Genomic DNA, 143,447 nt, shown 5'->3' with positions numbered 1-143,447 from the left:
GATATGGAGATGTAGAGGACTGTTGGCCTCCACCCACACCTCCCTCACCCTGAGGTCAGGAGGTGGAGTACGAGGGAGAACAACGTAAAGCAAAGTCTGATTCTTTAGAAATGTAAACAAACTTTTGTTATTTGAGATCCAAATGCACCTCTGACCCATGATATCCCTCTGCTGGCTACTATAGCATCACCCAGCAGCTAATGGTCAAGTGCAACTTTATACGATGGGTGTGGTTAGCTAGTCGCCTCGAAGCACTTTCGATTGGATAAATGTATATACACGTACAAGTTCAAGACGAGTCATTAAAAAAATATTATTATTGCATATATTATACATTTTACAAGAGGATAACTGATTTTGATTAAAAAAAGGACTCAAAAAAGACTTTTTGACTCTTGGGTTTTATCATGGATTAAACAAACGAGATATGTCGCATTAATTAGTGAGCTTTAGAGGTGCTAGTAGCTGGACTTTGTTACCAGGCTAGCTGTTTCCAGTCTTTGTGCTTAGCTAAGCTAATCAGCTGCTGGCTGAAGCCTTATATTTACTGTACAGATATGAGAGCGGTATCAATGTTCTCATCTAACTCACTGACAAGCGCACAGGTGATTTAACTTATTTCCGCTGAATAGAGGTCTTCTCAGGACTGTGCGTGGGTGTGTACCGACTGCACATTTCCCTCACTCTTCTGTTCTTATTGGTATACAGAGTCTAGTGACCTCATGTAATTCCCAGCATGGCTCCGCCTAGCTATGACTTAAGTGGAGATATAATCAGTCAGAGTCAATGAAAACATCTGCCTATAACACAGGGACATGTATTTTTTTTTATTTCACTGCGTCTTTGATTTTCTCGTATTTTCTGATGGTCAGATGCTGATACGGGAAAGTCTTATTAGTAGTAATAATCTAACCACAAATAGAATATAATTACATTAGCAAGGAAAGTAATTAATAACAATATTAATGGCTGCATTATTTATATTATTAGACACACTTCCCCTGTTATGACATGTCAAAATGACTGCTGTGAAGGCCTGTCTGTGTGCATGGATTTCAACATAAATATTTATTTTCTACTACTGTATGTGACCCCTGGGGGACTCCGTGGCTCCACGCTTTTTTAAACAATATCATAAGAGCATACAAACACAGAAGTGATATAAAGAAATAGTACAAGGTAATAGTAATGCAATGTTACTGCTGCTGACTATATAACTGGTTGTGAAAAAAAGCATTCTCCCAATCTGTATCCCCATATTCCCATTACCCTGAGCCTGTGCCATTCAAATCCTCTGGGCTGCCACAGACCAGAACGCTCCTCTAATGGGAATGGAGACAGAGCGGAGAGAGTCTGGGCCAAACCCAAAGCTAAAACACACACACATTCACACCAGGCACACACTATGCCTGTCTGTCAGTCTCGTTTTCCCTTCTGTCCATTTTATTTTTGGCTTAGAAATGTTTTTATAAGAGTCCTTTTAGCCCTGCTGTTTGGGCTTGAGCTACACAGAAACTAGATTCCTGCAAATTATTTGCAGCACAAAAATTGTCTTTTTCTTTTTCCTTTCTCTGCCATGTCTCTCTCTCTCTCACACACACACACAAAACAAATATGTCACCTTTAAGTCCCATAGGCCTGGCTGACTGGGAAGGTGCAAAGTCAGTACTCTAAGGGTTAGCATAGCTCTCTGAAGTGTAACCACTGTCCCTATGGAGCACATGACTAGGCAGAGGGTTCACTCCATGTCACAAGAGATATTGAATGTTGGCATAGGACTTTGCATTTCATATTTTTTCCACTGCAGTTTAGAGGCATTCCTCTCAAGACGAGGGGGAAAGAAGAAAAAGCGAGAAAAAACAGGGTTTGAAGGTTGTCACTACTCCGTTTGCACTTTTATTTACATATATAATTCTGGACAAGCTTTTTTTTAGAATGTTTAATTGCATTAAGTGCAGTTGTGTGTGTCTGTGGATATGCATGCATGTTGTAGGGAGAGGCTGAAGAAAATCAGCCATGGCAATTGTGTCAAATCTGGCTCTTAATGTCAGCCTGTGAAACACTGATGCATTCTCTGACAGCAAATCTCAGGCTTTGGCCTTTCTAAGCAGCATCCTGGCCCCTCTCTCCTCCAACTTCCTCCCTCCCTGCTTTGGCTGCTGTTTCAGTATTCACGCGGCTGGATCTGTGGTGCACTGTAGATGTCAGACTGAGGTAGACGGCTGTCAGTCTTCGTCATCTCTGTCTCCAGTGCTTTCATTCCATCTTTCCACACCTAGTCTTCATCACTGTCTCTCATTCTGTCTCTTTCTGTCCTTTGCTCACCTCTATCATCCTTCCTCTGTCGTCTCTGTAAAAACTCCATCTACACGTTTTTCTCTCTCGCCTCACCACCATGGCAGTCATTCACACATCCCCAACACATCCCAGTATTTTCGGAGAAGACTACAGATCATGGTTTTCTTTCTCCCAAAAGGTCAGATATCATCTACTGAAGTGGACTACCACTCAGTAAGTCATGGCCCATTAAGGCACAGACAAAACAGCAATCTCAACCTCATCTATCTGCATTAAATAGTATAACGTTTCTGTCATTTGTCATCTGTGCACTGCAGTAAAATAAATACAAACTTATCTCTTTAAGCCACCCAGGGGATGAAACCCTACTGTACTTAACATGCATCTTTAATAATTTTGGGAAGCGTTTTCTCTATTAATTAGATTGTTGTTGAACTATCACTATTTTTATTAACACTTTCTTCCCATTACAAAATAAATACATAATCCCCCTCCCTTTTTTTTTAGTTAATGAGGTATTTTGGCAGTAAAATGACTTTTCATTATAATGCAGATCTATAAATGACACTTCTTCACAAAGCAGTTTAAACTACTTTTTTTAAAAAACTAATTTCTGTTCGCAAAGTCCCAGTTCAACTTCTTACAATTGAAAGTGGGATTGCTAGTCTTTCAAAGAAGTTTCACTTCACACTACTGGATATTTTATGACAGTTACATCCGAGTTTGAGTGGGCAATTAGTGAAAATATCCACTGGAGACAGTGCTTTGTGCAGCTGATATTAGTGAAAATGTAAGCTAATTGCCTCAGGAGAGCTCTACTTTCTACTCCCAATTACCTCTTAAAGTTAAATAGAAAGTTGTCAAATGGTCTGAAGCTACATTTTGAAAACTTGTGATTGCAAAAGGCAATTTCAGAAAAAAAGACTTGTTGTAAATACATTTTCTCTTACCAACTGTCCCCTGTCCTTGTTCCAGGTCACTAATATCAGACTAACTGGTGACATTTCAGCATAAAATGTCAATGAGCACCATGAGAGCCAACCATGATGTAACATTACATGTGCTGTGGGTCGGTGTTAGTATGAGAGCGGAGAACCAGAAGTAGAAACCGATGTTGGATACAGAAACTTACTCTTTGGTGTCATGGCTGATCTGGAGGTTGATATGTTGCATGGTACTCTTCAGCTGGAGAGGCACAACAAAGACAAAGAAATGAAAGAGTTAATAACCTCACTTCCATCACATTGATGATGACCTGAAGTCCAGACACAACTCTTGACTCAAATGTGTTATTCAAAAAAAAAAAAAAAAAAAAAAAAGAGTTCCATGATTTCATTGCATACCACAAACCTGCTGAACTTTCAGATTCTAGTCAAGATTGCAAAGTTTGTAAAGGTTTTAAATACACCAGGCTGAAAGGAAATTGGTATGAAATGATAACATATTTACTGTTGAGATTTTCAAGCTAATGTATCGATGTAACTATGACGTTTTAATATTTCTCTTTGCCTCAGGATGATATACTTTGATTTCGACAAAGTGATAGAACAAGAGGACAAAAAATGTAACACTGTCATATAGCATGAAAAAAACATGTTTTCTAACTCTAATAAAACCCGAATGCACAAGAGAAAACACGCTTGGTAACACACAGACACATCTATCCACGTTACATTTTCCTGCTGCTTATCTAGGTCAAGGACGGTGTGGTAACAAGGGCTCAGGTAGCACAGAAACTCAACACATAGCTATTTGACCCCTAACAGCTGTGAATCTGCTTTACTATTTTTTTTCTGCTTTACTTTTACTATATTATTAGACAGATAAAAAAAATTCAAACTGGGATTAATGGTTATTCTATCATTTTTTATTTAACCATGTATATGAAGAGTTATTTTACAGCATCCTACAGTATGTTTGCATGTTTTAGTGGACATTGGCTCAAACACTGATGCAAGGCAGCTACATTGTGCGGAAATGAAATGAGGACTTTATTTCCTGGAAACCTGTCTCTTGTCACTGTCACCTAGAAACCAGTGAGTCTTTAATGGTGACCTTATTCTGCAAAAGTAAGTGTAAATAAAACCCCAACCAATAAGCCATCACAGTTTTTTTTTAAGAAATCCCCTTTTCTGTTTCTGCTTTAATGATGTCTTCTGTTTATAGTTAGAATAATCTCTAGCTGTTATGTCCCACCCTGACATCTTGTTTCGATAGGAATTAGCAAACATCACATTAAGGAAGTAAATATACTATTTAATGGAGACATGAAGTGGCTATTTAGATTATCATCTGTTCTCACATCACACACACACTCAAATGCATCTACATACACATCCACACATAGACAGGGCAGGAAATAGAGCTAGTTCATAGTGACGCACTTTCACCATTAATAGGTAAGAGATACAAAAGTGAGGATGAGAGTGAAAAAAGAAGACTATGAAGGAGGGAAAGCTGCATCAAAAAAATGTAGTTTCCGGTGAGGCACCAAGAGTATGCCACAGAATTACGGCTCATTAAAAGTAGGTGGCCATCAGCCATCATGACTCATGATTTGATTAGATTTGATTAATTGAGGAAAAACTCAAAGAGGGGAGGTGGCACAGAGCACACATGAATGGAACATATTAACTCTTCAATTAAACAATCTCTGCTATTTCTTTAGATGAGAAAACCCCTTGTATAGGACCATTATCCACTTAACTGTAATAACTAACCATCGGTGCAAAAGGAAGGATAAATTAAGCACAGCGAGCTATTTGCCAGTATGCACACTGTGAAGGCATCAGGCAAATGCCTCCTTGTGAGCCTGCTATCTTCTTTATTCAGTCATTTTTATCATGTTCCCTAAGACCAAAACCACAGCCTTTACTGACAGTTGTTCCTGGTGGAGAAAAGACTTAGTGCTCTAATCTCCAGAGCCTTGAGGGTCCGTCCACTCAGCCGTGCCAAGGCATCTGTGGTGGGGCAGTCTTTCTCTGACCCTTGGAACCATGCCTGGGTGGGAAAGACAGGCTACTATCAGGGAAGAGATATGACTGGCAACAGGCGGCCAACTTCTCGTCAATGCGAGCACATTCCATTAGTCTGTTTACCTTGCGTTCAGCTTACGCTAATGTATCTTAGTTCAGGAAAACACATATCTGTCCAAAGAAGAAATACAGTCCTTTTTACAATGACGGGAAGCAGCTTTGATGGGTAAATGTTTTACTCTGAATAATCAGTGTGCTTTTAAAAAGTCATTAGACATCATTACTGGTAGTTACTGTTCAGAACAGGATTTACCCACGGTGATATGAATGAATAGAAAATGTGTTTGTTCCCATTTATTAATGGGTTCACAAGGGGGAAGATTTGCATTCAGTTTGTTCTTTTTAGGTCAAATACAAGGAATTACATCACAAACAGGCAAAATAAAGAGAAACAAATCAATTGGTGGTTCGGTGGTTAGAACTGAGCCTTTCAGCGTGGGGTATACATGCATTTGTGTGGGTTTTTTTTAGTCTAAATTGCCCATACTACAGATTGCACCCCGCCTCTCATCTACAGCAATGCATGCTGGGATAGGCTTTAGCCCTACAGCAAGTCAGAGAAAGATAAGCTAAGAGTTAATAGATGGATAAATATAAATCAATTTTTAGTGTGCTCTATACCGCCAATTTCACACATTTTCCAAATTTGTTGTCTTCAGGAGAGGACTGCATGACCACTATTATTCTGACACCAATTGGAACCTTTAATAACATGTCAGGGCTCGACATTAACTTTTTGACAAGTAAATTTACGTTTCACTTGTCCAGACACAAGAGTCACTTGTCTGGGTAAAAATGACACAGTAGAGAAGCTAAAGACACTCTAGCTTCCGTTTAACTGGACTTTAATGTTAGAGAAATAACAAGTGTGCATCCTGCTATTAGTTTAGTTATAAAATTGTGCACCACGCAGCGTTTCTCCTACCTAGAGTCAAGTCTCTTAGAGTCAAGCACACTGGGTGGTAGAGGAAGTTGTAATATTGTCTGGTTCAAAAGTAGTTTAACCAACTTTGCTATTTCATTATGATATATTATTGTTAGTCATTCACATTGGTAAAGGTTGAACATGAAATATAAATATGATTATATTACACTGAGGTTACTTATGCCCTAGGCCTGAAAAAAACGTAAATGTTATTATTATTTATTGGTCAAAACATATTCTGTAAAATGTACATCTACAGTACTTACTGACTGTCAGCATATGAAAGGGAACGGGTTGTCTGGTTGCATGATGGGTTCTTTTGATAAATGTGTGCTAGACTCACTTACAGTTACAGTGACTGGAGGAATAAATGTAGTGTGGGGTGCTGAGCAAAACTGGGGAGAGACTCAGCAGCGAGAAATTTCTCTGTTCTCTGTTTAGGAGTGACTGCGATTGTAACTAAAATGAGAATAGCTGATCCACCTTAAAGGTCAGACCACCTTACTGTAAGTGAGCCTGATCAGGTTAGGCTAACCCATTGTTGCTAACTTTGGGGCTAACCCCCTTCACTTTAATCAGCAGGTGGCAAGCAAGACACGGGGACTTGGCTTGGGTCTTGAGGAGTTGTACCATTTATTCACTGACAAATAGCCTAAACTGTACATATACTGCACTGCTGCATTCACAGCTACACTGCTAACTTCATACTCTGCTCCGGTCGCTAGCTTCACTGTCTCTCTCTCTCTTTCTCTCTCTCTCTCTCTCAACCGCACACTCGCTATGCACACAACCTACGCACTGAGCTATCCCACTCTGAGTTGGACGTATCGTGGGGAAAACATTAGTTTCAAATTGGTATTCTTAAATTATTCATTTAACTAAATAGCCAAGTAATGAATGGCACATAACGTGAGGACACACTGTTTTTTTGTTTGTTTGTTTATGACTTAACTTGTCCGGTGGGGCAAGTAAATTTCTCTTCCACCTGCCCTACAAAAAATCGGCTTGTCCCAGACAAGCAGACAAGCCTTATTGTTGAGCCCTGCATGTGTTTGGTGCTAATGTACAGCTTCTTTATTTGATCTCGCTTGCCTCTCTGTGGTATGAACACTGAGGACACAGAGAGTCTTTGAAGTGCACACTCCTCTGCAATTCTAACTCTTCTCCATTCAGCCTCTGATTCTATAATGACCTCCTGGAAAGCTGGAAACCAAACATTTCGTGTGGGATGCTCTCTTGGGTGCCGTGAAGGTTTTAGGAGGAGAGAAACATCTTGCGGGCCATGATGGGGAGGTACTTTCACACGTTTGAAATGGAAAAAAGCACCTCAGAGCTGAATTACAGCGTGCTATTTCAATAATTCTGGTTATTGATTTTTAGCAGAGAAAGCATTAAAAAAACTGCTGAGCTGGAAATCGGGGCATCAAGACCTCCATTTATAACGACATCAGGTGACACTTTTTCAAACTGGTCCACTGACATATTGACAGAGTGCTCTAGATGAGTTTTAATTGAATATAAGGCTTACAGCTGTGAATGAATGTCTCCATATTGCAGTAAAATCACCATAGGCGCTGTCAAGTGTTCTAATAGTTGTTCCATCATTCAGTTTTCAACTTAGATGACCTTAAAACTTCAGCCTGTCTGTTATTTTTAAAGGAAAGACACGTATTTGATCTTGCTCAGCATTGAGATTTCATGTAACTACATTGATTCACATTATTTATACCACAGTTTTTCATCACTAATTAGGTGGTGCAACTCACAATTATTTTCAATATCCATTCATCTGTGATCATTTTCTTGATTAATTGATTAGTTGTTTGGTCTATAGAATGTCAAAAATGGTGGAAAATGTTGGTCAGTTTCCAAAAAAATTGTTTCCATCTCCATCTTTTTTCCTGTTGATCAACTAATCATTGCAGCTCTATCACTAACAATTTTTCATTATTGATTCAACTGTCGATAACTTTTCTCTTTTCTTTATCCAATGTGATATTTAACTTCACATTTGAGAGGCTCAAACCAGAGAATATCATTATTCAATGATCAGAATTGTTTCCATTAAATTTTCTGTCAGTTGACTGATCAATTAATGAATTAACTGATTCAACTCTACATTACGATGATACAAGAAAAAAACTCAGAGGTGCTTTATTGATAATAAGGCAGCATTTATGTAGACTGCACTTCTCTGTACTTAATATTTCTATGACAGCCACATCCTTATGAAATTATTAGCTGCATGAATAAAAAAAAAGGCACAGTATAAAGGGATTAAAGTGACAGGTGTTCACATGGATGGAAGTGTATTAACGCTATGTTCAGGGAGCCAGCAAGCTGCTAGGTTTAGTGGTTCTAGTTGATTGCTTGAAGGTCGCTGCGTGATGAATGACAGAATCGCACAATTATCAAGAAATGGTTTTAAAATAGAAGTGCGGTGTGGTAAAACCCCATTAGTTTCTGCCATGGCTTCTATCTCATCCATCATTTCTCTAGGCGGACTTCGGGGGAGATCTGTCCATCATTTTCCTCTTTACATCCCCTCTTGGTGTCCTAACAGGTTTGAGAGAGGAGAAGGAGAATTTGTGACGTAAAAAGAGAGGGTGAGGGTGAATGAAATGGAGGTTACCTTTGGTGTGAGTAATGGACTGCCACGCTGTAAATGAGGCCACTACCGTAACACTGTACTACTGTTCATTATAATGCATGCGTGCATGATCTGTGTACAAGACCTGACACAAACCCTGAGGCTGTGATGAATGACAACTTGGCTAAGCCTGCTGTGTGTCTGTGGGGAATAAGCTGGTGTAGTCTAAATCATCTGAGAGCTGCACTACAGATGGTCATGGATACAACAACCATCAGTAACCACATAAAAGCCAAGTTGCTAAGAGGGGAATCCCAATTCATCACCTAGTGGCTAATAACACACGTCTCATCTATTCAAGTGGAAGCAGTTCTCCTTTACACCCCACACCTCCCCTCTCTCTCTGCTGTTCCGGGGTACCTGGTCCTCTACCTCGCCTCTTCCTTTGAAGACAGATGAAGACAGCTGCAGACTCATAGTCACACACACACACACACACACACACACACACACCCCTGAGTCTTGCCACACTTCCACTGACCTTTTCCAGACACTCTTTCTTCCAAACTTTCTTTTTCTGCCTCTCGGGGATGTCCTTGAAACTCAAACTGCATTTATTATTTCACCTCAAAATGCCACAAGATTCTGCAAGATCAACGAAACACCATGCAACCCCCGGGAACGGCTCGCTCCTGTTCCAAGGCAAAAGGAGCCACGGAGGGCATCATGTCGACATTTAGAGATAAATAGTTCCCCGGAATTTGAATGAAAAGCAGACTCATTCTGATTGTAGAGACTTTCACCAACTCTGCTGTAATCCTGCTTCTATACAAAGGAAACGTAAGCCAGACGGACAGAAGGAATCATCTGTTTAGCAAGGTAGCAACACAAGACTGGAATAGAATCAAAAATCTTTAAACAAACTAACTGGGTTTGTTATTAGTAACAAAGATCTTTTAAAAAAACATTTATTTAAAAGGCATTCATTTTGTAGACAGATTGTTGACAGTGCTCTATTTCGGCACTTAGTGCACACACCAAGGAATTCAACCCAATCCAGAATTTGTGGCTGGACTTGTGGAAAAAAGGCTGGTTCACTCACAATCCCCAAGCAACCTTACAAAGCTTGATCAATTTTGCAAAGAAGAGGAAAAACTGTCCAGATGTGCAAAGGTGATAGAAACCCATTCACACAGAAGCTGTAACTAAAAAGATGCAACTACTTAATACTTAATTGGAGGCTGATCATCATGCAAACAGTTTAGATTTGTAATTAATTTAGATCACTTTGTAGAGACCTGTTGTCATGTTGACATTGAAGAGTCTTTTTCTGTTGTTCAAAAAACACATTAACATAACATGAAAACTTCCAAGAGGGGTGGAAATTATTTATAAGCACTGTATTGTCATTTCACTATAATAATAGAACATTAACCGTCCAGGGAAATCACCAATTACCACCAAAAACCCCAAAATAACCTAACCGATTCTTTCCACATAGAGGACAATAGATCACAAGCTTTTTATCACACTGTAAACTCACAAATCCAGTCAAATCCAGCCAATCCAGCTGACGACTCCCCCGTGTCACCATTAGCTCAGAGCGAGATTTCACTGTAACCTTGCCTGGGAGGGGGAATGAAAAAAATAAACAAGGAATCTGAGCCAGAGTGACCTCTGATCCGATTAGTATCTCCCAATCCTGTTAGGCAGCCACCCTGATGTATGTTCATGCTCCATTCAGCTACTCCTTCCCACTCTAATTTCCTCACCTCCCATCAGCCATGGAAAATACTTGATTACACAGATCGACATTTGTACTCATCCCTGTACACACACTGAACAGAACCGACAACAAACATGTTCACACGCAGACACAAATTTGTCTGATTATGCGGTGCTACTGTAGCTACTTTAAATTTACACTTACTGGTTTTCCTACTTTGCATCACGGCTCATCTTGCCATCCTATCTCGAGTCTAATTACTAACGACCCCAGAAACACAGTGGCCTTGGATTTAAGAGGCAGAGAGGAGACTGGGAGATTGAATTTAATCCAGCTACGTAGGGAAAAGGTGACCTTTCTGCAAGTTAGTTTCATTTTTGTTGCCCAATGATGCAACTGGATTAGAGAATTATTGCAGGGGGATGAAGAAAGTCATCTGTGAAACGTAAGCTAAAAACCTCATTCATCTGTAAACCTGTCTCTTCGTTCATTCATTTATTCATCTAAGGGTCTTGAAAAAGAGCAGAGGCTAATCAGCTTCCTTGTCCCGGCTGGACATTAAAAGAAGCAGATCAAATCAAGGGAACGCGCCCTACTACATCTACAGAGATGCACCCACAGGGGAACCACCATCTGTCACCCTCGCTCTCTTGCACCTGCTTATGAGGTGTCACTCCCCCTCTAAGCCAACCTTCTGCTTGATGTCATACTAAAAGAGCAGGCTGCACGCTAGGCCTGCCTATGGGCTTCCTGTCTGTCTGTGCTTGGCATGTGCTATATGTCTGTCTCCTCCTTTCACTTAGTTAATGAGCTTGAGGATATTAGAGGTCAAACGGGTTTTATATAATCACACACATACACATATGTAGGCTTTTTCTTTTCATGTACACACACACACATACTCACAGAGGCACGTTATCTGCAGACGTGCTGGCACTCAGACATTTTATCTCCAAGACGCACTTCAGTCAGGATCTCCATAGTGACGAAAAACTCTACCGATGTTGTTGAGCTCCATTACAGTTGGGCCACTCACAGCAATCACAATACACCATCAGCTGTGCACTGATGCACCAAACCTATTGAGACTTGGAAAGCCCAGCTGGGACATTCCACCCACAAAGCATCCAGTGCTTAAAGCTCCATGATAGGTTGGGTGCCTTGCATATAAAAAGACTAAGACAATTATTACTTTAGAGGGAAGACAGGCGGAGGGAACGTGAGAGGGAGAGAGTTAATTGAAAGAACATAAAAACAATCTGTGGCAAAAACAAAGTACTGGGTTGTGGACACACTAAATCCAAAGTCAGCCTACAGTATATCCCACAATCTCACTATATGCTTTGAGATATCATTATCAACAAAAATCCAGCAGCAAACTGTTTTGGAGTGGTTCAGATAGTGATGATGACCACCACTGTTTTATTTTGATTTTCTACTGAGCACCAACGACTCAGTGACAACCAGAACATCCATCCATCCATCATCTATGTCCACATGTCCTCTTAAGGCTCACAGGATGTTTGAAGTAATCCCAATTTGTGAGCTACAACCACAACAATCAACTTTTTATTGTTTCACAGTTAAGAAATCCCCAAGCCCCTTGGAAAACCTCTACACCACAGTGAGGTGCTGGAAGGGTTCATATTCATATGTGAGCCAATGAGAGCACTTGTCAATTATCTATCAGTGAAAAAAAGGCTGATCAAATCACATGCAAATTAATTTTGGACTGTGCACATTGGCAGTCCCCCTAATTCAAGCAAATGCTTCCTGATTCTTTCCAGACCACAATAAGTAAAGCACAATTTTGTGGACTGGCTGTGTGAGAACAACAGCTTGCTCTTGGTAGATGAAAACACAGAATTTAAACAAGATTCGTAGCTTGTTATAAGCTGATCTATTAGTGAAGCTGCTGTTCTTCTTACTGTCAGTGCTTATACTTTGCCCTCTGCAGCTCATACCGAATGTGTGTGCTAGGTGACTGGATGTCCGCAGTTTAAAACCAACCAACTGCCTCACAGCCGGCTGGCCAGCCTGATTTATTATTAGCTTCATCAGAAATTCCATCAAAGTCCAATGAAATGTAATGAGTGGAAATTACATAGCGAAATGAGGATTATTGTAAAAGTGATGATCCAAAGCACCTTACTGCCTCATGGAAATATTATTTAGAGGGGTTTAATAATGGTCAGTATGTCAAGGAGGAGATAAATGAGTACTGTGTTGAAAAGTGTATAGTGTGTGCTATGAAAAGGTCGGTTGTGGATTATTTGAGAATGTTGTCAAAGTTGTGATAAAGAGCGAGGAGCAAGACCAACAAGTGAAGATACAAGTGGAGAACCTCAGAAAGGTCAGAAATTGATTTGAAGAAATGAAGAAAATGAAGACAGGCCCCTAATTGGCCAAGCTGTCTGTCATACAGCAAATGATGACACAATGCTGAACAAGTTGGTGCTCAGCATCAAGATAACAGGTAAACCCTCCCACTACTGACATTGATACTACTACCAGGTGTACTAGTTAAGCTACAGAAATATCACAAACACTTCTTGAAAAGAATACTGTTTGTTAATGTGTGAAATCATGTGCAAGCTCTACAACGTAATGTGCTTTCTGACAAGACTTACTACTTGGTTACGTGTGCGGTGGTAGGGCTGGATGATGGGTAAACCCAGCGGTGTCACCCACTCCACAGTGTGACCAGACTTGGAGATGAGCCTGGCGCTCTCTGTCAGCCAATCCTGCAACAGAAGGGGATGCCAGCTGAGGTGAAGTGAGGGCGCACACTGGATTGAAGAGCATACTCAGGAAAAAAAAAATAGCACTTCATCAATCAAGAGAGTGAACACCTGCCTATTTGCTGTGTTTGTGTGTGAATTTAGACAACAGAGCAATCAAGTTCAAATCAGCGAGTTCGGACAGTTGGCTGATGTTCTGCTCGGTGGAGGATTTAATAAATCAGGCTATAAATACAAAGACACTATCTTGCGATTGGACCAACAAATAAAACTTCTCTGTTGATCTATGCATATAAGTCTGTTGCTCTACTTCACAGAGCTGCAAACAATTGTTGCGTACTCGCTGAGGAACAGGTAAGGAGTTGTTGCTTACTCTAAAAATTGCAAGTGCAACAGTGCTGTTTGCATAAGCATCTGGCACAGTTTGTCTCCAAGAACGGAAGCCCTATTTATGTCCCACAAGTGCCTCCTCGCACATACGCACACAAATACAGGCACACAGAGAGCTGTAGGAAAGATAAATATGTCCTAACAACTCGAGGTAGCAGTGTGGCCCAAAGCTGCTCCATTCATCATCACTGTTAGCTCTACATCTATTCCCGGTCACAATGAAATAAAGATAGCATGAAAGCAAAGAAACGGGAGTCAGAGATTAATAGATGGCTAGAGAGATTGACTGGTTAATCCATAGACTGATAAGAAGCAGACAGAGAGGGCAGAGTGAGGAGTGGACAGAGAGTGGGAGCACGGTTTGAAGAGAATGAGAGGCAGTGTTGACGGAATAAATGGGAAAAGTACAGGGAACGTAAGACAGGTCAGGGATGACAGCACTGAGGATTGATCAGCTACCTCTCTCTTGTTCATCCTTCAAATCACTGATGCAACATGCGAGAGGATGTGACCTATTTAAAAGCAGCAGGTGCGCGCACACACACACACATACAAGAGCACCGGGTCAACACCGTGGTATTAGGGAAGGGGGATTTTTCATCTCAGACTGGGTTGTCCCTACACATTCCCCAAAGGATGAACACCAGCAGCGGGTGGTGGTTCTGTTTACTTCCCAGACTCCTCTCTGCCTGCGGAGATAATATACAATCCCCCACCAGGTGCACGTCCTAAATCTATAAATGGAGCCTATGTGATGAATGGGTGCCGTTGCCAGGGTGATAGTGAAGTAAACTAGTCATTAATAGAAAAACAATTACATACTATATGCAATAGTAAATGGGATTTATTCTATATTGTTCCATCCACCTTCCTATAGAAAAAAAGTTTTACTACCTGCATGAGTGTGTGTAATGTTATGTGAATGTCTGCTTATTTACAACTTGAAAGGAAATAGTGTTTACTGCATGTGGGTATAGATTCTTGTGGGAAAAAAAGAGCGGGAACTCTTATTATGCAATATTTTTACTTAACGTCAACTGTGTTATGCAATTAGTAACAGACCAGTGTGAGTTTATTTTGGTGGTAATATGTTAGATGAGATACTTTTGTGTGTGTATTTGACTAGAAGCAGGTGTAATGAACCCACCTGGATCTCTCTGGTCCCTGTAAACATCTCCTTTAAGCCACTGAACACCAGACGCACCAGGTAATGAGATGCATCCCATACATGCTCCTGGAAATACAAGACATGATTATGCTTGTGTATTTATTCACACGGTCACACATACATTTTTCAACTTGAACAATAAACAGAGTACAAAGTTCTTTTCACTTGTAATTATTGTTAATTACAAGTATAATTCAAATATAAATGATAAGAGTAGCAGAGGTGAATGAGAGTGGTATATTTCTCATATCATTACAGAGACATGATCTCTTCCTCGGTAGGAGCTGCCTCATCCCCCTACATCCCACCGTAATCAGTCACAATTACACTCCCCCCTAATTTCCCATGTAAACAATTAGGGACATTATGCAGAAGTCATTTAGCGCAATATTCCGGCTGTGAGATGGTAGATACACTGACAGCAGGATCATGCTGATGCCATCTATACAGACAATGAGATTAACTCCAACTACTGTAAGGAAATATATAGCTATTTGACAGATAATAAGCACTACAGAGCTGTAAGAAGATTAAATGTCTCCATTCTCCTGCCATGGTGTCATTCCAAAGGAATGGTGTGTCCATCAGTGAACCAAATCAAGTACAATTGTTTTGAACTAAAAATAGATTCATAGCGGCTGTGCGCAGGATATCAAATATATCTACTGTTTTATTTCACTCCTGGCCTCACTGATACAACCATGCAATACTTTATTTCACTGCAATATGATTGTAAATAAACTTGGCTAAAATAAACTTCTCTTCTTGCTCCATGCAGCTCACTTGGAAACAGTGTGGTGGGACTCTTAATGTCAAGGTCAAAGTTACTGGAATCCTATTGGGTGCATGATCAAATGTTATGAAATTACATGCAGTCACTGTGCAATAAACGCCTTTATTGCCTTTAGCAGGACAGACCTCAGTAGAGAAGACCTTATCCTTCACTATGAGTCCATCTGGGCTCATTTGCATGTAAGAAATGCCCCATATAGGGGAGATCCTGTACTAAAAGGCCACTCTGTCTTACCACGCTGATACCACGCTAAAAATAAAATTTGTATGCAGTGCGAGGAATCCCCCCCCCCCACCACAACAATCACCCTCCACTGCTACTGTACCTTGGGGAACTCATCAATCTCCTTCAGTCTTTTCTCTATCTGGAGCCGTCCCCCGTAGCGTGTGACCCCGTACACCACAGTCATCACGGTCTGTTTGACCACCTTCCTGCTGATGAAGCCCTCCAGGACCTGAGCGATCTTCAGGCCATTCTCTGCATCCCGCGCTCGGAACTCCTCCACCTGAAACACATGGGCACGTTGCATGTGGGCAGAAATGCTTAACACAGTTTCCGATAACATGATTATTGCCACTTTTACTTATTGTACAATTTATCCTTGCAAGTAAACAAGATTTATTTATCCAGGAAGCTTGCTATTTCACAACCCTGATATAATCTACAGTATCATCAAACAATAACTGCAATGTCCAGGGGTAAAAATATGACAGTGAGATAGTGTCCTGCAGCAAAATATACTCTGCTTTCTGTCGGCTCACTGACAACACCACAATATACTTTGCAGTTACAGTCGCTGCCCTTGGAAGGCTTTGGCTTGGGACATACTTTTCTTCCTCAGCACACTGTGATTCCTGCTGCCTGTGCAACACAATTAACGTCAAATTGTTTCTCCCTAAAAATAAGTAGATTCACAGCAAACTGGGCCCCTTGATTGCATTTTACGCACACTTGCCCTTTGAGCCTTTGGATATGGATAGTCTATTTTCACTGCACTTTGATGCAAGGTATGAGAGACTAAGCACTATTTAATGCAAGACCTAAACTGACAAACCTAAAATATATTGGCAGTGCTCAGTGTGTCACTCATTATGGGATCTAGTGAGTCATCTGAATATTAACAGCTGAGCACCTACAGTGTGCCTTTGCAAGTGAAGTCAGTCGCGATTTAGTTATGTTGTGCAACTTCAAGTCCTTCAGTTCAAAGAAGGGGAACAAATCAGTGCAAACCAAGAACAGTTCGCTGGTACTGACCTGCTGCGCTACTCCGCTGTACACATCCTGGGGCTCATCACAGGGCATGAGGTTGACTGATGTGGCACCAATAACGTCTCTGCCTAGAGCGGCGTAGTGCTGGAGACCATTACAGGAGCCGTCCTGGAGGAGAGGGGGAGTAGAAGGGAAGGGCAGATTAAAGCAATGATGTGGAGGAGGAGAGAACAGACACAGAGAAAGAATTACAGAGATCAGCACCAAATAGGAGAGGGCACAGGACAAAGAACGATTTAACGATTTAAAGAAAGCAGAGGTGAAACACAACAAAGTGAAGAGAGAAAGATAAAACAGAAAAAAGGATAAAAGGGCAAGATGAATCACAGGAACTCAGTAGATGTGGGAAATTATTTGGTTGAATATCAGTTCATAACAACATATTGCCATGTCCCACAGCCCACAGCCACAGAGTGAATACTACACTTAACGTAAGACTATCAAACCATTTCAAAGCATCTTGAATTAATGGCTTCATTCTAAGCAACATCTGGACTGAATTTGGCATCAGATGGAGAGTTTTACACAATTGATTTAGGTTTAACATCTCCAGATCTTAACTCTAAAGGCTCATGCATGCTTTCAGTTTCTTGAAGACAGGTGCGTGGGAGGAATTGCCCACAGGGAAGAGAAGAGAGAATTCCTGCACACTGTCATTTTACTTGTAGTAAACTTTATTAAAGATGCAACGTTTCAGTCCTTAGACCTTCATCGGGTAAAACTGAGGAACAAAGAACATTCCAGACAGATATAGCCAACACCTCTTCAGGTGAGGCCAATCAGGGACCATAAGCTGTCAGGCCTGCAGTCTGTACATATTTAGTCTATTAGAAGGCACCTCCCACCTCAGCATTAGTGGATAAATCTATAAAGGTGGTCAACATAACCTGTTTCTATAGAGATGTGAAGCTTTTTGGATCTTCACATTACAGACCACATTGTCCCCCAAAGGTCTTAATGATGAGTTTCTACTTAATAAGATGCTGTGAATTCTTATTTTATTGTTACTATATTTATAGATTTGTCCACTAATGATGAATATTCTTCTATTTCCCAGGTAGTGAAGCCCTGTTTGGATGATCTTTGCACATTATCTTCATCATACCTATGTTTATGTATTTCAATTGTGAGATTAAATGGATTTTTCTATATTCATATGTTTTTCCTGTTGTCTATTTCTACTATTATATGACTGAATGTGGTTATTTAAATTTTGTATTGTGGTAACCTACTGCCTATTTAGAGTTATAATTATGGGATAGCCTAAACAGCGAAAATTATTATAATTATAGTTGTGGTTGTTGTCGTTATTATGATTATTATTATTATCATCATCATCATCATTATTGTCACTATTGGAAGAGATTATTTTGGGTAAATTGATTTTAATTTTAATTATATTATTCAATGCTTGTATATAAATTCATATATGGAATGTCCATCTTTGATGGTGGGAGGTGTGTTTTAATAGGTTAAATACATTCAGACTGTGGGACTGATTGCCTGACAGCTTATGGTCCCTGACTGGACTCACCCGAGGAGGTGTTGACTATATCTGCCTGGGATGTTCTTTATTCCTCAGTTTAACCTGATGAAGGTCAAAGGACTGAAATGTTGTATCTTTAATTAAGTTTATTGAAAGTAAAAGGACAGTGTGTGGAATTCTCTTTTCTCTTGCCTATAGGTTTAACATTGCCCTAATCTTATACAGAGTGTAATGATTTATGCTATCCACTAGACTGAGCAGTTTAGATGAGATTAAGTGTATCCGGGAACTGGAAATGTCCTGTATTCACCCCGTCAGGCAAGATTAAAAAGCCTAGCATAAACATTGCAGTGCGTTGGCCACATTCCTGTCCAACTTTCAGTTCCACAACAATTTCAAATGTGGACTCGGACTCCTTTGACTCCCTCTGGCTGTTTAGATTCCTTACTTTACTTTATTCATCAGGGACAGTACACATTAATTAACATCAATATGATTTAAATGTGCCAGTGTTATCCTGAAGGGAAATTTTCATTTCTAGTCACTAAGTAGGTTGAATTTCAAAGATGCACTTAGTGAAAACCTTGGAGCTATTGTCCTTAAAAACAGCAGGGGGAAGAGGTGCTACATTCACTGCTATATGCTCTCACATTGTACTATATATTTTTGTCTTTTTCTTTTAAAAATATGAGAGAAAATCCATATTTTAAGACTGGAATTAGGCAAATTATTTCCACTTGCATTACTTGCACTTTTATTGTTGCAGGTATAACTAACAATCATTCAAAGGATTGATACATCCTTAAAAAAGTAAAATAAATGAGAGCCATGTACTCAAGTGCTAATAAAAACTACAACATAATATGGTTATTACCCTGTTGCTTTACTCTGAACAACTATACCAAACACAGATTATACTTTAACCTGCAAATAACTGGATACCAGACATAAAGCGGCACAGTGAGTGGGTTAGATTCTAAAGTAAATATGTCTCCAGCTGCAACACTATTGCAGACAATTTGTCTGTTGCTTTGGTTTGTGTAAGAGAGGGCAGGGGTTTAAATACTCAGTAAGGACAGCTAAAGCTATGGCCTTGTTTCTAAGATTAGTTCTACAGGTTTATGGTATTAAAATGGCCCCAGATGGTTGGGGAGGTCTTGGTTTGTTAACTTTGATGTGCCCTCTAAACCAGAACTATAAAACATGAATGAATGGCATATCTTATTTTTAGCAGGCTATAAACAGGAATTATGATTGGCTGAAGGTGTTTTCAGATTAGTTAATTCCTACATATGCAGACACTCACGCTACAGGCGGAGTTTTCATACAATATTTAAAAAGCATTTTGTCAAATCAATATTATCTCACTGAAAAGGACTGACAGGAAATAATGCTGACAGAGATCAAACATGCATGACATTACAGCCTCTTGGCTCACTATGCAAACCTGTGAACACATTATTCTTTTAATTGTCTCATGGTACCTGGTGAACAGGAAAATGAGAGATGAACTGTGTCGGATCGGGAGATCTCACAGCATCGGCTATCTCCATGCAGCAAGCCAGAGCCTGCCAAGGCTCATCTGCATTCATCCACCACTTCTTACCCTAAGAGAGACAAACACAAGCACATGGCACATTATTTGGCATACATAAACATGAAAAAACATCTATTTTTACTCTGTGTTTTGTCAGATATTTGACAGATATTTGTCACTGATTAAAGTAACCATTCACCTAAGTGAGAGAGAAAGGCGTTATGCTATAATCTGTATATTTCAGAAATTGAGAGTAATAGTTGTTTTTGCATTATTCTATATCTAATCTCATATACTTCAAAACTCTAAAAAGAAATGCTATGTAGAACTATGAAGCTATGGTTGAAATGACCAACAAAGATAGACTGACATTGAGAGGGTTGTCAGCAGAGTCCAGTATGTCCTCCATGATAGTGTTGGCATACTCCAGCCTTCCCTGTAGTGAGCTCCTCTTCTTTAACCCTGTCAGATTGACTAAGTGGATCTTTAGCCAGTCTAGGCCCTTCGGACCGAGGGGCTTCCCCTCCGCAAACACGAGGATGGCTCGAGTCACGTCACTTCCCAGGTGATTAAAGTATGGGGGACAGGGGTAGGTACGTCCCCGGAAGTCCATGTTGTGAGGGAACCAGAAGATCTCATCCCTCATGTGGTTGGCGATGGAGAGTTTATAGAGAGCATCCATACGCAAGCTGTGCATCTCACTGCATTTCTTTTTGGCATTGATCACTTCCCTTTTCATGTGGGCCTTCTCACTAGCCGTATAAGTGGGATCTTGGGGGTTAAAGTGAGGTATTTTGGGTGCTTCTGACAGGGGAGGAGGGATGTCTAGTTTCTCACTTCCGCGGTCATTGAAGATGGAGATAATAATATCCAGTAAGGGTTTGTTGATCCTCCAGGCGCAGTTACCCAGCTGGTTAAGAGAGTCTAAGACTGCATGGAGGTTCTGGCATTTGTCCAATAACACCTCATGTTGGGTGGCCCCATCCACTGTGCGCATTAGCTTGGCAGGTGTCAGCAGGTAAGCTCCAAACTTCACAGAAGTCCAGGGCACAGGAGGGCACAGCATCGGCATCACATAGGAGTCAAAGGTCAACTTGGTCTCCATGGCCTCCTGCTGCATCTGAATCAGGATAGGGTGGGGCTTGATGAAGCCGACCTGGAGGGTGAAACACAGCATCATGTGAAATCCAATTAGAAGCAGAAAACTTCAAATGAGCAGACACAGAGAAGATTGCCCTGAAAAACAGATGCCGATGTTTCAATTACACCCAAATGAATGACGCTTTATCCACTTATTTCAAAATCAGGTTAAGTTTAACCATGACGTGTGGGGTGAAGAGTGTGGCTAATTTCATTCCTGACTGATTTCAGCGTAATTTTCAAATAAATACCAGTAGCTGAGTCGGAAATGTTTCCTAGCAGTTTAAATCATAACTGATACAGAGAACAATGAACGAGCCCCACACTTACACGTCTCAGTCCAAAACAACTGGGCTAAGTTCATGTTTCCATTGATATCATTCACTCCATCATTCCTCCAAAAACTGGTCACCATTAAATATCAGATCACTAACATTCACAAAAGACTCAGGTAGCCAACTGTAGCTCCATAAACCTCCAAACTAAATAGGATGTTATATCTTCATTTAATTAAAAGAGCTCAGTGAGGAGTCATAATGGCCTGGTGGCCAAGTTCAAATTTGGCTGGGGAACTTTGTTGCATGTCATTCCCCTCTCCTCCTCTCTCTCTCCCCACAACTCCTGCTGCCTCTTGACTATATATTATCAATTAAAGGCAAAAATACTCAAAACCTAACTTTAAAGAGTGGTAACTGAAATATTGCTTACACATTAAAGCTTCAACATCAAAGATTATCAGCTTTCTTTATTGAATTATGTAAAACCCTGGCCAGGAGCAGCATAGCAGAGGGATGAATTACATCATGTGAACTCACCTACACTGGTATACACAAGTTTCTCCCAAGCTGTGGCTTTGATGTGCAAGAATTATTGTGTTGCAAGTTCTAACTCGACACACATAGAGGACATGGGGCAGAGCATAAAGACCATCTTAAGGGAGAAATACAGTAACCTGACAGAAACATAAAACACCTCAGCATTGCTTGCATGAGTCAGACTGCCACGCTGTGCTGTAAAATCATTAGGATGCTCCCCTGATGGGCTAACCTCCAAACAGAAAAAGAAAGGGGAGGGGGAGGATGAAGAGAAAAGAAAAGAGGGGGGAGAAAGAGATATAAAATATTCACAAGACTAAACTTCTGCAATAGCCCATCCCTTGGTCAAAGTGCATCAAGTCCAAAAAGTCCCAAAAAATCCAGAGTTCTTTCTCTCTTTACGCCTTTTTTTGCTTGACACGGTTGCCTCACCTTCCTGTTGGGTCCCATGGTAGTAAATCAGCGAGCCAATTAAGGGGACACTAAAAAAAGGGATTAGCCTGGAACCTATTCATCTTTCTCAACTGTTCCCCCTGCCAACTCACAGGGGCGAAATGGTTTTATAATTCACACTCTTTTGGGGCTTCATGCTGGATAGGAGGGTGCTCAAATGTACAAGGTAACAGGCTTTAGAGTGACAGACAGTCTTGTCGAAATTGAAGGTCAGGTGCTTTCAGACATTTTCTTTGTTTCTGCTCCACTATGGTTCTTCCATTAAAAATGAAAATGTCAGCTTTATAACCACTTCAACTTCACTGGGTCAATCTCTTAATCGTACTGTTTGTAATTTTCAAAAAAGCCAAAATGAATAAGATGACTTGATTTAACTGATAGAGAGTTTTCATAATGAACAGCTCACTGTGTTTTATTTTTAATCCTTTTGAATACTACCCACAATGTTACTGCAGTTTCCAGAAGATCCTTTTAACTCTAATCCTTGACCATTTTTTTCTGCATAAATCTCAGTTGAAAGGATCTTTATTGGTCTGGGTTAATGCTTGGGAATCCTGTTACCATGCAGGTTATCAAAGGTATTTGATATCTGGACCTGAATGGTTTGATTGAGGAGGAAAAAGAACCCAGAGGTCCTGTGCTACTGCTCACCCTGTACCCTGCCTTTTTGGCAAGACTGCTTTAGCAGAATCACTACCACCCAGTTAACCATGTACTCCTTGATATCCCTGTGGAATAAGCTGGGCTTTGAAGGATTTGCACATCCACCGTACCTGTCTGGTGCTGCGAAAGGTATACATGTGGTAGAGGATGGGGATGAGCTTCCTGTCATAGGCCGGGTTCAGGATGTCGCTATTAATTTTAAGGCTCTTGACCATTATATCCACCAGCCAAGTGCCCAGCTCCAGAGTTACTATGTATGGCCAGTGGCTCTCGCCTCCCTGCAGTGTGGGTCCTGAACACTGCTCTGTTTCTAGCTTACACCACTGCTCCCTGGGAAGGACGTCATACACCTGGAGGGAGAGGAACAGAGGTGGGATTTAGACATTTTCCCTCATATCGCAAGAGCATGACATATGATAACAATAAAATCCAAAAAAAGTCCCCTCGCAGTAAGCTATAAAGTCTTTGTATAGGTTGAAAGGCACAGCAACATCTAAAGACAATTTGTGAAAACAGGCACTTATTTGTGATCCAATTAAAAAATAACTTTCCTGTTTCAAAAGACGTGATAAGTACTGTAAAAGCCCAGATGTATTAAAATTCAGTCAAAAACAAGACCCCAATGCAAAAGAAGAAAAGAACAATGAGTAAAAGCATTATTTGTTTCAGAAGAAAGCAATCGTATGCAATCTCATCAGCATGGATCTTCAAAGTAAAAGTTATAAACTATGGTAGTCAACAACACGACATAATTTACTTAGAAAAGACATTCTTTTATTTCTTTAGACTTCGGTTAGTTTCTTTCTTTAGAAAGCTTGGGGTGTGTCAGGAACTTGAGATTATGTCATTAGAAAAATATACAAATCAGCTTGACCTGATGTGAGAGGCAGTTTAGTCTAACATTTATTGGTTTAGCTTTCACAACAGATCCATGAAAATGTAAATGTGTATACTGAGAACTCAACTAGAGAACAACTAAGTGAGAAAGTTTGGTGCCATAAAAACAATGGAAAAATGTCATAATAGACATCATTATGAGTACAAAGGCCGTGTAAAAAAAACATCTCATATAAAACAAACACCATAACTTCTAGTTTAACTAGCTACAGGAGTATAATGAGCTCTTGCTCATTATAATCTTGATGATGTTAGCGTTTTCCTCTCAGTGTACCAGAGCCATCACAACACTAGTGGAACACTGAGTCAGTGAAATTGGCTGTAAAATCCCATCGAGGAAACACAGTCCTTTACTTCACAAAAAAAATGTACAGCATGTCAATGAGCAGAGTACACAAGGTCACTAAGTTTTTTATCTGCTACAAATATTAAACACCCATCAAATGTTAATCAGTGTTTAGATTGCTTATATATTTCACTGCTGATGTTGAGGGCCTGGCAGAATGATTCACAAAATTCACTGTTCAGTTAGATACAGTACATTAATGTTGTGACAACAACATTTAGCTTCAAAAGAGAATAATATTTGAGACTTAAGAGTAAAACAATTGACTCATTCAGTGGGGTTATTAGGCAGCATACGGTATGACACAAAACAAACGCAGTGTTTTGCAAATAAAGCAAACCATATGGTGACAAAGGATATCATTTCAGCTCAACAAATGCACTACTGCTCAACAGAGTTTAAACACAATGAGCTGTGAATTGTTTGATTGTGCACGTCAGAATCGAGAACCATGTATGGTGTTTTCACAATTCACATATAACTTGAGCAACAACAATGAACTGCGATGTCCTTAAGTTTGCACCTTTACAGGCCGGGCAGTGTTTGCTGCATTGCACAGTACAACATGCATGTATGTCTTAGCTTTTATACTTACAATGGTGTTATGTTATTATGTTTTTTTCTAAATCATTATGGAATCCAGCAGTTTACTTAAAAAACATATTAGAGTTTAGAATTGAATACAAATAAGTTAGTGGCGTATTTAGTTTTTACACATTTAAACTTCTACATTTTGATTGTGTATAGCATACACCTGAATCAAAAAACGAATCTGCCTCTCATTTTTTGTTTCAAATTTCACTTGCAAATTTCAACCGTGTTGCACCATAGCGCATGCAAAATAAATGAAAGCACATCTTGTTCAGATAAATTGACACGCGATTCTCTTTTGCAAAAGCAGAAGTACACACAGAGGAAGACGGCTGTGGTGTGATGATTTCTTTACCTTGGTATCTTTGGCCAGCAGGTCTGTGTAAGCGTTGTAAATGTTGCCCAACTTGTCCACCGTCTGATTTTTGTGCTTCTGGCGCACAGAGTACTTGGTGTACACCCTGTTGCCAAGATCTCTGGCTAAAATCTTCAGTGATTCTCCACTGGGAGGCAAATTGGCAACACTCTGGACAAGAGTCGGACACAGTTCAAAAGGTCAAACAGATGCAAAGATTTGTGACACTCACACATCAGGCTTTTGTCAGATCTGGTTAAGTTTAATGAAAAAGCAATCCTTCAGTCACAGGGGAAATCAAAGTGAAAGTGGTCTTTTCAGAATTGAAGCCGTAAAACCTGTGTATTTGTCTGTGCTGGAAGCAAACAAATCTGATCAAAGCATGCTCCCCTTTGCTGCCAAAGATAAAGCCTGATGCTTTTCCAGCTGTTGTCACTGTCAGTTGCTTGATTTGTGTTTTGTGGTTTCCCAGATTGGTTGGGTCGTATTATGTAACAGCAATGTCGAGAAAACAGAGGAGAGATAACCGTGATATCACTACACATCTTTATTTTAATGTTGTAGTAAAATAAAGCTGTCGTCAATCAAATGCTCTTGACTCAAAAGATTGATAAGACTGTGTTTAATCTTAGCTGTCTGGCATTTCATTGAGCGGTAGGCTGGGCTTGGTGGGTTGTATTACCTGTATCATGATGTCCACATACTCTCTATCCTCCAGCAGACAGAGGTAGGGATAAAGGTTAAGCCTGTAGTCCTTGCTGTTGGTCTTAGCCAGGATCATCTTGCTCTCCCTCAGAGCTTGGAGGAGGATCTTCTGCCAGTGTGCCCGCTGCTCTGCCAGCAGCTCCCTCTAAACGGACAACACAACTGTAAGTCATCCATCTCATGTCGGTAACTGACTGCAGGAAACCCATAGAGGACGGGATAAATAAAATTACCAATTCTGCAGCAGTCCTTGTTTGTCACATAGAGCATGAACCAAATGGAAAGTCATTATAAATTGTGAAGCAGTAGATGGGGCCATCTCTCATTGGACACAAGTCATTGTACAACATGACTGTGCATTCTATTTGATGGTTAGGCTTGTTTGTCTGATGCCTCCAGATGAGAAAGAGCGAGAAAACAGACTGTCCTTCTTAAGAGGAACACAACTGGGCTACAGACTTATTCATCTAAGACTTAAAAGAGAAGGAAAAATCTATTTTATTGTTCTCACACAGAGTCTTGGCCCAGTAGAAGGGACTGCAGTCAGGATATAAACAATTTACCAATGAACAATCATCATTTGTCAATCACATTCCAGCTGATTTGAGGTTAGAGGAATAGTTACACAGTTGGGAAATACACTTATTTGCTTTCTAATGCTAACTCTAATTATGAAGATAGAGCCAGCAGGTGGCTATCTTAGCTTAGCATAAAGACTGGAAGTGAAGGAAACAGCTAACCAGGCTCGACAAGTTGTATTTTTTGCAATGAGTTACAAGCTCCAAGCCAAGATAGATGTTTCCCCAAGTCTCAATGCTAAACTAAGCTAATTACCTGTTCAGACATGAGAGTGGTAAGGATCTTCTTATCTAACTTTCTGCAAGAAAGCAAATCACCATATTTCCCAAATGTCAATGTCTCACAATGTAATGCATATTTTGTGTTTTGAATGAGGGAGAAAAACTGTTCTTTAAGTCTGCAGTCAGGACAAGTATCAGCTTTATCATTACCTGCTGTTTCTGGTGCTTTATGATAGATTTTGCGTTTCATAATTAACATAAAACACTTATTAGGAAAATGTGCATCTCTAGCTGCTGGGTGGTAAGCAGGTTTGTTGGTGTCTCTGTGGAGGTATTGTGCCACCCATGCACATCTGGGTATGTATGCGTTAATGTTCACTCTTCTGCTAAAAAGTTTCACCGAGTCTGACTGAAGAAGAGACACAGCCTGGATTGTGGATGGAGTGGTGACTCTGCGTTTTCTCAAGAGGCCTCCATTACAATACATTATTATTCTGCCCTGCCTGTCTGTAAATGCTTCCTGACCACCAGGGACTTTCAGCCTGCTCGCTTCCCACGTAGCCCATCTGCAGAGGCAGACGAGCCAGGCTGGACTGTAAATGCCAGAGTTGGAAAGAAGGCACACCACAGGAATATAATGTCTCCTCCTCTAACCAGAGAAAAGAGAAACTTTACTCAAAAGAGACAAGCGGTACACTTAAATATAAAACATACTTTAAATGTCAATAAATCATTGAGATTAGATGATTAGATGTTATGCACGCTCAACAATCTGCATCTTACATTGTGTGCCAGCAGTTGGAAGCAACATGGTTTATGGGAAATTTTGTATTTTTTTCTTAAAAATATTAGCTTTGGCAACAGTACAAATGTAGACTGGGTGCCAATTACAGTACCAGTCAAAAGCTTTCCCATTCTCTTGAATTAGAGTGTGTCTATTATTTTTTACTTCCTGATATAACAGGTCTATGAAGGAGGGCATTTGGTAGTTTCTAGTGAGATTTGTGAAAAATTAATTAATTTACATATTACTAGTATACAGTACAGTATATTTTAGAGTACGGTGGTATGGTTTAGCGTTCAAAAATGAATCCCAAACCAACTATTATCAACAACAGAGTCTTCTCCATTTTGTAAAAATGTTTTGAGAAGTTTCAGCATCATAGAACAACAAATCCACAGTATGTATTATGATGAAGATGAAGAAGGGCAACAGGTGGGTTTGTTTACCATTTTGGCCATGTTTTCAGTGACAGGCTTGGCAGCCTCCACAGAGTCGATGGTGACGGTGCAGGCCTGCTCCATGCTGAGCTGTTGTTTGAAACGCTCCTGGAGCTCCTCCTGAGTAAAGTCCAGTTTGGGGTACTCGTGGTCTGCCCTCTAAAACACACACACACACACACACACACGCACACACACACACGCACACACACACACACACACACACACACACACACACACACACACACACACACACACACACACACACACACACCAGACAGACAAAGACTCTGAGGTTAACCTCTCAGATTGGCAGACTTTAACTTCTAACCTATCCTTTATTTTAAGCACCTCTAACCTAAATGTGACAATTTGATTTTTGGAAGTTGTTTGTACACAACACTGGGTATAAGCATTGCCTGACAAGATCAATTCATACCAAATAGTAAAGAGACTTTTCAGGCCAGGAGTGAATCATAAACCCATCTCATTCTGCTGCCAAGAGAGTGCTAATCTGAGCTTCAATCTCACAATCATCAGCTTAGTATTGCTAGAAAACTCTCATTACTCTCTGAAAAAACTCTTAAAAAGATGTAGAAACATGGTGGGTGCTTTATCAGATGTTCATAGCAGCAAATATACTACATTGTGCCTGGACATGAGTGTCAAACACCTAGAAGTAGTTAATATTTGCATGATGGAAAATAAATCCAGCAAACATTTTGGTCTACATAAGCTAAAACTGAGCAGAAATGCCCAGAACTTAAACTGCCATGTGTATCTATTTAGGTTTATTAAATTAACCCCTTAAAATCTAAACACCTTGCTAGCAGACCCCTGATAGGCTGCTGCTTACATCCAACCAAAACAAAGCGGTTTACACTGACTGCATTACATACAATGCAACTGACTTGACAGACATTAGCAAACCTCTTGCTACAGTAACAGAAATAAATGTAAAGTCACCTGCTGGCTTAAGGGGGAGTGAGCTGGTCAGGGGGGAAAACACCATAGGATAAAATCAGTACACACTGTGGAAAAGTTGTAGTCACGAGTAGATGTAGTACAGCTGTATGAACTTTAACTAGCTCACTGCAGACAACAGACTGCAGAGAGATAAATCAGGCCTCAGAGAGACCTAGCATGGACAGTTAAAGGCGGCATGGAACATCAACTGCTCACTATAACAGCTCTTGTATAATATTAAAATTTCAGAACAATAAATGGGCTAAGAAGCGAACAACTCATTATCGGCAGACAGGGGTGAAATCAATAGATAGCTGGTGAAAAATGTGCTGGTGTGATAGTTTTGAAAGTACGAACTTGCAGCTCCTGGTGTACAAGAGACAGCAAAAAAACAAAAAAACAACAACTCTACAGAAGAGTACAGATGTGTAATCTTATTTGAATACTTATAAAACTGAATGAATTAAAATTGCTAAACCTATAGCAATGTTTTTCTTCTTCTCCCTACTCTGCCATGCTCAAAGTCCTTTCACTAGGTATATTAGCAAGGTCTGGACAGCAGAGTTTACAAACTAGTCTTAGTATAGCTCGTAAGCAATATCAAAATATTGTGATAAAAAAGGCATGTTCCAAAATGAAAAAATAATCAAATGAGAGAATACCATACAATCTCCGATGACAAGTTGAAACTAGATCAAACTGCATTTTGTACAATCTACATCTTATCAAAATTCCATCTCACACTAACAAACAATATTCTAATTAGACTGTGTTTCTGCTGCTAACACTGATTTAAAATCCTCCAGAGACCATCCAGGCTGCTACTCTGTCATCCGGAGGACCAGTTATTTGGACAGCCTTCCAGTCATTAAGCCAACCTGCCAAAAAGTCACAGCCATAGTCACATAACCAGCTGACCAGTTAGTCAACCTAACAAATGCAATCGGAGGCAAAAGTAATGAAGCAATCAATTTTGACCTGATTTACATTCACTAAGTGGCATACTTCCACACTCTTATGATAAAAATACATGACCTACTGATTGCTACCATCACACACACACACCAGGCCAATAATATAATAACGAGGACCAAAAATATGTCATTCAGATGAAGACCAAAGTGAATAAGGTGCAAGGATTGAGGTTAAAAATACTGCAATTGTACAAAAAGCTGTTAATGAATCATGTGAGAATCAGGAGGGGAAGGGAGGTGGGAAAAGGGAGGAGAGGTGAGAGGAGGAGAGGCAAGGAAAGCGGAGGACCCATTAGAAAGCAGAGTTGACTCACTATAAATAGGCCAGTGCTTGTCTGGCTGTGAAGGGGTGACAATCAAATCTTTCGTAGTCACGCTGGAGCCTTCTGACAGCTTTTTCCAGCTCTCTGGTGCTTTGACTCGCAAAATACACATAAGGATCAGCCTTAAAAATAACTCTTATCTTTATCACTTTTTAACATAAGGCCCCACTAAGTTTGTTAATGAATCATTGTGACTAATTTCATTGCTTTTAGACTGAAAACACATTCTTTATGAAATCCATGTATGGCAAAGATGCTTTATGATACATCATATCATTTTAAAGTAACAAAGTGGTGCAGAAAAGCATGTAACAGTCACTATAACATACAGTGAATTTAGTTTCAGATCATTTTAAGCATGAAGACCAGCAGCCCAAACTAACAACATTATCGCTACGATTTTGGAGGAACAGATGATAATTTTATTTTCTACAGACGCAAGAGAGACTGGCCCCCTGATTATAATGAATCTGGGATGATACTTCACAATAAAGAATTCAAGTTTCAAGTATGTAGTCCAGCACCTTACAAGTGTTTTTAATAGTTATAAACCCTGAACCATTAATCTCTGAATGCTCCATAATTAACTTTGGCATACCACAAGGATAACTGCCAGGTCCACTAGTATTTCTCTGCTAATTATACATCCATTCCTCTTCCTAATTTGCACTGATATGTTGATGATATTCAAATATATACACATCATATAGTAATTGAGACAATATACTGTATATGAATATCGAGGAACATTTGCAAAATCAAGTCATATTAAATTAATATCCATCATGTATATCTTACCTTATAAAATACAATAAACTCATTTTCTGAGAGATTTATCTCAATTTAGTCAACACAGCTGTAATAACTGAATATCTGTATATAGTACTGTTCTATTTTAATATTTATTGACTAACTTCCAAGTAAGTAACCTATGAGGTACAAGTCAAATACCTGTGTGTAGTAGTCCTGAACCAATGAAGAAGAGCTCTGGTTGGTGGTCAGGTTGAGGCTGGGCTGGTAGTCTGGCTGGACGGTGTGTATGGCCTTCAGCACCATGTCTCTCTCATCTTGCCGGAACACACACTGGCTGAAGAGATTATCCAAAGACAGGCTATCCTCCTCCATCTGCATCAGGCACCTGGATATACAGGGACATACAAAGTTCCAGGTTTTTACTGTCAGTTTTTGCCTATATTATATGTATATCTGGAGTTTTTAATGGAAAAACCAAGACCACTTTTATTTGTCCAGGTGCTGAGATTACTGGCTTTCATATTTCACTTATTGGAGCAAACACATCTCAAAGAAGCATCTGGTTAATACTGAAAATTAATAAATTATTGTGATGGGCCACAGCCACCCAAACATCATATTACATAATATGATGGTTTCTACACAACAAAGCTGTGGAACTTGCTTTGTCTATGCTGATTTATTTTAAAAACATAGATCTCTTTGATGCACATAATTAGAATATAGAATAGAATAAAAATTAAGATTAGAATAAAAATACAATTTTTTTTGTATTTTTTTTTTTTTTTAGCAATAATTAAATCTTTTTTGTGTGTACTGTAAAATCCGCTCTGTATTTTCCATGATGCATGTATGTACAGTGCGTTCAGAGTATTCAGACCCCTTTATTTTTTTCACATTTTGTTATGTTGCAGCCTTGTGCACACAGTACCCCATAATGACAAAGCGAAAACAGGATTTTAGAATTTGTTTTGGAAAATTTGTTAAAAAGGAATAACTGAAATATCACACTAGCATAAGTATTTAGATCCTTTACTCAGTACTTAGTTGAAGCACCTTTGGCAGCAATTACACCCTCGAGTCTTCTTGGGAATGACGCAACAAGCTTTCACCCCTGGATTTGGGGATTTTCTGTCATTCTTCTCTGCAGATCCCTGAAGCTGTCAGATTGGATGGAGACCATCAGTGGGCAGCCATTTTCAGGTCTTTCCAGAGATGTTTGATTGGGTTCAAGTCAGGGCTCTGGCTGAGCCACTAAAGGACATTCACAGAGTTGTCCCTAAGCTACTCCTGCGTTGTCTTGACTGTGTGCTTAGGGTCATTGTCCTGTGGGAAGGTGAACCTAAGGCCTAGTCTGAGGTCCTGGGCGCTCTGGACCAGGTTTTCATTAAGGATATTTCTGTATTTTTCTCCATTCAGCTTTCCCTCAACCCTGACCAGTCCCCCAGTTCCTGCTGCTGAAAAACATCCCCACAGCATGATGCTGCCACCACCATGCTTCACCGTTGGGATGTTATTGGGCAGGTGATGAGCAGTGCCTGGTTTCCTCCAGACATGACGCTTAGAATCCAGACCAAACAGATCAATCTCGGTTTCATCAGACGAGAGAATCTTGTTTCTCACAGTCTGGGAGTCCTTTAGGTACTTTTTTGCAAACTCCAAGCAGGCTTTCCTGTGTCTTTCACTGAGGAGAGGCTTCTGTCTGGCTACTTTGCCGTGAAGCCCAGATTGGTGGAGTGTTGCAGTGATGGTTGTCCTTCTGGAAGTTTCTCCCATCTCCACAAAGGATCTCTGGAGCTCAGTCACAGGGACCATCAGGTTCTTGGTCACCTCTCTTATCAAGGCCCTTCTCCCCGATTGCTCGGTTTGGTTGGGCAGCCAGCTCTAGAAAGAGTCCTGATTGTTCCAAACTTCTTCCATTTAAGAATTAATGAGGCCACTGTGTTCTTAGGAACCTTAAATGCAGCAGAATTTTTTTGTAGCCCTTCCCAGATCTGTGCCTCAACACAGTCCTGTCTCTGAGCTCTGCAGGCAGTTCTTTCAACCTCATGGCTTGGTTTTTGCTCTGATATGCATTGTCAGCTGTGAGACCTTATATAGACAGGTGTGTGCCTTTCCAAAACAATGTCCAATCAATTAAATTTAGCACAGGCGGACTCCAATCAAAGTGAAGAAACATCAGAGATGATCAAGAGAAATGGGAGGCACCTGAGCTAAATTTATAGTCATAGCAATGTCATAATGTCATAGCAAAGGGTCTGAATACTTAGGTCAATGTGATATTTCAGTTTTTCCTTTTTAATAAACTTGCAAAGATTTTGAAAAATTGTGTTTTTGCTTTGTCATTATAGGGTATTGAGTGTGGATTGATGAAAGGAAAAAAACAAAACAATTTTAGCATAAGGCTGCAACATATCAAAACGGTTTAAATCACAGTAAGCCATTAGAGTTAGCTTAGCTCTTCAGCTAACTCACTGTAATTCAGCTTGCTGATGTGGGGGGAAGAGAGACCAGCTGTGTTTCCATAAAACAGACTATTGTGTATCATACTGTATATCAAAATGCAAACAAAAAGGCTTTTTAGTTTACTGTCTTTCAAGTTAATTCTTTCCTCAGAATAGCGAACAAATGTTTTAGCAGTTTAGAAGTCCCAGATGTTAGCTTTTCTCAACAGCATGTGTATTAATTGTACATAAAAATAACCAATACATAACAACCATTAAAACATACACTTCTAAAACTTGTGTCCACCAGTTTCTATCCTTTCTCTTCTCCTAGAATAATCTATTTCCAACTCTGTGGCAAAAAGTTATTACTATACCTCTCTATGAGGTTAGTTTCGATATTTATTCAGTTTTAGCATTCAGAAAGCTAAACAAGCCCATCAGATGACACAAGAAGTCGATTTTCATTTATGAGGGAGAATATTGTTATTATGATGGAAAAGACTTTGGCATTTGATCACAAGTTCAGAGTTCACAACCTTCTGACCTGCCTCTTGATGTGGGAATGGGACCAAGATAATCAGATAACTTTCTGTTTCCCTGATTAATTCAGGTTTTGAAAAAACCCCCGTCTGTGGGATCATTGTATATGTCTCCCCCAGCATAATCGACAGTGGCAGAATATCAATTTAAGTATTTGCATTGACAGGCCTCTCTGTCAGACTGAAAGTGTGAGTTTGATCCAGAGACAGATGGGCACTGACGACATCAGTGAAATGTTTATTTAAACAGAATCTCCTAGAGATCTCCTAGAGAGAGCACAGTCTCCATGACTGGACTGCACAATGCAGGTAATGCCAATGTGCAACCAGTCTCTGGAATACAAATGAGAGGTATAGCAGTATGATTATTTCATAACTCAATTTTATATATGTGATACCTAACAAGGCCTGTGAACGAATATTTTCAGGCTGGTGGATCTTTACTCCTCTGTGATTTGTGGCTGAACTGAAATGAATATTTTGTTTGTGTAAATCATTTATAAATTTTAATATGTATTGTTATTATTTATGCTGCACATTGATATTCTGATATTCCATAATATAGGCCATACAGTATTATTACCATGTCTGACATTCAGTGAAGCACAGACAAAAGGTACTGTAGGCTATTTGTAGGACCTACAGTGTGCACTATGCAGTATCTTTACATGTTTAATTAATCTTTCTTTAAAACAGGTATCTTATCTCTTGTCTCCAGGGTAAAACCTTGTTAGTGTTATGCATACTTTGAGGTGTGATGCCCCTGCCCAACAATGATTGAGGAACCTGAGGACCGTGTTTGGTTGCACTGCACCCTAGAGGTTAACAAGAGAACTACATGACTGAGCCAAGAGACATAGGTGCGGAAAAAACATTTGTCATCGACCAGAGAGGATGAGAGAGCTCTGCTTCACCCCGCACACCTTTTCCTCAAGACAATTATAAACAGCAGCACGCTAATTACCATCTGGAGGAAATCCTGGCTCAGCAACTTCCCCCGATTTAATCTAATCAGAAGTAAGCAGGGTTCTGCACATAATGGTTGAATAATATGAGGAAGGAACTGTAGTACAAGATACAAGTCATGTGTCTACTGTTTAAAGTTATGCAGTGTGTTTGGGAATATTTCTAAAGCAAACCAAAGAGGTCACATTTTTGAGTATTCTCACTCATGCCTTGGAGTGTCTTTTGATGCAACGTGCAATTTTGGTCTGAGTAAATGAGAGAGCCTTGAACAAAGAGAGGATTAGTCCGGGTGCTGGCAGTGTGGTCCAGAGGAACAAAGAGGGCAGAGAGGTTGAAAGATAGAGCATAATCAGCCTGGTGACTGCTCTGCTGCACCCTAGGGAGCAAAGAGCTCTGGAGGACACAGCACTTACAAAGGGAAAACTTAAAGGGATAAGTGTGTGTGTGTGAGTCTGAGGCATGTGTGTGTGTGAGAGTGGGAACAGATTGGTACACTGAGGGCAAGGCTGCTGCAGGGGAGACTTCAGAGGCGAGAGTGATATTAGGAGAGTACGGTGGTTGGGCCCTAATAAAGGGGAGCACAGTAAAGAAATTGGCAGACAAACAAACAAACTGAGTGACAGAGAAAATGATGATAATGAGAAGGAGAGGGAACAGAGGGTAAGAGAAAAGATAGGCTGAGAGACTGAGCAGGAGTGCACTACTGCAGAACAATGTCATATAGGCATCAGTTTACAGTGATCGATGGACCAACCAGATACCTACCAACAACCCCAGTGCCCTGCCATCTGTCCCACTACTGTACCACACTGCATAGGGTGATGTCCCCAGGCCCCAAGAGGAAAGTATGCGTGAGCTTCTGTGTGTTTGTGTGGTTTGTGCAACAGCGCTCGGCGTGACTGAGGCTGACGAAGCTCTCAAACAACTATCAAGCCTGCGGTGACATGAGGGAAGTGATAAGATCTCATCATTTCACTACAAAATCAAGTAGTAGGAGTGGGCTATTTTGCATGGTGTAATTAGAAACTAACTGTTTCCCAATTCACACGCTGACACCTTTAAAAGGACATAGCCTATGAAGGTCAAACCTTCAGAAGACTGAGAGCTGTAGGCTGAAGGTATGTCTTCTCCCAAAATGTGATGGCCTAATTTCACACAACCAAAAAACTAACAATGCATTCAAGCAGTCCTTTTCAACTCGTAAACTAAAAAAACTCTCAAAAGTTTACCAAGGGGAAGTTGTCTTCAAGTAGTAAACAAAGTAGCAACCAAGCATGGTTTCATGTTCCATGTGCACCTGAGTTTTGATATTTTTTACAACTGGCAACAATGTACCATTTTTAAGTAATAGTAAACACTAGGACCAAACTAAGGAGGAGATCTGTACTGAGCATTTTACTGCGTAAAATCAACTTGTGAGTGCCCTCTGATGGACAAGTCTCTGGCATTTCTTCAGTGGATTTGAGAAGTACTGCCTGAATGTACCACATCTGACAAGCACACAAGGGATTGGGGGATTCTGACGGCCACAAAGGACACTACTTGTGTCCTCCTAGGGTTAGAAAATGACCTGCTATCAGAAGAGCTTTTGGAGTACAACAGCCCTGTACACCATGTTATTATGATGTATGAAGTCTTGAAATACAGCCTGTGAAAGTTAGATAAAAGGTAAATAAAACAAACACCCACTGTGCTCTGTAGTTTTTTTCTTGCTATAATAACTCCAGACTAATGTTAGTGTCATCTGAAAAAAAAGAGAGTTCAATATTAGCCCTGCCACTGCGTTGGCAGCAGTCCTGCTGATTGTATTGGCTGCCATCAAACAGGAACACACACTGTGACACATGTAGTTTTCTCTTGAAGCTTTGAGCTGTGCCCAGTGGGTCTATGTGTGCTAAATGTCATGCAATAAATCTAAGTGTGGGGCTGACACACAGTCAGTGACATAACAACTCAATTAATAATACTTAACAGTGATTTGTCAGGATGACCTAGTTACCGTTTAGACACAACTTGGCTACTGGCTGTCAAAGTTGTCCTTGATGAAAAAAGTTGCAAATAATTGCAAGGTTTTCTGAGTAAAAAGAAATTAAATACAAAACAATCCATATCATCGGAGTTCTGCAGTCTTTTGACAATTAGTCTAAGCCAGCCTCATTAACAATGTGTCAGCATGCTGCCACAAGCAAAACAATTTTATGTGGCCTTGTGAAAAGCGATAATTATCAAAGAGGCTTCCAAAATCAACAACATTTTTGAGAAACAATAATTCAATGCTGAGTCGCTATAAAAACAACATCAGCCCTCCAGGGAAAGGAATCAGCAATACTTTTATCTGTACTGAACACTGATACTGTTTCCATACCGTTCAAAATAAAGCATGCCTTCATTTACAATCGATACACAAGACAACTTGAGTTTTCACAACTGTGCAGGTCATGACGTAGCCATGATGGCAAAGGGAACAAAGGTAAACTTAACAAATCCTCATGGAGAACATTTTACCAATTTAGAACCAATTTAGCAAGAAAAACTTGTAAAGAATAAAATGAAAATCAAAGCAAACCAACACCAACATAAAAAACACGTGGCAATAAAAATATGATAGTAATATTGTAATATGAAATATATTTTTATACAACTTCTACATTTTAAGTAAACTTTTAAATTGGAATTATGGAGAAGGAGCATACATTACAGACAAGTCACATATTACTTATTTGTGTAGAGTGCACTGGACATGAGGCTGATTTACCTCTTTCATCTTGAATCCCGCTGTGTTCTGCTGTTTTTTGTGGTTACAAACTGTATGAGATGCTGTGCTACATATTATATTTATTTGTAAGATGTAAAATGTGTAAAAACATTATCCTGGTCTAAATATTAGAATGTGTATGGTATTTGACAGTTGATTTTGTGTCATAGAAATATCCATATATGGAGAACACAAGATACACAAGATAGAATCAACGCACACTGACGAAGACAAACATTTTCAAAACCAAGAAATAGCTGCTTGACATCTATACAACTCAACAAGACGTAAATGCAGTCTGTGCTGTTAAAACGGGTTGACTAACTTGCCACTACTAGAGAGTACGTCACCAAAAACTATATGCTTGCCTCAGAGACACAATATGCTTTTTCCCCCAACAACATTTTAAGATAAAAGCAGTCATCCTTAATGACAGTCATTGCAACAATGCTAAATAAAGTCTGTGCCAGAACTCAGACAGGGTGTTTCAAAAGTGAAAACCATGATGCTAACATGACCCCTGCTGGTAAGTCTAAGTATTGCCACAAGTTCTCCTTTCAAAACTCAGTCTTGTGGCCCTCCAGTAACACCCCACTTATGAAATATCAAAAAATACCAAACAAATGTGTCAAATACGATTTATCACAAACAAAATTCTATATGATTCTTGGAGATTCATGGGTAGTATGTGTTTGCATGTGTGTGTGTGTGTGTGCGCATACCTAGTGATGACTCGTGGAGGGCAGTTGGGATTGCGGCCCATACACTCCAGAGCAGCACAGTAGGATCCGAGGTTTGGCTTCAGACTGGCCTCCTCTAACAGAATAAACATGCGACCAATCTGATTCAATGTTCCCTACACAGAAAGAGACATGCGAGAAAAGTTTATTGACAATAAGGAAACACCAACTCCTTCCAGCTGGACAATGACTCATTTAACTGATGCGGTTTCCTTATAAGGTGTCATAAAAACACCCTCTACTGCCAGAGAACCACACTTACACAGTTTTAGTCATTTGTAAGTGACAAATTACTGTTTTCCTGCCATCATTAGTAAGTTAGTTCGTACCAGTGTAATTATAATGATGAATGCAGTTGTTTGCGTTTCATCTTTCACTAGATATTTAAAAACTTCCTTAAACCTTCAAGAACCAGTGTGACCAGTTACCTCAACTTAGTTCAGTGTTTTGGTTGGTTAAGCATCCCCACAAAAATATTGCTAAATGCTATAAAGTGCTGTAGTTAATAATAGGCTGTGTTCAGTTTATTTTAAACTCAGTCAAACCTTGAAATTGTTACTGTCACACATACTTTACACTGTATTTTGTCTCAGAGGTATAAAAGGCCATAGCCAAAACCACATAAGCCCAGTTTTCAAAGACAGTGAAAAAAAAACATAGTTTTTGATCTGACCTTCTTGGCCCAGACCCTCATCATGATGTTGTAGATGTCTGTGCTGAGATGTTTACGTCGACTCATAACTCTGTGCTGGCTGAGCAGGAAACAGTGTGCTCGCTCAACGTCCCCCGCAAACACAGTCGCCTCCAGGTAAGAGCGAATGCTCAACCGGATGTCCCCACATGCAGTTCCTTCACCGCTCTCCTGTACATGTAGGTGCTCTGGGTTACTAGAAGATGTCCACTGGCTCACTTGTTGACTGAGCCTCCTCTCCAGCTCCTCCACCTCGGCTAGCTCCTTAGCCCTGGACTGGGCATCAGTAACAGCCTGATTTTGGCCCTCTTCACCAGAAACCTGATTTTTAGAGTCTTTCTTTTTAGAGTCCTTCCGTTTCCCCTTAGACACTTTGTGTGACATGGCTGCTGTCCCTGCTGCAGCAGCGGCAGCAGAGGTGGTAGCAGTAGAAGAAACTGCAGCACGAATTTCATCAGACAATTTCATGTGACCTCTGCTCTTCTTAATCAAGGGTGCAGTCTTTTTAGCTGTGGTAGAAATAGTTTTATGTGTCGTACCAGGGAGCATTGAGTTGCTTTTGCTACCTTTAGATTTTGCTGCTGGTTTCTCTTTGACATTCTTCAGGTGCTGTTGTTTCTTTTTTTTCTCCTGAGTTAATTTTTCCATCCAGCGGCTGGGCTGGGATTTAGAAGTTCCTTTACCGATAATCTGTCCTGATTTAGGAATGTCACCTTTCTCCTGAGGTGTGCTTTTGGCACCCCTACCAGATAAAACCCTCCCAGAGGAAGGGGCTTTAACAAATTCCACCTTTGCTTGATGAACATCTAGAATGATGTCAGATTGGAGTTGCTGGATCCTGGCATCTAGCACTTGGAGGGAGAAATAGAAAAGACATCTACAGTGAGTTAACTTCCCTTTTCAGAGCAACACAATGAAATACAGAAAGCACTATAGGCTTCATTGGCAATGCCACCACCAATGACTGATTAGCACTACCTAGCAAGTGCTATCAGGACAAGAGTAATGGACAAAAGAGTAAAGTGAAAGTTGAGACTGAGAGCACATAGAGAAGAAAACTTGTCAGAGAACTGTCAGAGAATATGACAGCTCAGACATTTAGATTTTATGACAGTGCAATTGATTGTGTTCAATACCACACAACATACCAGGTATTTCAAGGTTAAAAATGTGGTAGTAGGACAAATGTAGCACACCTGTCTGGTTGAACAACATACCATCTAACAGCTGAGACTGTTTCAGCACACGTTTCTTTGCATCTTCTGCCTTTGGGATTACAAATGAAATATTTCTTCTTTGAAGCAGCAGTGGTGTCTCTAAAAATAAAACAACACACACACAATCAAACAAAAACAGTGAGTAAACAAGTAGTGCTTAAATTCTGCAGAAGAACATCTTGCAAAAATACATCTCCACTTCCTGACCAATTTCAATTCAACAATAATCAACATCTCAGGCTTGGCTTTTGTCTTTTACTGCATATGTTGCTACACTATGATGCTACTAAATGTAATAGTAAAACTACTAATAGGGCTCTCTACTTAGTGCTTGCAGTTCATGGGCAATTACATGTAAAATCTTTTCAATGATTACAAAAAGGGGCTAAAAATGAGGATGCTATGAAGGATCTCTGGCAGCACAGGAAGTTTTCTCACAGAGTCTCCATCAAAATGAGTGACAGATATATCATCTGAGGTTATCACATAAACAAATGCAACTTAAAAGCCAGTTCTGACCAGTGTTTCGGTTCAACGACTGACCCTCTTCAGTGGCAACTTTCAGCTAAATGTGTTGTGGTTGCTCATAGCGATGGCAGCTGTTGTAGGTGTCCTCGTAAAAGCCTTAAATTATCTTAAATTGCATGTTCAACACAGTATATATTCATCTGGTCCTTTTTGTCTTACATTATGTAAATTAAATGGTGTTGCTGATGAGAAGCATTCACATTTCTTAACTTACTTTTTCTGAAATCAATCCTTTTAAATAGCTTTCTAGAGAGTAAATGCTGAATCTCGTTGGGGTATCCCACACTGATGGTCAAACCCAAACCGGGTGACTACTGGCCGTGTGACCACACAGTTTACACAATATTTAGGCACAAACTGTACTTTTAGTGTGTACACAATGACACAGCAGGTTAATTGGTTGAAAGTGAGCCACCTTCCCATTGAGGATAATGGTATGAAATCCCAACTACTATGCTATTTTTTTGCTTCCTTCATTATATGAAACAAGAGGTAAATGCTTCTTGCCTAGCACAATGTAACTTCCTAGATTGTTAGTATAGATAATAAACACAGATGAGTATGCACTGATTCAAGTCCCCCTCCACTCAAAAATGTGTTTTTCTTCTTGTTCCTACAATGGATGTTTGAGCTTCACTGTGCAGAATGATGTATGTGCAGAGTTTGACACTAGAAGACTGTTTCCACATTCATCTGCTGGAGAGCTTCTCTGTGGTCATTGAAAATCCAATTTTAAGAGGCGGGCCTACAAACATGATTTGTGACATCATGAATAGTTTGGAGGCCAATTCTGGTTCAATATTCAACTTATACAAGTGTGATGTGGAAACCAGTGCAGAAACACTAAGAATGGACTTTACAGTGAAGAAGGAGACATCTTGTGTCGAGAAGTTAAACTTCTGGAATGAAATATATTTGCATAGTCATAGAATCTGGAATTATTAATGAGGGAGAAGGACTAGATGTAATTTTGAAGGATTTTAACAAGATAATTGAACTGTTTTTTGTTTTGTTTTTGTGGAAAAAACATATCAGACACACATTATTATTCAAAGTAGAGTATTTTATATACATCTTAAAACATGTCTAGAGGGGACCTTCAACTAAAATTGATTTTGGTTTTTACTAGGACACCTACTTGTCCTGTTCGTGTTTTCAACAGCTGCCGTCACCACGACAACCACGGACACATCCGGCTGAAAGTCACCGGTTCAGACGGTCAGTCGTTAAACCGAAACACCCGGAGGAACTCTCAACCTAACCGTCAAGTTCATGTCCAACAACAAAATGTCCTCTCTTAACGGTCACTGTTAAAGCAGGCTAAACTAGCTATTAGTTCGTTTAACCTTATATTAACTATTAGGTAAAACCTGGGTTACACGAACATGTAAGAACATGGACATTAAAGTCAAACTTGTCATTCATACTGCAGCTAAGTTATTGCTGTGTGTCTATCCGTGACTGAATATCCTTCAACTCACCTGATATCCGTCTGACTGCGCCGTTTCTTATCGACAGACACAGCCGACAGCAGCCCACAACAGACTCACGAAAAGCACACTTTTCAAATAAACTGCGACGATTCAGACATTTGGCAAAGGCACATACTCTGAGGAGTGACATGTTGACATGCAATAACCGCGTTACTTCTAAGCACTAAGCAGCCATTTTTAAAATAGACCAAGCTAATCGCGAGGAGCTATCGTCGTAGATTAAGGCCTAGAGAGAAGATTGCAGATAAATCGAGTGCAGCATTTGTTCCTCTTACCTTGCTTAGAAGATGATATTTAGTCTTGATTCAGGCCAAAAGTAGAGAGATTTAAAGGACTAGTGATATATACATATTAGACAAATTTAGTTGTTACTGAGATTATGTTAAATCTATATTTTATCCTCTCTCTTCTAGTATTTTTTTTCCTCAGAGTTGGCTTTTTATGTTTCTCTTTACCTGTCTGGCTTTTCGGTGGTTAAAAAAATGTGTTTTTCTTCTTGTTCCTTCAGTTGAATGTTTGAGCTTCACTGTGCAGAATGACGTATGTGCAGTTTGACACTAAAAGGTTGTTTTCACATTCATCTGCTGAAAGTGGAAAGTTTCTCTGTGCTAATTGAAAATATAAGTTAGAGTTGTGGGCCTACCAGCATGATTTGTGACATTACAACTAATCTGGAAACTGATCCCGTACCAATATTCAACTCACGCAAATATGTAAAGTAAAGTAAACTTTATTTATAAAGCGTCTTTCAAAACCAGAGTTACAGGGTGCTGCACAATGCAAACAATGGAGAGAAATATAAAATAGAATAAAAAGGGGAAAAAAATAGATAAATAAATAAAAAGTTTAACAACACGTAAGGTCAATATAAAAACAATGAAACCATAAAAAGTACACGGAAGTCAGATACAACAATAAAACCAGTGAAAGCAATACAGAAAGCAATCACACATTACGAGATAAAGTGCTTACGAAACAGGTGAGTTTTTAAGAGCTTCTTAAAACTATTGACTGACTGTAGTTTTTTATTACTAGGGGAAAACGGTTCCAGAGGATGTGGGCCACAACCGCGAAAGTACGGTTTTAAGCCTAGATTTCGGAAGGCATTGGTCATTAGACCTCAATGACCTCCCCGTGGCCAGGGGACACGATAATTCAGAGATATAGAGTGGGGCCAGCCCGTGTAGCGCTTCATAGGTAATTAAAATAATTTTAAAATCAATTCTATTGGTAACCAATGTAGGTTGGCCAACACTGGTGTGATGTGGAAACGTGAAGCCTCCAGTGCACATACACTGAGAATGGATTTTACAGTGAAGTAGGAGCCATCTTGTGTCCAGCAGGAAAACTTCTGAAATGAAAAATATTCATATATTCATAGATTCTGGATTTTTAATGAGGGAAAATGAGTAGATGTAATTTTCACAAGATAAAATTTATTAACTTTTATTGTGGAAAAACTATATCAGACACAAATTATTATTCAAAGCAGAGTATTTGTATGTCATAAAACATAGCTGGAGGGGATCTTTAGTATAAAGTAGTTTGAAATGGATGGTGCAGTGTTTGGCCTACAGGTGGCAGTCTCACCACAGTATAGGAATAGAGAGCAAAGCCTTACAATGATATGCAGCACATTTTGTCTCACATTGGCATGTACAGTATATCTGCATTAATATCATTTCCCACCCCTCATACATATATCATCCTTTTAGGTGTCAATTTTTTGCTCATGCAACTTTGACGTCAGCACATTATATGACTAGCTCTTGAGTGTGTATATATATATACTGCAAAATCACTTTGTCCAGTACTAAATTTACTACCTGTAGTAGGTTTTCTCCTGCATTTACTCTCATTATAGATGGTTCAAGTGATACATTGTCATTCAATCTAATAGTGTTGTTGTAGACATAGATATTAAAATAGCAAAGTTGTAAATTATTTTGCATAGGCCTTTCAGTGTAAATGTAAAAATGAATTTACAATGTCTCAAACTTTGTAGATGTATAAACAGCCACTGAAAACTGCCACAAAAATGTAGACAGATGTACATATATTTGCTTGTCTAAACATCTCATTCAATGAGGGAAAAAAATCACTACATAAGAAGTTATATTCTTTTAGTCAGTAGTATGTTATCACATGTAATGTGCACTCATGCTGACTTGGAAGACCAAAGTCGTCGCTACAGACTATTGAAAATTACTGTCTTCTTTTTCCATTCGACTTTTGAAGTTCAAACATCATACAGTTTAAATCGAGTGTGACTCAGCACCAAATTGAAAGTAAGAACTGAATTTATCTTATTCACATCCTGTATGCTTTCTGACCCCCAGCAGTGTCAGCCTCCCCTTGTCATGCATCCATAAAGCATTCTTAAACACTTTAGCAGCCCTTTGTGTCTCGGCAGGCTGGAGGTTAACACAAGCACTACTTGACGGGGAAAGGGGAGGGGGGGGGTCAGAGAGGGAAATGAGGTCCAGGCAGTACATCTTTTCTCAGTGGAGGCAGTGGCTGAGAGCACAGCGGTGGGTGTCTGCTGCTGAGCTGTAGGTGAGGATCAGGAGGTGTTTGTTGCCACGGTTCACGAGCAGGGCCCCTTGACAGCCTCGTTTGATGTGGTTGGCCCCTGTCGGCGGCTGGCTCTTTGCGCTGGTGTGACAGTCATTGCCGGGTGAGTGACTGTCAATGCCTCGGCCGACAAAAGAGGAGAAGACAGGCATTCATGGGGCCTGATAATGGCCAGGCCAGGACAAGGCTGCCATTCTCATACACTTTGATCATGTGGATTCTTTTGCACACCTTTGTAGGGGCTCCCTATTTGTTTAACAGATGGAGAGAGGGCTGTTTTTGAAACTGCTTCACCTGGCCAGGGAAACTTGATGGAGATACTTATCTTTGAGATGCTTGTGTTGGTAAATGCCATTGGCATGCGTCTGTGTGTGCAAGTGAGTCTCTTGTGTGTGTGTTTGCACCTCTTACATGGAATTAGTGACCTGTCCCATGTGGAAAAAACCGCTCCTTAAGTAACTTCCTCATGAGCCTCCACATATGTGACATCCAAGACAACCAAGAGTCATATTTGGAGCTGAATTTGGAAACTTTATTGAACATATTTTTTAAATTATACTTGAGGGCTTGAGCTGAGACAAGCAGCACGTTAAGGTTTTTTACGGCCTGCTGTAAACATTCAGAGCACTGATACAAACATTAATTATAAAATCACATCACACTTTTTATGTCCATTACTGTCCATTACAGTAAGACAGACATCTAAATGACCCTTCAGGCTTATGCACAGGGCTTTACTGGACTGTTATGACTCACACAGCTCTTACTGGGTTTCCCCACAAACATTTTAAGATGGATTCAATTAGTGAGTCAGTCTTGAAATGTCTTAGGATGTGTCATGCTACTATTTACAAGTGTATCTTAATAGAATAATTAGAGAGAATCATGTATCCTTCAGACTTTAATGACGTTAGGTAAACCTCAATGCTCAGCCACTGTATCTACTTCAGCTTCATCACTCTTCGTTCTCATCAGGAGAAATGCTGAGTCAACAAAGTATATTTCCTATCTTCACTACTACCATCCTGTTCTATCTACACCCTGTGTGTGCTTCTGGTACATCAGATTAGCAGCACACAGATGTTTAATTGCCCTGACAAGTCACATTTTTTTCATCAAACACCATTATCAGTTGGATCTCAACTTGTTATAGTATCCTGTGAAGAACTGGGAGGCTGGATCTCTCAGAACTCTTCACAGCATCAGATAGACGACCCACTTATCATAAACTGACAATAGACAATGGTCACGAAGCAGGATATGCAAAGGGCCATTTCCTCAGTGGGGCTGAGTTGTCGTGGTCTGGTCAGTTCCTCAACCACGTCCGGATGTTGTCAGCCAACCACAGCAGACTGTTAAAAGATATCAAGCACACCTGCGTTGGGTCTGTACCAACAACACATGCAGCGTTGGATGTGCTGACAGGATAAATTGCATAATCGCTGAAATTAAAAGAATTTACTGCCCGTGGATAATATGTATGAGATAATTTCCTTATGTGAGTGGTGTAACTCTTTGCACCTTAGCGTCTACAGTTAGAAAAGGCAAATTGTTGTGTATCTGGAAACTGTTTTATTGTAAAAAAAAAAAAAAAAAAAAAAAGGAAAACAAATACCGTTCCAGCACCGAGTTACAAACGAACAGTATGTCAGTACACTTAAAAGCACTAGGTCAAGGGTGAGTAGCTAAAACACAACTACAAGAGCAAAGAGCGAGAAAGACAGAGACAAGGACTTAGCAGGCACAATTAATAATAGGGAGCTATTACTGAGGGATTGTCAGAACTAGGAGGGAGGTCGGGTTTCAGACCCTTTTGAAGACTTTGATGGTACAAAACAGGCCTCATTATAGAGATATTATCTCTATTCATACACTTACAGAGCTGCTTGGATCCCTGCTGGGAAAGATTAGGTTCCTCCACTTGAGAACATCCTACTTGGGTGCCTGGCTCACAGAGTGGTGTTCTCAGCTCAGGGCACGTCCACGCAGCACAGCTCAACTCAACGCTTCACTCAGGATATGACAACCTCGGCTGAACCATACCTAATTTAATACAGGGAGGAGAATACAGGCCCAAAAGTAATCCATCTGTAGCAGACAGGCATCGAGCATGTGGGTAGTGAGGGATCACACTTAGGTGCAACTAGCCAGATCAAGAATAGTTTATTTCTTGTTTACCAAAAGGTTCCTTGTATCTGTTTCTGATTTTTGACATTAGAGGTTGTGCTGTGGATTATGCACTGATTTAATAACAAATTGTAAATAATCTAGACAAGGGAAAACAGAGTTAAAATGTTCGACATTTTTAATTCCCTCGGTAAACGTTATAATCTTGAAATTATTCAAGTTACTGTAGTTTTTAACATCAAAGATGCACACTGTAAAACACCGGGACATTCCACTTTAAGACATTTAGCAGAGAAATCCATAATGCTTGTGTCTGCTCTGGCACTGAGCTCAGAGCCCAAACATTTCCAAGACACCACAAAGCAATCTGCTGCCACATCTGACATTCACATGAGGCTTGAGCTTTGTTGTTGACCTCAGGGGGTACTCTGATTTTTGAGAAGTTATACAGTACATCGAATGATTGTATGATTTTAATTATGGGGAATTCTAGTAAAGGAAGGACAACTGGAACTTCCTGGGAGTTCTCATACTATTTTTCTCCCACTTTCTCTTTCTTTCTCTTTTTCTTTTATTTATTTGTATGTATGTTCGCCAGAGGGACACCATTATGACAAAAGAACTTGCTCTTCATCGAGTAAAACCAAGAGTAAGTAATATATCCTTATTTATTTATTTTACAAAAGAGAAACAGAACCATAGAATGTTGTATTTTAATTATATCTACAATATTTTAAATATAAAAATATACAACATGTATAATAGATATACTGGAAGTTTAGAAAGTCTGTAAAAAATAATTAAAGTTAAAAGTAAACTACATTGGAAGGCATTGAGGTCATGGTAGATCTTCTGTCCTGTTCATAAAATAATAGTGTGCACAAATCTATATAGCCCTAGTCTTTTTTTCTGTATCTTTTGAATTTACACTCCAGCACCTTACGACACTGAGCATTAGGTAGACATGATTTTGAATATTTCATAATATTCTTTTTACTATTACTGTGCTTTCTAGATGAGAATAGAATCCTAAAAAATAGATCCCATACATTTTCATTTAGCTTTAGCACAATGACTTGTCTGTTTCTTCAGCTGACTCTTAGATAAGCAAAGAATAGCACAAGTTCTATTTGAACTTTTAAGACTGTAAAAGAGTCAGCAGTTCTGCTCTGAACATGATCAATGTCATACTGGAAAAGAAAAATGGTTAAGGGGTTGGGAGAGTTTATAATTGACATATGGAGTCTGTTGGGAGCTGGAAGCGTCATCTGACTACCAAGCATATGCAATTTGCCTCAATCAGCAAAGAGAGGGGAAGAGAGCAGCACCTTTTAATGCAAAAGTTTGATGTATTACTTCTTCAGAACTAAAATCATGGCTCCTATTACAGACATGAAATATATCCCATAATATATCCCATATACTGTAACTAATTAGTTTGGAAAGAGACCTTACGTTGGCCGCGATGATGCAGCTCCATCAATGTTGTATTGTGAGGCAGCTGTTATCCAATGTCCTTATATAACTTTGTTAAGACATATAATTTTCTATTACAATGCTGACAGAGAGAGCACAATAAGTCAAACATGGAGCCAAGCCTGCAAACACTCAGATGTCCTGACAACTATTTAGGTCTTTTTTTTTTTTTTTGAAGATGGGGAAAACAATTTCATACAACGCTAACAAACAACACATTTTCGATTTTCTCTGACTCTTTTTCATACTCTTCTTTGTTTCTCTTTCTTACTCTCAGTGCCAGTAAAATAAAAAGCCCATGCATGGTGGTGACTAAAAACTGTTCCATGCAGAAGAGATTTGACTTTCAACGAGACAGACAGAGGGAGAGAAAAGACGAGTTAAGAACCGGAAGGTGGATAAAGCCAGAGGAAGTTAACAGACATGGCAGCGTGGTTTAACTGGGGGTGAAAGACTGTGATTTTTACGAAGGGCCCACATAGAACTACGCTGAAAGTAGCTTTGATGAGAAGCCTGGCGGGCACCAAGGACCAGAACATACCAGCAGGTTGACAGGAATGGCTTGTGGGAGTCGAACGTTGGAGCTGGGAGTTTGGAGAAAGAGGTGACTGGTCTTTTTCTCATAGGTTTTTTTTTTTTTATGATGGTGAGGTTTAAATAGGGGCTAGGCGGGCAGCAAGTCTGTTGGGGAAGTTAACAAGCTAAAGAGTGTGAAGTGACTGTCACCCTCTTCTGAGCACAAAGTCCTCAAACACACTTCCAACACCGGACAAGCATGGCCTCAGGGTGGTACACATAATTGAAACAGGGACTCTTTTAAAAGGATGTAATTGCCACCATTAACTGGACAGCCTCACATGAGAGCTTCTGCATCTTCTCTCCCTCTTTCTCTCACTTAATCTTTCTCTTTTTAAAATCTCTTTCTATCTTTTTATGAGCATCTGCATCAACAAACAGAATTAATTGCTAGTTTTCATCTCACTTTGAAAATAAAAAACTTATTTTGAGAAGTGCCCTTAATTGTTTTCTTGCCGAGAATTTGGATGAGAAAACCACTCTCATGTCTGTACAGTAAATATTGCTGGAGCCAGCAGCCAGTTAACTTAAAGGCTCAAAACAACAGGGGGACAAAATCCAACCCGGCTCTGTCCAAAGGTAACAAAACTCACCTACCCGCACCTTTAAAGCTCAATAATTAACACACTATATCTCGCTGTTTACAAAAACTGTACAAACGACAATTCTAGTTATGACCATTAACTTTGTGGAGTTTCTGCTTTTTTCCTGGCAACTGGATTTTGTTACATTTGGACAGAGACAGGCTAGGTGTTTCCATGTGTTTCTACTGTACTCCCTTTACTAAGCTAAGCTAACTGTGCTGCTGGCTGTTGTCATATTTATCGTAAATGGTATCAATCTTCTCATCTAACTTGTGGCAAGAAAGTGAGAAAATGCCAAACTATTCCTTTAACTTTACATTATATTTTTGTTCATATTATTGTCAAGAATAATATAAATTTCAAAATGAAGAGTCTTCACTGTTAACCGGACTGCTTTGGCTGAGCTTTAATGCCTTGCTCTAACAGGTTCATTACATAGCTTGTAAAAAACAGACAAGAGTGTGGGAAGTCACAAAAAAGGTGTTCTTCATTTCCGTCCGGCTCTCCCAAATTAAACTGCAAAGATCAGAGAGGGTGTTTCATTGAAATATTAACACAGGTGATCAGAAAGTCTCTCAGGCTTCATCTGGACTAACTCTGCTGACACTCCTGCAACCAGCGCTGTGTTTCCGACTGCTTGATGATTCAAACCAGCAGCCGTTAAAAAAAAAGGAAAGGCTCCCTTAATTTGCCCCATGTGGCCACAGAGAAGAAAAGAGAGCGAAGGTGTCAAAAACGGTCTCTTAGCTGGCTCATGGACAGTAATGGAACTGATTTGACCGTGCTACAAAATGCTTCACCGTTCACATCATGGGGGAGATAGCAGAGGTCATGGAATAGGAAGGGGATGTAACTCTTTCCAGGTGCGACCATGAAAAGAGGATAATAAAAATCCTCAGGTGAAAAGCAAATTTTTTGTTTTTCACAGAATAAACTTTTCCGAGAGAGAGAATAGAAAAGGGGATGGTTCTTGATGCAGGCTTTCTCTTGTGTTTGAAATGGTTATGAATGAGTGCGGTGGCCCCACCCCACCTCCCCCCACCCCACCCCTCTCCTTTCAACCCCCTAGATGCTGGCCCTGCCCAGGATAAAATGCAGGACAACTCAGCCGGTGCTTCCACAGAAGAGAGAACTGACTGACTGCACACAGCAGAGCGTGAGGCCGTTCACTTACTGCTTCACTGCCCCATGCTAGCTGACACACACTCGCTGACTGCCGCTCTCTCTGACACATACAGACTCTGTCTCTCTCTCTGTCGCAAACACACACCGGCTCTCTCCCTCCCACACTCACTCACTCACTCCCTCTCTTTCTCTCTGCCTCTCTCGTTCTCTCAGTATCACACACTCACGCATACACACACTCACACACACACAGTCAGTCACCAACCCTCATTCAACTCCCTCTCAGCCACGGGTCAGCAGCTCAGACAGGCACCTTGTTCCTCTCCAGCTGGAAAGAGCACAGCATCGCAAGGTGCACACTCACACACACACACACACACACACACACACACACACATACTTAATCATAGAAACACACACATCAATACACACTCACTCACACACACACAAACAAACACAGAGACACATGCGCATCACCATACATCCCAGGACTTTATCTGTGGAACGGGAAAGAAGACTTCAGTCCAAGGAGGAGAACAAACAGAAACAAGGAGCGCCACTAGAGAGGAACTTTTAAAAGTGGATTCATAAAATAACAACACTATATGAAAGGAGCGGACAAATAGAATCAAACAACAAGACAGAAGATGACAACTGGGGAAACTTTGACAAACTGGTTGCTGTAGGAAGGCCTTCTGTCATCCCATGTTTCCCAAAGAGCAACTGGGTCATCGGTGACATCCAGAGGGTCTGCTGTGAGTGCCATTTCCCTTCGTTCTCTCATCAGGACTCCCACCCTCTTGTCATCCCTCCACTGGGACATCTCCCCGATCACCAGCATGCCTACAGCTTGCAGAAGGTGCACCTTGGGAGTCTGACCCACCATGTGCAGATGGACGCCGTCCGTAGCTCATCTCTATCCTGAACCTGCTCTTGGCACCACCACCACTGCAGCCTCCGCTGGGCGAGTTCTCTCCCTGCCCAGTGCAGCCTCCCTTTGCCTGGCATGCTTCACCCTGCTCCTGGTCACCGCTGGCACTGCCACAGGGGCCTGTCCTCCTGGGTTAGGGCATGAACCCCTTCAGGTGCTGGCGAGTGGCATCAACTGTTCATGGACATTGGAAAGGCACACTCGCAGTTACAATCACCTAGAGGGTGACGTCCGACTACGGCGGCTTTACTCTGCCAACAAGTTCTTCCTCTGCATTGACAAAACAGGCAAGGTGGATGGCACTCGGCGGAAAAACTACGCAGACAGTAAGTAGCTGGCACAGCCAGAGTGCATCTATGTTCTGTATCTCAAAAGTGTGTTAAGTGTCAGAGAGCAGACAGGGAGCAGACCAGATGCCCTGTGACGTTCTCACTTTTATTTTTATGGTTGGACTTTCTTATCTGTTCTTTTTTATAGTTATAGCAGCTCATCTGAATATCCTGCAGCTATGTCACTGCTGAGCTATTTGTGTTGTGTTTAGAGCATGAGAGATGCGTTGCTAGGTAAGAAGGGAATACCCTAGTGTGGATTTAAGCTCCTCGTGGGACAGCCGGCACTGAGTTTACAAGAAAGCTGACTTGTGGAAAGACATTGAGCATCAGTTGGCAATGCAAGTTGGGCTTGGAAAAAAAAAAAAAAAACTCTTCAGGGTCACTGGGGATTAACTTGTCAAAACCGTGATGAAAGTGCATCAGTTGTAAGTAGCAGATGTACACAGAAACGCATTCTTTTGACAAATACAAACACAGATTCACGTGTACTCATCACAGTTTGATCAGTAATAACTAAAGAGACATAAATTTGAAATTTAAGCTCCTGAGAAAAGAGCTGGTTCTCTCTGTGTGTGCAGGCATGTGTGCATAGGTAGTAACTTCAATCTGCAGAGGCATTTGGGCTTTCTCTGCCAAGCAATTTGCCATCACATTTTTCCGGAAATTGTGCACAGAGTCTCCTATCTGTATTTCTCTTCCTGGCACCACACCATGCCTTTCAGCACCTGCTCAGACACTTCCCAACGTGATCACTGTGTTCAGTATGCAGCAGTGCAGGTCCAGATAGGTTATTCTGTTGGTAAACCTGTAGTCCAATCTGTGGTTTAGGGACACCTGAGAAGAGGTGTCTCATAGAGCAGCCGTGCCTCTTCAGCGTGTCCATCAATGGGTGTCTTTCAGATGTTTGACCAGGTCAGATGAGCCGACTGTGGTCATGAGCTGACCTCCCTCTCCATTAGTCACTGACTGACTGACTGACTGGATGGCCCTTAGAGACGTTTATGCCTTTGACGGTAATATTTATGTATTTGGTCGTTAATGACTTTTTATACAAGTGGGTGAGTCAGAGTTTTTCCACACAGCTACTGGGGGCGGGAGCAGCTGCTGCATCCAGCGAACAGGCCAGTCAGTCTCTTGCCACTGTTTCAATAAGTTCCAAGTTGCAGACTGGGTGACATTTGTTAACCTGTCGGGATTAGTCACCTGGCAGAATCATTTAAAACCACACACACTGGTAGAAATTCAAGTTGTGATGAATTATTACGGTGTTAAATTTGGACCCGTGAGCTTATCCAAGTTGGGACATTATTCTTTCATATTAGAGGTAATATATGTCAGCTACCATAATAAAATATTACTCCCAAGCTCTGCTTGAATTTGACACTTCAGAAGTCATATTATGAGAGTCGTAGCAATACCAATTTGGCAACATGAGGGGATTTAAATTGAAATAAGTGTCCAGAGTCTTTGGAGAAAAGCAAATGTTATGCCTGAGGATTGTGAAATTCATGCCTTTTCTTGCCATGGTCATGTCATTAATGCTTAGGTGCTTGCAATGGCTCTCTATGAAAAAGCGCAGTCCTCTTACATGTAATGTCCTCATACACTTCAGCCATCATCCTCTCATTTCCTTTGGTGGAAAGAACGATTCTCTCTGTGCTCACACAGAGTGAGGATGTGTACCTGCACCCTGAGCTGAGCACAGTGCCAAGCCAGTGGTCATGTAGGCTTTGCCTTAAATTGAACAAAATGGACCTTGTGGTCAGTCTGTGGTAGCGCCTCACAATGGGACAGATCTAGTTTAAGGCCATTTTGAGGTCTCACTCTGTTTCTGTGTGATGCTACCATTACTACCATCACATAAAAAGACTTTTCAATCAGACTTAAAGCCTCCTGACCCAGAGAATTTCTTGATACTGATATGGTGGCCACGCAATAAATGAGAGTGGGTGGACTAGCAGGAAGTTGTACATATTTAATGACAAGAGCAGTGACACAGATACTAGACCGCAAAATCAACATTACTCCCACACAGAAAAGAGGACAAATCTCTTTTAAGGATTCTATTGATACTTTTAAGAGGTCTCCTTTGTGTAAAACCTAAAACGGAAGTATATTAAAGTATTGTGTGCACATGCTTGAATGCTTGTTCACACAAATACAGACACAATGTCAGAGACACAGCACTGTTTTTCTTTCTTGCTTGTGCAAGATGAAGCGCTACCCAGCACAGTTTAACCTACTGCAGCTCAGGTCAGGACTGTCCTTAAGCCTGAATGCCCAGCAGTCTGGCCGACCCCTCCTCTGTCCTCTGTGTTGCCCTTACACTCTTGTCGACGCAGCTATATTGCCCTGACAGCTCTGCCTGCTACACCCAGCCCCAGCCCTCACCTCCACCCCACTCAGTTTTTCCAACCCCAACTCCCAACTCCCTCTCAGGTGCAAAAACAGTCGGAATTAGTCAACAGGCTCTCTCTGCTAATTGACGTTGGAAAATATTGTATCAATCCCAGTGGAACAGTGGCATGGAACAGCTGAGGGGAGAGGCGAGAAGGAGAAAAACTGACTTAGAGGGATGGTAGACAGGTTTGACGGTAGAGAAAAGTGCAAAACAGTGAGTGAGTAAGTGAGTGAGTGAATTTTTGTTAATTGGTCTTGAGTGTTAGATTACTAGGAATTAGCTATTAGTATGACCTGCAACAATATTTCACAGAAGTCATTAAAATGTCCTTTCCAAATGTTACTTTAGGACAGATAAGATGTTGAGTCTCTTTTTTGATTGTGAGATGCTAAACTTTCATCAGCAAGAGACAGGAGAGGCTCAACGTGTAACAGTAACATCTCCAAAGTATTCAGAGAAAAATTGTCCCGCCTTGTCTGTGCACACATGTACAAATATACTCAAACAAACACACAAACACTAAGGTTTCAGGTATCTGTTCCTGAAGTTTATCAGAATCAAGCTTATCGACCCTTTAAAGCATTTGTTAATCAAACCAGAGAGATAAAAATCAGACAAGATTAATGGCCAGATTATAATTTGAGTACAGTCTGTGACACAACAGGCTCTAAATATAGATCCACTGATAATTACAAACCACTTGATTATAGAGGTTACTAAAAATAGCTCACTGAAATAGCTATAAGAAGAGACAAAGTACATAACTTTGAGGGACTGAAGAGGAGGGCCTCGATATGTTTTTCTTTTGACTTATGGTAAAGCAGAAAATGATTGAGGGGAAAAACACACTCAAGTGTTTACAAAAGCTCCAGAGGCAGGTACGCATCATATCCTGTCCTGGGTCATCGGTCATAGCCTGCTAATTAGACAGTGCTACAGCACAACAGCTGTGTGGGCACACCCAGCAACTGTTTCATGATCAATTGCAACGGCAAATCATAAGGCTGAGTGGCACAGTAGAGTGGAATAGAGAAGAGTACAGAAAAAAATACTTCATATACAGTCACTTAAGTCAAATTCAGTTAACACATGTAGGGTAATTGCAATTTTACGGCTTTAATTACAAGCCTACTTATTCCCCTCTTTCTATTTCGTTTTACAAATTCTTAGGTCTTTTAGTTGGCACTGCATATATTTTATTTTTTTCAGCTCATTTTAAAGGATGGACTGTTAAATTTTGGGTGTGTGTGGCTGAAGGCATCAAACACTTGTGCAGCCTCCAGGTAGTGACAGCCCATTCACCCTTAGGAAATAAGGTCACCTCACCACACCGCTATAATCGCAGAAGTCACTGCGGCCAGACTCCATTCTGCCTCTACAGCCGTGAAACTCTCACAGCCAGGGTGTGTTGTGTTTACCAAATTTCCCTTGGTGTGCAACATCTCGCTGTTTGATGTGAGAGTTTTCCGAGTTCATGAGTATTTGAGTTGGATGGGGCCCATGGGAAGAAAATCTTCCACCCCACTGAAATATGTTGTGGAAATTATTCAAACTTGTTTTAGACAGGGGAAACTGTCACTCACCAGGGAGAATTTGAAAATTGGAAAAGACACGACAAATGCTGCAGACAGATGACTCTATCCGCCTAAAAGGTTTGACCAGTTTGACAGAACTGGCGGGGATGAAAATAAGTAGAAAAATTAAGTTGATAGTGAGGACTGTGTGAATTTTTTGTGAAGAAAAAAAATTGGTAAATTTTAGTGTAATATCCTGTTCCTGTTTCGTTGTGGGTTAATTGGTTGACTTGTAACTTTACAGATACGGGAATGGTTATTTTGTTGTTGTTTTACTATTTTATGTGAATACCAGAACTCACCATTCTTGCATCTAAATATAGAACCTGGTCTCTAAGTGTAAGAGTAAAATATATAATAATATAGTAATATATATAAATATAAATATATATAAATATAAATCAGTTATTTACATTTTGGCCGATAGTTATTTTTTTAATAAAAAGATTTTTGATGAGGATCCTTTCAATTAGTTTTTTGTGACTAACATATGTGTTAGGGTGTACTTATATGTACCATGTAATATTGATCAATATATCAGTCCAGTATAACTCACTCTAGTTTAGGCTTTTTTTTTTTAATAATAAGGAAAGTATCATTATTTTCCACTTATGAAGAGTCAGTCTCATAAAGTAACATACTCACAAAGGCTCTTGTTAAAGTAATAGTTTGACATTTTGTGGAATACACTCATCCATTTTATTGCTGATAGTTAGATGAGAAGATCGATGTTCACTTTCATGTCAGGGTTAGCTTAGCTTAGCATAAAGCCTGGAAACAGAAAGCCTGGCTCTCAAAGTAACAAAATCCATCTAATAACACCTCTAAAGTTCACCAAATAACACATTATATCTTGTTTGTTTAATCCGTATAAAAACGGAAGTATAAAATGGACAATTTGGGGTGTTACGTAGGGTTGCGTGGGACTGTTTCTTGGCTGGGTGCAGTGACTTCATGAAGTCTTTTGTTGGCAGAAGAGCGAGTGGAGACTCCAACAAATGTGCTTTAGAGATGGAGGCAGGCAGATTTTTTTTTTTTTGAATGACAGCCTCAATGCTAAGCTAAGCTAACCAACTGCTATTCATATTCGACAAACAGATAAATAGAGCGAATATGTGTATTTCCAAAAATGTCAAACTATTCCTTTAAATACTGGCCATCATACTGTACTAAAAAAGAAGACATGTGTAGAGGACATTATTTTCTTCAACAGCACCATAAACTACTGCCTCCAAAATGACCATAAAATAAATCAACACAGATCAAATAAAACCTGAACATTATAACCTTCATGAAGGTAGGATTTATTGCAGGGCTGTTGTATTATACGGCATTCGTTTTATCCAGATGTACCTACTATAATAAACTGGCAAATGAGTGTATATTTCTATTTGTAAATATATTTGTGGAGCGTTCCACATGGACTTTTTTAAAAAACATTAACATAAGGTCAGACCCTGCAAAAACATAACTATTCTCCATCATCAGCTCATGTTAAATCTATAGGCTCCAATTTGGGGACAATGGCATTCACATGCCAAAACGGCAGACATTACAAAATGTCTGTTCTGCGCTGTCTGCCATTTCAAAGGTGTAAGAAAGTTTATTCTGTCCTGGCCTTTCTACATCCTCATCATGACTCACCATTAATTCTGGTAGAGCTCAGACAGGGATGTGTGACTGGATCAACAGCACCAGAGCTGGAGGGGCTAAAGAGGGAAGCACCTGGCCGAAGGAAGTGCTTTGGTGTTTTGAATTGGGAGAATACACATGTTAATGAGGCTAGGAGAAGGGCTGGGGCGTGCTCTGCTCAGTATTGAGGTGGAAATTAAAGGCTGGAGGAGTGCTGGAGCGTTTCCCGTTGCTCATTAGGCATTATGTAAGGTTTCCTCCGGGTCGTCTCAACTGAGAGGGCATTCGTGGACATTTTGGATGCCAGCAGGAGGGTAAAATCCCACGAATCGTGCATTTATTATCCCCCCAGTAGAGGACAGTGGCCTTAGCCTGTGGGAGACAAATGAAAATCGACCCTTTGCCAACTGTTCTTGGTATGGAGAGGTCAAAAGCTAAATAAAACATCACAGGTGCACGTATGCATGTTGAACATGCATCTTAAACCCTTCACAGAAGCGCGCACACACACACCGACACTGTCCTGGGAACATTGCAGGACAAGAGTGTCAGTGTCACTCTAATTAGCCGAGCATCCCTGGTTTCTGCCACCAAGGTTTGATATCATGAATGGGCTCTAGAAATGTAGCAATTAGTAGCTAACAACCTTTACCAGTCTGGCTCCGGCTCCTCTCTGGGATTTACTGGGTTCATCAGCAGGTTTATAGAGTCTGACTTTGGCTCCAGCAGCCAATTCCTTTATAACATCCCACAGCTCTGGACATCCTGTGGGTGTGAAGGGAACACAAAAGAGAGGACTTCACAGTGCCAGGAACCAGCTACTTGGACCTTAAAGCAATTGATTTGCACAGATGATCTGAAAAGCTTGTAAAAAAAAACCAAAAAAGCGAGACAGACACTGAATACAATGTTTAAATATATCAGTTTCTAAATTCTTGCAGGAAGAAATAGTGTGAACATCATAAAACGATTTAAGAGTGTAATACAGCAGGACTGGGGTCGGACACTTAAAATATTCTTTGAGCCAGAAAAAATAACCATTATACTTGCATCTATATTCCATCATTTTCCCATGAGCAGACTATCTGTCGCTGTCCAAAAGCTACTCCCTGAATGATTTAGGTGCTTTATACACCATTGTAACGAGCTACAATTAATTACAGTATGGCAATGCAATATTGCACATGGCCTCAGCCAAGCAGTACACTTTTAAAACGGGAATGAAGAGTTTGGCCTTTTCCTTAATAAGAGGACATTAGTGCTGTTATTACTAAGTGTGCTTTTTTTGTGAAAGGTGTAAAATAAGTATTAATTAGATCATCTGGGAACAGTCGGCCAGCTAGTCTTACTCATGCAGCACCACATTTGAAATCATTTGCCAAAGGAAATACTCACCAAGGAGCAGCTCACATCTCGGACCATACACACACACACACACACACATACACACACTGACGCAATCAGCCCATTGAGTCAGGGGTGACAGGTCTTGCCTCAACCTTAGATAGACCAAGACAGATTAATGGTTTTGTTTTGACCCTTCCAATAAAGCCTCTCACCTCCCGGCTCAAACTGAGCCAGACATCATGTCTTGGAAGGCATTTAACCACTGGCCCAGGAATAAAGAAGCTGAAAGAGAACCCCTGCTGTAGACGGGGGAAAAAAGAAACAACTTGGCATCCCTAAATACAGCTACGGCTGACTGGCTACAGGAGTTTAAAGGTTTACAAATTTAACCTAAAATCACAAGGAGCCTGGGACTGGGAAGCAATAATAGCAGGAATGTAATGCACCTGTTGCCCTAAAGACAGATATCCCCCCCTGTATGATTTGCTCCAGATCATAAAGGAACTAATAAGAGGCAGTAAAATCAGGCGTGTCAGTCTTTCTCACTGGTGACGCTCAGGTATATCTGGGACTCCCTGACCTCTTTCCTGTGTAACTGTAAGTCGCAGGAAGCTCTGTAGACTTTCAATAGACTTTAATCTCTCTCTCTCTCTCTGCCACAAACAGCACACACACACACACACACACACACACACACACACACACACACACACACACACACACACACATGCATAAATAGAGCAACTACAATATGCCCGTCAGTCAGTCTGTGTTGCTAATTATTGACTTGCTGTCAGGCAATCAAGTCATAAAAATCTAAGTGCAATAGCCTGGAAATCTGTTAAATCATGACATCTCTGTAGAGAAATGGTGCTGCATCACTAATTTCTGGAAATTAGATATTTACTATAATTAACTGATCACACTTATCTGTGCAGTAAATACGCACCGGAAATCTTGAAATAATCAAGCATTTCTTATGAAGCAGATATTGCATCATGTATTTCTGTGCTCTTATTTCTGTGAGTTGAGATTATGCAGAGTGATTTCAAAGAAGTCTCTAGAGCCACGTTAGCAGCTATGTGAGGCTGTAATGCTCATTATAAAGAAAAGCAAACTGTTAAATAAATGTTGGACAAATTGAAATTTCAACCTGACGATGGCGCTAGATGAAAAGTCAGAGAGTCGCCAAAGTTAACCATAAAGTCCATAAATGTCTGCACTAAATTGCATGTTGATGCATACAACAGTTGTTCACTCGGAACCACAAATGTCAAATGTGGTGCTAGAAGAATTATTGGGGGAATCACCCAAATCATTAGCATTCATCCTCTGGGGACCATGAATGTCTGCACAAAATTTCATGGCAATCCATTCAACAGTTGTCGAGATATTTCAGCCTTGACCACAGTGGTGGTGCGATGGACCAACATTGCTGTCCCGTTGAGCAGTGCCGCTAGCGTGGCTAAAAGGTTTACCAGACAGTATGAGCCCATGATAGTGGTAGTGAGTTTAAGTAATGAGTGGAGTGTGTATACACATACAGCTGGAAGTAGAATACAGCGCTGAGAAACTGCAGTTTAAAATGTCAATCATAATCATATAGTAGTTGACAATGTTACAATTTATAACTTGTAGATATAACAAGCTCTTAAATTCAAATCTTAAATTCCCAATCTGGGATTGGAGTTCTCACATGATCTGCATTCCAGTTGTAGTCCATATACTAGCAGAGTTCAGAGTTCACATTTGAATATGGACCGTGCACAATCTAGTACATGGGTGGCAACTTAAAAATGCAGACCATATGGACTAACTATTAAGGGAAAACAGGGTACATCTATCTCAGATTGAACCTTAGACTGGATTATTTAAATGAAATTTAGTTAACAGAACTCAAACAAGAGTTATATTTAGATTTGTATTGGATTTTGATGAAATTTGAATAAAAGCAAACAATCTGAAAGCTTTTTGTCCTGCTAGGTTAACAACCCCCACGCTGCAGTTCTTGTGCCTTGAAGAGTGAAGCAGAGAAGTCATTATCTGGACTGAATAACCGCTTAGCAAATGCGTTTCCTGAAAGTAGAAGTAGGATAATTAATGCAAATGTGGGTGGCTAAAAACAGCGACTCCAGTGCAGGTCCGTGCATACCGACAGGTTGAGACCATTCAGCTTCTTCTCTGAACTGCATTACACACATCCACCCATACCTGCTTTTTATCTCTACGGCTATTTCACTAAACGAATGCGAGCAGGATGTGAGTATCGTGTCAGAGCTCTTTGAATGTGTGTGTACATTTAGAATGCATGTGCCTGTGTTTATACTTGTGCCATTGCAGGAGCATGAAGTGGACCCTAAACTGAAAAAGATGTGCGTTTCCTTTCCCTAATGGCTAATATGAACCAGACCTTACCTTGCACTCAATTCAGATGCATGTGTGTGTGTTTGCATGCGTGCTGACTTGTGCACACGGGTGTTTTCCTCGTCTGGAAGGCCATGCTCCTCATTAGAACACAGAGGGTGGCACAAAACATTGCAGTGATATAGTTGAGGCAGTACAGTACACACCATACACCCCTTTTTACTCTTGTGCTAATTTTGTTTCTCAGACAATGAGAAAGTGGACATAAATCATAAGGTTCATACATGACATTGTCTCTACACATGAGATAACTTTACATCTAATTTTGGATGACTCAGGACGAAAAAATCTAGGTTGTCATATTAAAAGTGGACTGACACCTCTGCTGCTTAAAGTCTGCAAAATATTTCACCTCTTTCTGTCTTTACAGGCAGAGGCTGCTTTGATGTAAACCCACTGTTTAACCTTCTACATATATGTTTATATACTCACATCATTCACTATCATCTCCTTGTCTCCTTCTTTTTGTCTGTCCACCACTTTCTACCTATCACCATCTCTCTCCCTCTCCTGCTGTCTCCATTTCCCCCTCTCCTCCCCTGCAGTGGATAGGATTGAGGTCAGGGCCCTTTGGCCAGTGGAGCAAGTGACAGCTCTGACAGAGCCCTGATTTCACTCTTGTGCCTTCTGTCACCTCCCTGTATGCCCATCTCATTTTAATAATGTAAATATGGGGCAAGTTCAGGCCACAGAGAATATTCTGTGTCCTGGTGCTCATTCACTGGAACCTTGCTGCACACCTGAGCCACACATGCAGACACTTATAGTTGGCAGTACTCTCCAAACTGAATCGGATCTGCTGTTGAATATGAAACAAGAAGTAAAAAACAACTCTTAACATCCACAAAAGATAAAGGAGCCAACACGATTGACAAAGTCCTGGGAACAACAAGAAAACATATAATTACACCTTAACACACCGCAGCCAGCCAGGAGGCAAAGCTGATGGGATGGATGATAGAGATGGGAAAGATTCGTACCTTTATGACGGCTGACTTCATCCAACAACTCAAGCCAGTTTCATGATCACATAGTTGGTCGTGTGAGTGTTAAAAAGTAACGTGCATTGACAATATGGCACTATGTCCATGTTATTTGGCTTTAATTTACTTCAACAAGGGAATTTGACTGACGTGAGGCGTCCATGTTTGCCTGGTTTTCAGGCTCCTCTGTATTAATGCCAAGTTGGATATATTGGTGTTTACAGAAAAATCCAAATTTACCAGTAGTAATTTCAACTTGAATGTTGACATGAACGCTCTTTACAAGCCGGAAACTAATTTTGATAGCTCCAATATGACACGAATGCTGCATGAGCAAATATTTAGACAAATTCAGCTAGCTAACTGTACCGCCAGCTTACCTACAACTTAATTTTGGAGGCATGAAGTGGCATTAATAGCCCCTACAGCTAACTAGTCTTTTGGAGTACTGGCCAGTGTAGATTCACTGTAGTTAAAACAGACAGAGAATGCTGGTTTGGTTCAGATGTGGCTGCTCCTCATAACTGGGTGACGAGTTTTCTACTGAAATCCCAGTGAAGATGAACATAGGAAAATTTAACCAAGGCCTTTGTTTTCTCCTGATTATGTTTCCACTCCGAGTGGCTGAGTCTGGTCAGGACACCCAACCAAACCAGCCACAGATGCAACACACCAGCTTACTGCAATTTAGTGGCAAAGGGGAATGACCTCAGTCTAATGTGGATCCCACCATCCCGGCCCACCCTCCCTGGGTACCAAAGTGCAGGAAACTGCAGAAGCCGTGAGTCACAAAGCTCTCGGCGGGCAGATCTGCTCGTAACTATCTGTGAAGCCTTTGATAGCTTGCCGTTCGCTTGTTATAGATGTGATGCATGATTTGGAGGCAGTTTGCCCTCCCCGTTTTCCCTCCTTGATTAAAGAAAAGGCCTCTTGTTGGTAAGATTGCGGCCCCTGAGTACCACACAGGCACAGACAACCATGCAGGGCGCACACCGTGGGCTTCGTTAACCTTTTTCACCTCTGCTATCCCTCAGCCTCACTACACCGGCCCTCCAAACCACCACTCACCCACCCCCTCAGGTTGTCCTCTAGTGTTACCTTTTCAGGCTGGCTTTCCCCCACCATGCTCGTAAATTTGGGGTTTGATCAGCGGAGGGTCTTTGCCCTCTGATTCAGCATCCTGGAGGTTCCTAATGAACTGATTGATGTTCCATTACATACAATCACAGCTTAGTGTGCCCAAGGAAGTTAGTGCTCAGTGCTTGTATACCATGGAGTGCATGCTGACAGGACATGCAGGGACACTAATTACTGTTTGATGGGGACTGTATGTGTGTGGTAGAAGAGATTTCATTGCTTGCCTCACCTTTGACCTCCTAGCAGTGTGAGTCAAACTGAGACTTTTTAAGAGCTTTGTCATTGTCTTTCACTAAACCCTTTTCTTTCGACAAATTTCATTGAGTGTAAAAGGAGTGTTTTTGTTCAATCACACACACAACTGCCTCCCCACACAGATATCTCCAGATGTGGATGGTGATTCTTGAGTATTGGGCCAGTCTGTCTGGGGATAAATCAGACAGACTAATCTGTCCTGTGAGGGGATGGAGAGTAATTGGTCACATTTGACCCCCGGCCTTGTGGACTGTGGGAACGCAGGCTTTATCTACCAGCGGTAATTGGCTAATGAAACACTTCCGCAACTCCTCCACTAGATTGTCATCCACCAGTTGGGATAGAGTAAGGCATGTGTGTGCGTATTTCTGTGAGTGTGGCCGCCACAAGTGGCCAAGAGGCATGTGTGCGCAAGTGAGTGTGTTTGTGTGTTTGTGTGTAGTCTCGAGAAAATGGCAGGATGTGGAACTCCCTGTGGCCATCTCCAAAACTTTATCAACAGCATCAGTCTTATGATGCCTTAAGCACGCTGATATACATTGACAGAACACACATTATGGTTGTGTGGTTGCCATTACAGTTTAAATTTAGGTTTGAAGAAGGAATGGTTAATGTAATTCAAATGAAATCTTTTGCCTGAGGCAGGGCTTTTTGTGCGGTGCATGTTGTGTGGTGACATGATTGAACATTTAGGTTTTACTCACAACACCAAGGTCTAGAGGTGGGCATCAACTGATGCATTGCAGTTAGAGCCTTGCATCACATTTTATTGAATTTTTCTTGTGTTTTGTAGTACTTTTGTGCAATCGTTTATCTGGGCAAAGTCATGCCCACAATCAAAAGACAAGAAAAGCAGAGTGGGGAGAGTGAGGTATGGAGGTGGGGGGTGGTGGGTACTAAGAAAAAAAGGCTAAAGTTACGGTGGTGAGACAATGTCTCTGAGGTCCCATCAAGTGAGCCATTCATAGATGCAGGCCTACTAGTTTGTGGAGCCAGGGAGACACTGCGATAGAGTGGGGCCCAGGGTGGCCTTGTCTTTTTGTCCCAAGCTGACCCCTGCTCTCCTGCCTGGCCTCTGCGCCCCTCACCTGGCCTGTCCCAGCGCTCTGGTAACAAGATACCTGTAATTTGCTCTAATGGCCTTTGAAAGACCTGGCTGGGCTAATCCCTGGAGTACTTCTCCCAGCAGCACTGTATGAAAGGGTGGGGGTAACAGGGCCGAGTGTGAGTCCTGAAAGAGGACCAGCCTCTGGATTGTGTGTGAGAGAATGTCACCCCTTGCGGCCGGGGTTGGGGCCGACGGAGTGTGGGAGTCAGCTTTCAGCAGATCACCACCATGTGGCATGTTCACAGGCTCAAAAAACCCAGGCCAGGGCTTGTAGAGAAGTAGATTTACTGGTTTACACCTCCCTCAGCGGCTCAGTCTGGCAGGAAGGGGGGACAGGCAGAAGACCAGCCTGCACACAACTTTGAGAAACTGATTCCAGATTCCTTTCATAATTTGTACTATAGTTCTTTATCATTGATGTTGAGACTGATATCCCTGGGACTACTGTATACTGTACCATATGCCTTGTACACTACAGTACCTCCAAGGAAATGTTATTATTGGTTTCATTAATAATAGCAAGAAACATTTGCTGAACAAAAGGTCCTGGATGTGGACACTGACTGATTTAAAAGACAGGTGAAAATAATCTTATCAGTCTCATCTGCACTCTCATCCCTCTAGAGATTTTAATGGAATGTGGGAACGGAGAGCAATATGTAGGGAAGACCAGCCCTATGCCAGTCTTTTCTCTCTTTTCTTCCTGTCCTTTCTATCGATCGTCCTTGTTTTTTTAACGGGGTGGGTCACATGCAGAGTCCTCACAAACATGCACACAGACACAATGCACACATGCAGACCAATCTTCCTGTGCCCTACATCCACAAAAAAGTCATATTCAAATGGCCACACACATGCACACAGTGTGTACAGAGTGGTGTAGAGAGTGACAGCATGTTTAGATCTGTGAAGGTTCAAGTGTGTAAGAAGGAATAATCCTGTTTCTTATTTCCTTTTCTGTTACTTTAATTATGTGCATTTAAAATTTTATTTGATCAAAGCAAACAACAGTTGAGTCGACTGTCCAGGAATTCAGAACTAAACTAGGCAAAAGAAACACTGTTCAGACTTCCAGACAGTCTGAGCTCATTTGAGGGACAGAATCAGATCTCAGAGCCAGGTTACTTGACATGTTGGCTCTTGGACTTGTCGCTCTGACTAACATGTGGTGGCTGATCAGAGTGAGGGTTGGCCAGTTCATTCAATTACTTAGTATCTTGGAGATTTTTCTTTATTTTTTCTTAACCTTCTTACCTTGTTTCTTGCTTCTATCTCAAAAAAAGAACAAAAACCTAAGTGCAGGCAGTGTCAGCCTAAGTCAGCCTTCCAGCCTTGTTCTTGTGTGTGTATTTTCAGGGCGGACATATCTCATAGCTGTTGGTAAGAAGTGAATAAATCATCCTAGTCCTGTGAGAGTTAATAGGTATGATGCATGTCCGGAGACCCAGGGCAGACAGGCCGGTAGGGAAGGAAAGGAGGGGGTGACCCAGGCAGGGAAAGAACCAGACTAAGAGAGAAAGAGAGAAAGAGAGAGAGAGACCAAGTATAGGAAAGAGCTATAATGGAGTGAGGGACAGACGGGCAATGAAAAGCAAGCAGGCTGGCAGATGGGAGACAGGAGGAAAGAGAGAAAGACAGGTACAGTATGAAGGACAGGAGGGAGGTGCTGCCTGTAGACCGACAGCTGCTCTGCTCTGCAACAAAGAGCCACTCACACACAGACACATACCATTGCACACAACACATACACATGACACACGCACACATAGACCAAAGCACGAATCGTCTGCTGGAACAGTAGAACTCTCAGAGTGGCAGTCACAGCCCCTTGTTAATGAGACTGTAAATTTTATATTGCTGTCCAGCACTGGTTGGTCCATTAAATCAATGAGGGCATTGCATCATATTGTGCCTGATCACACTTATTCAAACAAAAATAAATGTCATCATGTCATTACTATGTGTATGAAACATTGTGGACGGTGACTCAACCATGTTGTTTTTATTAATGAAAGTGTAGCAAACCCTCCACTTTTCACCCTCAACTTCCATCCTCCCACTTTAACCAAGTCACTTTACCTTAACTTTAATAAATATAGTTTCCTCTGACCACAACCAATATGTTTGGTGGACCTTAACCCCTCCCCCCAAACAAAAACTGGGCAAAAGGTCAATTGCATTGCATATTTGTAGTGGCAATTATGTTGTCGACAAAAATATAAATATTGGTAGTGTTAGAAAATAGGGCCATTAACGTGAAAGAAATGTCAAATGATGGCAATATGTTGTAAAATGAGTTGTACAGTAAACCTCAAATAGTGAGGAAATAAAATGTACAGTACAACTGCATTTGATGTACAGTGATGTTAGTATTATCCAGTCTGGGCACAGAGAGTAATATGATCTAAAGACCTCATTTTATAATGTTAGTATGTGTTAAGAACAAATTATACCAGGCATAAAATCATTGTGGCACCCCAATCAGTGATTTCATAGCAGGTATTTTGCCTTTAAAAAGCAGATGTAAAACACCTGCTCTGACATCACTCATTTGGGCGTGGCCAAATGGGCTTCATACTTGGAAGTTTCAGCCTGAAGAGCAGTGCCATATGATTTTCTGCTATATTTGACTCAGTGATGATTAGTATTCTATTGTGTTTCTTGCTGATCATTTATGTTGTGTGTATGTGGTTTTTCACTTAAGTTCAACAAGCCCGTAAATTACAGTACTTCAAGATTTAACAGAGTTAATAATGCTATGACCTCTTTTTTTCTTGGATATGTTTCTGTTGATTCTGTTGATCATCAAATTGTCCTCCAGGATGCATAAAGATATACCTTATCTCTTATCTTGATGAAGATAATCTTGAGTCTCTGCAAACACTGTAGTTTTCATTGATAGTGAGACTATAATATATGTTGTCTTACTTAATTTGATTTATAAAAACTGCACGGTATTGTTCAAATCTTTATTATCAATCAAGCTGCAGCAAAAGGTGGAAAAATATTTCCTATTACACTACAGCAACGTGGCGAGCACCCAACTCAAGTAAATCTCAAAGACCAATGACTTGTGTGGCTGCAGGAGGCGAAACACAACCTGGTGCACTCGCTGCATGCTGGTAGAAGTAACACACAGGTGCAGGAGTCAGCTAGTATGCAAAAAAGAAAATATAATATGCGTAACTTCTTTAAAGAAATATTCAGGGTTTTAAAAAAAAGTCTTAGTTTTTCCCAGTATACCCATCGGTTAGTGATCAGTTATAGTGTATTGATTTGCATTAGACCACATATCAGAATATACACTGTTTTTACCAACAACTCTACTGACTCTTTTAGTGGAATTCCACATCATCTGCCAATCAAGGGCTTTGTGCACTTGGTGGATTTGTCCCAGAGGTGAAAAGTTTGGTCAATAAAGTATACCCCACCAAAAGAAATTCTCAGTCAACCACTACAGTCTGTGGTTTATAAGGACTGTTTTTACTCTTGTGCTTCACTCAATTTGTGTGTAACTGTGTGTGTGTGTGTGTTGTGACACCACTCCATCCTCTGGATTCAGCCAACCCAGAGTCTGTGTAGGACTGATTTGTGCTGTTCCTGTCTGTGCTTTCCTGATCTGCCCTGTCATGTGCTCACCCACATGGATAGGAGGGCACAGGGATAATGCAAAAAGGCTGTCTGTATTCCCTCTGCAAACAGAAAAATGCTGTTATTTTTGGATTCTAGTGATGCCATACTTAGCCCCAATCACACTTGTGAACTTTAAACATTCAGAGCCACTCAACTGTCACTATTAGTGCCTGAGTTTACCTTCACAACAAACACAAAAAGGCTTCTTGAAATGATTTAAAATTTCATTTAAAAGGAAAAAGAATACACAATAATATTTAAACTGCAAACTGTTTAAGCACACCAGCGCACAGCGTTCCCTGTAAACGATCCCTTTCCGTCTCAGCAGCACTGTCATATTTCACAGAAAATTGCAGATCAGCTTTCATATCACCCACTTACTGCAATGAGATCATCACTGACCCACTATCACGTGCTACACAGTAGACATATCAGACTCTCAGTATATGAGTCTCCTGTCAAGACATTCCTTCATCTGTCAGCTACCAATCAATATAGAGTGTTTTTCTTTCATTCACACAAAGAATTAGGAATGTAACATAGGCATGCAGTTTGCTCAAATATAACACATGAGTTTCATTCTCAGTCTAAAGCCACTGGAACACACAGTGGCAGTATATCTTTCAGAGCATGTTTGAAAAAGAAGGAGCACAGAGCATTTATCATCTAAATGCTCGGTCTGACCTCAGCCACTGCAACAGAAGCAGTGATTCGTGTGCTGACACATCGCTTTGCCTTGGATTTGATCAACACCACATGCTGAGTGTCATGATCATATATATATTTTTTTTTTTTTGTGGCTAAACATTATGTTGTCAGGGCATAAACAATGGCCTCTGCCCCAAATCAATGTCATGATTATGTTTTATAGCTTAAATAGAAGGGCGGTGTGCAATCATTGCTCATGTTTCTTTGGCTGCCTTTCAAGCTACAGGTAAAACTGACCCAAATAACTCTTTCCCTCTTGTATGTGAAACAAATCTTTTTTTAATGGCAGCATATAAAGAAAAATCACATGCAAACAGATATTTCTGCTGTGTTTTATAGGTGGTCCTATTCATGTTAATTGTGTTGGCTGTCGTACACTTAAAGGCCTCAGTATGCTTTAAAAGGCACTAGGTCATAACAGAACAGAATTACATCTCTCATGAAGGGCCACACTCAAAATTGGGAGAAAACCCTTCCATCATAGCCTTCTCCTCATTGCATCCCATTGCCTTCGCAATCTTTCTCAAAGAACTCTTCTTCATGAGCGTGTGATTGTATTCTCAACACGATGAATTGTACCAATGGTGATTACAGTGCACACCTTTGAATGGTCTCTCCTCAAAGGTATTCATGGTGTAACACTCAGTTATACATACAAAAAGTGACAAAAGTAGTGAAACAGAGAATTTTAAACCCTGCATACTTTCACTCATTTGTACCCCTGGTTAATTGCCTTGTAAAATGGCCATATTTGTCGAATAATCTGCTTCAGAAAACTACAAAAATTGTGACACTGATTCCACCATAGTAAAGGGGTTTTCAGACACTGTTAGAAGACTTCATATGAGGCATACTGAAGTGTAACTGAGAAGGAAAGATGGAGGACGTGTGATGGAGGTTTTCAGCAGAGAGACAGAGAGGTGTTAGACCTCAAAGATTTTGTAAATGCTCCATCAGCACAAGCAACATTCAAAGGGATATGTTGACTTGTTGCATTTGAAAGCCCATGAAATGCTTAATGTAACGTCTTTTGTTGTTTGAAATATACTAGCATATAATTGTAATAAACGTCCTTCTCAACAAGTCCTTGCTAATCATTGGTTGGTATTTTACTGTACATTCAAGGGTTAATGCGCAAGTTTCCATACCACACCACCTGTGAAGGCCTCCAGTACAGCGCCTGTTCTCATGGTAATCTCTCAAGGTGTTTAAAGCAATAGTGAGTGATGCAGCCTTTGTCTGAGCTGATACACACAGGCGGCTGCTTCGCCCAGTACCAGACCCTTCGAGGGGGTCATGGCAGATCAAAGGTGCTGGTCACAGCCATTAGGCCCGGCAGCCCAGACCCGACATGAAAAGCTTGTGTTTTGAAAAGGAGGGCAGAAGGAAAAAAACAACAGGGCCCTCTTCGTTTAAAAAGCAAGCAAACTGTGAAATAATTGAAAAGGTATGTCAATCAAGAGCAGGAGCACAGCGGGAACTCCAAGATTCCCAGGCTCTGCTCTGGTCAAGCACTGAGCCATGGAGGGCTGCTCAAGGGGGCAACCCAAGAAATTAAAGACCTGGGAAAGGAACAAAAAGAAGACAGGAGGAAAGGGGCAGAAAAATCTCTTTTTCTCACTCTCTCTTTGCTCAGTCTTTCACTCTTTTCTGCTTTAAATTTGTGATGGAAGGAACCATTTTTCCACACTTTGCAGAGCCCTATTCAAAAGGCTCGGTCATTAATAAGATCTTGTCTAGCTCTTCACCTCTCAGGTGAGTAACAAAGACTTATTGGGGGGGAGCAGCCATTGGAAGCACCTGCCCCCACCACTGAAACCCCCATCTTAAAACCAGCACCTTCACCCTGTACCCGCTCCCTCCTCCTCCCCCATACCATGAGTCTGACAAAAGGGAACCCCGTGAGAGTGTCTCTCTCTTTCCTTTCTGCCTTTTTTTTCTCCAAGGTCAGAAAAGGCTTGAATGATCTGACGATGGGCTAACGTCCAAAAAATGGGGCACGGAAAGAAAAGAAAGAGTAAAAAAAAAAAAAAGACTGGGTAAAAGACTTTTTCTGTGCTTTTAAAAATCCCATAGAGGAGAAATAAATGGCAAGTCCACAGTTGACTAGACATGTATAGTGCAGGATTTGCTTGTAATGGCAGCTTGAGCTTATTGACAGTCCCAGCCAAAACATGTCAAAGGTTAAGAGATCTTGCCAATTGCAAGTGGGAAGCCAAAAGTACCTTTTTCATGAGCTCAATAGGGCCATCAGTTGATACTTGCTCAGCAGAACACGGCGAAGAAGTGACCCTCAGTTTCCAATGCAGCTCAAGAACAAAGAGTTAATTTGTCTCCATTATTTCTCTTTCTTCTTTCTTATTTTGATATTGTTCAAAAGATCTGAAACATTTCTTGAATGAAAATTATTCACAATTTTCAAATACTTTAACTTTCTATAAACCTATTTAGCAAACAGACTAATATAAGAATTTTGAAAGAAGCAAACTTCATATTCTTGCCTGTCTGTTTAGATAAAATTTCTTCTCAACTTACACCAAAGCATATGTTAAAAAACAAGGTTTGTGATTAGATGACACATACTCAGAGGACTTACATTTTATTTGGTCTTACATGGGCTAAAGGGACATGAGTATCCAATTTTGACATTTTACATTGTTTAAGGATTTTTTTTGAAAAATTAACCAAATTTCTGGACAGCTTTTAAAAGACCTTTATAATAGATGTTTCAAATGTTTTTAAAAAACTGTGTCAATATTACAGTACATTTTTGTACATCTGAAAGCTAAACTAAAGCCTTTCAGTAAAGTGATTTGAGCAGTTAGGAAACCCTTCTAATAGCTTGAAATACCTCACTCTGATTTCTCAGGCTTTGAACACAATGGCGTGACTTTTCAAAGCGGGCACTGTGAGTTATATGGATCTAACTGGCCTTTATAGATGTGTGGTCAAGCGTCCAGAGCCCAAGTGATTCCTCTAAACAATGTGAAATCCCCATTTCATGTCCTCAGATCTTTTATATCTGCTGACTGCTACACCAGCATGTATGAATGAAATCACATGTAGGGTACCTATGAGGCCTGAAGAGATAAAGGACAAAATTTAATGTGCTAGGAAATAAGAGTTTAGTTGAAAATAAAAATTGAAAATCTGTTGCAACAGCTATGACCCAGAAGAAAGCCTTTTAATTTGTACTCATGCTTTTAAATAAAGTTCCTTTGTGACTCTAACATCATATTTTGGTCTCCTTTAGTCTATTTTCTAGCACTAAAGTCTGGGTTTTAAACCTGACATGTTAAAGCAAAGGAAATGTGACTGTTCACACCCAACTCCTTGAAATGTGTTAGATGTGACAAACATGCTTCCAACACACCTACTGTGCCTGGAACTCAAAGCAGTAAATAATGGCAAATACTGCTGGCACCACTTTCAGGCACCAGCGGTTTTCATTGGCCTGGACTAATCCCCCATAAATCCTTGCAGTGCTCCAATCACCAGCCGGGCCTCAGCTAATTGCTTATGAGTCCCTTGCACGCTCCAGGTGCCACCATAGCACACCCGGTGTTTGTAAACACAGCTCGTAAAAGAGGAGGCTGCCATCAAAGTGTTAATGTTTCCTCGGAGGATCAGAGGCAGCAGAGGAATGATGGGGGTGCAGCTGGGTTGATACCTGGATGAACTCGACTGAGGCATTCCCTCCTTCCCTGCAGCTGAAGTGAGCAGAGAGAGGGCTTCATTTACACGTTCCTGTCAGAGAAGAAAGACACTCAACAGGAGTTTGTGTTTGTTTACCTTCCCCTTCTTTTTAGTCTTTGTACTTCTTTGTGTCCTAAAGTAGATGATCTCACTTGGTAAGCACGACTAGTGATGTTCTGAGCTGAAAAAAAAAGTTTGAGATAGTTGAGTGTTAAGCGTGATGGGAGCAGCATATGTGTGTTTTTCAGTTTTGGAGTCCTTGAGATGTGCTCTCAGAGACCAGCAGCAGTAGTCTGATCGCATTAGCAGCCATCCAGTAGATTATGTATCGTTAGCGTCAGCTGTACGATATTAGACAAGAAGCAACTCTAACACAGATCATTATTTGAAAGTTGTCACAGCATTTCGAATCCTGTATAATATATCTCATATATCAATACAACCCATTATTTCAAACACAAACACATTAAGTCGAGCTTTTACGTCAAATTCAGCATCACCCTCCTTTCAAACAAAATCTGGAGTTGCACAAATAAATAAATGGAAAAAATGGCAGTGCAGGGGGAGTAGCACCTGTGAAACCCCCAGTGTGTACATTTATTTTTCATTGCAGAACGGTTTTAACCAGCGCGACTGTTCAGGAGCTCAGTCGCTGCCCTGTTCAGGACTTGCGGTTGTACTGAAGCAGCTGGGGGTTGGTCAGTTGGGTGGCCAGTGGCCCACTGCTGCTTTTATGACTCCATTTCCTACCAGCTCTCAGTCACCCTGTCCCTCAGCACCTTGATCTGGTGCTGTGTTTACAGCGTCTGTCCAAAGCCAACAATCTTTTTTCACAAATATCCAGCAGCACCTAAATGACATGTTTTCTTCTGAATAAACCTGGTTTTCAGGGGCATAGAAAGAAGATTTCGTGCTCTGATCAGATAGCAGGCCACATCAGGGTGCTTTTAAAGGTGCAAGCAAAAAGTCATCCGTATGAGAGCTTCTTATCCAGTAATTAGCTCCTATTCAGCACCCTGTGGTAAGCCTTTAGGTCATCTCCAAAACATCTCCCTGTTGTAGCCATGACAATGGGTGTGTGCCTTTATTTTTGCATGCAGACAAAAACCAGATCAAGAGTGAGCCACATGGGACTTGTTTGCAATCAGTGCCCAGAGGAAACAATTAGCCCACAAGCTTGCCAACTTATTCATGGGGTGAAGAGAGTTAGAGAGGCTGCTTAAGTGGCCAGCAGACACAGGTTTTGTGTCCCACAGTAAACAACACTGGGCATCATCAGGATGGAGTGTCACATCTGGAATCAAGAGGCTTTTATAGATTCAAGCAGCGAGGTGGACTGATGCTGTGCAGACTCAGACACTGTGTGTGTGTGTGCTATAGACATGTGTGTTAGAAATATTATGTAGTTCAGGATGAGGTCTGAGACTTGTAAACTTGTAAAGTTGTTCAATTAAGCTTTTATGAGAAAATAATAATAATTTCCTGTCTTTTCTGATATGATCTAACTTATCCTGTTGTTCTAAATTCTCTGAGCTTGGCTGGTCTTCTCACAAAGGGAGCTCTCTCAGGCCAGTCCTGTGTATGCGTGCGTGTGTGTTTGAGTGTATTTTCTCTTGTCTTGGGCTCTCTCCCCAGAGCATATGGCTGTCTGGTATCCTAATCGCTAATGATAGAGTGGCTTTTGATGGGGAAACTCCCAAAGCTAGATGTTTCTAACCCAGACTCTTGTTCTCTCTTTTATTTTCCAGGCCTGATGGAAATCCGATCTGTCAGTGTGGGAGTTGTTGCCATCAAATCTGTCAGCACTGGGCTGTACTTAGCTATGTCCAAGAAAGGCACGCTCTTTGGATCGGTGCGTATACAACCTGGCAACATTGTTTCTGGGGGTCAAGATGGAGGGCTGGGAAAGGGAGGGGGGTGGGGGTGAGGTATATATGTATAGGGGTCTCAATTGAGTGCCTACACAAACATGTTTGATTCTGCTTAAGTGAAGAGAAATCTCAGGAATCTTCTGTTGGAAAGTCCAGAGAAAGGTCAGAGTGTTGCTATCAATCATGGCTGTACACCTGGGCCATGGTTGATGATACCTGCAGCTTGAGTTGGCTTGTTCCACTGTCAAAATAGATAGCAGAGAAAAGAAACCCAACCAGCAATGACAAAGAGCCAGCTGGGCTCCTTTAAAAGTCTTTGCGTGCCATCTGCCAATTGCTGTTTTGCACAGCAAGCTTTCAGAAGTATTCACCCTTCTTTGTTAAAAGTAGCCATACATCAGACCTGAGGTGTGTGGTGTCTAGCTCATGAATTTACATCTTGGAAAAGGAGAAATCAGGGACAGGCAATCAGTCAGCGAGCAGTGATTAGACAAGTGACTTCAACAAGCTACATGGTAAACAGGACATATATAGACCTAAAGACGCAGTCCTTTACTAAAGTCTGAATCCTCCCATAATAACAAAAAGGCAGGTGAATCACGCTAGACTTGTATCGTCCTGATGCTATCACAGAAAGGGCCTCATTATGGCAATGAGATAATAATCTAGAAAAGGGAATGCAGCAGAATCTCTTGTCACTACAGTGTCTTTCAAGACTCTTTGACTATCTGATAAGAAGTGGTATCCACCCATGGAAAAGTGGCTTTGCTGAGTGTTGACTATTGGATCACCTTCACAGATCAGTATATCTTTAGACAAAGATGGTAACTTGAATCAAAAGCTGGACCAGAAAGAAGATTTTTTTTTAACGTGAATGTTGATTAAAAAAAAGTTGTATATATGTTATAGTTTTAACATTAAAGGGTCAGTTCACCAAAATCACAAAAATGTATTTTCTCACCCGGTCATGCAGATAGTTTTAATTTTACGTTCCAAAGATTTCAAGATGGAATTTGTTGATGCTGCTCAACTCATTAAGAAGTGACATTCAAAAACTCTACAGCAACATGTCTTTCCAATAACAGCCGCCAAGTTACTCAGGATATTTCACAGACTTCATTGTGATAGGTTTCAGTGAGTTATCAGTTTTCAGAGATCTGTCCCAACGAAAACTTAACTGTGAGGTCTGTGGATTATCCCGAGTAACCAGAACATTGTTTCTGGAAAGACGCATTGATGTTGGGGGATTTCACTTGTCATTCATCAATGTTTTGAGCCGTACAAATGAAAACCTATTGACCACCACTGTACCGGGTTAAGTTTTAGAGATGGATATCTCAAAACCCCAAACAGATGAAGGGCGAGTGAGAAAATGCTTTGTTTATTGTGATTTGAGTGAACGAATCCTTTACTTCTTGTTTAAACACTTCCAGTTTGGTATTTTAAAGACAAACCAGTTAAATACTGTGTAGGCTAATGGAAAAACTTGCCCTATCAACTACAAACACCTGGAAAATCTTTTACTGCAATAACAGACATTAACCTTTGTGCACTTCTTGGAGGTTGGCTGAGTGTAGCACAGCAGGAATAGCAGTCAGCCATTAAGCTATAGTCATCTATAATAACCTCTGTGTCTTTCTCCCTCTCTTCACAGGTGAAGTACAACCCGAGCTGCAAGTTCAAAGAGCGCATTGAGGAGAACGGCTACAACACATATGCTTCCCTCCGCTGGAAGCACGGCGGCAGGCAGATGTTTGTTTCTCTTAACGGGCGGGGGAAACCTCGGCGAGGTCACAAGGCTCGACGAAGACACCCGTCGACTCATTTCCTGCCCATGCTTCCCTCCTAGCTGCCCATGTCTGAACTCTGACCGGCAACTAGCTGGCTCACCCGCCACCTCACACTAGTGTTGATCTAGCCATGACGGTGATCTTTATTTTTATTATTCCATCCTCCCTTTCACATACCGTATTTTCTCTAATAGTTGCCAGGGCCTTCATTTACCTCAACTGCAGATGGTACCAGGCCTTTATTGGAAGCAGGATTATATAAGAGAGAGGCCTTTATTTCTAATTTCCTCTGTTTGATAAGTATATTTGCTCGTATTTTAGTAAAAGGCCCTCTTGTTTTCTGATCTGCTTCCATTTTTCTTGGTTAAATTTTTGTTACTGCATTACCGGTAATTAATTAACTAGCACTTGAGTTCCACCCAGAACGTTTTTGCAGTGTACCACTTAGCTGCAGGATGCGGGTAGCATGCTCATGGATGTATGCTCGTATTAAAATATGCGCCATTATCTCCATATTTAAACAATGTCGTGTGTCATCCATACCCCTCCCCTTTCTGTATATTGTTGAATTTATTAAATTAAAGCGGTGGGAATGTAGCCTACATTAGAGGGCTCCACACATGCTCATAGAACTGGAGTTACATCCAGGTAACTACTATTTAACTGGCATGCACATTATAAAACAGGCACCAGGAGTTTATCCACCCTTGTTTTTTTCCTGGCCTGTATTTGGGGTTGACCACATCCCCAGCCATTAATGGAGACCCCGCTTTTTGATTGAATACTGCCCACTATTAGAGAAAATATGGTAAATGTACATTTGTTGAGGTTTGTAACATTTGTAGAGTTAGTATAATTATATGTATGTTTAAGTTATTTTCTCCATTTTCTAATGATGTTCAGTAAAATGGTTCAATACAGTAGAGTTATGCTATCTTCAGGCTTGTGTCTGGCTACAGTATCTGTCTGTGTGAGTCTGTATGTACATGGAAACTTTACAGGATCGTCTGTAAAGCTGTGTTTGGGTGACTGTAAGAAGACTGATAAGTGACAGCAAAGCTTGGCAACAACAATGATATCTAGCTCATTTTAGATGTTCAACTACAGAAGAAGAAGGGAAGTATTTGGTTCAACAGAAGTGATATTTATCAGTCTGAAATGACTTATCACTATCAAAACAAAACAGAAACAACATTGACATAGCTACAGCTCTACATCTTCCTTGTTGCTTGGGATATACTGGACTGAAACTACTGGATAAGAGACACTGACCTGCACCTGATGTACAGATGAGATGAAAATCTCTTATTGACTCAAATGCATTGATAAATCTATTGTTCTGTCTGTATATGTCTATATATGACAAGAACATAACAGTAACTGGGATAACATGCTGGATTTCCTGAGATGACCTGTATGTTTGTGCATGCTTCTTTCTGATTGCTTCTCCCATCCAACAACCCACAGCTATTAGATTAGGAGTCTCATTTACTCTCTAATTCTTGTTCATTAGTTCAGTTGTGAAATAATAATATCCATTTGAGTCAAATAATGCATTATAGAGGCTGTAGGTACACCCAACGTCACATAGCAGCAACTTCATTAATTTTGTACACACATTAGTAAATGGTTCAAGTCTTGCTAACATTTTCTCAATCACAAGGCTGATGCTAATAGAACATTTAATATATTTAAAACATTTTGTACTCTTTAACTGTTTGAAGTTGATGTTTGTTATTGTTGACTTTTTGTGTTGGATTGTAGTCCTACTGTAAAAAAAAAAAGAAGGGAAAAAAGTAATTGTATTCAAGTCCATATTCAGCTCATTTTGTATGGTATTTTAACTGGATATTGGTACATTTGTGATCCATTTATCATAAACGGCTTTCAGCTATAGGCCAGTAATAGGAGGTTGTACTGTATATAAGGCCAAAGTCTCAGAAAAAAAACATCCTTAGATTCATTCAGCAAAGTAAAATAATTTGAGTGCCTTGGTCCATGCTGAGTTTGGTAAACTTCAATAAAAATGTGGATAAATCATCGAGTCATGGCTCAATCCCTCATGTTGGCAAGTCAATGTTTTTTTTTTTTCATTTTGCTGTAAAATTGTGAAACATGATAATGGCATTCAGCTCTTGTCTTGTGCGTGGCACTGATTGTTAAGTGTTGGTAACATCTCCATCTGAGCTCTCTGACACAATCCCCCTCCTCATCATAATCATGACAAAACTCACAGCGGGAGAGGCGTTGATGTGGAGGACCTCCCCGTGTCTGATGAAAGGTCTGCGGTTATGAACTATGCAAGGGAGCATCAAGGTCATTTACACACAGACAAGCCCTCCAGTGGCACAGGAGGCCACTCAGTCTTTTCAGGGAACAGAAAGGAGAGTCGAGGATGAATAGTGGCTGTTTGGGGTGAATAAAGGCCAACCTTTCAGCCTGTCATAATGTGAGATTACTGTGACGGGGTACATGTCTGGTCAGAATGGCGTGAAGTCACACTGTAGTTCAACTCCAAAGGTCTGGGTGCGGCACACAAATATCAGTATGGGGGGTCTGGCCTTACTGTTGCCATGCAAATGTATTTGTATTCAGCTGTGCACCCTTGAGGGGGTGTTACATTTTGAAAAGCAAAGACTTCTTGTACTCTTTTGTTCTGGTTTTATTTGAACTGTAAAATATAGTCATTAAAGTTTTATAAGTATTTTTGTAGAGCAAACAGAATTAATATGATATAAATTTCAGCTATTTTTGCTCTCTTGTTGTAAAGGAAATACTGTATAATAGTGTAAGATGAAGTAAGTTCCAGTTTTACAGGTGTCTCTGAACATATGATCGTATGATCCAATCCTCAGCTGGCACAGACACACTAAAACATGCACACCAAAGTAATCCCATTTTCTGCCTGTTCTCTCGATTGACTCGCCTCTTTGTCAGTGTCCTCCATCTCTTCTCCTCTACCTCTCCTCTCCTCTTTTAACTGTCCAAGAATCTCTCCCTTCTTCTTGGCCTGAGGGTGCGACTGGCTGTTGGTGCCAGTTCCAGGGACACCAAATGGGAGCTGTAATTATCATTGCTCCACCACTGTCCTGTCAGTGCGCTCGCCAGCAAAACAAGAGGGATCCTTTGGAAGTCCTGATCAAAAGCTTTGGCCTTTGATCATGAAGCAAAAGGAAAAACCTAAACACTGTGCAAAATCAACGTGGAATGTCCCAAAGAGAGCACTGGAGAATGGAAATGACAGCCATCCAGAAGACATCCTCAACTCCTCTTCTGCAATGATGTGTTGATGTCAGAAACACAGGTGTTTGAACTGTGTTTGATCAAATCGCTGTGAGCGGAGGACAGTGATGTTGGGTGTGATGAGTGTCCGGATAGGTAGCACCTGGTAGGTTGTACAGCGGGTCATGTCTTTATGTTTTGGCAAAGGCGCAATCTGAATTTGATGGAAACATCTGCAATCTTAAAAAATTCAAGTACAGTACATTTCTCCACATCCACACGTCCATGAAAACTAGAATGAATGCGTCATGCACAACCCAATAAAAATGGTGTTTATAGAGAAGGTTACTTTGAATTCTTCAAAATTAATTTGCAGCTGAGTGACAAAAAAAGTAATAATAGAAGCCCATTTTGAGGGCCTTAGCCAAAATCTACAGGGGCACAAGTCATGCTGTTTCAGCGACAACAAACCATAGCCTCTGGAACCTTTGAAACCCTGTGTGGTCATTTTCTCTCACAGTGATTGAAAAGAACTGTGGTGGGTGGGAAAGAAAAAAAAGAGCCCCTCACCACTCATAATACCAATCTTATGTATGTAGACGAAAATGGGAGGGATGGGAGGGGTTGTGGGGTGGCAGACGGACTAAGGCACAATTTTAAAGCGCTTATTGAATTGCCATTACAGCTCCTGAGACTAATTGTGGCTGTTGTGTGTCTCTCGGTGGCCTAGGGGGCTCTGGAGTGGCCCTGTATGCTCTTACTCAGTGGGGTTTTCAAACCGAGTGGCCCTGAAAGAGAACAGGACCACCGTAGATCAATGGCAAACCTTTCACTCTTTCACAGGCCCTCGCTAATCCTTCTCATTTGTCTGCCATTTGTTGAGGCACATTCACAACTCCCTGAATTTAGGATTAGGCCTTGTTTTGTTACAAAAACAGCCCAAGTTATAATGCTGAATAGATGGACTAAAGAGTGGACAACGGATGAGTGTGCATGTGAGTTTGTGAGCATGTGAGCATGTGTGTGTATGCTTATTAGGTATACACTATGTTTATTATCAAATTTATGAGAATACAGAAACTGTGCATCATGTTACCATATAGGTATTTCAATTTTCTCTTTATGTGCGTGTATACTTTCAAATTTGGATTTTGAGTTTCAAATCTTCTTCTACCCGGATACACAGGTGGATCCATCATTAAAATGTACATTATAAAATGTAGCTTTGTGAAAACTTTTAAAACTTTTAAATTTTAAATTTGAGTGAGGATTACAAAGTTTGCAGAGATACCAAATATGTTATGCTGTATAATAAAAGGAAGACGTGCATATAGTGATGCACAAAATATCCAGATCTCTACATCTGATATAATGGCACAGTTGCTAAAACAACTGAAAAGTGTAAAATTATTTTTATAAATTTAAAGCCATTTTAGGAGGAATTTAACGGGGACATTTGGGTAAAAAGGTTAAGGGAACATTGTGATTTCGAGCATGCTCTTGTTTGCTGACTGAATGAGAAGGTTGTAAAATGAGAATACTGGTATGACTTTGATCTGTGCCTGTGCAAGGAAGAGATAGGTCTCTAACATATTTAGTCTAGCTTATGCAAGGATGCAAGGAAAAACTATTATCCTTGCTCTTCTTTCCAACAGCTCCAAAGCTCTCTTTTTCGCATGCTGTCTTTTCACATGTCCACTATTTCATATGTGTGTGTGTGTGTGAACCCACACAGCACATGCACACAAAGAAAAAGAAGAGACAGGGTTAACTGTCTTGTGTTTCCTTTTGAAAATAAACCTTTCATAAAGAAGAGGGAAAACATGAACAAATTGATTCATCACAGTCAAATACCTGCAAAGAAAAAAACACAATTTCATTAAAGCTGCAATGATTCCCTTTGAAGCACAGAGTTTGTCCTCGTTGTGCTCTGTCTGAACCCGAGAGTGTGCTTGGACAGTCTTGGCAGCCTGCTGCAGAGCCATCATACTGAGGCCTTCTCATCACTGAGTGGATTAGTGTTCATGTCTGAAGGCACTTACTGGACATTAGACAGAGCTGCTGAGTGGCACATGCGCCACATTTCCCCTAAAGCCCTGCCATGCCACGCCGCAGGTATGTGGTGCCGACCAGCCAAACCCCATGTCAGGCATTCTCTGGATGCCTGCAGTCGTGCCAGACACTGGGGGACAAGGTGAAGAGATGGATGGAAAGATGATTGTGTGAATGTGAATGGATGAGAGAAGAAGAAGGGAAGCAAACAACTGTGATCTAATATGGGTGGATAAACAGGAAATACTATTACGTCAGCAAGATGCACTGAGGAAGAAAATAAGAATTACCCACTGGGTTTAAATTTTAAAGGGAGGGACACAGAACAGATGATGTCATATTTATAATGTGTGGATGTGTGCTGACATATAGTAAATCTTTTTTCAGATTCTGGTTCCAAAATGAAATTCAGTCTAAAAGAAGGTTATTTAAAGGAACAGAAATAGAAATATGCTTGTTTGTTTTCATGCCAAGAGTAAAAGTGCATTGCATGTAAGTTTGCATGTCACACTGTACGAGATGCTTATGATAAAATCTTGGTTACAATTTATGTCAGACTACATGACATCATGTCAGATTGTACACTGAACGTATGGTGAATTGCTACAATGTAAATAGAAAATCATCCATCTGCACCACACATACTGTATGTTTTGGAAATGCAGCAAAGGCACAGAACTTATTTTTTGTTTCACCTCCATCGTTTTGTTTTTTTTGTGGGCCATGGGCGTATTAAGAAGAATGAGTCTGTATTCCCCCTAAAATTTATTTTAAAAAACAGCACTTACAAAATGTCACACCGACTGGTATTCTGTCATTTCCTGTCATATTCTGATTGGTTTGTTTTTAGACATGGGATGTAGCAGCAGTCACATTGTGAGAATTTGGTCTTAAATTTCTGATACTGCCCAAATTTTGTCTAAGACAATCAATCCAAAGACCCAAGATTTTTCTCTTCTGATTTTAAACTTCCATCTCAGACAGCCCAAAATCGCACAGTGTAAAGGGTCTTTAAAGGACGACTTCACTGATTTTCAAGTTGATTCCTGTGGTTCTAATGTGGAAAATACATATATGTGAAGGTAAATGCTATATTGGATGGGCCAAAGGCACGAACTCTTGCAAGTGTGGTTAACCCTAACCCTAACCCTAAGGGTTGTAAGACATTACAGGATGGAGAGCAGACTTGGGTATGCCCTGTAGAGACATACTATAACAAATATCAATCAGGCTAGCTAGCCACACTACACCACTGTTACCAATGTTGTGTCGGACTTGGTAGGTTGCATGAGAGTACAAAGGTTGCACCACTCCTGGGAATGGACTGTCAAAATATAGAAATATAATCAAAATGTATAAAAGCAATCAAAGAATAAAGACTATAAAATATCTAAGACCATAAGAAGCAGATCACTGAAAAGGTGGTGGCAGCCTAAAGGGGTACAGACCATCTCTTTCTATATAGTTTGGCTGGCTGAGACAGCCCAGCCACATGTTGGCCAACATCCCAGTCAACATCATGAGGTTGTCTTTGGCTGTTAGTGACTGGAAAAGACCAAAGTCAGTGCCGCTTCATGCAAAGTTTGAGCAAAGCCTATCCACCCTGCCCCTCAAGCCCTGCTGTGTGTGAAGTAATTCTTCATGCCAGTGAAGCCAGACACTCTGTGTTTTGTCACTGCATGCATGGTGAAATTTCTTCAGCACTGCAGTTTCTTTCAGTACAAAGATTAACAGGTGGATGTTCTTCCTAAAAAGCTTTTTTTTTCATGTACAATGTCAAAATCTGTTTTCTTTCTCCTGTAAGGAGGTTTGAAATAAAGCAGGTGAGAAGGTTTTTATTGGATTAAAACCTGTGGGTTGTATCAGCATACAAGCATCAGCATCATCAAGCATGACGAGCATGTGTCAGTTTCCCCAGTCAAAGTCTGTCATCATGTCGTAGTAGAGAAGAGAACTAAATGGATGCTTCATCCACTCCAACTGAGTTTGTAGTGGAACAAACTCCACTCAAATCATGGCAACTATGAAATAAAAAACAACCCCTACATAATGTTTATTTTACTCTGTACCATTAATGTATATGTAGACAGATTGTGAAACAGTAACAGTGACACATAGACCAAAAGCATTAAAGTGAGACTGTTGAGTCTAGACAAGCTTTGAGTTTGCTCTGCTGGCCAAAAGGGCCAATAACAAATCTCTCCTGGCTCAACACTTTAGTACATTATATGAAGGTCATTCATGGATCACAACACAATAATACTCCACTACCGAAACACGTGATGGTGAAAGTGCGTTAAAAAAAATCTTGTGTGTAACAACCCCATGTGTGTATTTATATAGGTAACTTCTGAGCACCCTTAGCTCATACTTTATGCTATAGTAGCATATTCACGTACAGTATTCATCTTTTTCCTGTTATTAAAGGTTTAACCTCAACATCACAAACTGTAAGACATATCCCCTTGTATTAGCAGGACGACACACTTATTGTTTTGCTTAAATTGAAGGTTTTAATGTAGCGTACTGCAGAAGACAGACAACTGCTGTTAGGAATATTCATTACAGCTCAATTCCTGACTTTACATTAGATTTGCATTTATGGACAAGCTGCACCCTCTAATGGTCAAAAATCAGAGCAACATTAAAACACTTGTGTTGAACTCTGTCCCACTCTGCTGGATATCATGAGGTACTAGCCAAAGTAACAAAGGAGCTGAGCTATTAGGTGGTATTCAAATGTTGCCAAAACTTTTATGAGGCTTCAGCAGTATGATTTAATCAGGTCAAGTGAAGGGCATCTTCCAAAATTAGTGTTTTGGTGCAAAATTCCCTCTTTACATTACTATCCTGCCAGCTCAGCACTCAGCAGAAACACTGTCCAGGGAAACACAGAGGAAATTTCATACTAAAAATACATAATGTAGTCAGAATTGTATGTTGCAGCAGACACTGAATAAATGTGGCTGATGAATCCAATTAATCTACCACGACATTTCAACAAAAGTCAAGTTTTCCAGTGAATAAAGTTTGTTTCCTTCAAGTTTGTTTCCTTCATTTTTCTACAGAAAATAAAAAATGTTTGCTCCTTAAACTAAACGAAAAATATAAAACCTCAATTCAAATTGTGACATCTTACATTGGTAGACACAAATGCAAAGGTTCTTTATCACAGGAAACATTCATTAAACCTCTATCAGACTGGTTTCATAACCGAGAACATTGATACTCACACCTACAACTGAAAACTGTGGCTTTCATGTAGATCAACAGCAAAGAACATTGTTGTGATTGTCGCGTATAAAGCTTAACCAACTAAAGATCATTTGATGTGGCTACGTGCTATTCACAAAATTAAGATACTAGTAGTTTCTTGTGAAAGTCAGAAACTATAAAACTCTTTAGTCCAACTCTGGCTCTGATGAAGGCTACTTCTTACATGACAAATTCAAGCTTTCAGAAAACTAAACGTAACAGGAATGTTATGCACCCTAAGGTACCCTGTGAGGCTAGAGCATATGTGAATATGCTAGACAGATTATAATAGTAGAGGGAGAATGGATTAATGTAACTGATTGTGCTAAACTCCCAAGCAGTTGCTATTGCCTGTAACAATGGCAGTACTGAATCTCTACTCAGCGATACAGGACAGTTCAAGTTGCACTGACAGAGGGAGGATGTGGCTAAAGAAGTAAAGGTGAAGTATAAATATGAAAACCATAGAACTGCCCACACAGCAAATTGCTATATAAAAAAAGTCTTCTTGAAACCCCCCAGATGACAGGTTGAGTTTCCTGCCGACATGATGCATGGTCTGCACAAGTTTCTGCTTTTCCATGTTCTGACATGTCTCAGACAAAATGGTAAGAGTACAATAGCCCGTGAGTGACCTTTACTCTTCAAGCAATCTTTGATTAAATATAATTTAAAGAAAACTGACTATTCTGTCAATCTCTCAATCATTATTCATGCAGGCATCCTATGAGTGTTGTTCTTGGCACCAACAATCTCAGGAAGGTTGTTAATGACACAATGAGATACAATGTAACAAAATACAAGCATGCAGATTATGTGGATATCCTATCTGGGAATGACATCATGCTCCTCAAAGTAAGTATTCACTCAACCAAATAGTCTCAGGTAATATCATGCACATTTACAGTCAAATTCTTTACATTCAACATATGTAAAAATCCATGAGGTTCAATAAATAAAATAAAGTGTTATTTCCATGGGATATACTGTATGTAATATTACACAGTTGTTTATTATAATTATTTGATAACTTGAAGTCTGATGGAGGAAAATGCAATGTTATAAAATAAAATGCTGTCAGTGTTTCTCCTTCACTTTCTTATTTCATGTGTGTGCAGCTGTCTAGGAAAGCTCACCTGGGCAAAAAACCAATTAAGCCCATAAAGCTTCCAAGTCATCATATGAACCTAAAAGGAATCAAAAAGTGCAGTGTAGCAGGATGGGGTTTCACAAGGACTGGTGGTCAAATTGTTGATGAGCTGCAAGTGGTGGATGTTCCTATCATTAAACAGGAAGTGTGTCGGAAGATGTGGCATAAGCTTCCTGCTGAGGTCATCTGTGCAGGTGGATATGGGACAAAGAAAGGATTTTGTCAGGTATGTTTTCTGTGTGTTCATACAAAATCTCAACTGGCTTCTGGTTTAAAAATGGTACAAACATCTTCAAATGAATATACATATTAATATATTTCCTCTTTGCAGGGTGATTCTGGTGGCCCTCTGGTGTGGAAAAGAAAGTTTGCAGTTGGTGTTGTTTCTTTCAACTATAACCATAACTGTAAATACCCAGATGTACCAAACATCTATACAGACATATCAAAATTTATTCCCTGGATCAATGTGTTTCTCAAGAAAAACAATTCTTGAATGTAACAATGTTTTGAATTGTGGATGTATTAAATTTGATTGTATTGTGGCTGCTAACTCACTTTGTCAATTTTGCTTTTTGATCTAAATGCAAAATAAAATCTCAATTCAAATTGTGACTTCTTTCATTAGTAGACACAACTGCAAAGGTTCTTTATCCAAGAAAACATTCACAAAACCTATCAGTATAAGTTTTTTTGAACAGGATGAACACACTGCAGCTTTTTCTAATGAATCTCTTTCTCGCTTTCTGTTCTGACTTTTCCATTGCTGCATGAAGTTCACAGATTCAGACCTCACAGCCTGCGCCTAAAACTGAGTCCAACACAAATCTGACAAGTGTTTTTATACAGAATGTTTGCATAAAACTAACAGAATCAAAATTCAAAAAGATATATTTTTATGACACTTTAAGATTTCCTGAAATTCTGAATTAAAACTCATATAACAATGCTCCTTTAGACTGCTAGCTGTGAAGTAATGATCAACAGTTTAAATCTAAATACATCATTTTCAGCTTCATCACGTTGACTGTGAGAACATCGATGCTCACATCTGCAGCTGGAAACTGTGGTTCCTGTGGTTTATTTTTCACACAGTGTTTTTGTCGGTTGTGTCACGTAGATCCACACCAAAGAACATTGTTGTATCTGTGTTTATCGTGTAAACAGCTTAACCAACTAAAGATCATCTGATGTGGTTATGAAGTATCCACAAACCTGTGAGAGAAGGTAAACCAAAAGGGTCCAACATGAACTGAATCAAGAGAATAAAATGCAAAATGAAAAGGAAAGGTAAATTGAATGAAAAGTGCAGAAAGGAGAATAGATTTGTGCAAGATAAGTCTGTATGAAATGCATGACAAAGACTGGATCACTATTTTGTTTGACTTTTTTTAAAGACTATGACACAAGCAATATGTCAGTAAATAAAGTGCAAAAAATAGGTTGTACAAATGTGCTTGTGTGATATGTAATCTGCTATATTTGTCACTGAGAGAAAGACCGTTACTGTGTGGTTACTGTCAGCCTAACTTCCTGGCTTCAAAATGAGACAAAAAAGAAGCTACAAAAACAATTTGTCCTGTAAAACTTAATTTCATGCATTTTGTGGTTTGCTTAAGGTCGAAGTACAAAATATCACCAACAAAACCCAAAACTACCAGACCAAGCACACTGCCCTGAACTATCTGCCTCGCTTTGTAAAAGTCTGTGGAACATTTATGCAATTTTCCTAACTAAATTGTATAATAATTACAAATTATGTTTGTGGATGTATTAAATTTGATTGTATTGTGGATGTATTGCTTTTTCTAACTCACTTAGTCAGTTTTTGCTCCTTAACCTAAATGCAAAATAAAATCTCAATTCAAATTGTGACATCTTTCCTGAGTAGACATAAATGCAAAGATTCTTTATCAAGGAAAACATTCATAAAACCTATCAGAGTAAGTTTAAGGAAGTACACTGTAGTTATTTTTTTACGTGATGGAGGCACTGCAGCATTTTTTGATGAATCTGGTGACACAGACTAGAAGGAGACAGAAAGCACTGGAAAGCCTCAATCCATACAGACCCTGCTTTCTTTTCTGATTTTTCTATCACTACATGAGATGCACAGATTCTGACATCAGAGCCTGCGCCTGAAAGGCTGCACTGAGTCCAACACAAATCCAACAAGTGCTTATGGTTTCATTTCAACAAAAGTCGAGTTTTCCAGTGAACAAAGTTTGTGTTTAAGATAAAAAACCTAATAATACATAACAGGAAGGGACTTTATATATTGTTTAAGACACACTATGAGGCAAAAGTGCATGTGTGTGCTTTTGTGTGCCACACAGTACTGACACAACTGCCAGGGTTTGTGTATCTGTGAGCTTAGGTGCATGTAAAGTACAATATGTGTTTTTGGGCAGATGGGTATGTTTGCATAAATGCATAAAATGATATTCCTTGTGAAACAAGGACACAAACGCAAAGGTTCTTTATCACAGGAAACATTCATTAAACCTCTATCAGACTGGTTTCATAACCGAGAACATTGATACTCACACCTACAACTGAAAACTGTGGCTTTCATGTAGATCAACAGCAAAGAACATTGTTGTGATTGTCGCGTATAAAGCTTAACCAACTAAAGATCATTTGATGTGGCTACGTGCTATTCACAAAATTAAGATACTAGTAGTTTCTTGTGAAAGTCAGAAACTATAAAACTCTTTAGTCCGACTCTGGCTCTGATGAAGGCTACTTCTTACATGTCAAATTCAAGCTTTCAGAAAACTAAACGTAACAGGAATGTTATGCACCCTAAGGTACCCTGTGAGGCTAGAGCATATGTGAATATGCTAGACAGATTATAATAGTAGAGGGAGAATGGATTAATGTAACTGATTGTGCTAAACTCCCAAGCAGTTGCTATTGCCTGTAACAATGGCAGTACTGAATCTCTACTCAGCGATACAGGACAGTTCAAGTTGCACTGACAGAGGGAGGATGTGGCTAAAGAAGTAAAGGTGAAGTATAAATATGAAAACCATAGAACTGCCCACACAGCAAATTGCTATATAAAAAAAGTCTTCTTGAAACCCTCCAGATGACAGGTTGAGTTTCCTGCCGACATGATGCATGGTCTGCACAAGTTTCTGCTTTTCCATGTTCTGACATGTCTCAGACAAAATGGTAAGAGTACAATAGCCCGTGAGTGACCTTTACTCTTCAAGCAATCTTTGATTAAATATAATTTAAAGAAAACTGACTATTCTGCCAATCTCTCAATCATTATTCATGCAGGCATCCTATGAGTGTTGTTCTCGGCACCAACAATCTCAGGAAGGTTGTTAATGACACAATGAGATACAATGTAACAAAATACAAGCATGCAGATTATGTGGATATCCTATCTGGGAATGACATCATGCTCCTCAAAGTAAGTATTCACTCAACCAAATAGTCTCAGGTAATATCATGCACATTTACAGTCAAATTCTTTACATTCAACATATGTAAAAATCCATGAGGTTCAATAAATAAAATAAAGTGTTATTTCCATGGGATATACTGTATGTAATATTACACAGTTATATATTATAATTATTTGATAACTTGAAGTCTGATGGAGGAAAATGCAATGTTATAAAATAAAATGCTGTCAGTGTTTCTCCTTCACTTTCTTATTTCATGTGTGTGCAGCTGTCTAGGAAAGCTCACCTGGGCAAAAAACCAATTAAGCCCATAAAGCTTCCAAGTCATCATATGAACCTAAAAAGGAATCAAAATGTGCAGTGTAGCAGGATGGGGTTTCACAAGGACTGGTGGTCAAATTGTTCATGAGCTGAGAGAGGTGAATGTGTCGATCATTAAACTGAAAGTCTGTAAGGACAAATGGCTTCCCGGTGTCAAGTTTCCTCACAATATTATCTGTGCAGGTGGATATGGCACAGACAAAGGATTCTGCCAGGTATGTTTTCTGTCCTCTAAAAGAAAATGGCAACTGGTTTCTAGTCTTAAAACGGTACAAACATCTTTAATTAAATGATGAGCAAACAAATTATGATACTTCTTCCCAACAGGGTGATTCTGGTGGTCCTCTGGTGTGCAATGGGATGGCAGTTGGTGTTGTGTCTTTCAACAACGGTGGGAACTGTGACTACCCAGATGTACCCAACGTCTTTACAGACAATTTCATGCATTTTGTGGTTTGCTTAAGGTCGAAGTACAAAATATCACCAACAATACCCAAAACTACCAGACCAAGTGCACTGCCCTGAACTATCTGCATTGCTTTGTAAAAGTCTGTGGAACATTTGTGCAATTTCCTCATGCAATCACATCACATAACCAAGCCCTTTGAGGAAGCAAGCTGTGGTGTGTGTGGTGTGTGTACTTTGCAATAACATTATGCTATCATCATTATGCTAACATTATGCTATACTGCTGATACCGAGTAATTCAGCCTATTGATGCTGGATTGTTGCAATTTCTAAACTACTGGAAAAGCTTTTGTGGATCTATTTGCTCCTCTCTGCATGCTTCAAAGCTATGACACCTTCATTTTCTTGCTATGAGGGAATTATTACTCTACATAGAAATGTCCAATTCAAAAGTACATTTCACTGAGTGGGGCTTCCTCTTCACATATTCATACCCCATGTATTACTTTAAAATGCACGTCACTTACAGACATGTTCCATTGTGGTCAAGTAAAACAAGGTCAGATGAGTCACGATGCTCCTTTCAGGCTGTCAGCCAATGATTAAGTGTCTTTAACTGTAATATGGGGCTCATAATTGTGTCAGTGAGAATACCTAAACCTGAAACTTGAAACTGTGGTTTCTATTACGCATCTAGTTTTCAAAGGCTTTGGTGCAACATCACAGTGACAAAAGCCCACAACAGCCCAAAGGTCACAGCTAAAAAGAAATAACAAAAGCACTTAGATTCATCTAACTAACGTTCATTTCAATGTGGCTAAGTAGTATCCTAACAGTAAGAGAAGAAGGTCTTAAAATGCCCAAACAGAGAGACTGAACGTGTCGTAGATGCAGAAAAGGAAAAATGGTGAATGAATAAATAGATTAATGTGAGTTAAGCTCATCATCATACTGATCACATAATGTAAGTGTTTCTTACTGTTGAGGCAGCAGAACCACAAGCACTATGTTAACTGTAACAATGGCAATACTGCATGATCATGACTCATGCACTCATCGCTACAAGTCAATTAAAATTGCACTGTTGCAAAGGGGATGCGACTAAATATGTGAAGGTGAAATAAACGCAAACCACAGGGTCGCTTACTAAGGAAACTGCTTTATAAAAAGGGTCTACTTGACACTCCAAACACCAAAGGTTGTTTTTCCTGCCAGTATGATGCATGGTCTGCATACATTTCTGCTTTTTCTTCTCCTGGCATGTCTTGGACGAAACAGTAAGATGGCTGAATCTAATTGTTATTCTCCAGAGTACAAATGGGATATTAACTCATCCTTTGTTTCTTGTTGTCTTTTCAGCGCTGGAGAGTGAAATCATAAATGGGAAAAAGGTCCCGGACAACTTAATGCTGTATATGGCCTCTGTACAGAACAACAGAGGTCATGTATGTGGAGGATTCCTTATCAGTGAGGATTTTGTAGTCACTGCAGCGCACTGCAATGACTCGTGAGTTCAAGAAATCCTTAAATCATGTAATTAAAAATCAAATCAAAATTTTAGTTTTAGATATTTTGTTTGTTTTTTGGCACAATGTAAGAAAAAGCTACTGACAATGTTTCAATGATCACTCATTTAGGAATCCTACAAGTGTTGTTCTTGGCACCCACAATCTCAAGAAGGTTAATGACATGATGAGATACAATGTAACGAGATGCAAACATCCATCTTACCAGAATGTCCGATCTGGAAATGACATCATGCTCCTCAAAGTAAGTAGAAATTTAATTAACTGTCTCAGGCAAAATCATGCATTTTTACCGTAAAATTGTATGAATACATATTTTATAGCATACTTATGTGAAAATTAAAAACTAGCAAAGACTAATTTTATAATGTGCTATAAAATTTGTCTTTATGATTTTTATTTTCTGATTTTGTGTGTCTCCAGCTGTCTAGGAAAGCTCGACTGGACAAGAGAGTACAACCAATTCAGCTTCCAAAGACTGAGATGAAAATAAAAGATAAAGCAAAGTGTCGTGTAGCTGGATGGGGTCGCATGGGAAAAGAACTTGGACGTGTTGATGTGCTGCATTTCGTGGATGTGCCTATCATTAACCTGAATGTCTGCAAGACGGAATGGGATCAAATTAATTTTAAGCTTCCTGAACATGTTATTTGTGCGGGTGGATATGACACAGACAAAGGAATCTGTCAGGTAAGTTTTATGCCATTTTATGGAAAATGGTTTCTAGTTTTAAAATGGTACAAACATCTTTAATCAAATAATGACCAAACAAATAATGATACTTCTTCCTCACAGGGTGATTCTGGTGGCCCTCTGGTGTGTAGTGGGATGGCAGTGGGTGTTGTATCCTTTAACATGAAACGAAACTGTGACTACCCAAATGTACCCAACGTCTATACAGACATATCAAAAAACCTTCACTGGATCAAAAAAATTCTCAAGAAAAAGAAGTGTTAAATGTACTGCAACAATGTGCATCAGCACATTTGTTTTGTGCAGGTATTGCTGTGTTTAAGTCACTCTGTCAGTGTCTGCTCTTTATCTGAAATGCAAAATTCAACTAAGTTTCAAATTTCAAATGCTGTATTTTGTTTTCTGTTGTTACAAGACAAGACAAGACACGGATGGTATTTCAGTGAAAAGATTAATTCCAAAAAATATTCATGAAATGTTTCAGGGTATGTTTGATGTAGAATATACAATATCTGAATTCAACAATATATAAATTCCTTCTATATTTTCTGTGGCTGATCTGTAGTTGATGAACAGAATACTCTGACCATATTTGCAATATCCTATTACAAAAATAATACCAATAATAAATAAGCCTCAGTTTCATTCGCAGTAGAAGTCTATTATCTTGGTTTAGACAGATGTGCAAAATGTCAAGAAATGATTTCAGTTGGTGTATGTGTGATATATTTGTTGATGTACAGATTGCTATACTTGCATGAAGTCTACAGTGTCTCCAACCAATAAGATACATTTTCTACACTTCACTTACACATATGTTGGAATCAGGTCAATTAAAACATTAACAGATGGTAATGATGCTCAGAGTATAGAGCATTAGTTTCATAATTGAGACTGTGGGAATGTTTTAGACAAACTTGAAGCTGGAAACTGTGGTGTTTGTGGTTTGTCTAGTTTGTCACAGAATTCACAGAAGTGCTTGTGGGTTGAAGTAAACCCACACCAAAGAACATTGATGTTGTGTCTTTTGGCTTCACTTTAGTCTTCACTTCACTTAAATTAAATTCAGCAGTAGTAGGGTAGTAGCCACAAACAAGGGTCTGAAAGTGGTCCTCTGGTGTGCAATGGGATAGCATTTAGTGTTGTGTCTTTCAACAGGAATTTTAACTGTACCTACTCAGATGCAACCAATGGCTATACATTATATAAAAATTCCTTTGCCGGATTAAGGAAAAGAATTGTTCAATTTGTAGTGATCTTGCACAAACTTTTACTTCAGCATACTTTTATTGTATTGGAGAGGTATGGTCATATCTGCATTGCTTTGTCAGTGTTTGTTCTTTAACTGAAATGCAAAATAAAACTTCTTTTCAAATATTGTGTTTTGTTTCCTCCGGTAACGTCTTAATTAGAATACACAACAAGACATTCACAACAGTTCTCATGGTAAATTTAATGTAGAATATAATTTCTGGTTGTAAATAACGTTTTGATTTTCTTTGGTTAAATTAGGTCAGGGTTAAAGAATGGTGTCGTATGTCATAGGACTCAGTAGATTTATGATTTATTATGCAGGGTCTACTGACAGGTCAAAACATAATATAACATAGGAATGCTTATCCAATATCTGGCAGATTTCACCATGTGTATTGATAATTATGACACCTAACTTAAAGACAATTTGAATTTCTGATTGATTTTAACATTAAGACTGTCAGGTGTAAATAAATAGTGAATTAGGGATAGGAATTTAACCAGAGCATTAGTTTCATAACTGTTACAGTGAGAACATTGATGCTAAATACTTGGGGGGGCATTATTTCCACATCAAAGAGACTTGATGTTGCATCTGTGTTCTTCAATGCAACTAAAGCTCACTTGATGTGATGGAGTTGTAACCACAAACTGGGAGACCAGAAGGTCCAAAAGGACTAGAAAATAAATGGCAAATGGCAATAAACCACGGTTATGCACCACCATCTGGGCAAACAACAGTAACAAATGGTAAACAGAGATTTCACATACAGGACACAAGAAAGAAAGGTTGTGAAGCAAAGATCACAATCAAACAAATATGCAGGCTTCTTCAGTATGCGAGATCCTGCAAGAACAACCCACATAGGGAGCAAAAAAAAAGACAGAGAAGACTGCTGAAAGACCTAAGAGGAAGAAAGGAAATCGACAGTGAACTCCCACTAAACAAAGCACACATAAAGCACTCACTTGGAGGGGTCTCTAGAATGGGAAAGACAATCCATCTAACAATAACAAACTCAGTGGATTAGGGGAGGGCATGACAGCCAGGAAATCACACAATGTGAAGATGAGAATTACTGACACTGCTGCCCCAAGTGAACTGGACAGAGCCTACTACCCTAAATTGCAAAGATCAGACTGAGAATCACAATGCTGGACCAAGAGAACCTTTGCCAAAAGCTGGAGGAGTGAAGACAGATGGAGCATGTACTTTTTCCTGACCATACCAGAGTAAAAATCCTACCACAATATCAGCAGCAGACATGTCTGTTCAAGATGGTCCAATGGTACCTGTTAAGATGGAGACAAACGAGAATGGCATCACTCAGAATGAGTCTGATGTAACAGAACAGCCTCCTCCATCCTTTCCTGCCCATGACGAATCCGATGTACAAGTTGTGGACAACAATGAGGTTTCTGAGGAGACTCTCCTTTTTGTCCACCAAGAGAAGTGGTAGCAAGATGTCCTGAAGCGCTATGGAAACACCATTTGTCTCATTGATGCCACCCGCAAAACTACTAAATATGATCTTTGTGCAAACAAACTGTGATTACATTTTGGTTGCTATGTTCATAATACATTTATGACATTTATGTATGTATGTATCACATTTATCTACACTCAAGGACCTCTTGTGATTGCGGTGATTCATAAGTTTTGAAATACTTATTTTATAACGCCATTGACTGCTCTGTATACCGCCATTGCAGACTCCTCATTCTTCTTAACTGGCCAGCAGGGGCCGCAAGTGATCAGCAACTGCTTCAGTTTGGAATCTTGTTTCTGCTAGGGACAACCAATCATGCCTTGTTGCCATATTAGATCAATCGGTGCCAAATTTCAGTACCTTGTTGTGAATTCAAATAAATATTGATAAGATTCTTTATGAGTCTATCGTAAAGCTTAGACTCTTTTCAGCAGTCCTCACCATTTTACAATATGTGTTATACATAGCAAAAGGCATTTCTGGCAATCGGCTAAGCTAAAAACAAGGCTTACCTTGTCTGTTGCACGCCACATTTTGGCCTTCGTTGTGGCTCAAAAACTGACATCCACAGAAAAGTCTGGACAGTCGATTGATTTTCATTTGGCATGAACAATGCCTTATCCAGTTTATAAAATTATCCATTTATTTCATTGTTTGTTTGGTTTGGAATGTTTTCATTTAGGCATTTAAAATCTTCCATAGATTAGTACTGTATTGACCTTGTCAATTTCAGCAACAAGGAATTGCTCCAACTCTTTTTATTTTAGTCACATACTAATTTTGTATCCAAAAGATTCTTAAAAAAGGTTCATTCAGTTCTTCAGAACTCAAGAAACTTAAAAACCTGCATCATCATACTGATACTTAAGCAGCATCAAAGCTCTTGAAAATGTTCATCATAGAAACAGCTGCAGAAACACAAAGTTAGCTAATTGAACTAGGTGAAAACTAGTGAAAGCTAGGTGAACACTAGTTAATGCCAAATGTAACTTTGTGCCAAAGATTGTCTTTTTAATCTGATATCAGTGGTGGATGTGGTAATGTTGGGACATATGACTCCTTCAAAAATGTCGACATGTGTCCCCAACTTTGATGTTCAAATGTTGAACCAGAAGGTAAGACACAAATCGTAAATGGAACAAAAAAAAAATGGGTGGGTCGCATAAGGTCAATACAATATAGTACAATAGACCCTTTTTATGGCAGAAAATAAATAACAACATTAACAATGGCTACATTCAATTAAGTGTCCCATTGAGCCAAACAATACACTTAAATGATTAATATGAAAACACAGCTATCCACCATTGTCCATGATAGCCATCTCTATCAAATCATACGCATCTCTATCAAATCATGCATAATATCAGAGACCTGGAACTGGCTCACCTTAATGCTATGCAGCCATTCATATTATTCATTCCACCTGTGCTTTTCCTGCTTTGACAAGTCAAAAAATCTCCCATAAAAAGGGTCTTTTATTTTGCATCTTCCTAAGATGGGGACATGAATGAACACCTAAATTTGGTGGCAATCCATCCAATAGTTGTTGAGACATTTCACTCAAAACCACAAATGTCAACCTCATTTTGGGACTGGAGGAAAAATCAGGGAATCATCATATTTATTAGGATTTACCCTCTGGGGACCATGAATGCCTGCACCAAATTTCATGGCAATCAAGTTCAACACATGCTCTACTCCGGTCAAATAAAACATTAACAGACTCAGTGCTTCAACTGCTGGCTGTCATAATGATCAAAAGGATATAACTGGTGCATTAGTTTGATAACTGTGACTGTGAGACCATTTTGACACTCAAATCTGAAGCAGGAAATTGGTTTCTGTGGTTCAGTTTGTCACAGAATTCAAAGAAACATGTGAGTGGGCTTTTTAACCAAAATCAGTTTGGTGACTACTAGAAATTGCATGCAATGGCATGGGGCAGGCAGGCTGTAGAGGGGTTGTATGGTGGAGATTGGCTGGTGGCTGGGTGGCTGGAACAAAATAGATATTTAAAGTGCAATTTATATAAAGTGTGAAATTCAAAGGGCAAATGAAATGAAGGAGAAAGAGCAGATTCATGAGAAAGATTGAAGTGTTAAAACTTATCACATAATGTGCGTCACGCTGCTGAGGCACCAGAACCACAAGCAAAGATACCATAAGCAATCGATATCACAAGCTGAAAATTTCCATTGCAGAAAGGATGTGGTCATAGAGTTCAAGATTAAAAAAAAAAAAAACTACTTGACACTCCCAGGTGTCAGCCTGTGGGTACTGCCAACTTAATGCAGGTCTGCAAAAATTTCTGCCTCATGTTCTGACATGTCTAGGACAAATTAGTGAGAATGGCAAATCTGATTATTATTCTCTGGTCTACAAATGGAGGATTAACAGAATTTTCAAATAACTGATTTTACTTTCTAGGATCAAATCTGAAGTTACATCAGTAAGTCATTTGTAAATATTCACTAGGTTCTCATTTACTAATACGCCATGAAGTATGCAGTTGTAAATCTAAGTAGGTCTTTTATGAAGGTCAACAGATCTAACTTTCTAATAAGCTAACGTCTACAGTTACAAATATTTATGATGTCATTCATGTAAGGTCATGAATTTTCCACTTACTGATAAGAAATCATCAAAAGTTAGGCTTGAAGATGGGCCCTATGTTGCCTGTTCCCATCCTCCCTCCCAGAAACAGCTCCTTGGTCTTACTGACATTACAGTTAAGGAAGCTGCTGTCAAACCAGGTGGCAAGGTGATCGATGTGCTGAGAGTAGGAAGGGCTGTTGACATCCTGCAGGCAGGCAACCAGGGCCATGTCATCAACATACTTCATGAGTGAGAGAAAGTGCTGCTGTATTTTACCTCATTTGTATATATGGAGAACAGGAGGGGAGATATAATGCACCCTTGTGGAACGCTGGTGTTCAGGACAAGGCAGTCTGAGAAGGTGTTATTAATATACACTTGCTGGGGCCTCTCTCTCAGGAACTCCTTGATCCACCGGACAAGGCTGCTGTTGGATTGTATTAAAAGCAGAGGAGAAATCTTTAAGTAAAAGGACATATGAGTTGGCCTTGTCTAGATGATCATGTGCTTTGTCCAGGAGAGTGAGAGTGGTGTCCTCCACACCTCGACTGGCTTGAGAGGCAAACTTCATGGGGTCCATGAGCTTAACTGTTTGCAATATGAGTTTCTTGCTCACTAGATTCTCCATGCATTTTCTTAATAGAGGTGTGAGGGCGATGGTTCTAAAATCATTATGCAATTTTGTGTGCACCGTTTTAGGCACTGGAGCAATGACTGCGATTTTCCAGGCCTGGGAGACAAAACTGATGCTGAGGAACAAATGGAATAGATGGGTCCCAGTTGGATGCCACATTCTTTCAAGACCCTTCCCTTGAGCCCATCCGGCCTATGGGCTTTGCAAGGGTTGACTCACTGGAGGATCGAAATGACTTATTTTTCCTTTAATATCACAGGGGAAGGTGTCATTCCTGCACAGACATAGTCACATTCATCACTGAGGTCATGTTTATCAAATCTAGAAATTGAACATGTTCATATCATTTGAAAGGCTAACGGGGCCATTACATTGACAGGCTACTCTGTGTTTCCTTCCCATCATTGTGTTCAGTCCCCTCCAAGCATCTCTTGCATTGACATTCCTCTGCTTCTCTTCAACATAGTCTTTGTAGTCCATATTTGCTTTCTTAACCATGCATCTCCTCATTTCCTTCTCTAAATCTCTCACTTTTTGCAGGTCTCCCTCCAGAAAAGCTATTTTCTTTCACTTTTATCGGTGTTGTAGTCCTTTAAAACTTTATTTAGTCCTATTGACCCATGGTTTGTTATTGGGGTAGATTCTGACATTTTTGTTTTATTGATAATAGTCAACACAGAGGTTGATATAATTGGTGATTGTGTAGGTTAACAGTTCAGGGTTATTACAGGACACCTGGTCATTGGGGAAAAAGTCACATTCAGTGGCATCAAAACAAGACCTCAGCTCTGCAACTGAATCATTTGTCCAGGCATGAATGTGTTTCTGACAGTACTTTGGCAAGAGGTGGATAACATTATTATCAGACAGTTCAAGTGGTTGGTGGCATCTGGGAACATAAGCATCCCCCACATTTCAGAATTCCAGAATGACTGATTTTCCCAAACTCACAAAGCAAGTAGTGTGGTCGAAAAGAAACAGTCTCAGAGGATCACCGCAACAAACTTGACAGACATATCCCCTAACATGATTGCCAGGGACAAACTTTTTTACAGTAGCAAATGTTGATACCAAAACAAACAAACAGATGAGCCAGGTAATTAGGGTCAGCATTTGCATATGCTAGTGGTTAATGTTTCACAATAGTTTCCTGCAATAGCCAAATGAAACTGGTTTATTCTCTTATATCAGTTTCAAGGTTATTAAATGGATGGCAATAACTCTAACTGACATAGATGGCAGTCTGATAATACTAGCTGGGCTAATTGAATATAAGTCATCAAAACCCCATTTCACTGATCATCATCTATGTCAATTAGAGTGATTACCATCCATTTAATAGCCTTGCAATTGATATAAGAGAATGAACTGGTTTAATTTAGCTATTGCAGGAAACTATTGCGAATCAAAATAGCAATGGTTATATTGTTATGAGCCTAAAATCTGTTATTTTTATATGAATATCAATTCAAGATGGCCACCAAACGAACCCCATGGGCCATTAGTTGACCTTGGCAACACAGAAAATTCTTAACTGGTCACCATTAGGGTCCTAAAAAACAGATAACAAAAAAATGCCATGCAGGTACATGGGGACCTATTTCTTTTCCTTGACTATATCCCAATTGTCTGATCCTTGCAGGGACAGTACAGGTTACCCTTGATGAAACTGGGAGCATCTCACCCTTGTACCAAAGCCCTATAGTTCCTTTCGTTTCCCCTAATCAAAGCCAGATCCCACCCAGTTTGGTTTTAACATGCAGCTTCTTGCTGGCCTTAGACAAGGCTGAAACCGCAATCTACTACTCCATCCTACTTCGTGTTAGTGTAATAATTTCACCTCTTTAGAAATCTCTCCAATGTTAGTGACAGTTTTTTTCTTGCTCTGTCTACTGGTCTTGTTAGGTTTATTGCAGCAAAACATTTCTTACTGTATGTAATGTTTTAAACACAAAATGAAAAACAAAAATGAAGGGTGAATGACATGAAAGTAGGAAAAATGTATTCATGTGAGACAGTGTTAAAGTTACGTCTGTGCTTTGTCAGCTTGCATTTATCAAAGGATGTGGTTAGATATCAAGATAGATAGAAATCATACTGTACAGATCAAATTCTGCTGTTTAAAAAGGGTGTGTTTGACAGCCTCAAGACAACAAGTTGAGTTTGCTGCTGGCACAATGTATGTTCTGCGCAAGATTCTGCTTTTTCATGTCTTAATGTGCCTCGGACAAAATGGTAAGATTGCACAATCTTTTCTACAGCATGCAATTGGGATTTTAACTCATTTTAATTTTCTTCATATATTTTTAGCACTTGGGAGTGAAATCATACATGGGGAAAAGGCCCCAGAGAACTCCCTGCTGTATATGGCCTCGGTACAGAGCTCTGGAAGTCATATATGTGGAGGAGTCCTCATCAGTGAAGACTTTGTACTCACAGCTGCGCACTGTGACGTGTGAGCTACTTTTCCCTCTTTATATATTATTCATGTAATTAGTAAAATCTCTTATTTCAAGAGAAATTGATCTGATTTTCTGCTGTGTTTTGTTGTTGACAATCTGATAATTGCATTTTATTCAGGAATCCTACAAATGTTGTTCTTGGCACCCACAATCTCAGAAAGGCTGGCAGGAGAAGGATAAAAATTGTGAAGAAATGCAAACATCCATCTTATGAAAATATTGCATATGGGAATGACATCATGCTCCTCAAAGTAAGTAGATTTTCATACAACCCAGTTGTTTCACATGACATGTTGCATTTTTTTAATCAAATTATTTCCTTTTAAGTTATGTTAAAATAAATTTGGTTCAAGAAATCAATACAAAAATTAAGCATTATTTTCCATGAGGGTAAATGTAAAAGGTGGTGGTAAAGCCTAAAACAGTATTGAATAACAATGTCCCAGCATTGCAATAATTTAATATTAAAACCTATCTACCTTAATTTAAATGAATCATCAGCTCTGACATCTGGCAATTGTATAAGTGAAGTCTGATAAAGATTATGGTCATGTTCAGACAGATCGCCAGTCTTTTAAATTTACTTTCTGATTTTGTGTCTCCAGCTGTCTAGAGGAGTTCAACTGGGCAAAAGCATACAACCGATTCCACTTCCAAGTTCTGATATCGACCTTCAGGAAAACCAAATGTGTCTTGTAGCTGGATGGGGTAAAGTGAGAACTGATGGTGGCACTGTTGATGAGCTGAGAGAGGTGAATGTGTCGATCATTAACCCAGAAGTCTGTAGGAAGAGATGGCTTCCCTATGCCAATATTCCTCACAATATTATCTGTGCAGGTGGATATGGTACAGACAAAGGATTCTGCCAGGTGTGTTTTCTGTTCTCTAAAAGAAAATGGCAACTGGTTTCTAGTCTTAAAATGGTACAAACATTTAATTAAACGATGAGCAAACAAATTATGATACTTCTTCCCAACAGGGTGATTCTGGTGGTCCTCTGGTGTGCAATGGGATGGCAGTTGGTGTTGTGTCTTTCAACAAGGGCAGAAACTGTGACTACCCAGATGTACCCAACGTCTTTACAGACATATCAAAACACGTTTCCTGGATCAATAAGATTGTCACGAAAAAGAATTGCTAAATGTAACAATCATACAGTCTTACTTTGCTTCAGCATGCCTTTATTCTGTTTGAGCGGCGCAGTTGTGTCTGAGTCGCTCTTTCAGTATTTGCTCTTAAAAAGAAATGCAATGATCTTCCATAAAGTTTTGCTTCAGCATGCCTTTATTCTGTTTGAGCGGCGCAGTTGTGTCTGAGTCGCTCTTTCAGTATTTGCTCTTAAAAAGAAATGCAATGATCATAAAGTTTTGCCTCAGCATGCTTCTATTGTAATATGGAGGTGTTGTTGTTCACTATTTGCTCTTCAACCAAAATTCAAAATAAAAACTCATTTCAAATGCCATGTTTTGTTTCTGTCAGTATGAGAGGACACAAATAATATTTAAGTTAATAAAAACTATTCAAAGGTCCTTCTTCCAACAATATATCTACAAAATGTGTACATTTGATGTAGAATGAGTAACTTCTGACATGCCCACATAATACTGGTCAGCCCTAATAAAACCAGGACAGTCACACTTTGCACCAAACCACTGCAGCTTGATTTTGTCACAAGGCTACACTACGTAAGTGCTACTGATCATCATCTTCATTTTAGCAATTGGCTATATTTCCACAGCAGAGCAAGAGGGGTGGTCAGTGCCTCCCTGATAACTGACTGGACACTCCAAATGCTACCCCCAAATTTCTTTAACCTAACTGACTGTAACAAAAATTATGATTACCACACTTAAGAATCTAAATGTGGTTAAGTAATAATCGTAAACAATGAGGGAAGGAGGTCTAAAAAGGCCCAGAATGAACTGAATCAAGAGGTTGAATGTCTTCTCAATACAAAAAGAAAAACAAAAATGAATGATGGATGACATAAAAGTGTGAAGAATAGATTAACATGACAGACTGTGGTAACATCAATACATAATTCAGGCTGTTGTGCCACAAGTGCTATGAGCAAAGAAGATAATGCAAAGATAATATCACTATGCAACTCGCAAACTTGCATTGTTAAAGGATGTGGTTATAGAAATCAAGATGCTAATCACAGTTGCCAACAGTGAGGACATACAGCAATGCTGTATAAAAGGGTCTACCTAGGATGGTGAAGTTAATTCTCCTGCTGGAAAGATGCATCGTCTGTACAAATTTCTGCTTTGTCATGTTCTGACATGTCTAGGTAAGATTACCAAATTGGTTCATTATTCTCTAGCCTTTTAATGGAGCCTTAACCTAAATCAGATTTTCTGTTAAACTTTTAAGCACGTGGGAGCGAAATCATACATGGGGAAAAGGCCAAGGAGAACTCATTGCTGTATATGGCCTCGGTGCAGAACAACAATGGTCATGTATGTGGAGGATTCCTCATCACTGAGGACTTTGTAGTAACTGCTGCCCACTGTGACCGATTGTGAGTTACCTTTCCCTTTTAAAGAAATCTTAATTCATGTCAATATGAATTACAATGGACTTCAACTTTCTATAAACCATTGTTTTTATTGTTTTCTTTTGCTGTTTTTTAGAAAGAAATTTATGAAATGTACTGACAACCTCTCAATGATCACTCACCCAGGGAACTTACAAGCATTGTTCTCGGCACCCACAATCTCAGGAGGGCTGATCATGAAAGAAGAGACATCAAACAGAGATACAAACACCCAGCTTTTGTGAATGAAGGAAATGGTAATGACATCATGCTCCTTAAGGTATGTATATACTCATTTGAAGCAATAGCCTCGGGTGAAATCATACATTTTGGTGGTCAAATTTATCTGCATTTAAGTTTGATTAAAGTCTATAAGGTTCTATTACTTTTTACGTGTGTTTGCTGTTGCCAGCAATATCAACCATAAGGTAAGAGACGAAATCAGAAAAAAGGGTCATAATATCAACACAATATAGTACAATATTCCCTTTTTATGTCAGACATTTTGATTTGTCAAAGCAGGAAAAACACAGTTGTAAATAATAACATTAACGATGGCTCCATTCAATTCAATGTCCCAGTAAGCCATGTCAGTGAGTGAATATGCACAATACCAGAGGCCTGGAACTGGCTCATCTTATTGCCATACAGCCATACCACTGGCATGGCTAAAAACAGAGAGGAGTGTCAGTGAGCAGCTTCTGAACTGAACTGAACACCACAAAGTCAAATGGTGTTTTTGGCTTAATCCATCCATTAAATTGCTATTTAAGGTAAATGTAAAAGTGCCACTGCCAAAATAGCAAAAACACACAACATTACAACTGTTGAGGGCAACAATCGCTGCTTGTAACATGTAAACAACAACCTAAATGATTAATCAGCTCCATATTCCAACAACTGTTTGTTAATCTGAAATCTGATGCTGGAAAAGAAGAATTTTATTATATTTAGATTACTATTGTTTTATTTTCCTTTCTGATTTTGTGTCTCCAGCTGGCACGGAAAGCTCAATTGAACAACCGAGTACAAACAATTCAACTTCCAAAATCTGAAATGGACATAAAAGAAAACGTAACATGTCATGTAGCTGGATGGGGTGCCACGAGAACTAGTGGTGGCACTGTTGATGAGCTGAGAGAGGTGGATGTGTCGATCATTAACCTGCAAGTCTGTAAGGAGAAATGGCCTGGTCTTCCTGCCAATGTTATCTGTGCAGGTGGTACAAACAAAGGATTCTGTCAGGTGTGTTTTCTGACCTCAATTGGTTTCTAGTCTTAAAATGGTGCAACCATCTTTAATTGAATAATAGCCAAATAAATGATGATACTTCTTCCTAACAGGGTGATTCTGGTGGTCCTCTGGTGTGCAATGATATGGCAGTTGGTGTTGTGTCTTTCAATAGGAACTTCGACTGTGACTACCCAGATGTACCCAACGTCTATGTGGACATATCAAAACATCTCCCCTGGATCAATACGATTCTCAAAGGCACAAAACATTATGAGTAGCAATCTTGACCAAAGTTTTGCTTAAACGTAATATGAGGATGTTGTTGTGTCTCAAATTGTTCTATCACTATTTTATTATTCACTGAAATACCAAAATTCAAAATAAAAGTGTTATTTCAGATACCACGTTTAATTTCCTTTTTTAATGTAGCATTTTCTAACCAAGCTGCATAGACAGGAGGCCCCAGCAGGTTTCTTACAGGCCAGGTTCTTTTAATCAACCTTTTCTGACTCTACTATCCACTTTGCTTGTAGTATAGAGATTATGCTTAATATTCTTTCCATCTTTGCAATATTCAAACAGACTATATATTCAAACACACAAATTTGACAAAAATCCAGTTTCAGCCACTTCTCAAAGTGCAATGTAAAAGGAAAAGCAAATAACTTGCATGTATCTGTATCTGGTCTGTACAAGGAGACAAACTACAGGTTGACTGTAATAAAACCAGGACAGTCACACTTTGCACTACAACGATGCAGCTTAATTTTGTCCCACCCACCTGATCATAGAAACATTGTCCACAAACTTGTCTCTGCATCACTGTACTGACATGGTTCTGTCTCTAAAGTCACTTTCAGATAGGTGAAATAGACAGCTTTAATAATGTCTAAATTATCCCAGTTATAATAAAAGTGGGATCAGACCTGGGGATTTCTTAACTGTAATAATGAATAGGCCTATGAAATGTACACAATTGCAGTAGCACAAAACACAAATCTCCTGTTGTCAGTATATTGTTAACTTATTAAATGGAGCTTAGCGTTGATTCAGGCAGAGACAAACGTCACTGATAGTCATGTGTTTCATTTCTGTCCAATTATTTATGTCCACAATGTATTCCATCCACTAAGGTGGTCCTTGTAAAATAGGTGGTGCTCATTAATTCTCCTTTTTAAAAAAAAAAAATATTTATGAATGTTTTAGTCAGTGTATAGTATATATAATTTGTACTCAGGTTTCTCTTGCAAAATAAATCTTGACCACATAGAAACAGAATAAATAAAACAAAACTAAATTACATGCATTTACCCAAATTCATAAGTAACATTTCCTATTATAGAAGGTGAAATGTTATAATATATATTTGGTGCACATGTCCATGTAAATTTGCAAATTAGTTAACTTGGTGTGGTTTAATATTATCCACAAACAGTAAGCAAGGAGAAGAAGGTCCAAACAGGCCTAGATTGAACAAAATAGATACTGAAAGTGAAATTTATATAAAATGTGAAATGCAAATGGCGAACGAAATGAAGGAGGAAGAATAGATTCATGAGAAAGATTGAAGTGTTAAAACTGACCACATACTTATCACATAATATGCTTCACACTGCTGAGTTACCAGAACCACAAGCAAAGATACCATAAGCCAGAGATATCACAAGCTGCAAATTCCTATTGCAGAGAGGATGTGGTCATAGAGTTCAAGATTAAAAAAAAAAAATACTTGAGACACCCAGGTGTCAGGCTGAGGGTACTGCCAACTTAATGCAGGTCTGCAAAAATTTCTGCTTCATGTTCTGACATGTCTAGGACAAATTAGTAAAACTGGAAATCTGATGAGAATGGCAAATCTGATTATTATTCTCTGGTCTACAAATGGAAGATTAACAGAATTTTCAAATAACTGATTTTACTTTCTAATAAAGGATCAAGTCTGAAGTTACATCAGTAAGTCCTGTGTAAATATCCACTAGGTTCTCATTTGCCAATATACCATGAAGTATGCAGTTATAAATCTAAGTAGGTCTTTAACAAAGGTCAACAGATCTAACTTTCTAAAAAGCTGAAGTCTACAGTTACAAATGTTTATGATGTCATTCATGCAAGGTCATGAATTTTTTACTTACTAATAAGAAATCATCAAAAGTTAGTGAGTCATCCGCAATTACAAATGTCAATAAGTCATTAATAAAGGATTCTTAAAATAATGCATGAAGTCTTCAGCTGTAAATATTAGCTAATACATTATTTAAAGGTGGATTTTGGTTCAGATGCTCTGCAAACAGTCCATTGGAAAGAGTCTGATGAACTGCATAGCTTATAAAAGACAAAGCAAGTGTTGGAGGATGTAAACGCCACACAAATAGCTTTTTCACAATCTGACAGTGAAACTTTCGCTTTTATTAATGACAAACAACTGATAACTTAACAACTTATAAAGCAAGAATAAATATGTAGATATATTAACCATTAGGCAAGCCAAGGCAAGTTTGTTTATGGAGCACATTTCATACACAGGGAAATTCAAAGTGCTTTACATAATGCAAAAGAATACAAAAACAGGAAGGGTGCCTTCATGAAGGGTGCCTAATAGAAAGTGGTAGAGTATTACCCATGTCAGACTCACCTGGCATGGCAATATCAATAGAAATAATACCACAAGGGTGCAAGAGAGTTCTCTTTATTGACTTTATGTACATACTATGGCTACTGCATAGCAGCACTAACATAGACTCCATGTTGGAAAAGGTATTGGTGATAGAGACATATTAGTCGAGCAGGAGAAATAGGTTCCCATGTACCTGCATGGCATTTTTTTGCAACCTGTTTTTTGGGACCCTAACGGTGCTTAGTTAAGAATTTTTCATGTTGCCAAGGTCAACTAATGGCCCATGGGGTTCGTTTGGTGGCCTTCTTGAATTGATGTCCACGCAAGCAGCAAAAAAAAGAAAAAAGTTTGACACCAGAAATCACATGGAAAGGTCACTGACATTGTACAACCACTCTTTATTGGTGAAAAACGGGTTACTTTATTATGTCTCTGTTTAGAAAGGCCACAGCAGAGGGCACAAATGACTTCCTGTACCCATTTTTCCTGGCTAGTGGGACCTTGAGTCTCCTGCCAGATGGCAACAGCTGGAATAATGAGTGAAGGGGTGGGTGGGGTCATTGTAGACCTGGGTTGACCTTTTGGTTATGGACCAGTTGTATAGGTTCTGAAGCTGCAATTGTTTAAATTTCAATGATCTCGCTGGCCTGGTTGACTACCTGGGTCAGGGGGATCCCTGAAACTACATCTTATCAGATATAGGTCAGTGGCCTAATGTGTATAAATTTGGGGGTCCTTGACACCAAAAAGGTTGACATGAAAGAGTAGGAAAAATGCATTCATGTGAGACAGTGTTAAAGTTACGTCTGTGCTTTGTCAGCTTGCATTTATCAAAGGATGTGGTTAGATATCAAGATAGATGGAAATCACACTGTACAGATCAAATTCTGCTGTTTAAAAAGGGTGTGTTTGACAGCCTCAAGACAACAAGTTGAGTTTGCTGCAGACACAATGTATGTTCTGCGCAAGATTCTGCTTTTTCATGTCTTAATGTGCCTCGGACAAAATGGTAAGATTGCACAATCTTTTCTACAGCATGTAACTTATCTCATTCTCATTTCATCTCACTTAACTCATTTTAATTTTCTTCATATATTTTTAGCACTTGGGAGTGAAATCATACATGGGGAAAAGGCCCCAGAGAACTCCCTGCTGTATATGGCCTCGGTACAGAGCTATGGAAGTCATATATGTGGAGGAGTCCTCATCAGTGAAGACTTTGTACTCACAGCTGCGCACTGTGACATGTGAGCTACTTTTCCCTCTTTAAACAATATATTATTCATGTAATTAGTAAAATCTGATCTGATTTTCTGCTGTGTTTTGTTGTTGACAATCTGATAATTGCATTTTATTCAGGAATCCTACAAATGTTGTTGTTGGCACCCACAATCTCAGAAAGGCTGGCCATAGAATGATACCAATTGTGAAGAAATGCAAACATCCATCTTATGAAAATATTGCATATGGGAATGACATCATGCTCCTCAAAGTAAGTAGATTTTCATACAACCCAGTTGTTTCACATGACATGTTGCATTTTTTTAATCAAATTATTTCCTTTTAAGTTATGTTAAAATAAATTTGGTTCAAGAAATCAATGCAAAAATTAAGCATTATTTTCCATGAGGGTAAATGTAAAAGGTGGTGGTAGAGCCTAAAACAGTATTGAATAACAATGTCCCAGCATTGCAATAATTTAATTTTAAAACCTGTCTACCTTAATTTAAATGAATCATCAGCTCTGACATCTGGCAATTGTATAAGTGAAGTCTGATAAAGATTATGGTCATGTTCAGACAGATCGCCAGTCTTTTAAATTTACTTTCTGATTTTGTGTCTCCAGCTGTCTAGAGGAGTTCAACTGGGCAAAAGCATACAACCGATTCCACTTCCATGTTCTGATATCGACCTTCAGGAAAACCAAATGTGTCTTGTAGCTGGATGGGGTAAAGTGAGAACTGATGGTGGCACTGTTGATGAGCTGAGAGAGGTGAATGTGTCGATCATTAACCCAGAAGTCTGTAGGGAGAGATGGCCTGTCAATATTCCTCACAATATTATCTGTGCAGGTGGATATGACACAGACAAAGGATTCTGCCAGGTGTGTTTTCTGTCCTCTAAAAACAAATGGCAACTGGTTTCTAGTCTTAAAATGGTACAAACATCTTTAATGAAATGATGAGCAAACAAATTATGATACTTCTTCCCAACAGGGTGATTCTGGTGGTCCTCTGGTGTGCAATGGGATGGCAGTTGGTGTTGTGTCTTTCAATAGGAACTTCGACTGTGACTACCCAGATGTACCCAACGTCTTTACAGACATATCAAAACACGTTTCCTGGATCAATAAGATTGTCATGGAAAAGAATTGCTAAATGTAACAATCATACAGTCTTACTTTGCTTCAGCATGCCTTTATTCTGTTTGAGCGGCGCAGTTGTGTCTGAGTCGCTCTTTCAGTATTTGCTCTTAAAAAGAAATGCAATGATCTTCCATAAAGTTTTGCTTCAGCATGCCTTTATTCTGTTTGAGCGGCGCAGTTGTGTCTGAGTCGCTCTTTCAGTATTTGCTCTTAAAAAGAAATGCAATGATCATAAAGTTTTGCCTCAGCATGCTTCTATTGTAATATGGAGGTGTTGTTGTTCACTATTTGCTCTTCAACCAAAATTCAAAATAAAAACTCATTTCAAATGCCATGTTTTGTTTCTGTCAGTATGAGAGGACACAAATAATATTTAAGTTAATAAAAACTATTCAAAGGTCCTTCTTCCAACAATATATCTACAAAATGTGTACATTTGATGTAGAATGAGTAACTTCTGACATGCCCACATAATACTGGTCAGCCCTAATAAAACCAGGACAGTCACACTTTGCACCAAACCACTGCAGCTTGATTTTGTCACAAGGCTACACTACGTAAGTGCTACTCATCATCATCTTCATTTTAGCAATTGGCTATATTTCCACAGCAGAGCAAGAGGGGTGGTCAGTGCCTCCCTGATAACTGACTGGACACTCCAAATGCTACCCCCAAATTTCTTAAACTTAAGTGACTGACTGGAAAAATAGTCCCACCCACCTGGCAGTAGCAATATTGTGCATTACCTACAATCTTGTCTGTGCTTCATGCCTGACAGGGGAGACAGAGAAGTCTTAAGTCTAGAGGTGAGCTGTGTAATGACTTTCCACACTCCGTTTTTTTTCACAATTGAGGTTAAACTAAAAAATAAAAAAATGATCAATGATCAATGAGCATCACTGATGCTGAGAAACTGGAGAGTACAGAGCCTCCAAAGGATGTGGCGGCTAGAAGTCAAGATAAAATTGATGGAAATCACATTGTACAAACCAAACTTTGCTGTTTTAGAAGAGTCCACTTGACACCAGCAAGACAAGAGGTTGAGTTCCCTGCATGCATGATACATGATCTGCACAAGTTTCTGCTTTTTCATGTTCTGACAAGTCTCAGACGAAGCAGTACGATTACACAATCTGACTATTTTCTCCAGTTTATAAATGGAATTATGACTGATTTTATTTGTATGTTTTCAGCACTTGGGAGTGAAATAATAGATATGGAAAAGGCTGCAGAGAACTCAGCTTTCTGATTTTGTGTGTCTGTAGCTGTCTAATGTAGGAAAGCTTGTCAGTACAACAGAGAACAGACCCGACTTCAAAATCCTCAAGTAAACACAAAAGATAATGGAAAGCTGCGTGTAGCTGGATGGGTTTGCACGAGAACAGTCCATGTATTATTTGTGCACATGGATATAGCACAAACAAAGGATTTCTGTCGGGCATGTTTCCTGCACATACACAGAACATGTCAACTGGTTTCTATAGTTCATGTAGCCCACATGTCTAAACACATTGACACTTCCTCACAGGGTGATTGTGGTGGCCCTCTGGTGTGCTATGGGATGGCGGTTGGTGTTGCATCCTTCAACAAGCATGATAACTAACCACTCAGATGTACCCAAAATCAATACAGACAAAATTCCTTCCCTGCATCAAAGAAAGAAACTCATCTCAAGAAAAAGAAATAGTCAATCTATCTTACTAAAAGTTCTGCTTCAGCATGCTTTTATTACACTGTGAAGATATTTCTGTGTCTTAAGTAGCTCTTTCAGTGTGTGCTGTTTCATCAAAATGCAAAGTAATTCAATTCTGTGGCAAAATTCTCTATCAAAACATAAAATGCTGCTCAAGTTAATATAACAAATGCAATGGTCCTTTTTCTATTGTTCACTTGAGCTCAACACAAACTCAACTTAGTGTTACTAAAAGGCTTTTTAAAGGGCTTTTTTCCCTCCTGCATGTTCTGTAGTCAATGTACTTCTGTGCTAAAAAAACTAATAATTATCACTTCAATTTGACAGAAGAAATTACTGCCACTGAGGTGTAATCTTTTGTTGTGAATGAAGCATGATCTAAAAGTGGCAGCAGATGCATTTATCAAAATTGAGTACAGATACAGTGGGTGAATTAATACATTTTTCATTTTCACACAGCTGAGAATCTTGCACCTCACTGCACATGAGAGTAGAATTATTCTGAGGCTGCAATAACTTAAATGACATGAAACCACACTTTCTCAAGAACACTCTTTTTAACCCAAACATGATGCAACCCAATACAAAACGGGAACGTGAAATAACTCTCGTAACACTTTGCAAGATTGAAGTATGAGCAATAACATTGAGAAATAAACCACAATTTTGTAAGTATTCAACACACACAAACGCAAACAAACACACAAAAACACAAACTGCACTTTTTTCTCTTTTTGCTACCTTGTTATTCATTTGGAGATGTAGTGTGTGTCATAATCCGGTCTATCTTAATGCCCCTTCCCCTTCCCAGACTAAGAGAGAAGTTAAGCAGCTGGGTTTCTACATGATGTAAATGAAATGACACATTGCTCATATTTTGCTGCTTAGCTAATTATTGTTTGTGGTTTGAGGTTTAGACAGCAAAGTGTTCTTCTCAGAGTCCTAGTTGTGAACTGACCATTGCAGGTTACAAAACACGCAAGTGCTGTTGCTTGGGTTATTTGGCACTAACCAGTTTTGTTTTGTAAGTCGGAGAAGTAATAAGAGTATTGTGTTTCTGGGTTTTTGGCTTTCTGTTGCTCTGTGTTTTTCCTCCTGTGATCCTCCTCAGCCTGCTTATCTACACACCTTCTCTGTATCAGTCTCATTAGCAGTGTCCTGCTCCCTGTGTCTTCCCCAGCCATCAGCTCCTTTCCTGTCCTCCTGTTCCAACTGCACCTCATCCCCTCATCAGTTTCCTTTGTATTTAAGTGCTGGTTTTCAGTTCGGTCTTGTTGGCTGATCCTTTATTCTGTCTTGTTCTGTTTTGCTCTGCCTGCATGTCTGAATCTAATAAAGAAGTTATTCTTCAGCTTTTCTTTGCCTGCCGTTCTGGGTCCATTTCCTGCTACTCTTTATGACAGTGTGGCCTTTTATCTAAAATGGTAACCTTTGCTGAAGTGTTTGACTTTTAATCCGTCACAAGACATGATTTTGACTGACATATATGGCAACCTGAACTTTCTGAATCGGTTATGAAACCCTTTTTTGAAAATCTAAAACCATGTCTTCTGTGAACAGGATGTTAGCAAATACACTGAAGCAATAGAGACCACCACATAAGCAATATTCTGTCTTCTCAAAAATGTATAAGAACAAGAGTCAAAGGAGTGCATTTGACCAAAGACCATGGCGATCCACTTTGTGCTACTGCTCTTCTTTGTCCTAAATGGTAAGTTACACTGTCCTCACGATTCAAATCCCAAAGCAGCAACAACTAAAAGCATATTGTATGTCTCATTTCTATACATGGTGAAAAGCTATAAAAACTCGGATTAACATAAGGCAATAATATATGAAGTATTTTGTGTTTCAGGAGCTTATGGTTCTCGTATTGTTGGAGGCAGAGACGCTGCCCCACACTCGCGCCCCTACATGGCCTCACTGCAGTTCCGAGGTCGCCACAACTGTGGGGGAGTGCTGGTGAGAGAAGACTTTGTGCTCACAGCAGCACATTGTCAGATACCTCGGTAAGAATTCAAAGATAGGCCAGTTTTTTTTTTTTGTTTTTTTTGTTTCCAGCAATAATGTCACTATAACATAACAGCATAACAACATAACTATAACTGATAACTGGAGATTTGAAACAATGTGGGCTTCTATGAGAGCATGCTGACCAATTCCCAAAGTATAGCCTCTGGTTTCATTTCATGTCAAATCAATTACAAAATCAACATGTCACATCTTAACATTTGCCATACTCACTTAGTTAGTAATTCATAACAGTAAATATTATAAACAGTTTAATCAAAACTAAGTTTCAAGCACAATTTTTATTGTGCTTTTATTTATTTATTTATTTTTTAGCTCATAGTCAGCTGCTGAAGGCCATTTCATTCATAAGTTTATTTCTTTTACACAGTTAAATCCAGAAGACTAACATGAGAGGCTGCTTTTTGTCTACTCTCAAGGCTTGAATCAATGCAACAACAACAAGAGTTATAAAACAGTTCCTACCTGTGAATGTGTTATGCACACAATTAAGTAACTTTGACAAAAAACAAAGACAATGAAATGTTCCCTGTGGTGAATTAAATAATTCAAGTCTCTGCAAGATGTCGTATTGTATTAAAATGAATGGAAACCACTGAATAAAACCTTAGATCATGCTTTGAACAAGTTTTTTTCTCTCAGATACTGATGTTTTTCTGTCAAGAGAGATCGTCAGCATTTTATCTAATCTCCAATCATCATTCAATTTTGTTCCCTAGACCGTACACAGTTGTGGTCGGAGCTGATTCCCTGTCAGCTAATGAGTCGACAAAGCAGGAGTTCACTGCTGTCAGATCCATTCCACATCCCAGTTACGATGGACATGAAAACGACATCATGCTCCTAAAGGTGAGGACATTTTAAACTGATAAAAATGATAAATGTGGGTGGTGACAAATCTTCACATGTTGTCCACTACTTCAAATTTTAAGTAGAATCCCTCTTCATTATTGTTTCTAGTTTGCACAAAAACAAAAAATGTGATGTTAAGACTTCACAAAATCTAACACACTCAACATTTTCTCTATTTTTCTACCATTAATCTCCACCTCTCAGCTCAACCGCAGGGCCCGACTGACTACAGCAGTGAGGCTAATCTCTCTTAAAAGGGGACCTGTGAGAAGAACCAGTCGGTGCATCACAACTGGCTGGGGTGATATAGGTGATAACAACACCTTACCAAGCAAACTTCAGGAAGTCAACGTTACCATCCTACAGCAGCGGGCATGTCGTAGAAGATGGGGACTGGTTCCCATCACCAGGACAATGATTTGTGGCACTGGGGCCCGTGTGTTTCAAGGCTTCTGCTCGGTAAGAAAATACACCAGCTACACTTTGATCAGCATGTAAATTGATCTTTGAAGATGATGTCTTTAGCATGTAAAGATGACATTTTAGGTTCGCAGTTGGCAACTAAGTTTTGGACACAAAGAAAAAATCACTCAGTTTATTCTAAACAAAGTACACCTACTGTTAAGTTTGTTGTATCTTTTCTGTTAAAGGGCGATTCAGGTGGTCCGTTGGTGTGTGATGGAGAAACAGCAGGCGTGGTCTCCTTCTCTGGCCAGCGATGCGGAGACCCCAGGACCCCCGATGTCTACACACGCATATCATCCTTCAGGGAATGGATTGCAACTGTGTTGAACAACAATTAGGAAAATTATAACAAACAGTAGTGTGCCAATATACTGTATTGAATCATATAATTCAAGACTCTTAGTAACTTACATGGTGTGTTGTTTAAAATCTGTTATACAAGATAGTGCTGTGGTTGTTCAGGTAAGATAATTTATTTTGCTTTTGTCACCACATCTGGTTGTTTTTGCTACACTGTGAAGCACTAATTTTGTTTGGTATTATACATTAAGCATGCTAATTGGGTCAGGCAGACTGTATTTTTTCATTCTGATGTTTCAAAGGCACACAGAGTTGAATGTAATAATAAACTAAAAATAAAAATATATGGTTAATTCCAATGTATTTGATGGATGACGGATAAAACAATGAATTCTGTGGTTGTTGCAGCTTTTTTGCCTGAAAGTTGTGTTCATATTTTCATATTCAGTAAGTTGGTAGAACTTGAGCTAGCCATGTGTTATCTAACAAACTGTAGCTTTGGAGCGTGGTGTGCTGATGTACAGTAGTTGTGCAACAGTTGGCTGTCATTGGGATAATATACCTGCAATTTAGCAATATCAGATTAATTCTTGGAGCATAAATGGGCAGCACTGTAATTGTTTCGTGTAGATAAACACCCTAGATAAAGGGTGGTTGGACAGCTAAACAGGCAAGATTATCAGATGATTTAGCAGCTGGCTGGTTATCTTCTCTCTGCTTCAGTAAGCATGGGTTACAGACAGAGTCTGCATAAACTGTTGCACAACTTTATGATGTAGTTAGTAAGATAATAATATAAATACAGGTCTTTTGAGGTTGTGCAGAAGGGAAGTGCTTCTGGACACTAAAATACGGTCAGTTGGCATAAAATATGAAGGCCACATGAACAAGCAGGTGTCCAGCTGATATTCCCAATTGTTATCCCATTCTCATTAACCCTGTACACTTGGTGAATGATGAATGTGACTAGTTGTCCTGTGGTCCTGTAGATTTATAATGCCCATGGTAGTGATAAGCATTCAGTAAATATTTCAAGATCATTTGTGATCAAATGTGGTCATCAACTATGCTGTGCTGTGCTACTTGCAACTTGAGGGGTTTGTATATTTCATAGGTTTGTATATTGAAATGGTTTTGGTTGAAATTATGAACTAACATATTTTACAAAGATAAATGGGTGCAGGTTTCATTTTGTTTTGGAGATCAGATGTAGTCTATGTGTTATGTAGGCCTAGCAGTAATGTAGAGGACAAAATGTGCTTCAAGAACTTAGTGCTGTGTAAGTTTATTTAGCCTATTTGTTGCTGAAATCTTTACTTTTTGTTGCTAAATGTTGTCATGGGCCTATCAGTGGGATCTAAAGTGAATGAAAATGAAAGTGTGCACCCAGAAAATGATAATAAAATTACTTTTGAGAATAATATTGTTTTATAACTTTGACACTTATATTATGCTGTCTGCCCCTTTAAGACACATTTCGGTAACGAGCGTCATAGAAAATCCGACGTCACTTTACCTGTTGAGCTCGGTTGTGTTATGTCGTGTCGTTTATGTGCACTAATACCGTAATAACGCTAATGCAGTATACAGCACTATTTACAAGAACCGAAACTCTGGTTAAAAGTCCAAATTATTGTAATATAGACATCAATTCCCAGTAGTCATTGCGCGCATGTTCATGTCCTTCTCTGCGGTCATGGTAACCGATGGCTCGCTGGGAACCTGAGTCTTTTCTTCGCATCTCCCATTTTCCACAGGTTTCGCGAGATTTACATAGGCGGGTTGTGTGTGGCAACATTTCTCTGCCAGACGAACTGTCCGATACTGATATGAAATCTGCGTACAGGTGAGCAAAATGTGTTCCCAAAGGGAGGATAACGCTGTTAACGACCAGTTGTTGCTGGTGGTTGTTAGCTGCCACCGGGACACCGAAAAAGCGGATGTAGCTAGCCGCCTCCGCTTACCTTACAGTAACATCTGCATTGAGGTAGAGCTAGGACAGACGAGTGTTATTGATAACCTACAGTATGTGGTGTAGGTGTGTTGGGTTTAGTCCAGCACAGGTGGGCTACGGCATAACTTGTCGTGTAGTGTACTAGCCCGTGTCATCATATTTTATATATATGTTGCTAATGTGGCTATAAGTTATATGCAGCAAAAATATTACTGGCTCACGTTATATGCTGTAATTTGTCAGATTCAGTGCTGACGTGTTGGCTTGAAGTTGTGTCAGCCAGATTTGTCGGTGGCTTTTATGCTAAACTTTGCTCTGATATATAACTGAGCCAGACAGTGTCGTCTAAGAAGACTGTGCTTCACAAACAGTGACCTCCATGGCTGTAGTAGTTAAAAGTAAATTACCCAGGAAGTTATTCCATCATGCTAAACCATTGGCTGTTGGAGTTGTCAGTCTTTGCTCAGCAGACCGCAGCCTGTCACAGGTCTCCTCAGACAGGCGAGCCTTTCAGCTGAAGGAGAGGCCTTCCTCATGTTGTGGCATACATGTGAAGTTTGACAGCTGCCATACTCAACTCACGTATTAACTGAACATTGCCCTGTCTTTCTCTCATTCAGTAGCCTTTGAATTTCTGGAGGCATGTCCAAGAAAAGGGGCAGGTATGTAGAAAACAAAGCTACTGTATATGCCATCATGTGATACCATTATTAGTGGTACCAGAAAATAACAGTTAAACCATAATGTCACAGCTACATAAAGAAGTGGTAGAAAATAGGAATAAGCCACTGAAATTAACAAATAGCTCTCATTTGACTTACGGCTGTAATATATAACAAACATTTATATTGCATTTTGAATAAAATAATCAGCTGTGTTTAAAATCATAAAATAATTTTGGATATTGTTGCAAATAGACTTTAATAAGAAACTTTATTTGAAGTGAACTCAGCCTATAATAACTTTACACAAACATCTCAAATGCAAATTCTTTACACATGCAAATTCATATGTAAAGAAATACTGAAAATGTTCCATAGCCTGGTATGATGAAGTTGTTGTGTGTGTGTGTGTGTGTGTGTGTGTAAAATACACACTATTCTGTGTTTAAACCCTTAATCGCACAGACCTTCATATCCATCCTGTTTCACCAGAAAGCGGAGTAGCGGGGAACTGAGTGACACAGTAAGCCCTGACCCCAACAGCATTCTGGGAGTCCGCATTCAGCATAACTGGCGTGAGAAGGGCAACCAGAGTAAATGGAAGGGAACGGTGCTGGACAGACTTAGTGTAAACCCTTCTCTCTTCATGGTGAAGTACGACGGCTTTGACTGCGTTTATGGCATCGAGCTGTTCAAGGATGAGAGAGTGTCAAACCTGCAAGTCCTGTCGGAAAAAGTTGGTGAGTTAAGAAAGGCTTCTCTTTTAACCTGTGCCTGCTAGTCATAGCACATAGTCATATAATAAAGGTTGGGTTATATTTTTGCCTTTTTACCTGTGTCTCCGTAGTAAACAACAAAATCAAGATACCTCCAGGGGCGGAGGAGCTGGTGGGTAAAGCTGTGGAGCATCTGTTTGAAAAGGAGGATGGAGAGAAGAATGAGTGGAGAGGCATGGTCCTCTCCAGAGCCCCAATCATGACCAACTGGTATTATATCACTTATGAAAAGGACCCCGTTCTTTATATGTACCAGTTGTGGGACGACTATGCTGACGGAGACCTCAGGATTCTGCCTGAAGCAGGTACTGGTAATTTGTGTGTAACAAAGAGGGACTGATATTTAACAGAGCTTTATTAAGTCTTTTATAATCTTGTCCCAAGGCTTTATAAATAAGATCAAGACTAACCACTATGTGACGTAAATCATTTTCCCACTTTGGAAGATCATGTCATTCTTTTTTTGGCATGGATACCATGTGAGTGCACCATTGAAGTTTGTACTCACCACAAGTCCCCATGAGGTGGTATGAGTCTCATTAGCAAATGAGCAAAGTTCATTATATTAAAATAAACACTTCTTGTCTTCTTGATATAGTCATATCACGAGTGACAATTTTCCAGAAAAAGTAAGATTCTTATAATTCTTGGAGTTCAATCAGGCAGTGTTTTTTTGGGGGGGGGATTAGATATTTATTGTTAATGAAAATGTTTCTGCCAGAATTTCAAAAAAATCAAAGACTCTAATCAGTGGTTTTCATCAAAGAACTGTTTCTGGAGTTGCTCCAGAGGTAATGGGTATGTTTAAACAAGCACAAGCACTTAAACATTTACAGAAACTCTTAAATCTAATCCAGATAGTGAGAAATCCTACAAAAATATCAGAATACTCAGCCATTATGCAAGATACTGAGGTCTGTAAAACTCTGTTGGATTGTTTGTTACGTTAGTCTGTTAGAGCTTGTCCATGTTAATGTTCAGCAAACAGATTAAGAGCTTAACTAGGGTATGATTAAAATAGGCAGGATTCTTACACTGGTCTGAAAAGTCTTTGATTTGAAGAATGTTTTTTTATTTCCAGGTCGTAAAAGATAGATGAGATTTTTTTTTAAAGTTAATCCGCATTTAGCTGTATACTTCTTATGAGAGAGAAGAAGCCAGTTTTTGCATTTTTAGTGATGAAGGGTAATGAGTGGACAGTTGAAATGCACCATTCAAAAAATAATAAGGAACCATTGTTTTTAATCCTTTTCATGCATTATTTAATGCCCACTTTGAGTTACTTACAGTAGGTGTTTGGTGAGTTACACTCATGAAAATTTAAACTAATGTTGACTGTGGAAAAACTGAAAAAAACAAACCAAAACTCCAGTACTGTCACAAGATAAATTTCACGTTTAATTGTAATATCAAAACTAAAAAGGTTTTTCCCTCTCCATTGTTCATTTCTTCCTTCAGAAAACAAGCACCTGTTGCCTGCAGACAGGAAGCCAGGAGAAGAGACGGAGAGTCTGGTGGGGAAACAAGTGGAGTATGTTACTGACAAGGGTGTGAAGAGGACGGGCCTGGTTATCTACCAGGTCCCAGCCAAGCCCTCTGTCTACTATATCAAATATGATGATGACTTTCATATCCATGTCTATGACCTGGTCAAAACCACCTAGAAATAGTGGACACTTAATCTCACTCTCCAGCCTCCTTCCATCTGTTTCTGTTTCACTCATCATTATAAACTGTTATTTAAAGCCATGGCAGGGTTGAATAGTTAATGTGCTTTATTGTTCAGAAGACAGTGCAATCTTTTTTTTTTTCTTTTTTTTTTGTATGCACAGCAGAACTGTAGCACCGCTATGCTTGGCTATTGCGAGGAGGGAGTCAACCTGTTTTACTGCTGCTCTACTTTATACGTTTAAGTTTGGACAGTTCAAGATCGCGCTGCCCAACAGCTCCAATGTGCAGTTGTTACTGCACTTCCATTGTTGTTATCCTTGAGATAACTGACTAACAAAGCTGCACAAAAAAGCCTTTTAAAGCCACATTTCTTTGGATTATCTAAATAGCCAATAAGCATGCTACAGTATACACATTATGTTTGGAATAGATCCCTTCCATTGACGCACTTATTGAATCATAGGGCCGGTAAATATGAATACTTTATTTATCTAACAATAATATCAAATTCAATGTTAGTATTGGAAGAGATGAATGGAATCAGCGTTGTAAAAACCACCGTAATGTTATATTTTCAGAAGCCATTCCAGTGAATTATGCTCATGTGGAAATATACTCCTGCACCTTTGTACCACATTTAGTATTGTTGTATCCATGGCTTTATGAATTGGCTACATAATAAATGATGTGATTCATGCAGGGCATCTCGTCTTTTAACCTTGAAGGAAGGTTTGTACAAAGGCTCTAACAGCACAAGGAACATCAGATCCTCAGTGCTGTAGATGAAGATGCACTCCTGTTTAAATTTGAATCCACAAAAATCATAAAGTGCCTTCAGGCTTGTCATTTTGCAATATTGCACATATATTATCTCTGAATATCTGCGCTCTTAATGAATCATTGTGTATGAAGGCTGCTATTTGGTTTTCATTCAAACTCTTAACAGTATGGTGACACTGACAGCTCGAGGAAAGTTTTGTGATCATCAGTTTATATTAAGTGTTGTGTTTTGATCTTTATGCAGTATGAAAATGTTCTTTAAATATAACACGCATCATCAATGGTTGTATAATCTCACTGTTAATATTGTGGGGAGCACTTTATTGTATAAAGTTTACATGTTTAGGTTAAGATATGCTACGTAGTTTTCCCCCAAATGCTTTTTTCTTTAGGAGCAAATGTGGCAGAATATGCTTTACATCACACGCATGAAGATAAACAGGGAAAAAAAAAAATTGTTGCAATACATTCAGATGACAGTATTTAATCTGTACAACTTGTGTAAAATGCCTTGTAATTTTACCTGTTGTGGTTATTCTCATTCATATGAATATCTCATCAAAACACCACCAGCTTTTAGTAAAAGTGTTAATATACATACATTATAAACAGAATATTTCACAGGTATAATCAACTGACAACTAACTCTGGTTCTGGTCTTTACTTTGTCTCTCAGTCTTGCAACTTGACATTTATGCTTGCAGTATGTATCTCAACCCAACTGTCACTATGTCCTAGTTGCTGAATTGGTTTTGGCCTTCTTCATGTCATTCAGAGTATCCCCCTCAGTAAACTAGTCAGCCAGTAGGTATACTGTTACTGTTATTTTTGGCTGTCAAGACTCCGCATGCACCATCATCTGCATAGAGTGCCTGGAGACTTTCAAACCTCAGTTATTTAGTCGGTGGAGAAGTAACAATGTGTGGCTGAATCAGTAACGTTTGCTTAACCCGCATTAAAATAAAAACAATCCAAAAAGAAAAAAAGAGAGAGGTTAACACCGTACATCACCACCGGTGGGGCTGTGGAGTGTTTCTGTGTTGTGTAGAGTGGAATTACAAATGACTGTGTGCGCTCTTTTTTTCATGCTTTTAATCACCTCCTCCTGCTCTGAAGTTGTAGCAGCACCAACAGGCAATTTGTGTCATAATTATTCTGTCATGGGTAATAAAGACTTTTGCACATTTGTTTGGTGTTACTCTGTGAGCACACTGCCATGATCAACATGCAGTATATATGTGTGTGTGTGTTTGTTTTGACTCAATGAATCATACTAAAGACATGGTGTGTTTTGAGATTGATGTATTTAGTCACAAACAGTGAAACTGTATATATACAACAGACATCATCTTCCTAACATGATTTGTGTGGTTGGAGAACAAAGGGGAGCAAAATATTGTATATTAGACTGTTGAACAAAATTAAATTTGTTGGTATACACAAATTTGTGGTATACACAGAAAGAAAGAACAACTTTTTAAAATACACTTTGCGTCCGAGCGTTATGTACAACACAACTCACAGCCAATGCCACTATCATTTAGAGAACCACAGTACCCACTTAGGAGACTACATGCCTTCTTTTCATCTAGCAGTTTTTCTTTCATGTTGGGTATTTCTTCTTTCTTGAGAGGGACTAAAACTTTTGAAGAGGTAATGTAATTTCTCAAGTGCAAAGTCAAAAAAAAGGATTGATAAATATCAGGTTGTCCAGAGAGTCCCTGTTCACTTGGTGAGGTCTTTCAGGTACTGCAAACCCTGACTTGTGTATTCAGTTGCTTTTGTTGGAGCATCTGAAAGAGTTGAAATTGTCCACCGCACTCCTGCAATAAAATTGAACAAAAATCAATGGTTTAGGTTTGAGGCATCGACAATACATACAAGGCATTTAAGATCTTAAGCCAAAGATAAATGCTCATCTCTAGGGGTGTCACGATTCGATTTGACTTCTGATTTTAAGGTCATAATTCCATTTTCGATTCACACTTTTTTTTTTCAGCACTGACGGCTATGCCATTGTTTGACTATGGAGTCTTGATTTGTAAAGATCAACAGCACACTGGTTTTTATGCTCTGACTGTCATTTACATTTCTAAATTCTTCTTTAAAAAGATAGGTTACATGGTATCAAGTGTGATATAACTACCATATTTTTTGTAATGTATCACACTAAGGCTATATGGTGAAATTGAAATAATTTATTTGTATGATAAAATGTAATAATAATAACTTGTTTAACCAGTCAATTGGGAACAAACTGTTAAACACAAAAACAAAAAGAAGAGCCACTAGATGGCAGAAGGGTACTTTACAACAACAGCTTGAGTTTCCACATCTGCAAAAAGCCAGAAGGATTAAACTAAGTTTAAAGTCCTGTTGAGGTTTTTGGGACGATCCCTGCGTACATGTCTCACAGCCAGCTGTACATAGAGACCAATGTTATTTATCCAGCTCGGAGGACGGTTCTTTTGGTGACAATTAGGTTGTAGCTCGTTGTGTACCTTACTACAGTAGGAAAGGAGCATCACTTGTATTTTAACGTTTCACTTATGGGATATTGATCCGGGAAGTTCGAACCTGTCAATATATTGACAACTTTACTGAAGTGTGCAGTATAGCCTACAAACTGTAGTTTTTCTGTCAATGACACGTTAATCGTTTACACAGCTCACGGGGAAGGCAAAATGTTGCCACACCAGTGACTTCAGGGAAGCAGGATTTTCCAGTTCCGTTGTTTCTCCATCATCTCCGACTCCAGCAGTGGTCATGGTGTCTGATGCTGCAGGCTACTGATAAGCTACACTGTGTTTTCTTTAAAGTGTTGTTTTTTTTTTCCTTTGGACGCGCCCGGGACGTGTGCAAATAGGTGCAGGTGGAGAGAGAAAAAAAATACAGGGAGAATCGCCAATCCTGCTTTTGATTTCGAAGGTCGAAATCAAAACCTCATTTTGATGGATTTTCAATTTAGAATCAAAATCGCGACACCCCTTCTAATCTCAAAGTCAAAAGTGATGCTTAAATTGTTTACTGCATCAATAAAATGCTAACAGTGTCAATGTATCTAACATGTGAAGTGACTAAATTTGCAAACTCTTTCAAAAAAGGAACAATCTTATGATTGAGTTCATACCAGAATTCCAAGAATGAACAGGGGAGAATTCAATCTTAGGCACCGTTGGAAGCTGAGCCTGAGGAGAAAGAGGATTCATTAGTTTCAGACAGTGCAGAACAATACTTTGTTGTTATGTACATTTTATTACATTCAAATTAAATCTTGTAACACTTCAAAAAAGTTTAAATGAGATAATGGTTGAAATGTGAAAGACATAATTCTGGCTGATCAGTATTCACTTGCGACTCCACTCAACATTATATGGTGAAAAAGAGCACCAGACCTTATACTGGCAATGATGATCTTCACTGATAAGTGGGAATAGTCATATTACAGCAGAATTACAATAGAATAGGAATAGTTAACACATTATGAGACATCAGGGGTATTTAGGGTATTTTGTAGGAAGAACATACTGACACTTGGTTATTTACTACTTAAGTCACCCAATCATGTCTACTATTCATGTAATTTTTTAAAAAGGAGAGCTGAAGTAAACTAAAGCTGTGTGCTTCTTGTGAATATAGCTGCAATGATTAGCTGATTAATCAATTGGTCGTCAACTATTAAATTAATCGGCAACTATTTTGTTAACTGTTTAACTATTTGTCCAAATTCTTTGATTCCAGCTTTTCAAATTTTCTGGTTTCTTTAGTATTCTTAAGTAGAATGAAAATCTTGCCCGGGACAAAACAAGACATTTGAGGACATCTTGGGCTTTAGGAAACAGTGATTAATGTGTTTCACCATTTTACACAACTAATCTATTAATTGAGAAAATAATCAACAATTGATAATGACTAATTGATTATGAAAATAATCCCTACTTGCAGCCCTAATTGTGAAATTAAAATGTATTATTATAATAAAATGTTGTTTTTATGATCTAGCAAAGGAAAAAATGGGTATTTGTGCTCAGATTAGAGCTGGTATACTGCTTCTTCATATTGAGATGAGATGGTACACACTTTAGGAAGAAGAAAGTTGGATTTGTCCAGTGGGTGATCTGGGTGAAATAGAAAATGGGTTTGTTTTTTAACTTTTACAGTCCTTTGTGCTGCATCTGAAATAATTGTATGAAAAAGAGACTTAACTAAATCAATGAGAATTTCATTACTATTGTTGTTGCTTTTTATTATCAAATCACTTGGGGCCAGATGATTAAAACTCTGTGTAGATTCATGACTAATACATTGTGTACGCACAAAGCCAGAAATATGCAGATGCATCATTTTCATCAGATTTATGAGAATGTGCGTACGCATGGTTCTGTTTTATAAATCTCAGTCACTGAGGAACTAGGCGCACGTGCACAAGCTTCATTTCCACTCCCACAATTAGCCATAAATGGATGAAGACGCCCTGAACCAACTGTTTTCATATCAGTTCGCCGCCTGCTCCAAAAGTCTGTACACCTGTCAATGAAACAAACAGGAAAAAAGACATGCAGTTTCACCGATTGTGTTGCACCGCTGAGGTTCTCCAACAGCCAGAGCAGCTGTCATTACACACGACCATTACGCACGGCTGTGCAGCTCTTTATGCTGTCCTATCATTAATTCATCACATGGACCTGTAAACCATCGTCGGCAGTGATATCGCAGAAATGTAATAATATGATTAGTTTGTAGCGCTCCTATCTTATCCGGATTTACAAGGTGTGACACAATCAATCACACAAGTAATTAATCAATGCTGTGTTTATAAATGTGCTTTTAAAAATCTCTTTGTAAATGCAAAAAAATAAAACATAGTAAAATCACACAATCAGTGTAGCTGATTGTATAACAATGTATAAACAGTGTTTATTAGATTCTGTCTCTTGCCTTATATTTCATTTCCATCTCATCACATCACATCACTCTCAGATTGCTTGAGAAAAACATGTATACGCTTGATCTGCGTACGCGTGTGAGGTGCGTGCTTTCTCACAGCACATTCTGTGTTTACAAATACCAGTTTATGTGCAGGAAATGGTGTATGCATGGTTTTTGTACCTACATATCATTTACGCATCTGGCCCCTGGACTGATTTGTGACCAGCACAACTAGAAGCTGTCCACTGTAGTACTGTAAATATCTTGTAAAAATGTCTTAAAAATCTCAAGAGGGATCCAGGGTGGTCCTGGATCAGGACTAGATGTTTAAGCAATGTATGTTATCAGTACCTCCACGCCAAAGTACTTCATCCATTCCTCCACGGCGGGTGGTACTACTGCTTTGGCTTTCTCCAATGCCACTGAGCCCTGCTCACTGCTTCCCAGCAGACCAGAGTCATAGGCAACATAGAGAGCTCCTCCTGCAATGGTCACCTTGGTGGCCAGCCTGGAAATTAAACAACAGAAGCACTCAGCTGATAGCCAAAAATACACACCCTAATGTCCACCCTAAATCACGTCAAACTAGCGTTAACCTAATTAAAAACAAGAGTACATATTACAGTGATGGACAAATATTATTAACGTTAAAGCTAGTAAGTTAGTTTGTTTGTTGGTTTTAAAACATTAGGGATTTCAGAATATTCATGCAATTCAGACCAATGTCACATTCCAATAAATATATACAGAATAAAATATTCTTCCTTTTAAGTTCTTAAAAAGGCAAAGTAAAGATACAGCTGGAGAGCACTGTGGCAGACTGACAGTTAGCTTAGCGTCAGTTAGCCACACCGGCTAATCGAACAGTTAGCGTTAGCAAACACAGCAGCAAAAACGTATGTCCATTTACGACTGAAATGAGAAATACTTACTTTACAACGGGCAAAATTCTTGCCGCCATGGTCCACAGCGGTGTGGTTTTCTTTTGTGTACAGTTATTCCAAGTACAGCAAGAATAAACCGGGGAGAAGACTCTCTGATTAGGTTAGCTCATGGATGGCTTTAGCTTCACTGAAGGACAACCCTGCCTTGAACCCTGTGCACAACTTTTGTGTCAATAAAGTTGCCATTTCAAACGCTAGTGCTAGTTACGTCACAGCTGCGGATTCGTTCTTGGGTTATTTTTTGCCTTTACAGCCACTTGAAGCACAATTTTGACGCCTTAGTCTTAAAGGAAAGTGAAAATTAAACAAATGTGGTGATATTTTAATACCAAACAAATATATTTTTAAAATTTCTATTTGAGAAGCAAGCCAACCCTGATTCATAGCCGTGGGAACATGTTGGTTTCAAGTGGGTGCTGTGGGGATGACGCAATGTGAGTGGGGGCACCCTCCTCAACACCCATATGAAAAGGAACTTTACAAATGATATATGTTGTATAATATACATTGGTTGTGCATGTTTTCTTACATGATTATGGCTCTTAAAAAACAAGTTCTCTACTTTGATGGACATACAATATTTGTCTATGAAAGGAATGATAATCATGTAAGAAAGAAAATTTGGAACCTAAAATCCATTATTAACCACTTACTGAAATCAAAATATAATTAGAATATGAACATAACCAACCAAAATTAAATGAAACTTTTTATTTAGTTATTTATTTATTTATATTTTTATTTATTTAACCTTTAGAGACCCACCATAGACCATTTTTCCCTTTTTTGGGGGGGACAGGGGAACTTTAGGGGAGATGATAGGTCAACAGTATATGCCACATAGAAGTGGTATACATCATCTAAAAGCAAGGCAACCTGAAGACTAATTTGAGATGCAGCTCAGCACTGTGTGTCAAGTTTTTCTAGTCATAGTCAAGTCTGTAATAAACGCTGTGTTATGGTTAATCACCTATTTTGCCACATTTTGAAAGTTTAGAGTGTATAAGGGCTTAGAACATTATGATGTAAGTATATGGTAGCCATTCCCATGTTTGATTATATCTCATAATTTGTTGCAGCAATTTTTGGGTTGATACAGTTTGTTTCACAGATTTGGTGCAAAATGTAACAATTTTTGACCACTCAAGAATTGATAAAAATGGTCCCTACAAAATACCACAACCAAGACCTTGAGGAACACCACAGAGGAATTTGTGCTGTGATTTGGTATCAAAAACTTTTGACATTTGGAGATTTCTGTAAGAAATGCATTTTTTGGCAATTGGATGCCCCCCTTATTGTCAACATACGCAGAAAAGCCACACATCCTCCGAATGCCCTCAAACTCAAACTAGAGTTTGTGGTTGTAAAGTTTCATGAGGCTGAGATTATCCTAGAGTTCACAATAGGTCATTTTATTAAGTGAGGTCAAGTTTCAAAAAATGGTCTCATTACAATGAAATGACTACTGTGGGGACTAACATCATCACAAATCAATACAGTTGGGCTCATTGAATCCACAAGAGTCTCAGCTTTCCAGTCATTTCCAATTCCAAGACTGTTTAAGGACCCCAGTATGCAGAAATATTCAAATACACCATTTTTAGAAAAGGTGAAAATTACACATTTATACTGCATGCAAAAAAACTGCATAGATTTTGCCCAAAACTGCATGGGATTAGCATAAATGGGCATGTCTGTAAATGAGAGCCTTGTTGATACCCACAGAACCCATTTTCATTCAGATATCTTGAGGTGAGAGGTCAAGGGACCCCTTAGAAAATGGCCAGGCCAGTTTTTCTCTCGCCAAAATTTAGCCTAACTTTGGAGCGTTATTTAACCCCCTTTCCGACAAGCTATCATGGCATGGTTGGTACAAATATATGCCTTAGGTCGTCTAGTTTTATATGATACCAGTATCTTCACTCTAGCTTTAAAACTAAAGCCGCTACAGCCTGGTATACGGTCTCGCGGGTCTCAAAGGGTTTATAGCTGTGAACGTGCAGGTCCTCTACCATCCGTCAGGGGGTGCTGCAGCACCCCCCGCACCCCTACTTCCCACGGCCAGAGTCAAGTTCAATGAACCGCTTATCTGAACAACACACCCACTTTTTACATGGTTGGAGGAGAGAGAGGGGAGGGAATCGGGATTATATAAATCGCCTTGGTTTCCTCATATTTCTTGTGCAAGGCAGTCCTGGAATTCTTGGTTTATTCCTACACCAAATACTTTAAATTAAGTAGGCTACCAACTAGTTTACAAAATGAAAACTTTCACAAAAATCTTTTTAGCTAGTGTAGGTGTTGTTTTCCTAGCTGTCAAGTGGACTGCACCCAGTTTTCATGCAGGTAAGGGAGATGCAGCTGCAAGATCACTGTGATTCTGTTTTGTGCTTAATTGAAGTTGAGGTATTTATCTAATGTTATGTAACCTATTGCTATACAGTGGGGTCCAAAGGTCTGAGACCACATTGAAAGTTTGAGGATTCAGAAATATTTAAAAAAAATAATAATAAAAATAAATATATATATATATATATATATATATATATATATATGACGTGTACAATGAAGAACTATTTAAGATTCTGCACTATTTCTAGGTCAGCAATCAAATTTAAGAACATTTGTGGCATTGACCAACTTAACTTCTTTGTACAAAAGGTCAGATTTCCTTGAGTTGTATCTCTTCCATTGAAGCATGCATTCAGATGACAATCAGGTGGATTTGATCTACTCGTCAGAGGCTCGCTCAAGTAACTCAACTTGCAGCCAGTGTTCACCTGTTTTAAATATGGCTGTGCTTCAAGTTTCCAGAAGATCATTGCTTACTAAGTGCATTGTGATAGTGGGAAACATGGCATCAGAACTAAGTGAAAGTGTCAGAAGTCAAATTGTTATTCAAAGCAAAGAGGGGCTTTCTCAGTGTAAAATCGTGGCTACACCAAAGGTTTTTAAGGGGGCAGTGCATGGAACTCTAAATGCTTTGCAGAAACTGGATCAGTTATATCCAAAGTGCGACCAGGCAGAACAAAAGTGACCACAACATCAGAAGATACATACATCAAGCTCAGTTCCCTGAGAGATAGAGAAGCAACTTCATCAAAAAACACAAGACTCCAATCAACAAAAGTACTGTCAAAAGAAGGACTAAGAGGACAAGTAGCAGTTTCTAAATCACTTCTAAACCACTTTGGGGATGTGTGTGGATGACTGGGGAAAAAAAAGTCCTATTTACTGATGAATCCATTTTTGAGATTTATGGTAGTAACAGAGGGGTATATGTAAGGAGACAAACAGGAGAGAGAATGATACCACAGTGTATTGAACTGACAGTGAAACATAGTGGTGGGAATATTCAAGTCAGGGGGTGTTTTGCCTACTCCGGAGTTGGACACCTGCACTGAATTGAATACACTCTGACCAAGGAGAAGTATCACCCCATTCTTCAGAGACATGCTGTACACCTCTGGTTTGCATCTTTGTGGAGAAGGACTCATACTTCAGCAGGATAATGACCCCAAACACACTTCAAAGCACTAAAAGAATTAGTTGAAAACCAAAGAAGACCAAGGAGTCCTGACTGTCATAGACTTTCCTCCACAGTCACCTGACTTCAACCCCACTGAACATTTATGAGAGCATTTGAAGACTGAGAAAAACAAGCATTCTGTTACATCGCAAGAAGCTCTTTGGAACATTGTCAAATCATGCTGGGATAATATGTTTTGCACAAACTTGTGGAGTCCATGCCAGCTTGAGTGCATGCTGTTATTAAAGAGAAAGAGGGACATACCAAATACTGAAATTAATATTCTGAAATTCATGTACATTTTTCGTACAATTGTTAATCTATTATTATTATTATTATTATTATTATTATTATTATTGTTGTTGTAATGAAAAAAATGGTATTACATTCAAAACAAATGCAAAATACAAGTATCTTGATTAGTGATCTTAGACTTATGGACCTCACTGTACCTGTTAACATTCAGTGCTTTATTTTTCAGTGACAGATAGTGTTAGAGTCACAGGTGGTTTACCAAGGGTATTACAGTGTTATTTGTTTACAGAATGGTATGAAATACACTGAAAGGCTTACAAGTGAAGATTTTCTGTACAATGACAACAAATCTAAGGAAAAAAAAAATCAGATAACAGATGACCCCAAGAAAGCCTTGTCACACCGTAAGGTGGTAAAGTAACTGGACTGTATCAGGACAGTCCCTTTTTAACCAAATTTCATCATCATCACATCTCTATACACTGAACCTATTTTATTTGTTAGAACAAATCATAGGCTGCAAAAAGGTCTTGAATCTGTTGTGTGTAACTTTAGGCCATCTACAGGTAAGTTCAACAAATTACACCAAAGGACAAAGTACTAAATATTTTTCTGAATCTTGGTGTGATGTATGTGGCAAATAATTATACAAATGTCTGTTCTTTCTGAATTTGTTAAGTGTTATTTGTTTTTTGAGCCTATCAATAGAAGTTGAAATACAGCACAATACAGTATTTTGGAGATGGCTCATTTGAGAAAGAAAATCATTAGTACTACTGGAATGATGATCAAACAGTTAGAGACACTGTTGTTCATTTTGTTGGGGTAGATTATTCAGATGACTTCAGAGAACTATATGTCTTAATTGATGAAAAAAATGATGAAAGTTCAATGTGTCCCTGAAGGAATTTGGAAAAGGAGGCCCAAACCGAGTGAGTAATTGGTGATAATCTGACTTGCTTGTGACTGAGGCGTTATACCAGACAGAGAACACAGCATTTATCCACATTGTAAGAGCTCAGTGTGCAATCGAGTTACCACAAGTAATGAAATGATATGGTTTGAGTCAGTGGGGTAGTGTACGTGCACATCCCCTTCAACAGTTACAATATTATATCATTCTATGAAAAACTACTACCACAACTTCATACATGTGACTTGACTACATTCTTGATGACGACATAGTACAAAACACGTCGATATTGTGACTCCATACTTAAGCAGGATTTCGATGGGAAAGAGAACTTTTAATAAACCTGTATCTTACATAAATTTCACTGACATTACGCAAAGGATAAGTTGTAAGAGGAGCTGCACTGAATTGCTTCAAAAACAAAAAGTAGCAGCATATTAGAAACAACAAGAGTACAGTACTAAGCTACCAAATGAACATAGTATCTAACTATTCCATTAGCCCATACAAAGAGGAGACAGGATTATGGCTATGAGTTCCATCTCCCCCAACCTCAAGGTCAGTGATTTTGTTTGCGATAACCAACAATGACTCAAAGTTGAGAAGTCTCAATGTACTTTAACCTGAAACAACCTATGGAGGACTTTGATTAGTTTATCTTTTTATGGTATTGACCTACATGCAGTTTTTTTCAGGAAAAATACAGATACTGTTTTCATGAATGAAACTGAAATAACTGGTTCAATGTGATAACACTTGATAAACATTTTGAAATTATTATATACAAATGTATATTTAACAAATGTATATTTACAAAGGGCACAAATGTCTGCCCAGGCGAAATACCAGTAGGACTATTTTTATTTACATCAAAGGGTGTGTCAGTGGTACTCAAATTGAAATATTTATTTATTGCCATCATCAAACCTGTGGTTACACCCCCCATATGATTTTATTTATTTATATTTCTTTCATATATTGATAATGTGTAATGCCTTATTCTACCAAAAACTGTATGAATTTGTTTCAGAATCTCTCAGAGGTGCCAGGGTATTGGTGACTGGAGCCAGTACGGGTATTGGTGAACAAATGGCATATCACTATGCCCACTTTGGTGCCCAGATAGTAATAACAGCAAGGAGGGGCAAAGTATTACAACAGGTTAGTGAATCTTTCAACATACAAATGGACTCAAAGCTCAAACCAATATTCTGTCAACTCGCTGAAGAGTTCTGCAACCATCATATCAGTTTATGCAATATTTCCAGTAAACTAGTATAAAATACAACATCTGTTTCTCAACCAATGTGGTTGAGAAACAGATGTTGTATTTTATACTTTACTGGAAATATTGCATAAACTGATATGATGTTTCTCAACATTGGTGGCAATATTTCCAGTAAAAAAGTATAAAATACATCATCTGTTTCTCAACCACATTGGCCATTGGTTTTATTTGCTATTTCGTGGCCAAGATGCCACAAATCATTTAAGGACTTTATGCATGTGTATTTTCAGTAAACTAATATAAAATACAACATCTGGCTATTGGTTAATAACAATCTTTCTTTAGTTGGTTGAAATGACAGTATTACAGAAAGCCAAAGATGTTTTCTTTACTCTGTTCTGCAGCTGCATAGGACAGTTAACACATTTGTTCTGATCTTGGGTCATAGGTGGCAGAAAAGTGCCTGAGTTTGGGAGCCCAGAAAGCTCACTACATAGCAGCAGACATGACCAGTGAGTCAGACCCTGACAAAGTGATAGAGTTTGCTCTGGACAAGCTGGGAGGTCTGGATTACCTGGTTCTCAACCACATTGGCCCAAGCCCCTTCAGCATGTGGGAGGGAGATGTGGAACACACCAGGTGGCTGATGAAGGTAAATGCAGCATTTTGATGGTCCATCAGCACATGAAAAGAGGGGAATGCATTGACCTTTGTGTGTGTGTGTTCTTTCCAAAGGCCAACTTCTTCAGCTATATTCAGATGGCATGGAAAGCTCTGGCCTCCCTTGAACAAAGTAAAGGATCACTAGTGGTTGTTTCATCACTTTTAGGTACGTTTTTAATGTCATTTTTAGAGACATGTTGAAGTAAGCAAAATAAATACATACATACATTATCAACCTGATGAACAATGAATAATGCTGAATGATGCTTATAGGACCATTAGTTTTTTTTTGTTTTTACCCATTAATAACAAATAATGTATAGTTTGTCCTCATTTCTTTTATTATATTAGGCTAGGCCAAAATAATGATGAAATGTGGAGTTTCAAAGGTCACTCTTTACCTTAGAAATCTTAAAAATCTCACCTCAAGGTCCATTTAATAGCTTCTGATCATATCATTTGAGCTTCATCAGCAGGTGGAGTCTGCCCAGGTGTCACGGTAATGTTCAAAGTTCAAATTTCATTTTTTCTTCTGAGCAAACTCCATCTGCTTTTGAAGATCCAGTCCATTTTTCTTAGTACTTTAAGAAATAATAATAATACTCTAAATACACTAAATCTTTTATATTCTGTATTTTAGTATTTTATCTGATGTTTTATTTGCTATTTCGTGCCCAAGATAACACCACAAATCATTTAAGGATTTGCACTTATTGGATGAGTTTATAAGTAGTCTAAGTGTAAATTTGGTTCTTGGTCATGAACATTTTCAATGAGTATAATTCCAATGAATCCCAAAAAGTTCTTAATTCATATGTATGCACCATACGTACAAATTACATTGTATGTGTATAAAAAATTCAGAAAAAGGCCTCAATTACATCTGACAAAACTGAGTTATGAGACCTTACTCTTGATGCTTTACAGGTAAAATGCCCAGTCCCTTCGTGGCACCATATACCTCAACAAAATTTGCCTTGAATGGTTTCTTCGGGTCCCTTCAGCACGAGTTGGCTATGAAGAAGAGCAATGTGTCCATCTCTATATGTACACTGGGGCTCATTGATACTGATTCAGCTATGGAGAAAGTCAGGTTAGTCAAGTATAGTGTGAGTATTTCAATCAAGCCCAAATGCAAAGTGTCTCGGATACAGCAAACTGATCAGTGTCATGTTGCTCAGTGCACACTAATACATTTGTATTGATTAACTGATATTCTGTGTCATTATTGGTTCAGTGCAGATTTTTTAAGATGTGCAATCCACAGTAGTTAAATGCAGTACTTTTCTATATCCTAGGGGAGTCACTAACGTACCAGCCTACCCTGCCACAGATGCAGCCAAGAACATCATCATGACAGGAGCAACAAGACAGTCAGAGCTCTTCTACCCTTGGTTCACCCAGATTTTGACTCTCACCAAAGACTGGTTCCCTTTCATCACAAACTACATCATCCAAAACTCCTACAACTATAATGCATGAATAAAATTTATATCTAATACCATTACCCATGTCCTGAAATTCAAATTAATTGGTTTAGAACCTATGACATCATAGGAACAACTGACAGCATTTCTTAATTCAAGCAGTTTTGGTCTACATAGTATGCAGTTTGGCTTTAGAGCAACTCATTCCATTGAAACTGCTGCCTTTCACTTAGTAGAGCAAATTAAATCAAGGCTCAATAAAGTAGTTGGTGCAGTATTTTTAGATCTGTATAAAGCATTCAATAGAGTCAATCATGATGTTCTAATATTGAGACTCTCTAAATTTAACTTCTCATCTAGAGCACCGCCATGGATGTCTTCATATTTATCTGATATGATGCAATGTGTTAAAGTTTGTGACGCACCATCAAATAACATGAAATGTACAATGGGTGTTCCACAAGGGTCAGTGTTTGGTCCCCTATTATTTAGCCTATATATTAATGATCTCCCTCAACAGTGTCATGATGTAGAACTGCACATGTATGCAGATGATACTGTTGTATATACACATGCAAAAACAGCTGAATTAGCAGCTGCCAAGCTAATAAGTGTGCTGGAAAGGATCACACATTGGCTTGATCAGTCATGTCTGAGTCAAAGACAAAAAGTATGTTTTTTCTAACCTTTGAGAAACAAGTTTTAAAAATAGTTAACACCATAAAGTACAATTTAGCAAATTTTAGACATTCTTTCTCTGGATGCAGCCAAGATATTAATGCATGATAAGACCCTTTGCCATATGTCCAATTGCATTACATGTTGGGGGCAGGCTGGAGAAACAGCATTAAAACCTCTTGAGTCCTTTTACAAACAAACTATCCAATACTGATTAAAAAAGCCAATGCATTTCCATCACTGTAGGGTACTGGAGAAATACAATTTACTGAGCTTTGAGAATTTTATATTATTTTCAAATTTATGCCTGGTTTATAATATTTTAAATGGTGTGGCCCCTCCTCCACTATGTGATTTTGTGTACACTCGCTTCTATTAGATCCTCCAGAATATCCTCTATAAGAGATTGTACCGTACCATTTTGCCACACTGCACATGGGCAATCAGCTTTCTCTGTAACAGCCACAAATCAATGGAACACCCTGCTTGACAATGTGAGGAGCCACAGCCCTATCAGCACTTTCAAAACCAACTTAAAAAGTGTGTTAAAAACTGCTCAGCTCTGCACTCACTGATTTTGATACTCTATCTTATGGTCCTCATAACTTGCTTTTATTTGACAAGCATACATTTGTGATGTGCTATTGTGTGTAGGTTTGTTTTGAGCATCTTGTGTTTTCTTTTTTTTTTTTTTATAACTTTCTATGTTGTTTTTACTCTGTACTGTTTGTAATTGTTTTATTTCTTTGCTCTGACCCGCCAAGGGACTACCAATGTGAATTACCTTGAAGCTATAATCTGGCACGGTGCATCAGATGGTGACATTTATGTTTGAGCTGTACACTGTCCCTTTTAAATTGAATTAAATAAATTAAGAAATACATATTTATCACATATTGATTTATTCTTGCCATGATGAGACTGGACAGTCCTGTCTTATATTTGATATATACCTCTACCCAAATTTAGCCTTCATATTCTTGTTCACACAGACTAACTGCCCAAATCTTCGCATTTCCACTTGGAAAAGTAATTTTCATCACGGGCAAATGACCTGTGCAATTCACTTAATACTGTACCAGCAGCCATTGGGTGCAAATTTTAAAAAAAAAATCCTTCTTTGCTATTTATGAGAGCAGTACAGTGCCAAAGTAGCAAAGTTAGATGTTCCATTATGAATATCTCTGCACTGTCTGTTTTCCCCAGCCTCCAAGACATGATATACAACAACAAGTAATCAGAAATCACTGCTATGTAATACTGAAGTCTTTGGATAAAAAACAATACTGGTCACATGTCTTCACAGACTGAATTATCTGTTGTTGTTTTTTAAACCTTCATCATCATATCAGTCCTCGCCTGCCCAGTTTCCTTATCCTGACTACACTGTTCTCCACATCTGAATTCCTCACCATCTCCATTCTTCTCCATTTCATTTAGTTTCATCTTTCCAAAGCTGGCCACACTAGGCATTGCAGACTTCCTACAGAGCAGTACTTTCTCAGCGGGTTCCTTTGTGTCTTTGTTCATCATCCCCAAAGGCACCGCAGGCTTCCTGTAAAGCTATTGGCTCAATCCATCCTGGTGGTCTTTTCTTTATTGTAATACACCCTAGAGGTTGTGCCCTGCTGATAAAGTGGTTTTCTACTGTATACCTGTAGTGAGTTGTCACCGTCACAAAAAAAGAAGCCACACTAAAACTTATAGTGTGATTTTAAAAGTTGAGAAACAAAAACAAAAAAAGTTTTCTCAGATTCATATAAATGACTCTCCTAGAGTGAGAATAAGTGGCCTTGAATCTGTAATATAAAAGTTTGGCATGGGGACTGCACAGTTCTCTTGCACTGCTGCTGTTCTCTTGTGGTCTTTTGTTTGATATGATAGATGGAGAAAAGTCATCAAATACATGTTCTCTTTGTCCTTATCTTGACACTCTTGATGATTTGAGAGGGTTGTGGAGATGCTGTAATCCCTCTGCAGATGCCGTGTAAAAAAATGTCTCCCTTCCTCTCGCTCCTTCTGTTTCTTTCTCTGTCACACACACACACACACACACACACACACACACACACACACACACACACACACATGGTGGGGCCTCCTGGGGAGGAGAGCAGGCATGGCCTGGGTGAACAGCCAGAAACACCTGCAACAGATTAGTACTCCTAATGCTCGGTAATAAATCCTCTCACCCTTCCTGAGCATCTCCATCTCCACCAAGCATGGATCTTATAGGCTGAGGAGCATCCAACCACACTTAAAACAGTCACTATAATGCACACACAAGCAAATATAGCATAAATACTGAAACCTTGATGCATCTATGGTTGTATTTATGTCTTTCTTGGTTACTATCCACTGCCATGCACGCTGCAAACAAACTACACTACACTTATAGCTTCAGTATCATGGTGATTTTCCCCCAGGGATTCAGACTCGGCCCTATATCAAGATCAAACATTTTCATTATGACTGCAAACACTCAAGGCCAAGACCAAAGCTGAGGCTGGCCGCTTTACTAACTACACATAAAACTTGAAAGGTGGCAGTCTGATTGGCCAATTGGACTGAAGTTGAATTCTGTTTTAATATCTGTGATGCAGCACATACAGTAAATACATAAAGTAGTAAATCTCTATGTCGACAGATAAAAAAAGACAATCTGCATATGTGCTACAATAGTAAAATCAAATGACATGTAAAATAAGTATATATATTTTTTTAATACATCCTCAGTTTTATATTTGCTCACAAAGTTTGCTGATGCAGCAGAAATGTCATGTTTCAGACCGTAAATAGTCACTTATCTATGGAAATAGTACAGTAAATCTCAACCATCATGCACCAGACTCAATTTATGAGTCTTTCTTATCCTGGTTCTTTGAGCACAAAGGACACTGGGTCCACAACTCTCCATCCAGCTTCACCCATCAGTTACTTTAAGCATTACAGAAAGAACGGCTTTGGTGCACACACTTTTTCTAGGTCAGCAATCAAATTTAAGCAAATTTGTGGCAGTGACAACCTTAACTCCTTTGTAAAAAAGGTCAGATTTCCTTTCCATTGAAGCATGCATTCAGGTGACAATCAGGTGGATTTGATCTGCTGATCAGAGGCTTGTTCAAGTAACTCAACTTGCAGCCAGTGTTCACCTGTTTTAAATATGGCTGTGCTTCAAGTTTCAAGAAGATCATTGCTTACTAAGTGGATTGTGGTAGTGGGACACATGGGATCAGAACTCAGTGAAAGTGTCAGAAGTCAAATTGTTATTCTAAGCAAAGAGGGGCTTTCTAAGGGGTTTCTAAGGGGGCAGTGCATGGAACTCTAAATGCTTTGCAGAAACTGGATCAGTTATATCCAAAGCATGATCAGGCAGAACAAAAGTGACCACAACGTCAGAACATCAATACATCAAGGTTAGTTCCCTGAGAGATAGAAAAGCAACTTAAACACAGACACGAAATTTGCTAAATAAAGAACGCAAGACTCCAATCAACAAAAGTACTGTCAAAAGAAGGCTGTCTTGGAGTGGTCTCAGAGGATGAGAAGCAGTTTCTAAACCACTTCTCAGGAGGGGAAATAAGGCCAAACGCTTGGGGTTGGCTAAGAAATAGCAGCATCTCACAGTGGATGACTGGAAAAAAGTCAAAGTTTGAGATTATGGCAGTAACAGAGGGGTATATGTAAGGAGATAAACAGGAGAGAATGATATCGCAGTGTATTAAACTGACAGTGAAACATGGTGGAGGAAATATTCAGGTCTGGGTCTGCACTGAATTGACTCACAAAGTATCACTCCATTCTTCAGAGACATGTTATACCTTCTGGTTTGCATCTGTGGAGAAGGAGTCATACTGCAGCAGGATAATGACCCCAAACACACCTCAAAGCTCTGCACGAACTACTTGAAGACCATAGATGACCAAGGAGTCCTAACTGTCATGGACTTTCCTCCACAGTCACCTGATCTCAATGGCATTGAACATTTATGGGGCACTTGAAGCCTGAGAAAGCCAAGCATTCTGTTACATCACAAGAAGCTCTTTGGAACATTGTCAAATCATGCTGGGATAATATGGGTCATCAGGTTTTGCACAAACTTGCGGAGTCCATGCCAGCTGGAGTGCATGCTGTCATTAAAGCAAAAGGGGGACATACCAAATACTAAGATATTCTGAAATTGATGCACATTTTTCAAAGATTCAAATTTTTCACTCAAATTGTTGATCTGATATTATTATTTGTTATGAAAAAAATAGTATTACATTTGAACCTAATGCAAAACACAAGTATCTTGACTAGTGATCTCAGACTTTTGGACCCCACTGTACCTTTCAGTACAACATTCAGTGCTTTATTTTTCAGTGCAATGATAGGTGGTGATAGACTCGCAAGTGGTGATACCATAGGTATTACAGTGTTATTCATCTACACAATGGTGTGAAATACACTTAATGGCTTACAGGTGAAGATTTCTTTCTTGGGGCTTTTAATAATGAACTAATATTCATGTCAAATAACAAAGTCATGAACATACAGCTCAGGCAATTAAAGATAACTTTCAAATGATGGACAGTTTTTTATGACATATTGAACTGAATTTCTGAACCATTTGGATGCATGCTGTCTACAGTATGTAACACAATATTAATGTGTGTAACATTTATATTTTAAATGAATTGTTGTGAGACTATTGTATTATTACCAAGACGAAAAAAATATAGATATAGAATAATTTTAAATCACAGCAGGAAATGAGAAATCTTCCCCCCAAAAATGGATTTTTATGTGTTTCTGATGTTTGATACCACTCCCACATCTACATATACTAAACCTATTTTATTTGTTAAAGAACAACTGAAAGTCATAGGCTGTGAAAAGGTCTTGAATCTGTTGTGTGTAACTTGAGGCCATCTACAGGTAAGTTCAACAAATTACACCAACCTTCTGTGTGACCTGACATAGAAATTGGACAAAGTACTAAATATTTTCCTGGATCTTAGTGCGATGTATGTGGCAAATAATTACACAAATGTCTGTTCTTTCTGAATCTGTTAAATGCTATTTGTTTTTGAACCTATCATTAGAAGTTAATTGAAATAATACAGTATTTTGGGGATGGCTCATTTGGGAGAGAAAATCATTAGTAGTACTGGAATATGTATTTATTTCATGGCACACCATGAAATATAAACTCAGGCCATTTCACAAAATTATAATGACCAAAATCCCATATCATGATTTTAATATTGTATTGCTATTTTGTTCAGTTCTTCGTGATGATTTATTGCTGAACTTTGACGCAGAAAATGTTTCACAACTGAGTACTGTATTATTGTAATATCCCTACCTGTTGAAATCACTGTTTTTTTTTCACTTTCAGGCAAAAAAAACCCTAAAATGTAATTAAAGAATGCTGAAATTCCATCAAACTTACTTCAGCAAATACAGTACAGTGCCCCATAACCCCAACCATCACATCGGGGTGTACATGGTCCATTGCAGTGTGAACCATTTAACTGGGATCGAGCAGCCTGAACTTCATGGAAAATGGACAAATCATACACTGCACTGGACAAAATTTCAGTGTATAATGATCATGATGAAAGTTCAATGTGTCCCTGGGGGAATTGGGGAAAAGGGGCCCAAACCGAGTGAGTAATTGGTGATAATCTGACTTGCTTGTGACTGAGGCGTTATACCAGACAGAGAACACAGCATTTATCCATGTTGTAAGAGCTCAGTGTGCAATCGAGTTTCCACAAGTAATGAAATGATATGGTTTGAGTCAATGGGGTAGTGTACGTGCACATCCCCTTCAACAATTACAACATTATATCACCCTATGAAAAACTACCACCACAACTTCATACATGTGACTTGACTACATAGTTGATGACGACACAGTACAAAACACATTGATATTGTGTCTCCATATTTAAGCAGGATTTCGATGGGAAAGAGAACTTTTAATAAACCTGTATCTTACATAAATTTCACTGACATTATGCAAAGGATAAGTTGTAAGAGGAGCTGCACTGAATTGCTTCAAAAACAAAAAGTAGCAGCATATTAGAAACAACAAGAGTACAGTACTAAGCTACCAAATGAACACAGTATCTAACTATTCCATTAGCCCATACAAAGAGGAGACAGGATTATGGCTATGAGTTCCATCTCCCCCAACCTCAAGGTCAGTGATTTTGTTTACGATAACCAACAATGACTCAAAGTTGAGAAGTCTCAATGTACTTTAACCTGAAACAACCTATGGAGGACTTTGATTAGTTTATCTTTTTATGGTATCGGCCTTCATGCTATTGGAAAAATACAGATACTGTTTTCATAGAATGAAACTGAAATATGATTTTACTTTTATTTTTATTTCTTTCATATATTGATAATGTGTAATGCCTTATTCTACCAAAAACTGTATGAATTTGTTTCAGAATCTCTCAGAGGTGCCAGGGTATTGGTGACTGGGGCTAGTACGGGTGGGTATTGGTGAACAAATGGCATATCACTATGCCCGCTTTGGTGCCCAGATAGTAATAACAGCAAAGAGGGACAAAGTTTGACAATGGGTTAGTGAATATTTCAACATATAAATGGACTCAAAGCTCAAACCAATATTCTGTCAACTGGCTAAAGAGTTCTGCAACCATCATATCAGTTTATGCAATATTTCCAGTAAACTAGTATAAAATACAATATCTGTTTCTCAACCACATTGGCCATTGGTTTTATTTGCTATTTCGTGGACAAGATGCCACAAATCATTTAAGGACTATAAGTAGTCCACATGTAAATTTAGTTCTTACTCAACATTTTCAATGAGTACAATAGTGATGAATCCCATAAGGTTCTTGTATATGTATATATACAAATTACATTGTATGTGTGTATTAAAAAAAAAAAGGCCTCAATTACATCTGACAAAACTGAGTTATGAGACCTTACTCTTGATGCTTCACAGGTAAAATGCCCAGTCCCTTCGTGGCAAGTATACTGTGAGTATTTCAATCAAGCCCAAATGCAAAGTGTCTCGGGTACAGCAAACTGATCAGTGTCATGTTGCTCAGTACACACTAATACATTTGTATTGACTAACTGATAGATATTTGGTGTCATTATTGGTTCTGTGCAGATTTTTAAGATGTGCAATCCACAGTAGTTAAATGCAGTACTTTTCTATATCCCAGGGGAGTCACTAATGTACCAGTCTACCCTGCCACAGATGCAGCCAAGAACATCATCATTACAGGAGCAACAAGACAGTCAGAGCTCTTCTACCCTTGGTTCACCCAGATTTTGACGCTCACCAAAGACTGGTTCCCTTTCATCACGGACTACATCATCCAAAACTCCTACAACTATAATGCATGAGTAAAATTTATCTCTAATACCATTATCCAGGTCCTAAAATGCAGATTTTTAATTGGTATAGAACCTATGACATCATATTTATCATGTATTGATATATGCTTGCCATGTTGAGACTCTGAACAGTCCTGTCTTATATTTGATATATCCCTTTACCCAAATTTAGCCTTCATATTCTTGTTCACACAGACAATCTGCACAAATCTTCATATTTCCAGTTGGATAAGTCATTTCCATCACAGGCAAATGGATGAGGTTACCATTTAATAAAGCATCTGAACCTTGTCCTCTCTTCTGTACCATACTGTTGGGAGATGTCCATTTACAAAAAGTCCACAAGGGAGAAAAGCCAGTGGCACGGGTTTGTTTAATTTTAGCCTACCTCCTATCTGTACAGTACAACCAGTACAGTCCACTTACTACTGTACCAGCGGCCACTAGGTTCAAAATCAAAAA

General features: G+C 39.3%; 11 protein-coding genes, 1 long non-coding RNA gene and 1 pseudogene across 13 annotated transcripts in view; 11 read left to right on the top strand and 2 right to left on the bottom strand.

Annotated features, from left to right (window-relative positions):
- Positions 1–42,514, bottom strand: part of polrmt (polymerase (RNA) mitochondrial (DNA directed)) — a 50,410-nt gene extending 7,896 nt beyond the window's left edge. The window contains exons 1-16 of the mRNA XM_044361768.1: positions 42,325–42,514; positions 40,316–40,414; positions 39,081–39,949; positions 38,390–38,523; positions 31,159–31,345; positions 27,954–28,103; positions 25,901–26,068; positions 25,219–25,389; positions 23,140–23,379; positions 20,329–21,114; positions 19,906–20,028; positions 16,921–17,043; positions 15,992–16,171; positions 14,853–14,939; positions 13,205–13,318; positions 3,431–3,483 (exon numbers count right to left, since the gene is read on the bottom strand). Coding sequence (XP_044217703.1) covers positions 3,431–3,483; positions 13,205–13,318; positions 14,853–14,939; positions 15,992–16,171; positions 16,921–17,043; positions 19,906–20,028; positions 20,329–21,114; positions 23,140–23,379; positions 25,219–25,389; positions 25,901–26,068; positions 27,954–28,103; positions 31,159–31,345; positions 38,390–38,523; positions 39,081–39,949; positions 40,316–40,414; positions 42,325–42,466 — 3,626 coding nt within the window. The 5' untranslated portion in view covers positions 42,467–42,514. The remainder of the gene's footprint in view (positions 1–3,430; positions 3,484–13,204; positions 13,319–14,852; positions 14,940–15,991; positions 16,172–16,920; positions 17,044–19,905; positions 20,029–20,328; positions 21,115–23,139; positions 23,380–25,218; positions 25,390–25,900; positions 26,069–27,953; positions 28,104–31,158; positions 31,346–38,389; positions 38,524–39,080; positions 39,950–40,315; positions 40,415–42,324) is intronic.
- LOC122989091 lies at positions 30,509–41,041 on the top strand. The gene is made up of 3 exons (XR_006404939.1): positions 30,509–30,521; positions 40,741–40,743; positions 40,939–41,041. It is a non-coding gene; the product is annotated as an uncharacterized LOC122989091 (long non-coding RNA).
- Positions 42,515–51,002: 8,488 nt separating the features above from the next.
- On the top strand, positions 51,003–78,622 carry fgf22 (fibroblast growth factor 22). Its single transcript, XM_044361744.1, has 3 exons — positions 51,003–52,055; positions 74,708–74,811; positions 76,485–78,622. Exons 1-3 carry the CDS (start codon positions 51,683–51,685, stop codon positions 76,677–76,679), a joined length of 672 nt encoding a protein of 223 aa, XP_044217679.1. The 5' UTR covers positions 51,003–51,682; the 3' UTR covers positions 76,680–78,622.
- A 7,118-nt stretch (positions 78,623–85,740) lies between these two features.
- Positions 85,741–86,795, top strand: LOC122989109 (duodenase-1-like). The gene is made up of 4 exons (XM_044361789.1): positions 85,741–85,757; positions 85,869–86,004; positions 86,268–86,525; positions 86,631–86,795. Exons 1-4 carry the CDS (start codon positions 85,741–85,743, stop codon positions 86,793–86,795), a joined length of 576 nt encoding a protein of 191 aa, XP_044217724.1.
- Positions 86,796–89,415: 2,620 nt separating this feature from the next.
- LOC122989108 lies at positions 89,416–90,564 on the top strand (annotated as a pseudogene).
- Positions 90,565–91,653: 1,089 nt separating this feature from the next.
- LOC122989181 (duodenase-1-like) lies at positions 91,654–93,989 on the top strand. Its single transcript, XM_044361886.1, has 5 exons — positions 91,654–91,724; positions 91,807–91,954; positions 92,085–92,217; positions 92,397–92,663; positions 92,769–93,989. The coding sequence occupies exons 1-5, from the start codon at positions 91,664–91,666 to the stop codon at positions 92,928–92,930; spliced, it is 771 nt and encodes a 256-aa protein (XP_044217821.1). The 5' UTR covers positions 91,654–91,663; the 3' UTR covers positions 92,931–93,989.
- A 6,731-nt stretch (positions 93,990–100,720) lies between these two features.
- On the top strand, positions 100,721–102,739 carry LOC122988312 (duodenase-1-like). The gene is made up of 5 exons (XM_044360533.1): positions 100,721–100,877; positions 100,953–101,097; positions 101,223–101,355; positions 101,710–101,973; positions 102,084–102,739. The coding sequence occupies exons 1-5, from the start codon at positions 100,820–100,822 to the stop codon at positions 102,243–102,245; spliced, it is 762 nt and encodes a 253-aa protein (XP_044216468.1). The 5' UTR covers positions 100,721–100,819; the 3' UTR covers positions 102,246–102,739.
- Positions 102,740–103,348: 609 nt separating this feature from the next.
- Positions 103,349–105,210, top strand: LOC122988315 (duodenase-1-like). Its single transcript, XM_044360535.1, has 5 exons — positions 103,349–103,403; positions 103,478–103,628; positions 103,791–103,923; positions 104,640–104,888; positions 104,987–105,210. Exons 1-5 carry the CDS (start codon positions 103,349–103,351, stop codon positions 105,152–105,154), a joined length of 756 nt encoding a protein of 251 aa, XP_044216470.1. The 3' UTR covers positions 105,155–105,210.
- A 2,025-nt stretch (positions 105,211–107,235) lies between these two features.
- LOC122988314 (duodenase-1-like) lies at positions 107,236–110,362 on the top strand. The gene is made up of 5 exons (XM_044360534.1): positions 107,236–108,499; positions 108,593–108,737; positions 108,850–108,982; positions 109,337–109,594; positions 109,707–110,362. Exons 1-5 carry the CDS (start codon positions 108,328–108,330, stop codon positions 109,866–109,868), a joined length of 870 nt encoding a protein of 289 aa, XP_044216469.1. The 5' UTR covers positions 107,236–108,327; the 3' UTR covers positions 109,869–110,362.
- A 2,725-nt stretch (positions 110,363–113,087) lies between these two features.
- LOC122989166 (serine protease 57-like) lies at positions 113,088–115,592 on the top strand. The gene is made up of 5 exons (XM_044361865.1): positions 113,088–113,259; positions 113,404–113,557; positions 114,299–114,428; positions 114,636–114,890; positions 115,082–115,592. The coding sequence occupies exons 1-5, from the start codon at positions 113,217–113,219 to the stop codon at positions 115,232–115,234; spliced, it is 735 nt and encodes a 244-aa protein (XP_044217800.1). The 5' UTR covers positions 113,088–113,216; the 3' UTR covers positions 115,235–115,592.
- A 1,140-nt stretch (positions 115,593–116,732) lies between these two features.
- On the top strand, positions 116,733–122,226 carry LOC122988784 (spindlin-1-like). 2 transcript variants are annotated; one of them, XM_044361399.1, is made up of 5 exons: positions 116,733–117,042; positions 117,774–117,812; positions 118,305–118,552; positions 118,660–118,893; positions 120,047–122,226. In XM_044361399.1, exons 2-5 carry the CDS (start codon positions 117,793–117,795, stop codon positions 120,250–120,252), a joined length of 708 nt encoding a protein of 235 aa, XP_044217334.1. In that variant the 5' UTR covers positions 116,733–117,042; positions 117,774–117,792; the 3' UTR covers positions 120,253–122,226. The 2 variants fall into 2 exon arrangements, with proteins under 2 accessions (XP_044217334.1, XP_044217333.1); XM_044361398.1 differs by having other exon boundaries at positions 116,734–117,042; positions 117,771–117,812.
- A 98-nt stretch (positions 122,227–122,324) lies between these two features.
- Positions 122,325–127,083, bottom strand: micos13 (mitochondrial contact site and cristae organizing system subunit 13). Its single transcript, XM_044361400.1, has 4 exons — positions 126,901–127,083; positions 126,320–126,476; positions 124,170–124,227; positions 122,325–122,862 (listed from the first exon to the last, which is right to left on the bottom strand). Exons 1-4 carry the CDS (start codon positions 126,927–126,929, stop codon positions 122,765–122,767), a joined length of 342 nt encoding a protein of 113 aa, XP_044217335.1. The 5' UTR covers positions 126,930–127,083; the 3' UTR covers positions 122,325–122,764.
- Positions 127,084–128,999: 1,916 nt separating this feature from the next.
- Positions 129,000–135,010, top strand: hsd11b1la (hydroxysteroid (11-beta) dehydrogenase 1-like a). Its single transcript, XM_044362689.1, has 6 exons — positions 129,000–129,261; positions 132,643–132,773; positions 133,289–133,492; positions 133,576–133,669; positions 134,431–134,596; positions 134,802–135,010. The coding sequence occupies exons 1-6, from the start codon at positions 129,177–129,179 to the stop codon at positions 134,983–134,985; spliced, it is 864 nt and encodes a 287-aa protein (XP_044218624.1). The 5' UTR covers positions 129,000–129,176; the 3' UTR covers positions 134,986–135,010.
- The last annotated feature ends 8,437 nt before the right edge of the window (positions 135,011–143,447 follow it).

The sequence above is a fragment of the Thunnus albacares genome, chromosome 9 (genome assembly GCF_914725855.1).
Source record: "Thunnus albacares chromosome 9, fThuAlb1.1, whole genome shotgun sequence".
NCBI classification, from domain to species: domain Eukaryota; kingdom Metazoa; phylum Chordata; class Actinopteri; order Scombriformes; family Scombridae; genus Thunnus; species Thunnus albacares.
Note: the sequence above shows the minus strand (reverse complement) of the source record. Positions and strands in the feature narration are given on the sequence as shown.

Coding starts and splice junctions, on each gene's coding strand:
- fgf22 (XM_044361744.1), top strand. CDS start 51,683: ATGTGCAGATGGACGCCGTCCGTAGCTCATCTCTATCCTGAACCTGCT. Junction 52,056..74,707: donor GCGGAAAAACTACGCAGACA/GTAAGTAGCTGG, acceptor TTTATTTTCCAG/GCCTGATGGAAATCCGATCT. Junction 74,812..76,484: donor AAGGCACGCTCTTTGGATCG/GTGCGTATACAA, acceptor CTCTCTTCACAG/GTGAAGTACAACCCGAGCTG.
- LOC122989109 (XM_044361789.1), top strand. Junction 86,005..86,267: donor ATGACATCATGCTCCTCAAA/GTAAGTATTCAC, acceptor ATGTGTGTGCAG/CTGTCTAGGAAAGCTCACCT. Junction 86,526..86,630: donor CAAAGAAAGGATTTTGTCAG/GTATGTTTTCTG, acceptor TCCTCTTTGCAG/GGTGATTCTGGTGGCCCTCT.
- LOC122989181 (XM_044361886.1), top strand. CDS start 91,664: ATGATGCATGGTCTGCATACATTTCTGCTTTTTCTTCTCCTGGCATGT. Junction 91,725..91,806: donor GGCATGTCTTGGACGAAACA/GTAAGATGGCTG, acceptor TTGTCTTTTCAG/CGCTGGAGAGTGAAATCATA. Junction 92,218..92,396: donor ATGACATCATGCTCCTCAAA/GTAAGTAGAAAT, acceptor GTGTGTCTCCAG/CTGTCTAGGAAAGCTCGACT.
- LOC122988312 (XM_044360533.1), top strand. CDS start 100,820: ATGTATGTTCTGCGCAAGATTCTGCTTTTTCATGTCTTAATGTGCCTC. Junction 100,878..100,952: donor AATGTGCCTCGGACAAAATG/GTAAGATTGCAC, acceptor ATATATTTTTAG/CACTTGGGAGTGAAATCATA. Junction 101,098..101,222: donor ACAGCTGCGCACTGTGACGT/GTGAGCTACTTT, acceptor CATTTTATTCAG/GAATCCTACAAATGTTGTTC.
- LOC122988315 (XM_044360535.1), top strand. CDS start 103,349: ATGCATCGTCTGTACAAATTTCTGCTTTGTCATGTTCTGACATGTCTA. Junction 103,629..103,790: donor GCTGCCCACTGTGACCGATT/GTGAGTTACCTT, acceptor TCACTCACCCAG/GGAACTTACAAGCATTGTTC. Junction 103,924..104,639: donor ATGACATCATGCTCCTTAAG/GTATGTATATAC, acceptor TTGTGTCTCCAG/CTGGCACGGAAAGCTCAATT.
- LOC122988314 (XM_044360534.1), top strand. CDS start 108,328: ATGTGGTTAGATATCAAGATAGATGGAAATCACACTGTACAGATCAAA. Junction 108,983..109,336: donor ATGACATCATGCTCCTCAAA/GTAAGTAGATTT, acceptor TTGTGTCTCCAG/CTGTCTAGAGGAGTTCAACT. Junction 109,595..109,706: donor CAGACAAAGGATTCTGCCAG/GTGTGTTTTCTG, acceptor TCTTCCCAACAG/GGTGATTCTGGTGGTCCTCT.
- LOC122989166 (XM_044361865.1), top strand. CDS start 113,217: ATGGCGATCCACTTTGTGCTACTGCTCTTCTTTGTCCTAAATG. Junction 113,558..114,298: donor GCACATTGTCAGATACCTCG/GTAAGAATTCAA, acceptor TTTGTTCCCTAG/ACCGTACACAGTTGTGGTCG. Junction 114,429..114,635: donor ACGACATCATGCTCCTAAAG/GTGAGGACATTT, acceptor TCCACCTCTCAG/CTCAACCGCAGGGCCCGACT.
- LOC122988784 (XM_044361399.1), top strand. CDS start 117,793: ATGTCCAAGAAAAGGGGCAG. Junction 117,813..118,304: donor ATGTCCAAGAAAAGGGGCAG/GTATGTAGAAAA, acceptor CTGTTTCACCAG/AAAGCGGAGTAGCGGGGAAC. Junction 118,553..118,659: donor AGTCCTGTCGGAAAAAGTTG/GTGAGTTAAGAA, acceptor GTGTCTCCGTAG/TAAACAACAAAATCAAGATA.
- micos13 (XM_044361400.1), bottom strand. CDS start 126,929: ATGGCGGCAAGAATTTTGCCCGTTGTAAA. Junction 126,477..126,900: donor AGAATTTTGCCCGTTGTAAA/GTAAGTATTTCT, acceptor TTTAATTTCCAG/GCTGGCCACCAAGGTGACCA. Junction 124,228..126,319: donor TGAAGTACTTTGGCGTGGAG/GTACTGATAACA, acceptor CTTTCTCCTCAG/GCTCAGCTTCCAACGGTGCC.
- hsd11b1la (XM_044362689.1), top strand. CDS start 129,177: ATGAAAACTTTCACAAAAATCTTTTTAGCTAGTGTAGGTGTTGTTTTC. Junction 133,670..134,430: donor GGTTGTTTCATCACTTTTAG/GTACGTTTTTAA, acceptor GATGCTTTACAG/GTAAAATGCCCAGTCCCTTC. Junction 134,597..134,801: donor TCAGCTATGGAGAAAGTCAG/GTTAGTCAAGTA, acceptor TCTATATCCTAG/GGGAGTCACTAACGTACCAG.